The sequence below is a fragment of the Dunckerocampus dactyliophorus genome, chromosome 8, assembly GCF_027744805.1.
Source record: "Dunckerocampus dactyliophorus isolate RoL2022-P2 chromosome 8, RoL_Ddac_1.1, whole genome shotgun sequence".
Classification (NCBI taxonomy): domain Eukaryota; kingdom Metazoa; phylum Chordata; class Actinopteri; order Syngnathiformes; family Syngnathidae; genus Dunckerocampus; species Dunckerocampus dactyliophorus.
The window spans coordinates 6,263,084-6,403,285 of NC_072826.1; the positions used below are offsets into that span (position 1 = coordinate 6,263,084).

General features: G+C 41.8%; 3 protein-coding genes and 59 non-coding genes across 66 annotated transcripts; all 62 read right to left on the reverse strand.

Annotated features, from left to right (window-relative positions):
- Positions 1-4,389: 4,389 nt before the first annotated feature.
- Positions 4,390-52,666, reverse strand: tafa4b (TAFA chemokine like family member 4b). The gene is made up of 7 exons (XM_054784896.1): positions 52,647-52,666; positions 47,750-47,875; positions 32,432-32,548; positions 31,255-31,370; positions 22,047-22,202; positions 12,006-12,130; positions 4,390-6,698 (listed from the first exon to the last, which is right to left on the reverse strand). Exons 4-7 carry the CDS (start codon positions 31,367-31,369, stop codon positions 6,687-6,689), a joined length of 408 nt encoding a protein of 135 aa, XP_054640871.1. The 5' UTR covers position 31,370; positions 32,432-32,548; positions 47,750-47,875; positions 52,647-52,666; the 3' UTR covers positions 4,390-6,686.
- eogt (EGF domain-specific O-linked N-acetylglucosamine (GlcNAc) transferase) lies at positions 50,717-104,442 on the reverse strand. 4 transcript variants are annotated; one of them, XM_054784892.1, is made up of 16 exons: positions 104,256-104,442; positions 101,460-101,695; positions 99,348-99,448; positions 99,166-99,274; positions 98,878-98,972; positions 98,699-98,803; positions 97,795-97,901; positions 97,087-97,190; positions 95,356-95,448; positions 95,077-95,148; positions 94,254-94,340; positions 59,922-59,990; positions 54,140-54,201; positions 53,952-54,071; positions 53,513-53,615; positions 50,717-52,806 (listed from the first exon to the last, which is right to left on the reverse strand). In XM_054784892.1, exons 2-16 carry the CDS (start codon positions 101,652-101,654, stop codon positions 52,660-52,662), a joined length of 1,569 nt encoding a protein of 522 aa, XP_054640867.1. In that variant the 5' UTR covers positions 101,655-101,695; positions 104,256-104,442; the 3' UTR covers positions 50,717-52,659. The 4 variants fall into 4 exon arrangements, with proteins under 4 accessions (XP_054640867.1, XP_054640866.1, XP_054640869.1 ...); XM_054784891.1 differs by lacking the exon at positions 104,256-104,442 and adding an exon at positions 103,364-103,435; XM_054784894.1 differs by lacking the exons at positions 59,922-59,990; positions 104,256-104,442 and adding an exon at positions 103,364-103,435.
- On the reverse strand, positions 63,074-63,145 carry trnae-uuc (transfer RNA glutamic acid (anticodon UUC)). The gene has a single exon. It is a non-coding gene; the product is annotated as a tRNA-Glu (tRNA).
- On the reverse strand, positions 63,627-63,698 carry trnae-cuc (transfer RNA glutamic acid (anticodon CUC)). The gene has a single exon. It is a non-coding gene; the product is annotated as a tRNA-Glu (tRNA).
- Positions 64,319-64,390, reverse strand: trnae-uuc (transfer RNA glutamic acid (anticodon UUC)). Its single transcript has one exon. It is a non-coding gene; the product is annotated as a tRNA-Glu (tRNA).
- trnae-uuc (transfer RNA glutamic acid (anticodon UUC)) lies at positions 64,873-64,944 on the reverse strand. The gene has a single exon. It is a non-coding gene; the product is annotated as a tRNA-Glu (tRNA).
- Positions 65,347-65,418, reverse strand: trnae-uuc (transfer RNA glutamic acid (anticodon UUC)). Its single transcript has one exon. It is a non-coding gene; the product is annotated as a tRNA-Glu (tRNA).
- Positions 65,900-65,971, reverse strand: trnae-cuc (transfer RNA glutamic acid (anticodon CUC)). Its single transcript has one exon. It is a non-coding gene; the product is annotated as a tRNA-Glu (tRNA).
- trnae-uuc (transfer RNA glutamic acid (anticodon UUC)) lies at positions 66,374-66,445 on the reverse strand. The gene has a single exon. It is a non-coding gene; the product is annotated as a tRNA-Glu (tRNA).
- trnae-uuc (transfer RNA glutamic acid (anticodon UUC)) lies at positions 66,849-66,920 on the reverse strand. The gene has a single exon. It is a non-coding gene; the product is annotated as a tRNA-Glu (tRNA).
- On the reverse strand, positions 67,402-67,473 carry trnae-cuc (transfer RNA glutamic acid (anticodon CUC)). The gene has a single exon. It is a non-coding gene; the product is annotated as a tRNA-Glu (tRNA).
- Positions 67,876-67,947, reverse strand: trnae-uuc (transfer RNA glutamic acid (anticodon UUC)). Its single transcript has one exon. It is a non-coding gene; the product is annotated as a tRNA-Glu (tRNA).
- trnae-uuc (transfer RNA glutamic acid (anticodon UUC)) lies at positions 68,351-68,422 on the reverse strand. The gene has a single exon. It is a non-coding gene; the product is annotated as a tRNA-Glu (tRNA).
- trnae-cuc (transfer RNA glutamic acid (anticodon CUC)) lies at positions 68,904-68,975 on the reverse strand. The gene has a single exon. It is a non-coding gene; the product is annotated as a tRNA-Glu (tRNA).
- Positions 69,377-69,448, reverse strand: trnae-uuc (transfer RNA glutamic acid (anticodon UUC)). The gene has a single exon. It is a non-coding gene; the product is annotated as a tRNA-Glu (tRNA).
- trnae-uuc (transfer RNA glutamic acid (anticodon UUC)) lies at positions 69,852-69,923 on the reverse strand. Its single transcript has one exon. It is a non-coding gene; the product is annotated as a tRNA-Glu (tRNA).
- trnae-cuc (transfer RNA glutamic acid (anticodon CUC)) lies at positions 70,404-70,475 on the reverse strand. The gene has a single exon. It is a non-coding gene; the product is annotated as a tRNA-Glu (tRNA).
- Positions 70,878-70,949, reverse strand: trnae-uuc (transfer RNA glutamic acid (anticodon UUC)). The gene has a single exon. It is a non-coding gene; the product is annotated as a tRNA-Glu (tRNA).
- trnae-uuc (transfer RNA glutamic acid (anticodon UUC)) lies at positions 71,353-71,424 on the reverse strand. Its single transcript has one exon. It is a non-coding gene; the product is annotated as a tRNA-Glu (tRNA).
- trnae-cuc (transfer RNA glutamic acid (anticodon CUC)) lies at positions 71,906-71,977 on the reverse strand. Its single transcript has one exon. It is a non-coding gene; the product is annotated as a tRNA-Glu (tRNA).
- Positions 72,380-72,451, reverse strand: trnae-uuc (transfer RNA glutamic acid (anticodon UUC)). The gene has a single exon. It is a non-coding gene; the product is annotated as a tRNA-Glu (tRNA).
- trnae-uuc (transfer RNA glutamic acid (anticodon UUC)) lies at positions 72,855-72,926 on the reverse strand. Its single transcript has one exon. It is a non-coding gene; the product is annotated as a tRNA-Glu (tRNA).
- On the reverse strand, positions 73,407-73,478 carry trnae-cuc (transfer RNA glutamic acid (anticodon CUC)). The gene has a single exon. It is a non-coding gene; the product is annotated as a tRNA-Glu (tRNA).
- On the reverse strand, positions 73,881-73,952 carry trnae-uuc (transfer RNA glutamic acid (anticodon UUC)). The gene has a single exon. It is a non-coding gene; the product is annotated as a tRNA-Glu (tRNA).
- trnae-uuc (transfer RNA glutamic acid (anticodon UUC)) lies at positions 74,356-74,427 on the reverse strand. The gene has a single exon. It is a non-coding gene; the product is annotated as a tRNA-Glu (tRNA).
- trnae-uuc (transfer RNA glutamic acid (anticodon UUC)) lies at positions 74,909-74,980 on the reverse strand. The gene has a single exon. It is a non-coding gene; the product is annotated as a tRNA-Glu (tRNA).
- trnae-uuc (transfer RNA glutamic acid (anticodon UUC)) lies at positions 75,383-75,454 on the reverse strand. The gene has a single exon. It is a non-coding gene; the product is annotated as a tRNA-Glu (tRNA).
- trnae-uuc (transfer RNA glutamic acid (anticodon UUC)) lies at positions 75,858-75,929 on the reverse strand. Its single transcript has one exon. It is a non-coding gene; the product is annotated as a tRNA-Glu (tRNA).
- Positions 76,411-76,482, reverse strand: trnae-cuc (transfer RNA glutamic acid (anticodon CUC)). Its single transcript has one exon. It is a non-coding gene; the product is annotated as a tRNA-Glu (tRNA).
- Positions 76,885-76,956, reverse strand: trnae-uuc (transfer RNA glutamic acid (anticodon UUC)). The gene has a single exon. It is a non-coding gene; the product is annotated as a tRNA-Glu (tRNA).
- trnae-uuc (transfer RNA glutamic acid (anticodon UUC)) lies at positions 77,360-77,431 on the reverse strand. The gene has a single exon. It is a non-coding gene; the product is annotated as a tRNA-Glu (tRNA).
- On the reverse strand, positions 77,913-77,984 carry trnae-cuc (transfer RNA glutamic acid (anticodon CUC)). Its single transcript has one exon. It is a non-coding gene; the product is annotated as a tRNA-Glu (tRNA).
- Positions 78,387-78,458, reverse strand: trnae-uuc (transfer RNA glutamic acid (anticodon UUC)). Its single transcript has one exon. It is a non-coding gene; the product is annotated as a tRNA-Glu (tRNA).
- Positions 78,862-78,933, reverse strand: trnae-uuc (transfer RNA glutamic acid (anticodon UUC)). The gene has a single exon. It is a non-coding gene; the product is annotated as a tRNA-Glu (tRNA).
- Positions 79,415-79,486, reverse strand: trnae-cuc (transfer RNA glutamic acid (anticodon CUC)). Its single transcript has one exon. It is a non-coding gene; the product is annotated as a tRNA-Glu (tRNA).
- trnae-uuc (transfer RNA glutamic acid (anticodon UUC)) lies at positions 79,889-79,960 on the reverse strand. The gene has a single exon. It is a non-coding gene; the product is annotated as a tRNA-Glu (tRNA).
- Positions 80,364-80,435, reverse strand: trnae-uuc (transfer RNA glutamic acid (anticodon UUC)). The gene has a single exon. It is a non-coding gene; the product is annotated as a tRNA-Glu (tRNA).
- trnae-cuc (transfer RNA glutamic acid (anticodon CUC)) lies at positions 80,917-80,988 on the reverse strand. Its single transcript has one exon. It is a non-coding gene; the product is annotated as a tRNA-Glu (tRNA).
- Positions 81,391-81,462, reverse strand: trnae-uuc (transfer RNA glutamic acid (anticodon UUC)). The gene has a single exon. It is a non-coding gene; the product is annotated as a tRNA-Glu (tRNA).
- On the reverse strand, positions 81,866-81,937 carry trnae-uuc (transfer RNA glutamic acid (anticodon UUC)). Its single transcript has one exon. It is a non-coding gene; the product is annotated as a tRNA-Glu (tRNA).
- Positions 82,419-82,490, reverse strand: trnae-cuc (transfer RNA glutamic acid (anticodon CUC)). The gene has a single exon. It is a non-coding gene; the product is annotated as a tRNA-Glu (tRNA).
- trnae-uuc (transfer RNA glutamic acid (anticodon UUC)) lies at positions 83,368-83,439 on the reverse strand. The gene has a single exon. It is a non-coding gene; the product is annotated as a tRNA-Glu (tRNA).
- Positions 83,587-83,658, reverse strand: trnae-uuc (transfer RNA glutamic acid (anticodon UUC)). The gene has a single exon. It is a non-coding gene; the product is annotated as a tRNA-Glu (tRNA).
- Positions 84,141-84,212, reverse strand: trnae-cuc (transfer RNA glutamic acid (anticodon CUC)). The gene has a single exon. It is a non-coding gene; the product is annotated as a tRNA-Glu (tRNA).
- On the reverse strand, positions 85,090-85,161 carry trnae-uuc (transfer RNA glutamic acid (anticodon UUC)). The gene has a single exon. It is a non-coding gene; the product is annotated as a tRNA-Glu (tRNA).
- On the reverse strand, positions 85,643-85,714 carry trnae-uuc (transfer RNA glutamic acid (anticodon UUC)). The gene has a single exon. It is a non-coding gene; the product is annotated as a tRNA-Glu (tRNA).
- Positions 86,117-86,188, reverse strand: trnae-uuc (transfer RNA glutamic acid (anticodon UUC)). Its single transcript has one exon. It is a non-coding gene; the product is annotated as a tRNA-Glu (tRNA).
- On the reverse strand, positions 86,592-86,663 carry trnae-uuc (transfer RNA glutamic acid (anticodon UUC)). The gene has a single exon. It is a non-coding gene; the product is annotated as a tRNA-Glu (tRNA).
- trnae-cuc (transfer RNA glutamic acid (anticodon CUC)) lies at positions 87,145-87,216 on the reverse strand. The gene has a single exon. It is a non-coding gene; the product is annotated as a tRNA-Glu (tRNA).
- On the reverse strand, positions 87,619-87,690 carry trnae-uuc (transfer RNA glutamic acid (anticodon UUC)). Its single transcript has one exon. It is a non-coding gene; the product is annotated as a tRNA-Glu (tRNA).
- Positions 88,094-88,165, reverse strand: trnae-uuc (transfer RNA glutamic acid (anticodon UUC)). Its single transcript has one exon. It is a non-coding gene; the product is annotated as a tRNA-Glu (tRNA).
- Positions 88,647-88,718, reverse strand: trnae-cuc (transfer RNA glutamic acid (anticodon CUC)). Its single transcript has one exon. It is a non-coding gene; the product is annotated as a tRNA-Glu (tRNA).
- trnae-uuc (transfer RNA glutamic acid (anticodon UUC)) lies at positions 89,121-89,192 on the reverse strand. Its single transcript has one exon. It is a non-coding gene; the product is annotated as a tRNA-Glu (tRNA).
- Positions 89,596-89,667, reverse strand: trnae-uuc (transfer RNA glutamic acid (anticodon UUC)). The gene has a single exon. It is a non-coding gene; the product is annotated as a tRNA-Glu (tRNA).
- Positions 90,149-90,220, reverse strand: trnae-cuc (transfer RNA glutamic acid (anticodon CUC)). The gene has a single exon. It is a non-coding gene; the product is annotated as a tRNA-Glu (tRNA).
- On the reverse strand, positions 91,098-91,169 carry trnae-uuc (transfer RNA glutamic acid (anticodon UUC)). Its single transcript has one exon. It is a non-coding gene; the product is annotated as a tRNA-Glu (tRNA).
- On the reverse strand, positions 91,317-91,388 carry trnae-uuc (transfer RNA glutamic acid (anticodon UUC)). The gene has a single exon. It is a non-coding gene; the product is annotated as a tRNA-Glu (tRNA).
- On the reverse strand, positions 91,871-91,942 carry trnae-cuc (transfer RNA glutamic acid (anticodon CUC)). The gene has a single exon. It is a non-coding gene; the product is annotated as a tRNA-Glu (tRNA).
- Positions 92,820-92,891, reverse strand: trnae-uuc (transfer RNA glutamic acid (anticodon UUC)). Its single transcript has one exon. It is a non-coding gene; the product is annotated as a tRNA-Glu (tRNA).
- On the reverse strand, positions 93,039-93,110 carry trnae-uuc (transfer RNA glutamic acid (anticodon UUC)). Its single transcript has one exon. It is a non-coding gene; the product is annotated as a tRNA-Glu (tRNA).
- On the reverse strand, positions 93,594-93,665 carry trnae-cuc (transfer RNA glutamic acid (anticodon CUC)). The gene has a single exon. It is a non-coding gene; the product is annotated as a tRNA-Glu (tRNA).
- A 401-nt stretch (positions 104,443-104,843) lies between the features above and the next one.
- Positions 104,844-118,840, reverse strand: tmf1 (TATA element modulatory factor 1). Of its 2 annotated transcripts, XM_054785723.1 has the most exons (17): positions 118,269-118,840; positions 116,799-118,183; positions 116,600-116,703; positions 114,777-114,903; positions 114,527-114,632; positions 112,764-112,906; positions 112,227-112,393; positions 111,947-112,103; positions 111,516-111,608; positions 111,276-111,432; positions 109,852-110,044; positions 108,141-108,210; positions 107,966-108,058; positions 107,722-107,835; positions 106,104-106,262; positions 105,865-105,990; positions 104,844-105,771 (listed from the first exon to the last, which is right to left on the reverse strand). In XM_054785723.1, exons 1-17 carry the CDS (start codon positions 118,417-118,419, stop codon positions 105,631-105,633), a joined length of 3,486 nt encoding a protein of 1,161 aa, XP_054641698.1. In that variant the 5' UTR covers positions 118,420-118,840; the 3' UTR covers positions 104,844-105,630. The 2 variants fall into 2 exon arrangements, with proteins under 2 accessions (XP_054641698.1, XP_054641699.1); XM_054785724.1 differs by lacking the exon at positions 107,722-107,835.
- Positions 118,841-140,202: the final 21,362 nt, after the last annotated feature.

Below are 140,202 nucleotides of genomic sequence, written 5' to 3' on the forward strand. Positions count from 1 at the left end.
CTGTGTTTTGGAACTAGGTGTCTCTCTCTCTTCTGTCTGCACCGCTTGCAGCGGGGCCACGCACGCTCTCAGCGCTCTGATGTTTGCGACCAATATGTTTGCACCATAAGCCTGTTCAGCCTCTGCACTACGGTTAGGAGATCACCGGACGGGGGAAGAAAAGGAACACAAGAATAATTAAATTCAGGTTTGAGTCAAATAGTATATGAATCATTTCACACAAATTTAAGAAATCCCCAAAAAAATTCACCATACCGGTAGGGGTGAGACAATGGGGTCAGCCGGTCCTGCCAACAAGGTGTTCCTTATTCATTTTTCAGGGAGTTGGCAGCCCCATCGCACTGTTTGGAGCTTTAATAGTGGAACATTTTGGCTTGGTTTAATTCATCCCCCCCTGAAGGGACATGATAAGACTGGCAACCAGAGAATGCTCAGCGCATCTGCTTCATCAGATTATCTCCCCATGATTTAAAGCATATTGACAAAAGTATTAGGACAGCTGGCCGTTACAATTGCATGTGCTTAAAATGGAACAAAAATGACCATTTATTCCCCTCACACTCTTTTGAGAGGACTTTCTACGAGATTTTCGGAGAGTCATTGAAAACATGCTTTGTGAGGTCCAGGGGTCTTGATGTTAGATATTGAGCACCTGGCTCTCAGTCTCCGTTCTAGTTAATCCGAAAAATGTTTAATGGGGTTGAGGTCGGTGTTCACTGTCATGTCTGCAAATGTAACCAGCAAAGATGTGATATTTACATAATTGTTAAACTTATACACAGATATGGGTTACTTAAGACATACAGTCTTTTCATTTTTTACAGGTCTTTGTGAAAAGGTGTATATACAACGTAGTGACGTCTGTTGGCTGCGGAGCATTCAGCATACAGTATGGATGGTCAGGAAGTCAGCTAAGTAAAACATGTAAACCAGTGGTCCCCAATGTTTTTTGACCCACAAACCGGCTTGTGTTCCCACAAATCTCCCGTGGACCGGGGTGGCGGGGGTTGGGGTCGTACATTATAGCGATCTCATTTTATTGTGTAAAACTAAGACATGAATAACATCAAATTAAAAGCACAAAATGAATGCCGACCCACCATCCACCAGTTCAAGCCTGGAGTTTTTCCCGAGAGATGATTACGTCGCTGTTTGACGTGTGTGGTAAAAGGCAGTGCGCTAGCATGAATTCACTTGAGACAAATGTGCACATTAGCACTCAATAAGTCATCAAAACTGACCTTCATGCATCCCACATAGTATCAGCATTTGACACCAAATATGAGGTGAAAGAAAAATGGTAAAAATACAGTAGTAGTCTATCTGTGCAGCATGAGATAAAGTTAGCACACGCACAATGGACATGCGTCAAGTGAGACGGATGTAACAGAGAGAATCCGGCCACTTTTCAAAATAAAACATAACAAAAATGAAATAATGGAAATTAGTTTTTCTTTCTGTGCGGCCCAGTATCAAATGACCCAAATGGCCCGGGGGTTGGGGACCACTGATGTAAACAACAAGACCATACGTGGACAGCACAGCGGATTATCAAAGTTTATTCAACATTGCCACATCTATTTTTTTTCTTATTTGTTTTATAAATGTTGTTACAGAACTGCTTGTAAGCTGTTACTTATTACAGTTGTTTGGCTATAAATGCCACAATTTGTAAAAATGTGTTCCTTTTATTTAAAAGGAATGTGTAGCGAGGTCGGCTGTATAACAATGAAATAATGTAGAAATGTATGCACCTTACTTTACGGTAGGAAACATTTATTATGAACAATTTCATTGTCTCATCTGCCTACGTCACAGCCAGAAGGCAGTGAAGGGTGATGATGCAATGAGAGTCAAGTGGTGTCCCATTTCTTAGTGGCTTCTTCCTCTCGGCCCTCGGTTTTAAGGGGCAGGGGTAAGACGAAGGGGAATGGCTAAGGCAGGGGTGCCCGTTATGTCGATCGGGAGCTACCGGTAGATCGCGAAGGTAGTGTAGGCCGATCGCATACATGTCACGTCGTAGATGTCATATGACATCAGTCAGCTGACATTAAGTTCCCCTGGTGATTCGCCGGTGCTCCTCCGTGGCAAAGATAAATTGGTGAGCAGACGTCTCAAGCTACACACAGATGCAACTCTCATCTTTATTATTCTCATTGCGGATAAATTAACTAAGTGGTAAGACGCTTATATTTATAACAAAAGTTATCCGCTCATTTGTTACGGCTCGTTATGTAGAAAAAAAAGTCAATTGTTTGATGGCTTTGCTTCACGTCCTGAAGTCCACTATTGAAATGCGGGATTTAAACTATTATTTCATGAATAATTGGAAAATGTGCCCATCGCAGAAGCCTTTTAATATGTCGCCTTGACTTCGGCTGCACTGACTTTTGCATAATCATTTTCATTTCTTGTATACCTAACGTTTGATAGCAAATGCTAGCATGTGCAGTTAGCTAAGTGGACGTAATACATGAGCTGTGTGTATAATGAATGCTACGTGGCTATTTGAACTGACAACCTACTCAGGGACACAACTATTGAGGAATTATGTGTAATTATCTTTATTGCCATATTGAATTGAATTGCTGAATGATATCAACCATTTTGATTACCTGTAAACCTTGAAACTGTGAATGTGAAACACTAATCATTAGTATTTAGTGAAGTAGTTTCAAAGTTTACGGGTTAGTTTGATAGATATGGTATATGTTTTATAGTAGGAGATAGATCAGATAAGGATCACACCTGATATACACGTACAACATACATAAAGACCCATATTTACAAATATAGTAAATATATTACACATTTGTATATTTATATAATATATTTTCTATGTTTATAATAGGCGGTAGATCTCTGGAATATCCATTTTCTTCTGCTTATCCGGGTCTGGGTCGCGGGAGCAGCAGTCTCAGTAGAGAAGTCCAGACTTCCCGGTCCCCGGCCAACTCTTCCAGCTCCACCGGGAGGATACCAAGGCGCTCCCAGGCCTGCTGTGAGACATAATCCTTCCACCGTGTCCTAGGTCTGCCCCGGGGCCTTCTCTCTCTGGGCATGCCTGTAGCACTTCACCAGGGAGGCGTCCGGGAGGCATCCGGACTAGATGCCCGAGCCACCTAAACTGGTTCCTATCGGTTCCTACCTTTACTCCTCAACTTATATTTAAGGGTGAGTCCAGCCACCCTACGGAGGAAACCCATTTTAGCCGCTTGTATCCGCAATCTCGCTCTTACGGTCCCAACCCAAAGCTCATGACCACAGGTGAGGGTGGGCACATAGATCGGCCAGTAAATTCAGAGCTTTGCCTTCAGGCTCAGATCTCTCTTCACCACGACAGTCTGGTAGAGAAACCGCATTACTGCAGAGGCTGCGCCGATGCGCCTGTCAACCTCACGCTCCAAACTTCCCTCACTCGTGAACAAGACCCCGAGATACTTGAACTCCTCCACCTGGGGCAGGACTAAATTCAATCCACCCTTTTCCGACTGAGAACCATAGCCTCGGATTTGGAGGTGCTGAGTCTCATCCCAGACGCTTCACACTCAGCTGCAAACCGCCCCAGTAAACACTGAAGGTCACAGCCCGATGAGGCCATCAGGACCACATTGTCTACGAATAGCAGAGACAAGCTCCTAAGGCCCCCAAACTGGACTCGCTCGCCGCCTTGGCTGAGCCTAGAAATTCTGTCCATGAACATTATGAACGGTACTGGGTTTCTGTTGATATGTACCGTAGTGTACATTACATACATTTCACTGTGTTGTCATTCACCTCTTTGCCTCTTCAGGTTCACAGACGACCTTTCTCATTCAGGACTAGTTTTTCCTGCATAGAAGTTGGGTATGACAGAAGAAGATACTGTCCACAAGCTAAGACAATAACAACTCACCGTTTTCTCGGTACAGAGTGGTGTGACTTGCCAACCAGTGTGGTCATGGACTACGGGAGGCGTTCAGTGTCACATTGCAAGTGCCCTCTCCGTAGGCTTTTCACATAAACAAAGACTTACTTAAATAATCCTTACTTGCCCTTTGTTTTTCAAACACCATCACTGTATGTCTTTGTTTTTGTTCATGGTACACACCCCACCTTTTATACCAATCCCTTGGTACGTTAGGTTCGTTATTCAGCAGCAATTTTCTCAATGTTGCATGTTTGCTTCTGTGAGTTCAAGACTCCGGGTCACGCAGGTGCTCAGCGCCTTGAAGATAAAAGCTACCAGTCCCACAAACACGCATGTTACCAGTCCAAAATACCTCTGCGATCACATGTTTAGAACATTTGAATCTAACTGAATTTGGAGGTTTAAAAATAGTGCCATTTGTATGCAGTACCTGTGGATAGCTCCAAGGCCTGCTTCATTTGCATCCTATCATGGGTGAATATGCTAATATGAAATCCCTTGAGGCCCCTTGATGAGTGTAGTCTTCTTTTATTCTCATACCACTGCCAAAAACAGGAAGGGGTGTGCATTTCCTGTGCTGCAGTGCTGGCAACCCCACACAAATGTTCTAAATATATGCATGGTACAGATTTTATTGACCTGCAGGTCGAAATGCAAAAGCTTTCTCTGACACAATCTGTGTCTTTAAGACCTGAAGCCGAGGTTGCATCGTCACACACCAGCCAACAGGGAGCAGTGCAAATTGTTCTCAAATATTGATTCTACTGCAGAGAGCGTGTAGGACGAGGGGAATGAGGCGCCAGGCTCATCCACTGCGCACCAAACCTCTCGGGAGGAGTAACAGAGAAGGAATGTTGGAGAAGAAGACAGATAAAGAGAACGTACGGAAAGTAAACAGACTCCTCATGTGGTTTGATCTCGATCGTTTAGCTTCATATTGTCTATTACAAAGCAATATGACACTTTCATCACTCATTCTCCCCAAGTGGTTTCAGGTGTGGGTGTGCTGGGAGGCTTCTGAATCCTTGTGTGCAAAAGGGTGCAGAAAGTCTTCTCTATTCTCCCTTCCAAACGGACAATTGTTGCTGAGAATCTGTTCCAGAAGAGGATACCGTGGCAACACTGCAGTGCTGCAACATAGGCCTAAAAATATTCCATGTCAGCGGTCCCGAGAGAAGCCCGGCGCTATGCTGGCCCCTCAGTAATGAGAGTGTGGAGCTGCCTGCCACCAGTAGGCCTGCGTTCCCCCCAAGCTCCCTCTGGCTCAGAGCTGAGCACAGGAGCAGGAGAGGCACAAACTCATCTCCTACAGATTTATCATAGCTCATAAAACAGCATGACTGAAAGCAGAGTGTCTCATTCGGATAGGAGCATTCCCCGGCGGGCCTACCCCGAGACACAATGACCCGGCACATTCACATATCAGACAGGCAGAGGGACACATTTTGGGAGGGACGCACAATTGGATGTGTATTGAAGAGAGAAATAATAGATTTGGGAAATCTTGAAAACAAAAGTAACTCACACGTATAAAACTGTTGCAGAGTTAAGGTGGGAAGGGGAGACAAACAAGGGATTATAAAAGCAGGGAGAGGATGGAGAGAATTAATAGACAGATCCAAGATGGTTGCTTTGGGTTGTTCTGTTCTCCGTGCAGCAACAGTGACAGACCCTGTGGGGAAAGCCTGCAAAGGGTTGAACTGCCATTATCTGTAGCAATTATTTCACCATATCTCACTGAAATATTGATGCAGAAAGGCTTTCAGGGGGGAAATCAGTGCATGCACACAAACACCTCCAGCTTCTTGTAAAGGTACTTCCAAATGACCCTCATTCAGTAAGTTGTTTTGCACGTAAGCTTGAGATGTCCAGAGAGAAAACAGCAAGCATTCCTACACAAAGACCACACACGCTCATTTACAGTGTGAACCTTTTATGAGTCTCCTTTTGAACGGATGGCATTAGAGATGTCACAGGATGCTGTGGACCAACTACGAAAAAATGGGAGGATCCCACTTTGCTAGTTTGTATTGTACCAATTCAAATGAGAGCAAGGCTCAATATATAGACACATTTTCCACCACTGAGATGTAATGGACTAAGACGTATTTACTCATATTTGTCTACCCCTTAAATGTCAGGTTTTTACAAGAAGCTCACTTTTAAATTCTGTATGACCTCCACAGAGTGATATCGGCGATACTGGGAAAAACAAAACATTCCCAAAAGAATTCAACTAGTGCAAATATCATACATGAATTTTTAATATGTTGTTATGGTCCTACACTGCAACTCCTAATTAGAACTTTAAAATGACTCTCACAAAATAGTCTTTGTGGTGGTGACTTGACCCATAAGAGCAATTTGATGCTAATTTGCTAGTTCTAAGCTGATATCTCTTTGCTCCAGTATATATAAGATGTTAAGAAAAGGTCTAGGTTGTGTCTCTACGCACAGCTTGTGTTGCACGTCTCACTCATCCACGAATGTGCTGCTGAAAGATATGCTTTGAAATGCTTAATCAATGTTGAGAGTTGACGTCACAATCAATCCACGCTTTGTCCAGTGCCTGAAAATGAGAGTCCATTCCGGTCCATGTCTATCCTGGGCATCCGTAACTGTAGTGTCCTCGAGTACGTCATTCATAGAGGGTACAATTTGTCTATTTTTCTGATGTATATGCTGACATCATATTTTCCCCATTGTACAGTAAATGTGTGAGTCATCCACTCTTTCCACATGAAGAACGGTTCCTCTTGCTCAAGTGGCGCTGTTGTTATCGTGTGACCTAAAAAAAAACAACAACACGCAGACAATAGCAAATAATTAGACATTTGGTGACATGGACAATGTTGTCAGTGTAGTAAACAATCAAATCCAAATTACCAAAAGAATTATCAGCCTAAAATACAGCTTCTGCCTACATGCTGTAAAATGCCTCCCATGCTCGTGGTGTGCAACAAACCTGTTGTGCTGGCCAATTAATGTGCAATACTGTATTTACATTGTCATCCTATTCAGATTTACATACAAGATACATGAAACTGTTAACGTGTTTACTGCTCTAGTGCCACTTTGGTAAAATAATTATATTATTTATGGGGTGTCAAATTAATGCATTTGTTGTGATTAATTAATTACAGTCATATTTAGTGTATTTTTTTTAAATCTCTAACTTTACTGTCTCTGTATGCACGTTAGCTTTTTATAAAAACTTTTGTTAATGTGTTGGGCTTCTTGTGCTTGAGTTGTTGGGGCTGGAAAACAATGGTCAGTCACACTCTGAAGTGGACACTGATTGGCTGTCATTGTGTTTAGGCTTGTTTAGCATCAGCTGACAGGCTCCCATTGGAGTTGTGAGGGCAAGGTGAGGAGCTGTGAGTAGCGGCCAGGAGACGTGAAAATAGAGGAGCATGTGAGAGTTGTTGGTGCAGTGAATGAAAAATGTACATTTCAAAAACGTCCCGGCGGCACCATTGATCAAGGTAGAGTGATATGGCTTCTTTGTAAGAGGCTTCTTTGCTTCCACCGAAGCAGCTCAACCACATCAACGTAAAGCACCCAGTCACAAGTGCAGCCACAGCTAACATTAGCAGCGAAGACATTGGCAATTTGGCGAGTCATATCAAAGCTCTTTGCCAAGCTAAACTTGAAGAGAAAGCTCCACCCATCGCCTCATCACAACGGACATTGTAGTACTACGACACTTCAAAATCCTGCTGAAGGAACTTGAGTCCTGCCCTGCGGGAGAGAGAGCGTGACAACGAGCGAGCTGCCCACAAGAAACATGTGAATATATAACGTCATGGCTGTGAAAACATCCGTTTTTTATCAGGTTGTCAATTTGCAATTGTCAAAATGTTGTCACATTGCGTATGGTGACTTCCATGGCTGGAGGAGGACAAGCTGTCCGCCTGTCCAACAGCCTAAATTCTAAAAAAACCGGTAAAATTCTGCTCAAGTAATGGTGAAAACGGCAAAAAACCCACCAGAGCAGCATATGAGAACCGCCAATCGCTATCCAAAGCAACATGTCCAAAGTTTGGAAAGCGTGTCAACGGAAAATGAACAAAATAAGTCCAAAAAATGTCGTTTATCAGAGGGAATCCTTAAATGATGCAGTTGGACAGAGCCTTTAGGTTTAAAACTGCTGCTAAACCTCGAGCTGCTAAACTGATTTTCATTCATTCTGCCAAAATGATATTTAAATCATGTTGTATTCTATATCTAGATGTAGATGTGTGAAAACAGGCATGCTACGCATACTGTAGTTCTAATTTAACAGTGATCCTGCGGTAAGACGGTCCACGCGCCCTTCTAGAGCTCGCTGATGCTATGTGGGAGTAAAGAGGACTGGACACATACCGATAATGTTGGTGAATGCAATGTTGATGTTGTAAAGAGAGGTCACGAGTGGAAGGAGAAGTGCTGGACAATAACGACAGAGAGAGAGAGCGAGCCGGGCCATGCAAACGGTTGCCATGGAATCGATGTCTCGTTGCAACGATCGCCGGTGACATCTGCCACAGAGTCTCACAAGTAACCGTTGACTGATCCCAAATCACCTTGCAAACGCAAATGAATGTCCACTGATGCAGTCAGCCCTTCAGCTCCGCTTCCCCTCTCAGCTGATCAGTTAGTGACACAGTAGGAGTGACAAAACAGACAGACATGGAGGGGGGAGGCGAAAGAATCAGGATAATTGTCCTATCAGTCCCAGAGTTGTTGTTGGGCCCGGGGTCATTAAATCCTCCGCCTCAGGCTGGTTGAGCCCAGCAGTGTCTCTGTTCCTCAGTATTTCCTACTTACCAACTTAATTATGATCCTTAATTGTAAAACCTCCTCAGAAGGCCCCCGTCATAATGCAGTCTAATGAATGCGACAGATGTTGTGCTGTTATGCCATCTCTTGAGCAATTACTCTTATGGTGCCTGTGTGGCTTCCCTCGCAACTCTTTCTTCTTGCACCTGTGTAAGTGCACCTGCTCTCCCTTTTTCAACGCGCACAGACATGCCCAAGCCTGAGTCATCACTGACGCAAATTAACATCCACACATTGACAGCCAATAAATGGCCCTCAGTACATCTTTTTATCAAGTGTACATTGCCTCAAACAGCTGTTATGTGGTGTGTAGACATCCTGTGTGCTCTCCCCTTCCCACACTGGCAAGTGACGATGCAGCTACAACTTCTTCAGACTCACTTGTTAATAGGATTTGAATTGCATGTATAAGTTTGACATTAACGTTTGAATTCTTTGACCAGGCATCTTTTTCTTTTTACATGATCTTTTATGTAACGTAAAGCACAGGTCATGTAGTTGCGAAGAGGCTGTTTACCAGATATTAATTCACAGAAAGAAAAAAAAAAGAAAAAACATCTATTTAGTTCAAGGTTAAGAACTACCCTGCTGGAAAAACCAGCATAGACCAGCATAGACCAGCATAGACCAGCATAGACCAGCTACCAGCATAGACCAGCTACCAGGATAGACCAGCATAGACCAGCATAGACCAGCATAGACCAGCATAGACTAGCATAGACCAGCTACCAGGATAGACCAGCATAGACCAGCATAGACCAGCATAGACTAGCATAGACTAGCATAGACTAGCATAGACTAGCAGAATTTCCATGCTGGTCTATGCTGTTTTTTTCAGCAGGCTATCTCAGAAGCATCAAATGTTAGTTAAGCTAAAAGTAATATATTTCTATATTTTGGGTGGGATATCATGACAATGTTTTTTTTTTTTAATTTGAGACAGATGAGGTTACTTGCCTGATAAGAAAATAGCCTTTAGGAATCAATACTTGCATTTTACACATGCACTGGTTAGTGTGTTTTGTGGTTAACGCCTCACTTTGAGGGCATTCTTCAGTTAGCGTACAATATGGTGCGCGTCTTGTGGTGTTGTTAATACACTACGTGAGTCCAACTGGGTCCTTAATGTATTTTTTATCACTAAACGTACTTCCTTGTTAGCATCCGATTAGCTCGCTAAACAAAATGGCATCCGCACTGGAAGCCACATCACCCGTCTATGGCGTTATCGGTTTTACAGTTATAGTTTTACATGCATAAAATCATTCTAAATGCTTAGGAATGATGCATGGAAGGGATAAATGAACATTTAAGGTTACTCTTACCTTCACTGAAGACATGATTGTTTAAAGACACGATGTGGCAGCGAGATAAAACAACCACTACCTTCCAGCTTTCAATCCTCTCAAGAATCATGTTTTCAGTGAAAGTAAAAGTAACCTTAAATGTTCAGTTATCACTTTCATTCATTATTTATATGAATTCCAAGTTTTTTCTGTATGTCAAACTATAATAGTAAAACTATAAAAACATGCTTTGGTTAACATCTGTTGCGGTTAGAGTGTTGTGGAACAACTTCATGATGCTAACCAAGACTCCATGGTATGTAAAGTGGAACCATGCAAACAAAAGTTAAAGAGATAGTTTGGATTTTTTGACACGAAGTTGAATGACATCTCCATCAGCAGTGTAGTGCTGACTTACCCGCCCGCTTGGTCACCTGAGTCCAATTCTGGTCGGATTTCTGTGACGAAGACCGTAGTACCTTGTAGTTGCTGGGACCACTTAGGAGTCTGGCTTCTCAAAACAATATGCGTCCAAAAGAGTAATACATGTGCATCATAAAATATTCGGCCTTGAAAAAAAATCAGACCCCACAAATCGCTTGCCGTTATATTTGTCTCCCGCCGTATCCCTGTGCACTGCCGCCTGTCCATTCTTGTGTATGTGATGAAGATGCTTGAGGTGCTTGAGAAGACAAAGTCTTTACTTAAATGAGCCAGCAACTAAGCGGAACTACGTTCCTCGTCACACAAATCTGACCAACTGGACTCATGGGACCAACTGGGGGGGTAAGTCGCCGTTGTTGTACTACACTGCTGATATGGATGTCATACAACTTAGTGTCAAAAAATACGAACTATCCTTTTAAGAGAGCAGGCAAAAATACAGCTGCAAACAATCGCATCTAGGATGCTGACCGACCTCCGATTTGTTCGTACAATCAAACCTCGATATTTTGCACTCCCCAAAAAATGTCAAGAAAGCACGTTTTCAATTCTGTGATGATAATTCGGCTCGTCTTTTGAAAATAAAATGTTAAAATCCGGTGGCTAGTGTTGCTGGAAACACATCTCTTTGAGCACTGGACCTCGAAAGGAAGACATTGATTAGCTATACATCGGATTCTTTCACTTGCGTGCACTGCTTGTCCTCTAAGTAAAAGGTCGTAACAGAAACGCAACGAATGTTCTGCTCTCTTAATTTGAAGTTTCACCGCAAACATCCGGTCTGAGCACGGAAGTAGCGGAAGTACAATGCTTTTCATGTAAACATATTTGCCAAAATCCATCTTTTTTTTTTTTAAACCATCAATTTTTTTTTCTCCAATGTCCCCTTGGGAGGACCGTGTGGAACCGATTAATTGGTTTATTTCTTGTAGGAAAAAGTGACTAGATTTTTATACATTGTGGTTTTTGTCTGAACCTGTGGATCAAATTAATGACAAAAACCAAAGTTCCACTGTATTTCTAAGGATTTTTCCCCCCCACAGGATATAATGTTAAATAAATGAACATGTTCCAGGGTGAAACTAACGGACGTGTATAGGGTGATTACTATTTGGGGATAAGAGGTGCGTCTCTTCACACTATCAAATACAGCTTACTTTCTGGGCTACACTCCATACTTCTGTTCTTATTATATCAGCATCGCCATGAGCAGCAGTGACAGACGCACGTGCGACACTTTAGTCTTTACACTATTGATCGATAACTTCCATTTTCTCCAAAGTCATCATCACATTTCCTATTTGCCCTTCTTTGGAGGCATGCCCCCAAAAGCCAAAGAAAAAGCATAGAAAACTAGCTCAGTTGAGATGGTCATTCAGCTGAGAAACTGTGCATGAGAGCAGTTTGACATTTGAGGTTTTCTGCAACGTTAGAGGCATATTTTCCCAGAAAATGTTCCGGAATGTACATCAGTGGCATAGTTTACCCTTTTCTGGAGTTACACACAGAAACAGGAATAATAACATTCCAACACACACTCTCACCTTTGTAGTTTTGACTTTATTGCCAGTGCTGCAGGACCATCCGGTCAAGTCGGGCAACACCTTGCATTCTTCTCCATCCATACACGGATGCATCTGGCACCACCACTTCTGGGCTACAATGGAGGCTGACACAGGAAGGGGAACATGGGAAGACAGACATGAAGTAATTGATCGGACAGCATGATGAAATACGGTTTAGGTTTAAGTTAAGGTAATATAGAGTGGTACCTTGGTTTCGTACGCCCCGGTTTTCATAGGGTTCGGTTTTCAACTAAAATTATTGCCAAAAATATAACTTTGTTTTTGTACACCGTTATCGTAAGGCCAAACATCGCACCTAACAAACTAGGTGTGGGAATCTCTGGCCACGTTACGATTCAGAGGCCTGCAATACGATGATAAATTGATTATCGATGCATCTTGCTGCATCTTTTTTTGTGATCGTTCGTCAATTTTTTTATGCATAATTTTTTGTCAATTTTTTATGCATAAGTTTTTCTATATATAATTTATTTCTACTCACTGTGTACTACTAAAACAAAGCATATTTGTAATGATCCACAATGAAAATAAACATGATAAATGTATTTATTACATTATCTTTTAATAATTGGATGTTTACAACTACCAACATATTTCCCATTCCTAAATAATATTTAAGCAAAGTCAAAAACAGCTTTCATACAAAATATAGACTTCTTTACCAGCGGCTCTCATACAAGAATATTGCTTGCAGATGTTAGTATGTTATGAAGAACCAAAAAAACTAGGCTGCCCTTATTCACAATTGCAGTGTGAATAATGTTGCGGTGGGACGTGGTGTCTGGGTTCCAAAGTGCGCAAGAAAGCACAAAATCCCTGGTTCTTAACAACCGAATACGGCCGCAAATCCTTTGTCATCCGCTTCACCTTTTCCGAGTTGGGTGGAAAATTAGTTATCACCTGCTTGATGATCCTCTGGTTGGCAGGAACTTCAGCTGGCTGTTTTTCCCCCTCGTTCACGTGGATACGTGCTATGTGGTTTCTCATATTTGTCCTGTTCCCAAAATATTTTAAACTTTTATGACAAATTGTGCATATTGTCTGACTCTTGTCCAGCTCATTTTTACCTTTGACTCAGTGAAAGGCAAAGTGCTTCCAGACGCTTGCTTTAAATCCAGCAGGTGCGAGTCGGACTTTACGCTCAGCCATTTTGGTAGCGTCTCACACTTGGGTGCATCACCATAAACTGTCCGGGCGGGCGGCACTTCCGCTTTCTGTTTGTTTTTTTTGTTGTTCAGTCAGCATCGATTATTAACATTTATGAATCAATTAATAATCGGTAATGGCAATTTATCGCAATGCATCTAAGAATCGATTATTTCCCCCACGCCTATAACAAACTTGTCTGTATCATTCCAGGGAATCGAGTGTCCAAACAAAGCAACCACACGTTGGTGACTCATTCTCCGTGAAGAATGAATAGTGGTTCTTTCAGAGTTGAGTTGGGACACTATAAACAGATTCCGACCAGGGAATCATTTGAACATCTTTATTATGTCTGTGTGGGTTCTTTATTTGTTTATACAACTCACACAGAATGATGAACAACTCAATTTTTATCTCCCTTCTTCCTCCTGTAAAGCACTGTGCACCCTGTGCTGATGCGCTGCGTTCAAGCGCACTACGTATTTTTGGATATTCAGTCTGTGCTTTTTAAAAAAATGTTTATCTCGTAGGAAAGTACATAGGTAGCGTTACTATAAAGTCCAAGTGAGAATGTATACAGCTCTAACCGTCAACAAAAACGCGGTACGAATATAAGAAAGATTTTTCGCTGACATCTGGGATGTGTGTTTTCAAGTATTCCCATTTTTGAGCAGTGTATTATGGAAATCAGTGGGTGAGGAAAGGGAGGCTTATTATTAGTGTTTGCCAAACACAACCTTAGTGAGGAGCTCAGGGAATGATGAAGCGTGAGCGTGGCAATGAACAAAACTGATTGCGGATAACTACCCAGATGAGGAGAAAGAGAGGGGCATCTTAAGCTGACAACACAAGTGAGGTTAACAAGCTGGAGTAGATGATTGCAGGTGCACAAATACTGTGATAAAGGTAGGAGTTGCATTGCAAAAATAAAGCCACATCCCCACGAAAAAGTCACAGCTATCACAAAGAGTAACATTTAACAGGCTGTTATGATGCATGAGCTCAGCGGCAGTTAGCGGTTCTAAAAACCAATGGCTGTGTAATGCTGGTTAATGTCGCCATTATGCTGCCGATGATGGTGCTTTGAGTGTTATTTAGAGCTAATGGCCTGTGAGCGCTATTACTTCCTTGCAACTTATTCCGGGCTGGAGTGTAGTGGGTGGGCGGGGCCAGTGTGACACTCCGGCACCTGCCTGTCAAGTCTGAAAATAAACAGGCTTCAGAGATCAGCCTGTGATGTCATGATTAGATCAGACACAGGCCTCATCAGATCGATGTTAAAGAGATTACAGAGGTAGTGGGCAGCAGTTCATTGTGAGATATGCACCCCAGGGAATTAACAGTGGATGTGTCGAGGTGTCGGATGATGGCTGGATTGAATACAAATTAGCAACAACTACGTTTCATATTGCCCCTTGGAACACGTTCTCTCATATTTTTCCTCACATTTGAATGCTACTTCAACGAAGTATATCTAGATTCATTTTAGATTACGCTGTTTACTGCATAAAACCACTGATAACATTCTCATGTCTGCAAAATATGTCCTATCTTTATGTAAAATCAAGATAAGCGGGCTCTCTTATTTACTCAGAGAGACATCAATGTTCTTATCAAACCTTTGGCGTAGGAGATAATATTCTTCAAACATGTTCACATGTCATTTTGACTGCCTTACCTCAGCACTTTTTTTTCAGTAAAATTGTGATTTCAGAAATATCTGCATAACGTAACGTGTCATAATAGCGTTCGACAAACGTGGAAATTAAAAATCAATCTCATTTGCTGCTTTTTTTTTTTTAATCGGCCCGCTGTACATTCTAAAAATACAATTAAAACAGGAAAACTAACAAATATGCCTGTAGTAGAATAAAAGAAAAAAAAGTTGTAATCTTGTGAGAAAAAAAATGTTGTACAAGAATAAAACAAATGTATTAAAAACATTTTTGTTTTTTTTTTACTTGTAATATGAGAAACAAACAATACGTAGAAAAAAGTTTGGACTTTTGGAAAATTAAGTGGGAAAAAAGTCATGAGAATAAAGTCAAAATATTATGATAAAGTCATAATATTCACAAAAAAAGTAAATTTGTAAATTTAAACAAAATGGAATAACTAATAAAATGTGTAATAATAGTAAATTAATAATTAGAATTTTTTATTTGTAATGCCTTTTTGCTTTGTCACCTTGAACAGTGGTCCCCAACCCCGGTACCGGGCCGTGGGTCATTTGGTACCAGGCCGCACAGAAAGAACAAATAATTTCCATTATTTAATTTTTTTTATATGTTTTATTTTGAAAAGTGGCCGGATTCTCTCTGTTACATCCGTCTCACTTGACGCATGTCCATTGTGCGTGTGCTAACTTTATCTCATGCTGCACAGATAGACTACTACTGTATTTTTACCATTTTTCTTTCACCTCATATTTGGTGTCAAATGCTGATACTATGTGGGAATGCATGAAGGTAAGTTTTGATGACTTATTGAGTGCTAATGTGCACATTTGTCTCAAGTGAATTCATGCTAGCACACTGCCTTTTACCACACACGTCAAACAGCCATGTAATCATCTCTGTGGAAAAACTTGGCTGGAATTTGAACTGGTGGATGGTGGGTCGCCATTCATTTTGTGCTTTTAATTTGATGTTATTTATGTCTTAGTTTTACACAACACATAATAAATAAGATCAATTAGATCGCTATAATGTACGAAACCCCCAAAGGTCCGCGGGAGATTTGTGGGAACACAAGCCGGTCCGTGGGTCAAAAAAGGTTGGGGACCACTGATCTAGAACACAGAATTGAGATGCAGGCTCTTGTTTATTTAAAGCAATATAACGTCTTAGCATATCTACATGGGCTGCTTTACAAAATGTAAAATATCAAAATGGCCCTCGCATCCTATTATTTTTCTTTATGCGGCCCTCGGTGGAAAAAGTTTGGACGCCCCGTCTTAAAATACAGATCAAACCGTACATTGGTCTCGGCGTACACGCTAATTTAAAAAAAAGCTCTGTCACACAATTTATCAGTACCATCACCCTCTTAGAATAGTTTCCTGGGAAAATGGTTCCCCAACTTTCAGCGTCGGATGAGCTGAGGGCAAACGCTGCTTTGTTGAGGGTGCAGGTGATTCAGCAACACAAGAGACTGAAGCTGTGCTATTCCTCAGTGGCTCCCCAAATGTCCCCAGGCTTCTCTAAATGAGGTCTGTAGATGTTTAACACCATGAGCCTGCCTGCAGCACTATCCCTCACCCCACTGATGACAACATGCCAATCTGAAAGTGACAGCTTTTCATACTTTCAGCGTGTGAAGAGTTGCTCTTGTGCACTTCCCAAACAAGCTGCAGTTCATCACTTCCTCAACAGCTACCACATTGTGATTGTAATGTTTGTGACATCAAGTGGAGAAAGCGGGGAATGCATCTGCATGCTGCCACAAACGCTTCATTAAGGCGGTGACGTCAGGGCAAAAGTTAAGCAGGCATGAAAAGAAGGGGATTTAAGATTGATTCATGAAATTATGCAGATTTTTTTAATTAATTTAAAAAAATATATGCAATTTTGAAACAAAGAATGAAAAATGAAAAAGCTTCTTTTGTTAAATAAATACCCTTCCATAAATTTGGCGTAAACATGTGGCCAATAAATCTATGTACTGTAGCTATATAGGCTATCCTCTTCTATATTGTATACCACAGTATATACAGTAATCAACAGTACACATTGTTACAAACAACTAGCTGCGAAGATCATAGAGCAGTCTATTAGCTACAATGCAGATACAGCAGAACAGTTTTCGTCAATCTGTTCCAAAAGGTCAGACAAAAAGCCATGTAATGTAATGTAAACCCAATTAATCAGTTCAAGACCACCAGAAGTATGAACACAAAGCAATTTTTATAGAGAATAATTATAGACTTGCATGCAGAAAACAGCAAAACACCAATGAAATGGATAAATAAACATTTAACATCACCTTTACCTTTGTTGAAGGCTCTTGTGGGTGAACATGGCGGTGAGTGAAGGGAGGAGGGGAAGGGACGTACTGTAAGAGCCACGCGGACACGCTCTCACTGTAGTCCGTCAACTTTAAAAAGTTTACATTACAATCCTGTTGTAACAGACGCCACCTTTGCACTTTGCTACAACTTCCTTCTTGGATTTAAGTGTTTCTCACGATCCTTGTCAAAGTTCTGGCACTTCCAACTTTGTTTGGCGCCACTGTGGATTGTTTTGCGGCCATAACGAAAAAAAGCACAGTTAATACCAAGAAACGTGCAGTGCGCCTGAACGCCCATCAGCGCAGCGCGCACAGTGCTTGAAAAGAGCAGGAAAGGAGACCGAAACAAAGTTGTTCCTCATTTTGTGTGCATTCTGAGAACAAATAAAACTCTCACACACACACACACACACACACACACACACAATAAAGACGATTAAAGGATTCCCTGGCTGGAATGTGTCTGTTGTGTTAAAATCACCATCCATTCTAGTAGCATTCTAGTTAAAGCTCTTATGACTGTGCAAAGTAAAGCAAGAGAATACAATACAAGTTCATAGCCATTTTTGTAGATTTTCAACCACACAATATTGTGAATTCACCCTCGGCCATGACTCACACATCCTACACTCAGTAAGAGCAGGCATGAAGTTGTAGATTTGAGTTCAGACTACATTAGCAATAATTAATCATCTGAAGTGTAAGTTATTTAGGATCGGACGCCTTGCTCTTGCTTCAAACAATGACATGAAAAATGGAATATGTCATGGGAATGATTTGATTTAGACTCTGAGTGGAACGTCTATGACATTTAACCCTTTCTTTCAAGGGATGATATCCGCATCGCAAGCAAAAGACATCAATAGGATCATTTAGTGTTGATTAAAAGACTTAATTTAATTGCAGGTCGTACAATTGGATGAAGACTTGTGAAAGGCGCGACGCAGTAATGCGATAATATGTGCACTCAGGTGTGTATGTGCTAAGTGTTTGGCCATTAATACTTTAGAAAGTGACTCACACGGTGGGCCAGCGCTGGCTTGCAGTGGTGAGTTTGTGTGCCGAGTGTCTTTCATTGATGTTTGTGTAGGTTTTGTACGTGTGCAAATGGACAATATCACACTGTGCTGTGAGTGAACACGCTGAGGGGTGATCAGTCCCGTGCCCTCGCCTCCAAGCTATTATTATTTAAAGGGAATATAATGCACTTTGGCACACACAAACGCGGAAGCCATAGGGGATGCAGCCGAAGGTACAGTGTGCTTAAACCCTCAGGCAGTTTAACTGGTCAGTGATCCTAGAATGAGAGCCAGTCAGAGGCCATCCTCGTGTTGTTTCTATTGTGATTTACTAACATACAGGAACCAGGTGTGTATTACAAGAGGACACAAGGGGCGACGTTAAAAACAGACCACAGATGGATTACGCAGCTACACGTGAGCATTCACAGGAGTACAGACGAGCAGTAACCAAAACATGACGTAGACCAGGGCAGACAACAGCAAGTGGAACATTAGCAACCTTAGGAAACAGTAGGGGTGTCACGAGACACTCAGTTCATAAGACGAGACGACACTCGGAATTGGGTCTATGAGAGCGAGACGAGATTTTAACAGTACTTTTCAGAAAAGTACAATGAAAAAGTATAAAACATATATGAGAATATATTGCAATCTACAAATTCAACTTCTACTACGTTACAATCTTCTGCACTCTGTGTGTATGCTAGCGGCCCCGCCTCCACCCAAAGGGACAAAGAGACTGACAAAATGGCTCACTCCGAATTCTCTTTTTGCCTGTTTGCCAGCTTTATTCGCCATGTATGTTACCACACTAGGAATTTGACTCCAGTCAAACATCACTCTATCTTACAAAGTACAAGAATAGTGAATAAAGTTGACATATAAAGGAGAAGAAGGAGAATACTACTATACATATTTACATAAAGTATTGTAGCTGATTTACAATGCTACCGGTTACAAATTCACAGTGTTACGTCCAGAACAGTATGTAGTGCAAATGCTCATGGGTGCAAATAGCAGTGGTTGGTAATATATGTAAATATATTATATATATATGGGGTGTGTGTTGTGAAGTGTTCAATAGTTTGACAGCTATGGGGAAGAAACAGTTTTTGTGTTTGGGTCTTTTGGCAAACAGTGCTCTGTATCGCCTACCGGGGCGGACTTGGAACAGTTTGTGGGCGGGGTGTGAGCGGTCCGCAGAGATGTTGCCTGCCCTGGACCGATACAGTTCCTTTCTGGCTGGGCCCGATAGTTTTCTCTGCCGACCTGATTTTCCGTTGCAGTCTGCTCTTGTCCGGTTGTGTAGCAGAGTCAAACAAAACCATTTTTATGAAAATAGTTTTGGGAAACATTGACAAAAAATACATAAAATTTGCTTCAATATGCATGTTTTTTTGACAGCTTGTAGGCCATATTGAACCACAACAGGATGATTTATTAATTAATATATTTTTGAAAAAACGTGAAAGACGTGAAATTCAAACCACGATGTGATTCATTCTTATCATAATAATATGATTGCACATGATTACAATCAGATTTCTTTTTATTGACTTAAAAATTGTCTTCACCCACCCAAGTTGCAGAACATAGATGTAAAAGGTGTAATATCAGTGTGCATGGCGATTATTTCTCAAATGCTTCACTCTCTCGTTAGGTTTACATCCCGCTGTATAATAATATGAACCCTGCTGTTAATGTGTGTTAATGAGTGTGTTGGACCCCACATTTAGTGAGGATAGTTTATGTTTTTTAAAATATTTTTGTAGACTTGAAGGCATGCGATCACAAGCCCAACCAGCACTGCTGTCACTGTGAGCATAACTGAACTTGGCACAGGCAATTGACATAAAACTCGTAGTTTTCTCAATGCCATGGCAGTGAAACAGAGCGTAGCAGAGAAGGGCCCCCACACAGTTTGGTTCCAGTCACAGACACACGATCTGAAAGCCATTAGTTAATTCCCCAAAGGCGTGCTGCCACACAAGCAGTGGGCACCGTGTTTGTTGTGCAGAATATTCCTGAATATGCTAACTTCTTGATCTGTTTGCTGATTTTTGCTCATTTAGACTGTGCACGCTACTGATTTAAAACACTAACTTTTTCATCACTAGTTTTTCCAAACCAAGTTGTGGGCTTTTCATTGCTCAGAAAAATCAACTCAAAACAAGACAAATAGTTTATTTGAAAAAAGTTTGGCCCACAGTAATGGGCCTCACTAGGCTGCAGCCGGTAATGGGACCTGCTGCCATTTACTCCTCTTTCAGCCACATCAATAATGCAAGTCCATTTACACCACGGCCATTCTGCAAAGGCTGGCAACAGAGTGAGGTTTGTCTCTCTCCATCAGTGAAGGAGTGCGAGAGGCGCTGGTGTGCGCGGGTAGGTGAGTGAGAGAGTGCGGCCGAGGTGGGAGCTTTTGTAACTGTGAACTCTGAGGTCAAGCGTGACTCACGAGATGAGTGCTTCTGAGCACGGGATTCGGAAGTGAGAGGCGGTGAGATTCAGAGGTGAGATTTCAATAAATTGAAAGCCCCCTGACAAGTGTGAGGAGACTTTGTTGTGTGCGTGCGTTTGCAAGGGTGATAAAGATCACCTAAAAGTATTTATCACTGAGAGACTTTTAGTCACTCATCCCTCTTATTTGTGCATTTGCTTTGATTCGCTTTCCTTCCTTCCTATTAGTAAACTTGGTCAAGTCTACACCAAATTTCACATTGTTCCTTATTTATCCCAGTTTCCATTACAAAACAATCATTGTTGCTATGGTTGCCCGATTTCGTCATTATCAAGGTATTGCTCTCATTCAGGAACTCATCAGTGAGGTTAAACAACAATTTTAGCTCTTTATTGGAGGAAAACGGCATAAACATGAACAAGCTTAGCAGATGCGGTGTTTGTGATCTGAATGGGGAAAGCACCTTCTGCTGGCCTCGTGAAGGTATAGCATCACTGCCATTCAAGTGTAATTTAAACACTAGTTTAGATTTTTTTGTTGAATTACTGTTATTGTAGCTTAATCGTTTCTATTTTCATACAAAAAAAAATGGCACATATTGAATCACCAACATGAGGATCTAATCTACTGTTTCTATCATGTTCTGCTATAAGTTGATTATGCGTCACTAGGGATGGAACGATGACCGGTATTAATGATTAGCTGCACTAAAACTAAACCCGACGGTTAGCATTACCATTTCAAATTAAAATTAGCGTAAAACCATGATTGATAACCGTGCTTTGATAAACTCACGGACCAGTGGAGAAGCAGCCGTTGTGTATCTCTCCCTGGCAGCGCCAACTCTGATGTTTCTCAATGCATTGTGCGAGGCACGCGCCCTTTTGAGACCTATAAAGGCGGCAAGACTTTGCGTGCATGCACAGTGTGCAATGTACACCACCACCCCCCCCCTCCCCCTCCCTTTACACAGCGCTCACACGTTTTCCTCCCCAGCGAAAGAACGCGCGCACCTGAACTAAATAGGAGAACTCAAATTAGCAACAGGTGCAAGTGATAAAGGAGAAAGCAAAGCAGGTGGACACAAACCAGGCAAAACAGGAAGAGCTGCCAAAATAAGAGCATAAAACAGGAACCAAGGCATAAAAGTGGAAACAAATTAAACTGTCACGCAGGCTAACTCATAGGTGGTGACATAAAATGAGTCTTCTTATACTTTTACTTAGTTAATTTAGACGTTTATAGGCTTGAAAATGATACATTTTTATTCTGTTTTTATTTGATTAATTATGCACATTCATGCTATGAATTTGACCACATGTTCTTACACATGAAGTAACGGCGTCGTAAGGTTGTGTTTACCTTCCACACATGAGGGTCTAGCTCTGGTGGTGCCAGCGACCTGCCCCGGGAAACAGGAACACTTGACAGTTTGGGAACGCTCCTCGATCTTATTCTTGTTACAGCAGCGATGGATAGCCACGACCTCGCATGTCCCCTGCTTCACCTGGTAGGAGACTGCAGGCAGACAGAGAGGAGTTTATTTGCCACGTACCCAGAGACATTCAGAGAGGCAGTTGGTGGTATTATTTATATTTTCTTCATTTGTCGCCATCAGCAGTTGTAGCCTTTCGGAGTTGTTTGTAATGTGAATAAATAATAAAAGCTACAAAGGGGATTATGAATGCAAAAACATAATTATTAACTTTTAATCAGAATCATTCCATTCACCAGTATTTGACTTAATAGTAAGACACAGCAGCCGCCATTAAATATGCACGCCTGTTTCTCTGACAAAGCAAAGACACAATTAAAGACGTCCGTCTGCATGCGGGTGTGTTCTTGAAAGTCATCTTTTCTAAATGCATAATTACATTTCACCTGACGCCTCTAACACGAAAACAGCTTATGATCTACTTTGATTACATACGCACCTCCCTAGGGACCCTTGTCTGGTTAATTATAACATTCTCCTGACAGTAATGAGACAGAAGGACACGTTTAAACTTCACATACATTTTTAACCCAGAGCTTCCTTGCCTGGTGAACAAAATTAGTGTGTGCAGGTGTGTGATGTTTCTTTATTAGAACTATTTATGTTCATTCTAACTGGAAAACAGCCCTCCGTCTTGCTTTTGCGTATTGTAGCTCTACTTAAAACCTCATTAAGATCCAAATGTGCAAAATGCAAATTCTAGCAATTTTTCAACTGGTCTTAAGATTTTGACCAGGTCTGTATATACTGTACATGTCATAGCAACACAGCTTGTTGGTTGCTATGGTGCAGAACAGCCCTCTAATTGGTTAGAGCATTATTAACCTTATATGTGTTAGGGTTTGAGATGCTGGACCCCCGGAATGCAGAGACAAAGGCGCTATGTGCAAATAAAAACCTTTAATTAGGCATGAGCAGGTGTAGGCATTCACAGTGGTGCAGGCAAAAGGAAAACAAAAGGTGACAGAGCAAAAGAGGTCTCCGTGAAACATAAAACTGGTAAGTACAAAAGAAACCAGCAAAATAAGACAGGAAGTCTGAATGACAGTGTGCAGGAGAACTGGACTAATAAAGCCACTGATTGATAATTGCCACCAGCCGTGATACACGGCTCGAGCGGCTGCGCCTTACATCCAGCAGGAAGTACACCAAAATAAGGGCAGAGAACAGGAGGTCATCATTCCTGTCTCGCAGAGCATGACGATACGATAATTAACTGTCAACAAAATGGCTACCATATTTACAAATACAGTGTAGTGTCTTTTTTATTGCATTTTCATTGCATTTCAAACGTCTGTAATATATTCCATCATATGAATTAATATGTGTGTAATTTGATTATTAATATTTATTGTTCATAATTGTTAATAAATTAAAAAATACTAAAAAATATTAAATGTATATTTTATATTTTTTCACAAAAGAAATGATGCTTAATTGTAGGGGTGTCACAAGATCTCGTGTCACAAGATTAAACCGTGACAAGATTTCTCGTTCAGAAACAAACTGTCTTGCGGGCACAAGGCCTGGGATGATCAGAAATGAATTAATTCATCACACAATAAATGAAAATGAACTGGATCGTTTTGCCGGCGTCAATATGTGCACGCGTGTCTGTTTTCCTCGTCTCCCGCCTCCAAACAGGCAGAAAGAGAGTTCACTCTGTGCATTGGTTTCAGCACGTTTGTTCCGTAGAACAACGGCATGAACAGAGTGAGCCCTTTTATCCGTCATACAGTCTCTTTGTCTCGGTGGGCGGAGACGAGGCCGCTGGCATACACACAGTGCAGAAGAGAATGTAGCACACATTAAATGAGTAGATTGCAATATATTGTTGTATATTTTTTGCATTTTTTCACTGTAGCAATGTCAAAATCGTGTGTCTCGTCTTGTTCTCGTAGACCCAATCTCGTCTCTCATCTCATGAACTGAGTGTCTCGTGACACTCCTACTAAATTGTAATAATATTGGAAGAGATATCAAGTGAAACTGGGGTTTAAAACAAAACAGTACTATTACAGAGGAAAATGCGGAAAATTGGAAAGAACCTTGGCAGGTAAGTAGAGGCAGACTGGGCAGAACTGAAGGCACGTTGCATAAAAATGGATGCACACAGCTGGCTAACTGACGGAAAAGACACTGTTTACGTCTTGTGTGAGATCATCCTTAAACAAACCGAGTGGCAGGCGATAACATTTAATTGTGTTTTGTCATGAAACTGTTTTTGTGGTTTGCTGCTGCATTGGTGCGCAAAGGAGTTCGACTGGACTCAGCAAACGGTCACACTTTACAATAAGGTACACAAAAATACAGTAGTTACTCAGGCACTATTGAAGAACTAATGAGGAACTAATGACTAAGGCACATACATTTAAACTGGTTACTGAGGAACTAATGATGAACTAATGAGTGGAGTAGTTACTGAGGAACTAAGGCACATAAACTTAAGAGTAGTTACAGAGGAACTAATGATGAACTAATGAGGAACTAATGAGTAGAGTAATTACTGAGGAACTAAGGCACAAACTTAGAGTAGTTGCAGAGGAACTAATGAGCAGTGGTTAGGGTTAGGGTTAGGTAGGTTAGTTTCTCATTAAGTACGGTAATTTTGTGTACCTTATTGTAAAGTGTTACCCAGCAAACATCCATATGTGAACAACAGTGTCTCTAAATTGAGTTATCTTACAGTTCCTACGTTACAGTTCCTTTTTCTTGGACCTGTTCCACAAACAGCTTCAGGAACTATTTTGTCCCCGTGGCCAAAAGTTTCTGTAACTCATCTATCTACCTGTCTGTCTATCTACCTGAGACACAGCATCTATGAGGGGGGAAGCTATTCTTTGAAGAAATAACATAATTTTTGAAACAGCTTTTGAATGAAATCAAATTACATACACTGAGAAAGAGTGCAGAAATAACAGATAATGTAGAGACCTGTTTGCTTGGAACTTTTTCATTGACAAAACAAAACTCACCAAGCATCTGTCAATTTCAGATTAACCGTCTTGGATTTATTTGACAGTGTTGTGATTGACTGAAACATCAGACAAAAAAGATCCTCGAGAATGGAGACAGTGTTGACAAACAGAGCAGTTGCTCAGCTCAAGAGGGTCTGATTCCCTCGGTCTATGTTCCCACTTATCGAGTCTTTGGGAAGCTTTGATCAACAGGGGTCCTCTTGATCTCTTCTCCTGCTGGCTCGCTTCCCGTGATAGTACATCCTGACCCATTGGTTTTATTTCTCGTAGGAAAGTGTCCTGCATTCTGGTCTGGTTTCTGAGTGTGATTTATTCCGCTTGTAAAGCTTTCCCCGCACAATCACGTTATCGCTACAAAGTCTTATCTTTTAATTAGTACTCTAGTGTTCTGAATGACTGAATTGAGTGAAACTTGCAGTATGTTGGCTCTCAGGAAGACACGCTGATATATAATGTTTACATACTGTATGACCAATGTTATATGTATTATCTCTATGTGTACATCTGTACTAGGGGTGCAACGATACACAAAATTCACAGTTCGGTTTGGTTAGATATTTTTTTGATACAAAAAATAAATAACCTTGCCTTTTTCAATTTGAATTTTATTGAAATTGCCAACATTTTTCAAATTTTTCAACATTTTCAGCATGGTGTGAATGTGGGAGGCGGAGCTCAGTGGCTCCATGCTTGACAATGCAACCTAAGCCAGATAGTCGATTGCAGATACACTGAGCTTCCAGCACAGAGCGCCGTCAGAAGTTGATAAAATAAATATGAAACTGCATATGAAACTGTTCGATACAGGGGTCGCGGTTCGGTACGCATGTGTATTGAACGGTTCGATACAGATACATTGTTACTCCCCTAGTATATACCATACCCATGTTATATACTACGTATATCATGTCATTTTTACCTTTAACATGCATCTACGACCAATATATCCTTTCAGACCACACATTTGTAAAAGCTAATCTTCATTATTGGCTTCTAAAGGGACTGCTGAGGACTGATCTCAAGACTTGCTATGCACCCCTCGGTCTCTAGAACCATTTCCTGAGCAAACCCTGCAGGCGACGGTGCAACCGTTAAGCCTCTTTGCAGACTTAGACTGAACCATAAGCTCAAGTGTCATTTATGTACGTGACTTTACACAGACTCCACAACTTTTCACGCTAAGCTCAATTAGCTTTGCAGGAAGACACAAATGTGCACACATAAACACAAAGACACACGATACACACGCTGGAGAGGATTCCATTTCTGCAGGCCGTGGCCCCTCTCATCCTTTCTGATTTAAAGTTTGTTTGTTCTCTTCTCCAGAGAGCCCCATCAATGATCCCTCCCTCTCAAAGGGTGCCCTTCTGCTATCATCCCTTCGCTTTCATTTTCCCCCTTACTCCACAGTCGGATTTCATTCACTCACACACGCAAACATGAATATACTATAAGGGAACAAAGTAGATTGTAATGTTGTGTAACACCCTTGTAAGCAAAGCAGTGATTCAAACGTTCAACGTCTGTATATGTATTGAACTCCTCTCCAGATTAGAGGAAATATGTGAAAATGATGTGTAATCATGATGTATGAGATGTAGGTCATCACCAATTACCTTATGTTTTGAAACTACTCTACCTCAGAGGTAAAGTAATCCTTCGCCACTTTGCACCTTGATTTTCGCAGCTTCACAGTTTTTGAAAATTATATTAATTAATAAATAATCGCTGTTGAATGGCTGAATACGGCTTCTTGTTAGTAAAAAAAATATAATTGAGAAAATTATTATGTTTTGCCTAAATTAAGCATTTTCAAGCATAAAAATGGCTAAATGAGCAAAAATAAAAATATAAGGCATTCAGAAGACGCAATCAAAGGCATTGTGACATGTAGTATTGTACCTGGTCACTAGCCACTAGCCACCGCAGGAAATACTCTCCCAATGCTAACGTGTGAGTCTACATTATGTCATATTTATGTTTAATATGTCTTATTTTCTCTTATTATGTCTACTATATTGGGTAATACGAGTGTAAAGGTGACTGTAGGGTTGTTATTTCATGTTGAGAGGGCTCTAATAATGTTAAATAATGTATTTAGAAAGTCGGAAGGTTTTCTATGCTCTAACTACAAAAATATTTCATTTCTAAACAAGGAATCACTCGCAGCGTGTGACCACTCTGAGCAGTCAAAACTGTCAGGTATGACAAACTAACTCTATAACTTACATTTTGCATTTTCAAGCATAAAAATGGCTAAATGAGCAAAAATAAAAATATAAGGCATTCAGAAGACGCAATCAAAGGCATTGTGACATGTAGTATTGTACCTGGTCACTAGCCACTAGCCACCGCAGGAAGTACTCTCCCAATGCTAACGTGTGAGTCTACATTATGTCATATTTATGTTTAATATGTCTTATTTTCTCTTATTATGTATACTATATTGGGTAATATGAGTGTAAAGGTGACTGTAGGGTTGTTATTTCATGTTGAGAGGGCTCTAATAATGTTAAATAATGTATTTAGAAAGTCGGAAGGTTTTCTACGCTCTAACTACAAAAATATTCCATTTCTAAACAAGGAATCACTCGCAGCGTGTGACCACTCTGAGCAGTCAAAACTGTCAGTTATGACAAACTAACTCTATAACTTACATTCCGGTGATTGGCCTATTTTGCACAAACAGTGTTTATTTGTGAAATGCATCCGGTGGCATCACAGTAAAAGAAGCATAATGTGTTCATTCATTACACAAGATGTGACCCGATATTAGCTTGAGGGAACAACTGCTGCCAATATCCGTATCGGTAAGTGCTGGACAATATCGCTGTATCGGATATCGGTAGGAAAGCCAGTATCCAGCATCTCCAAAGAATTCAGACAGTAGCATTGACTACTGGGGCGCAGCAGCATGTGAGTCCCCTCAGATTTGTCCTCTTTAGAGTGCTGCTGCCTCACAGTACTCAACTACTTAAGATTCATGTGTTGAGAAGCTCGATATCCTGCTGCGCACACATAATAAGAGTGCGTCTAATATATCAATGTTGCCTTTAAAGCATTCTGTTATGACCATTACAAAGTAATAGAGCATACCGCACACTGATGAAGAGATTTCTCAAGCATGGCTAAACGCTTCTATTCCTGCAGCGTGCTGTAGGAAAGCAGGAGGGCAGGGGGGGTGACAACCAGAACTAGGCAGTGAACAAGCCAAGGCACCTTGAAGTGATGGCTTATCCAACCGATTGATGTATCCTGACAATCACAGGCGAGCGAGAACATCATGCAATTCATCAAAAAGGCTGTCAATATATGACAGCCATGTCCACTCGCCATGAAGACAACATTTCGACCAAATATGTCACAGAATGTAATGTAATGTAGTACAACTTCTAAAGAACACACTACAAGAGATCATGCTGTAGTGAAGAACTCTCTTACTGTATATCTTAACATATTTTCTGCTTTGTGTCCATGCGTGACAATTCAGTCCACATTAAATATAAAGTGAATTTCCGCGAAGTAGGAGTCCTTATTTATAAATCTAATATTTTCATAGTTATGGCATAGAAAACCTTCTAAATACGATTTTTAACATGATCAGAGCCCTCTAGACATGAACTACACCCCGTAGTCGCCTTTACACTCGTATTACCCAATATAGCAGACATAATCAGAAGAAATAAGCCATCAAAGACGTAAATTAGACTCGTGCTCATGTGTGTTGCGGTAAATGTGTTCCAGACTGTGGAGGACAGGAAGTGATGTCGGGGTTTCAGAGTTGAGTTTTAGCTGGAGTGGATTAGGGGCGCCACACTACCTCGTGCTATTATTATGATTATTATTGTTATGATTATTTTGTTATTACAATTGTGCCTGTGGCGAGATAACTCAAACCTGCAATAAAAGCCTGTTGTTCCGATGATCAAGTCTAACGGTTCTGTGCCTCACCAAACATGACCGTAACATTGCTGACACCCAGTGACCGGTGTAGAATACTACATAGCATCTTTGAATGCATCTTTTGAATGATATATTGGCATTTTAGTTCAGTTAGCCATTTTTATGCTTGAAAATGCTGAATTTAGGCAAAAAAATGCATACAATTTGCTAAGATATGCAGAGTTTTCATTAATAATAGGCTGTGTTCAACCACAAAACAGCATGATTTATTAATTAATATATTTTTGAAAACCGTGGTGGCGTGAAGTTGAATTTGAACCGCGATGTGACAACTCTACTGAACTTATGATAGTAAATAATAAGCATTTTGTAAGTGATGTAAACCCAACTCTGCTTCTATTCCTGCAGGAATGATATTAACAATGCACTTCTGACACTTCATAAGTGCCATTTATTGATAAATCATCCTCCCTGCACTTTTGGAATACTTGGAATGCTTCCTTTGTTTATCGTCACTATTCTAGTGCTATTTCCATCAGTGCAAATTCATCCATTGACTTTCTCAGCATGCTCCAAGCACCCTGGACCGGCTGCCAGTCAATCACAGGGCACACGTAGACAAACAACCATTCACACATGGACAGAGTGTCCATTTAGAGGCGCCAGTTAACCTAACATGCATGTTTTGGGGATGTGAGAAGAAGCTGAAGGACCCGGAGGAAACCCACACATGCACGGGAGAAGCGTGAACCACTCGGCCACTGTGCTGATCAGGGGAAATATTTTAGCCAACTACGCTGTATGTTTTCAGCACGACAACAAGGGTTAATTTGTTTAGCATTAAAGAGTCTTATTATTATATGAACCCACTAATTTCTGTTGCATCTTATTTGCATAACAATGGCTGATTTTGACTGTACAATCCATCAGGCAGCACATTTCAGCTCGTGTCAAGTCTATATGATGAGCTTGCATCCATTTAAATGTTTTTCCATTGTTAGAATATTGTTAACAAACTGACTCTTCCAGAATAAACACAATCCAGGAGGACAATTCTAGCATTTTTTGACCTCTAGAGCCACCTAGTGGTATCTGGTAGAACTTCAGCTGCAACGTGTCTTCAACCAAAGCCTACTAAAATGTCACAAAACATGAGCGAATCTTCTTTTTTTTTCCTAACACAGGGACCTTATCGAGCAGTCATAAATAACAGCCAATTAGTTTTCTGCCTGAAGCTACTTTGTGTGTGTGATGTTGATATTCACAGGCAACAAGTCTTAAAACTCTACCAATTAAGAGTAAACTCTCGCTAAAAGCAGCAGTCGGTTTCGGAGCAAGTCATCTTGTTCCACAGTGACGGTGAATAAGAAGGGGGTGGGCACCCGTGACCTTCACAATACACAGGACCTGCAATTAGTGGTGTCCCTGCCGTAAGCAGGCTGCCTCCTCTCGATCAAAAGGAAAACTAATACCATCACTCACTGCCCAGACTGCAGGCTGGTCGCATTTCGACAGCAAATAAAGGTCACCTTGCCAAATGCAATTGGCGGGAGCAAAGAAACTAAGTGATAATTAAGGAAATTGTCATAATTAAGCGTGTGAAAAAGGTTGTTGCCAACAAGACACAACTGTCCCTGCAGCCAACACCAATTAATTCTAATTCAGCAGCAATCATTCTACTTATTTATTAATATGCTGGACTTTTGCACATTCAATAAAAAAGAGAATGGATGTAGTTTATGAGTGGCTGTAACTAAAGTTATGATTTGACTGAAGGTGGTTCAGCGATGCATATTAATGAGCCATCACATCAGGAGTTATGGCATCGTGGGAGATGATCTCAATCAAGATGAATCTTCACCCGCTAAAGGGCGGAGTGAACGATGGCGGCAGCACCTCTGAATTGCTCGATGTCTGCGAGCACTCTCAGTAGATCACCCACGCTGATATATTTGTGTTGACATCTCCTGACAGCTTAAGTGCCATTTGCATCTGGACACGCTCGATCATTCTGTGTTTGCTTCCAAGCCCAAAATGAGGGCTTGTCTAGATTACATTCTGTCAAGAGGAGTAGGGCAGGCCCCTTGTGCCTGCACCGGGACGGGTCAGCCTCAGGAAACATGTCGCGCTTCTGCACTGACAGTGTAATTAACCTCTTGTGGTGTTGGAGAAAAGGGGTTCAGAGCCGGTGTACCTGTCGATCCCCGATGACTGCGGTTGCCAGCGGACACGGGGTCAATGCAGAGCATCGCCAAGGCAACGAGGTAGGCCACCTGCAAAGGCCGAACTGACCTCCCCCACAGTTTCATCCTGCACGTGGTGAAGAGGAGAAAACAGCAGCAAAGAAGTGACTTAGGAGGGGAAAAGGGGCAAGTAGAGAGATTAGACGCTACCCCCCCAAAAGCAACAACACAGCAAACGGGAGCAACATGAGGTCAACGGTGAAAAAGTGTCACACTATCTAAATAGAGTTCCATCCATCCATCCATTTTCTATACCGCTTCATCCTCATTAGGGTCGCGGGGCCTAAATAGAGTCGATTTAAAAAAACAAACGCTACACAGCATTCCAGTGCCTTTTTTTTTTAAACATGATGATGATAGGTAGATTCAAGAACGAAGATTCACAACCAATTAAAGAAACAAAGGGTTGAAAATGATATATCCTTGTTTTTATGCCATTACATTTTTGGAATTTAACACTTAATAGAGCACTTTGTGAAATATGTGACTATTATCTATAGTGGCTTAGAAATATGACATCTATATTTCATTATGATGATATATCATGGTATTTTTTTTCATGTGGATTGGCTTGGAGCAATTATGCGGCTCCAATTCCTCATTGTCAGCCATGCAGTGTATTTTCAATACTCTCTTAAAGGGCCTGAATGCAACTCGCTCCAAGTTACATTTTTTGAAACCAAAAACTAGAAGAACACCACCACCGGCTAGCTCATGTGACCAATAGTGGTGTGAAAGAACAGATTGTACAAAATTAACAATTAAACTGCATAAAAAGTGTTTTTTCGGCCCTAAAAATCTATAAGTTGTCCTCAGGTTACGCACGAGTTGTGATGTAAGTCAAGTTTTGGTGGAAGTCGGCTCTTACATCTAAATTCTCGCCAAATGAACCCCTAAGTAACTCACTGTACACAAACCACATGGAGGACATATAAAAGTCAGTATTCATTCATCCATTTTCTATGCCGCTTATCCTCGAGGGGTTGCGGGGGTATGCTGGAGCCTATCCCAGCTGACTTTGGGCGAGAGGTGTGGCACACCCTGGACTGGTTGCCAGATAATTGTAGCATCCCAAACATTATCTATCAATGATTATAATTATGTCTTGTGTGTTTTTATCGTGTTTACCTGGCGCCCTCTGTCTGTAATGGGTCCGCTCCAATGGGTAGCCTCTCTAAGAACAACAGGAGGTACAGGCCATGACTGCATCCACTCACACCTCGGCTCGCCTCCTCTTCCTCCTCCCTGGAACGAGAAAGTACAAAGACACTGGGTCGGAGAGGTCATTGTGCCCTGGGGTTCCTCAGCAGCCTCCACTGGCCTTGCATGAAGGCAAACATGTGAAGGCCTCGATGCTGTCAGATCCATTGTTTACAATAGGTTCACCTACCCCGGGGCTCAATGTGATCCCCACTCTAGACATCATACACAACTCTGACACTCTTTTTCTCTCATGCTGCACACACACAAACACATGGATGGGCAATGTGGCCAACCTCAATTTCTGCACAAAAACACAAAAACATTGACCTGCGAAATTGTAGCGTTTGTGCACAGTCTTCGCAAGTTAAGTTCAAACTGAGAGACAGCAGGGAAATTCTCCCTACATGAGTGACAGCATCAGCACACACGCAAGCTGGGTAAATTACCCCCTTGTAAGAGTGTGTCAGCACACCTTTCTTTGCAAAAAGACTAACTCAGTAAACAAAATGAAAGACAACAGGTTTGCATTGACAACAAACTGTCCTCCCCTTTTAAAGCCTTAATTATTCATCATGGTTCATTAATATTTAGCTCAGCTTGCTGCAAATGCTTGGGAACTTTTTAGAAGTGTTGCCAGATTCAACCAACCATGAGTCCTGTGCAGAGCAGCCGATGGGGTGCCGCTGCCCCCTAGTGGGGGGAAAAAATAACGACGGCACAAAAACATGCATGGCAATTCACAAATAAACAATATTCATTTGCTATGAAACAATATCCTGGAAAGACCCTGTCTTGCAATTTTAATGTAATTAATGTACCTTGAAGAGAGAAACAGTATTTTATAATCAAATAATATACTAATATATATATATTAGAAACTGTCTGGATTATGAAAAAACATCCAGTATATGTGCCTTTTCAAACGCTCATCTTCCCATTTTTTTTTTATTTTTTGCATTTATATCACCTGGTTGTTTGCGTGTAATCCAGCTGCCGGAGAAATAAATCAACAAAACAAACCCGAAGGTCGCATGAACATATTTGCATGTAGAAATGACCAGGAATGATCAGAAAGTGACACAGCCGCACTGTTTGAGTATGAAGTGTGACAGCGTTTTACAACAATATTGATGAGCAGCACCCGCAGCGAGAGTGGGAGGAATCGTGAAAGGCGTGAGGGCTTTGGCAAAGAGAGAGAGAGAGACCAAAGGTGACAGCTTTTATATTTATTTATGAAAGGATGATATCAAGTGTTGGGTAAAATGTTCCACGTGCTGCATGTTCCACACAGGAAATGAATGGCTTCTTCAGAGTACACACACAGAGTGCCTCTTGTACTCTCACAGCAGAGGATGTGGCGCATGGATCCATTACAGAAAGCCGAAGGTTGAGTATCGTTTTTGCATAGCTAGATTGCCACCAGTGTGTGTGTTTGTTTATAATTTGCATTTTCGAGCTTATGTGCATTTCATTCCTGTACAGTTTGCAGAAGTACTGTATGCACAGCGCATGTGTTGCATGCCCGAGTGATTAGGCATGCTGCATGGAGGCACAGTAGCCCATTTCTTATGCTCTTTTTAAAGCAACAGTCATGGTGTGCATTTTTATTAGCTTTGTTCTCCGATACACGCATTAAAAGAGCATATTAGTGCATGTGTGTGGAAGTGAACATGAATTATTACCGGGACTCATTTTGGATAGCAGACGTCCGATGCGGTCAAGGCCACGTATGCATTTCTGATAAGGTGTTTTGTTACGGTGGAGTCTCTCAAAAATACAAGATGACAACTCGGGACAAATTTGGACTTAAAATGAATTATTATTGGGTGAATGTGTATTTTTTTAGTTGGTAATGACACAAGAAACTAGCAAAAGATCATCAGAGGTTGTGTTAAAACAAAGGTAGCTGTTTTTTTTTGTTACATTTTGACAAAAAAGGGCCTAAAATTATTCATACCGGCATATCCAGTCTAAATTTACAGTTGTTTAGAATGCAATGACGTTACATGTTCAGTTTCTTATATTCAGGTAAGTGCTTTTGGTATACTAGATGCAGTGATGTTCATGGCTGGTGAGGCACTAACTCCTTCAGGCTAAATACAGATTGCTCATTGAGAGGATAAAAAAAGAAGAGGATAATTCACTTTTGTTAAAAATGTTGTTTTCAAATAGTTCTTAGTCCCATTTATTGTTTACCTTTTGTATACGAAGTAAACACACCTAATCCTTCACACTTTGTTGTAAAAGTGTGATCACCTTTTGTTGAGCTTGGATATGTAATCCTCCATCCTGACAGTCAAATTCATTCATTCATTCAGCAAAGTATCAAATATCTTGCATTTTGCTTGCTGCTCTCCAGCTATCAAAAAAAAAGCTGTCTTTTCCTCTCTATGGAAGGACAGCAGTGACAAGCACCTCCCAGCTCATGCATGCGCCCACTTCTTCAGGATGAGGAGAGTACCGCAGGCGCCTCCCGTATGACATTTCTCAACATTTCATTGTCCAGTTAGCAAAAATAATGATATCACGCTTATATGAAAGACATGTTTCTGCAACATGATACTATTGGCGACAAACACAAACTGGTAGGCAGGGCTTGCGCACTAAGCTAGATGAGATGCTTGAGGCAGCCTCATCTTAGTTTTTTTTCCCTGTATTTATATTTCAGAAATTTTTACTTAAGAAAATGTTTAAAAAAAAAGAAAAAGATTGGAATCAGACAGAAAATACATTTATAATACACTTCAATGGACAAATATTTGGGATGCACGATATTTTCTTTTCCAAGCCGATACTGGTACCTTCCTGCTTCTCAAGTAACTGGTAACTGATGACTTTTATATCTTTTTTTTATTATTATTATTTGGATTTCACTGCAGTTTATACAGACCTGGACAAACTATACCTGTAGATTTGTTCTTACCAAATATGACGTGACTACAATTAACAAAACATAAAAAAATAAAATAACAGTGGCTCAGAAGTACAAACTGTGGCTCCAAGGGGTTTTAGTAGCCGACAAAAGCCGGCATCTTCAACAATGGTAAAGCAGGGCTGGTCATCCAGCGCCATCATTACCGTGATGATATCACAGATCGCTTTAACCCTCTGGTACACTTTTTTGCACTTTTCAAACACTGCGGCGATAGGAACAAGCCCCAGGCTCTGGGCGTCGTAGCGATGCTGGCGTTTCAGGTGGTTGATAAGGTGTGATGTATTGAAGCTCAATGTTTTTTCCCTCATCGCGGAATGATTGCAGCGCATTTGGCAAAATGTCTTCCTCTGAAACAGATCGACAAGATCGGCGCCATGGTCGTTTACAAGGGAGCTGAGGGGACGTTACGACAGGCCATTTGCAGCACGTCACAGAAAAGGAGTTCACAGACGTTCCCTTTCAACAATACACATTCACTTGAACTCAAATTGTGGTTAGAGTAAATTTGGGCTTATTGTATGTGTATTCAGAAAAAACACACACTTTAACAGTGGACACCCAACAAACCACAAATATGTTGAACACACAGTGTAAACACTGCCCTCCAAACACCATCCAATTTATATATATTTTAAATGAACCCCTCTAAAAATAAGTATGAAATCCTACTATACTCCTGAGAATAAATTGGTGTACGTACGTGTGTGTGTGTTTGTGTGTGTGTGTTTGTGTTTTCAGGCTGCTGGTGGTGGTGTTTCACTGGATTTTGGCAACACACACACACACACACACACGCACAGAGTGAGACACATTAACAAACAGAGCACAGGCATGGTCCGGATTAACAAGAGTCACTCCTGCTAAAATCCAGCCTCCTCCAACATCACACTTCTTGTGTGTGCATGCGTCTCGGCGGACAGCAAGGCTGATTTGTGTCTTTTCGTGCAGTCATCACACAGGAATGACACGGGGGCTCATTGACATGCAATGACACAATCCCACCTCGCCCACAAACATATCTCTGTGCCCTGCATCCAAACAGAAGCGTCCACTGGCACTCCCCGAGCACATTTATACACATACACGTGCACATGAATTCACCAAATTACACTTGTATCTCAAGTCTCAGTGACCTTTTCTGCCCCATTAGAACAGCCTGACCCCCAAACAAAACAGCATGACACTTCCGGCATGATGGTGACGTGACTGACAGTACAGGAGGTAATCAGCCTATCCTATAGGGCACTGACCTCAAACTCTCGCAGAGCCATATTTTTTGGCCCTCTATTTGACATCAAAATTTAGTGTTAGCATTGCCTGCATTGTTGAGTCCAACGAGAGGTGGTCAGAGCCACTTCAGCTTATAGGAACAGGTTCTGTAATTGCACTGAGCTTGTCACACAGTGAAATCAACAGGGGGGGTCACTAATCACAACAATACCTACAATCACAGTGTGCAATCACAAGTAACAGGTAAGTAAACACACATAGGACTACTATTACTATCAGGGATAGTCAACAACACCTAGATTAACTCCAAACACACAACTTTTTACAAAAGAAGTGCTGCAAGGCATGCTGGGAAGCTGGAAACACTCCCAGCGACACTCCCATACATGGTATTTTTATATTTATGTTTTATATATTTTTGGGAATACTAGAAACCCTTTTTTTGTTGACGACTTGATGCGCCCAGCCTCACCTCACCAGCCTCCATAATTGGAAGGAAACTGACAAATCTGGCTTGTTTTTATTAAAGCAACTGGGAAAATATCACGCACACAGCATTTTAAAACAATGGCAACTCTGCAGTTTCTAAAACATTGTGAATATGCATTAATGATTTATTGATTGGTAAATTAATTAGACCATAAATATCAAATATTTATCTAATGGGTATACTGAAAGTCCGTGCTGTCCATAAACAGATCAATAAATGTATTGGTGTTTGTGAGATCAATGAAGTTCTATGTTGGATTTGCAAAAGATGTATTCTTCCAAAAATCGCTAATAAATAAAGCGTATAGCTCACGGCTAGTAGCACAAAATGGGTTTTCTATGGGCTTCTTTTGAGTTCCAGTGGGTGGAAAGTAATAACTCAGTGAGACTGATGGCCGCACACGAGTCACACAAGTTTATCAACTGGCTGATTTTCTTCCCTGGCTGCAAATCAAGCAAACAAAAAGCATGTCAGCGTAAAACGCATTTGGTGGAAAGATATTGAAAATGAAACTGGCAAGTCCAAATCCCAAAGGAAAGTCAAGTGAAACGTAATACGCATTCCTGCAGATATGCACAATGCTGCACATTTGTGTGACCGTCGCAGTATGTTTCTTCATAAAAATGTTCTTGATACTGTTCAGTATTAGAAAAGAAGTTGTTGGAGGTTAAATTCTCCACAACCTACTAAAGGTGAAAGGACCACTTTAGAAAATGAATTAAGCCAATTTCACCTCCCCCTTGCGTGTTTGTTAATCTCCAATTATCAGAAGGAAAGAAGACTCACACAACAGATTAGATTTACAAAATGCATTGAAAAATAAGTCAGACAGAATAATTTAGCAGCTCAGAGCTCCGTGCCCCGTCTCATCCAACGGTCCCCTGGTCCTCCACGGCAGCTGAATGAGACAGGGTCCCGAACTCTCCCCTCTTCCGCCCTTTTATAATTGTTATCCTCAGACCATTGGCGCCGGTCTCTCCAAAGTCTCTCCAAATAACTTTCTCCCGGATTCCTTGACAAAGTTGTGTGACGCCAGCAGGTGATAGTCGCTGAGCTGTTGACACTTATGTAGCATAAACATCACATGCTTTTCCCCAGTCTATCTCAAGGCTTACTGACTTACTGGCTGCTGGTCCCGGCTGGCCTTCACTATGTGCGAGCACTCACTATTTGTTTAACCTTTGACACACTTAAACAGTTGTTCACCTACTCAGCTAATTATTGAATAAATCATTATTTCTATAACTACTTGTAATCACTCACTAAGTTATTAGATTAATTGATGAAACAGTTATATCGATACTGTACTTATTTGAAGGCACTCACTAATAATTCAATCAATAAACGTAAATGCAAACAGTTATTCTAAAATCTACTTGTGTATGTTACTTCATAAAATCACTCACTAAATCAGTTTTTGCCTCCAAAGTTTAAATATAATGAGCGATTAACCTATTTCAAATAAGCACATAAGCCCCGCCTTTTGCCCTGAGTCAGCCAGGATTGGCTCCAGCTCACCCATGACCCATGAAATTGAAAGTATTAATGAGTATATTTTTAGCCTGGGCACGTGAGAGACCCATAATGGCAAAGTGCCTGTTTACATGCACACTTATGCAGCTTATACAGGTTCCTTCAATACACCAACAAGCAATTAAGTCTGGTGAAATGGCTGAGTGAGGAGAAGAAGACGAGAGAGACTTGTGAGTTTTTGAACGCAAGATAATTACCTGCCTCTGCTATTGACTTTTTTATTCTGGAGTTTGGACTTGGCACTAAGGTGCAGTACAACTCAACTGAGCTGCCTGCGCTCATCATCCTTGTTGCACGAGCTATCGCTTGGATCGGGATCTGTTAACATCCAAAGAAATGCAATTACATATTTTATTGGATTTACACTGCATGGTTCAAGTGACTTAATTCAGATGTTTTGCTCCAAAAAAACAAATCTAGGTCATAGCAGCATAAAGAGAGAAAAACAGGAATCAGATATATAAAGTCTGATGTATCGATGGCGTACACACCGCAGCAAAACCATTAAATATGGTTGTATGGTGGTACATGAGTGGTGCGCAAAACATTTAATAGGGAAAATGACTGCCAAAGGTACTTACATTGAAACCAGAGTGGGGTCACTCCAGGCTAATTAAGCGCTGTGCGATGTTGCGGTGTTTTTATTGCTTATTTATCGTGAGTCTGCTTTGTCGCTGGACACCAGTTGTTTGCCTCTTTTGTGTGTCCGTGCTTGCAGGTTTTTGAGACGTTCATAAAATGTTAACACAGTGATATATCGAATATTGTCACTTGAAAATGCATGTAAATAGAATCATTACAGCGTTTTTATATTCTTCTGTCTTAATACTAACAACTTATCGTTACACTTATGGCAGTTTGGGTATTTTCTTCCCACACTCCATTCAGGCTGAGATCTTAGTTCCTGTGGTCAAACTGCACCTTTAAGGTGCGTTGTTTTGGGATTTAACTTTTCCAAGAATTTCCTGCTAATTATCTCTTGTATTAGAGGCATATTCTCTTCAACACCCAATTTCATGGACACACTGTCCTATTGCATGTTGTCTGTTTCAATCAAAATACAACGTGGGCAAATCCTACCGCATATACAGTAGATAACACATATTGTAAGGTTCATTGTGTGCTTGTTTATTTGCCTGTTTCAGTATCGTGGTGGCCTGAGTGTGCTTGTCACAGTCACACTAGCTCTAACTGGCTGACTCGTCTCATTAGAGTCTTTTAATAACCTCTCCGCTCTGCGGAGGAGGGGGGACACAGATGTAGGTTGTTGTTTGTTTTATGGAAGGAAATAAGTACAAACACTAAATGGCTAATAAACACTGGATCGCTTCCACCACGAGTGCAACCATTGGCCAAGTCCCTGGTTTCCTCTTTACACGTTGGTCGATTAAAGCGCAGACAGCCGGCGTTGGCCCGCATAGATCAGAACAAGCTCCTCTGACAGACAGAGTGCGGGCCTGAGCCGTAAATCCTGCACGCTCTAATAAAGCAATAAAGGGCCTTTAAATGTCAGTGTCCCTCTGCAATACATGATGGATCGAAAGGTAGAAAGCAAAGGAGACACTACGAGATGACCGCACACGCCCACGTACCACACAGTTTACAAGGAGGTTTCTTTCCTCCACATTGAGACAAACCGTATCTGCACAACTGATGGCTTGGCACCGTTGTTAATCTTTTTGTCTTGCTGCCTGCTGCTTGCTGTTGTGTCCACTGCAGATCCTACTACAATTATTCTTTTACACACACACACCCCCACACACACACAAACACACACACACACACGCACACACTATGCTCCTGTGTGAGAATTGCTTTTTATTTTTTGGTGATTCTGTCCGTTGTGAGTGTGAGTGTCATAGAAAGCAGACCTAAAGATCACGCCTGTTAATATTTGCCTTGAAAATAAGGGAAACTGTCCAGAAAATGAGGGAAAATAAGAGAAAACTGAATTTCCATCAGACAAATTGATGTAAAGACCCGACTGCCTACTGTGGTGCAACCTTGTTGCTTTACTGGTGTGCTTTTATTTTAAAGTCCTGACTTGACCGGCTACAGGATATGTTACACCGACTGGAAGCTGTGCTGCTCCGGCAGGACCAGAGAGGATTTTTTTTTCAAAGTTAAAATAAGTGAAAAATACGAGAGACTATCAAAACGGGAGGGCAACAGGAAAAAGGGCAAAATACGGGAGTTTACCAGAGAAAACGGGAGGGTTGACTGGTCATTCGGTGTGATGGGAACAATTTTGTAAGATACTATTTTGCGGTTTTCTTACTTTTTCAACCAGCCCATAGTAAGGTTAGTTTTGCATAACATGCATGGTTCAAAAAACAATTCCAATGGTTTCGACAATGGGGTCCAGTTAGAATGTGCAGTGTAAGCAGAGGAAAATGTATGGAATCATGCCTCATCATGTGTGGATCAAAATCAGATAAGAATCAGACATTTGCCGATGTGACTGCAGTGGTAGGCAGAATATTAACTAAACTCTGAAGTTATGGAAATATTCAATTGGTGATGATATAATGTACACACATCAGTCCAAATAACACACCCGAGGCAAATCTGAATGACTTGTGGATGTATCCCTGTGGTCGCTGTCAATCTACTCACCGGGATAGAGCCAGAGGAGACCAGGGGTCGGCGACCTCTACTATCAACAGCCATTTTGCCCCCTTTTCCACTAAAGAAAAATAGTCTGGAGTCACAAAACATAAACACTTATAAAGTTTGAATCTTTCTTAATTTCACCATAAACAGAAGTGCAGTGTGCGTACGTAACGGATGCCAACCAGAGGGGTTGTCATAGTACCTGGGGTAAACCTCACTACTTGACGCCTTAAACAGTGAATTGATAACCTGCTCCTTTAAGCTCACTGCCTAATGCTGCTTGACTTTACTATCAGTGGGCTTATGCGATCGCTGGGTCGAGGCCGTCGTGTGCATGGCTGTACTGCAAGGATGAGCACTGTTGTACTGCTGTACTGTTGTACGTGCAGGTCTACTTTGAAATAAAAGAAAATGTTGAGCGCTTGTTTTGACAATGTGTTTCAACATTTTTTGTTGTTTGCTAATTTCTCACCACATATCAAGCATACACGTAAGGCAGAGAAGACAAAGGAATCTACCTTAGACGTCTCTGTCATGTCTCAACGAAACTAGGCAGGCAAACACCGGGTACCCCTCCCAGTCAGAACTCAGCTCGTTGCATTCGAGGCCTTTTCAAAAACGTACATTTTGCCCAGTGTAAAAAAAATATTCCAGCACTGCAAAGGGAGCCACAACAAGGAGGCCGAAGAGCTGCATGCAGATCTGAAGCCGTGGGTTGCCGACCCCTGGTCTAGACAAACCTGTTGTCACTCCTATATCTGTATCTGCATATGGTTGTTTACCTCCGTTTTGTGCATGTACACTTGAAAATTCATCCAAAAAAAACTTATAGAGACTAACGTAGACACTCGGACAATTTGGACATTAAGGTTTTCAGTGTCCACCCAGCCTTAGTCTATGGCAAAACAGATGTGTCCACACTTGTATGTATCTTACCTACTCTGACTGTTCATTTCAGGATACCATTTGTTTACTCTGGGCGCAAATTATGATTCATTGAAAAGAAACAGGGCCGCACGGTGGCCTAGTGGTTAGCATGTTGGCCACACTGTCAGCAGATCAGGGAAGATCTGGGTTTGAATCTCCGCCGGGCTTCTCTGTGTGGAGTTTGCATGTTCTCCCCGTGCGTGCGTGGGTTTTCTCCGGGTACTCCGGTTTATTCCCACATTCCAAAAACATGCATGTTATTTTAATTGGCGACTCTAAATTGTCCATAGGTGTGAATGTGGGCGTGAATGATTTGTCTATATGTGCCTTGTGATTGACGGGCAGCCAGTCCAGGGTGTACCCCGCCTCTCGCCCGAAGTCAGCCGAGATAGGCTCCAGCATGTGTGTCTCACGCACACAGACACAAACCTTCTTTTTGCAATCTCTGCACATACCTACCTATATACACCTGTGCACATATAGAGACAAACCACAAGTTGATTATACCAGTCCCCTCTGCTGCTAATGATGAACTTGCACGTAACGTATTGATTACCGTACGTGTCACGCCTGTCAACTGGAAAGTCAAAGGAAAAGGAGAGCTCGACAGCGTAGGAAGAAAGAGGAGGAGAACGGCAGGAACAAGGCAGGGAGTTGGGAGTCAGTGGCCGGTTTGGTGGAATGTCAGAGAAAAGAGAGAGAGAGGTCAGAATAATAGAGTGTGAGACAGAAACAGACAAAGACACTACCACTGACACACAGAAGAGAGAGAGAGAGGAAGCCTGATCAATTGTTCATTTTACAAAGTCACTGAGACGTGTCAGCAGTGTCAATAAGTGAATTAATTTGTCTGTGGGTCTGCCGAGCATGACACCTTGTTCACTCTGTTCCCCCAAGACAATCAGGGCCTCTAACCCCCTCAATCACACACATACACGATATTACTCACACACTGTGCATCAGCTATTACTGAAAGGCTATTTAATTGTAGTTAAGATTTGCGGGAAAGTGCTAAATCAGCTGTCTTGATGAATGTGAAAGAACTCACAAACACACACAGCACCAAGCAGCTATCCCCAAGGGAGGCAGCTGCACGCTGGTGACTGACATCAGTCAGCCACCAAGAGGGACCCTCGATCACTGGCTGCCTGCTGTTTTCATTACAAAGTCATCACCTCCAGCACACACACACATACACATCGTGCACATAGACACACACTTTTACACAAACTCACTCTCTCCCTTGACAGATTCCCCCCTCGGTCCTGACTACCCATATTCCTCCCAGTTGAAGATTTCTCTCACACATCCATCCAATGCAGCTCTCTCCTCGAGGCTCCTTTCCTGGCCGTCTCTGTTGTCGCCTCTTCTCTTCTCCTCCCCCTCATCCACCTTTCATGCTCTGCATCTCACACAGTTAAACTCTCCTCCCCGCTCACGTTGTTAGAAGGTGGCTGTGATGGACGCCCCAGGCTCAGCCACTACTTCACTTCCTAACACCGGCTTCACGGTGGACCCGTACCGCAGTGCACGCTGGGAGCTTTTCATAATGCCACATCCTTGCACTGTCGCCCACAGTTACGAGCACATCTGGTGGCTGCCAGAGGGGAGCGAGCAGGGACGCAGCGTCACCCAGGCTGACGTACACTCTAATACCTACACAGGCAGCAGATGCGAGCAAGGTGATAGATAGAGCGCTGTGGGAAGAGACGCTGCCTGTTCAATTACAATCATTACTATCACTTAGGGAGATTTGTCATGGTCAAAGTGAGTTGGAGCTGTGGAGGAAATCACCTTGAGGCACTGAAGGAGGAGTTTATTCAACTTCTAGCAAGTGGATTATGGCTGCAGTTACACATGAGCTGCTACCACAAGTTGGGAAAATATTATTCTACATGACAGGCCTCTATCAGGCAAAGACCCATATTTGGCAACATGAAATGGCGTTCAAATTGGACTCTGCAAGCCACATAATGAGGCAAACTGCAAATAAAAATACAATTAAAAAATGATGATCAAATATAATGGCAGTACGTCATTTTTTTTTAAAGTCACGTAAAGCACAGTACTGTAAAAGGTTTATATTGTACTCAAATATTAGTGTTGACCACTTACTGACCTGCCGTCTGTCTACTATAGTAGTGAAAACAGTAATAAGGGTAGTAAGAACAGCATTTCGGAGCGAAATGAGAGAGCTCGAAGCGGACGAAAACTAGTTATTGTTTCGGTGTAAACACTGAAAGCATTCATGAAAACACCGAACATGCCAAAACGCGGTTTAACTGTTGGCATATGTGAGTATGTCGCATCCAAAAGAACAGCGGTGAACCCGTGGATTTGTACTGCTTCTCCAGCATTTATTGCACCATTCATTACTGGAACTAATTTCGACTGCAAATATTTCTGTACATCACACGTTATAGCAGAATTTAAACTAAAGTGCTAACACAGATTACACAAACTAAATTAGAAAATGTCTCCTTTACATGAGGATGTTGAAGTCCTCGTGTAAACGTATCCTCTGCCTTTAAATAATTCTCTGAGCTGAAGATGCAACGTCAACACTCCCAAAGGTAGACATGCAAGCCAGCCTGTATGGTGCAAACAATGGCGATATAATCCCATAGACAAGACCACATCCATATGGTTCCTAATCACATTGTGGTGGAATTAATAACAAATAAAGAGGGTCACTCACAATCAGGATTCAGCATTCAAAGGTCAAAAAAAGTATTATTTTTTTTTTTTTAGCAGAAAATGTCTCAAAGAAATTGATAATAATTTATAGATATGTGAAAATACAGGTAAAATGTACAACATACATGTACCACTGTTAAAAAGCCCACAATTTGTTCATGTTTTTGTGCTTCACTGATAATATTTTTTCCGCCCAGCATTGAGATTTCGCACACTGTTCAGTGGTCCTTGAATGCACCATGAGGCGCAAATGGCCAGGCCAAAGGATACACCGTAGCTCTGATTTCATCTGGTCATCAATCATCTTACATTATCATTCATTAGTGGTGACTAGCTATACATTTTATACCTTAAAATGTGTTTAATAAGTGTGTGAGGCATATTTAGGGTGGGTGATATTTACAGTTCTGGAGCTGAAGCTAATGTAATAACTACAACCGTCACTTTTTTTGCAAATGTTCATCCGAAATCCAAGGAGAACGTCAACATCAAGCTCGTTGGAGGATTTGGAGTTAGTGGAGCACTTACACTCTCTTTATAGAGTGTAAGATAACAAAAAAGAATCAAATGTATAACAACAATCTACTTTGACTTTCCAGAAAAAGGTCAATAGAACTACAACAATTTTCTTGTTCCTTTTCAGCAGTGACGATTTGTCGTGTTCAGAAGAAATGCGTTTTGATGAAAGTTGAATGTTCTTACATAAATGGATTCTGTCAGTTGATGTCAGACTACACTAAAGGTAGACTCCTTGAAGTCATACCAAGTGAAGCATTTGGATTGTCTGTGGATTACGTCACCCACCCGGAAACTACTTTGAAAATATTGAATGGGATTTGCTCTACAGTACAAGAAGAAGTGAGCAATGATTTTTAATAATTCCACTGCAAGAACTCACGATAAATTCTTAAGAGACCACTCATTTCCTTCATGATTGCTACATAACTTGAGTCTTTTATCAAATAACATGTGGTCGTTATTGCCTGTCAGCCAGATCTGAACTTTGGTTGTTTTCTCGCCCCAGGGTCGTAACCTCTGTCTAAGCGTGGTTTTGTGGGTCAGCAAGAAAACCTATACATGCCGCACAAAGGCACACATTGATTTCATATTGCGTGTTTCTGTATTAGAGCCATGCATCTCGTCATCTGCGTGCCAGGGGACTTGAATGGTGTCCCGCTGAAGAACATTTCATGAGGATGAGCCAAGGTCTTATTGTCCACTGCTGCTGAAAGATGCCTGTTCGCGCACTATGACTCAACACGCTGGAGAGGAAGGAAAAGCGCTTTGGGAGGCTGTCATTAACAAATGGGAGCCCACTCTCCATCTTTCATACAAGAATGTCTCTCCTCTCTTTTTATTTCCTCCCTCCATCTCCTCTTAGTCCGAAAGTAGTCATTCATCACAGCCAGTGTGTTCATGCCAGTGTGTGAGCGGAGGTGATCTCCAATCTGTCGCGCTGCTGTCAACTCACCATGGCATATCCCCCGCGATGCCTTTTACAAACACATATCATCATCACCATCTCACACGCAGATTGTGCAGAGATCATCCTTGTCACAAAACCACACAAATGCCTCTTGCAAATATTATTTTTGTTTCTGTGGCTCATTTCTCTCACCTCCCATGCCCTTCCTCCTCCCCGCTGCTGCTGCTGCCGCCTTGCTGCGCTTGGCCGTGTTCTCATACACAAGCACAAATGAACACAATACATTCCCACTCATTCCCAGGCAGTCATCCTGAACAGCCCTCACTTGGGTAAGTAGATAAGGAGGCTGGTGAGACATGTAGTGTTCAAAGGCCCTTTGAGGACAGTGCCTGTCCCATTGCTGTGATTTGACCATCGAGGTTTGGTACGGATGAGAATACAATAAGGTCATGGGGCAAAAAGCGATTGCCCAGAGTGTTTGTATCTGAGAAAAAGCAGAGAAAGATCACTGCAAGCGGGAAAAGCTGCACATATAGGAGACCCTCATACAGGTGTGAGTGTGTGTGTGGTTGACAGGGTTGGAGAGAGTAATCTCCCCAGGATTAAGAGTGCTGCTCCCGTGTTAATGTGACTGTCAATGAGAATTAGGTCCCTAGACCGATCCTCTCCATCCTCTCCTACTCCTCCGCCCCCTTTCCCCCCCACTAATGACACTGCTCTCTGTGGAGTGGTTGGAGACAATGGGGGGAATAATTACATGCTCTCAATACAGTACAAATTGCGAGCAGCAGGACAGCAGAGATAGAAGGGTGTGTGGAGAAAGAAGGCTAACAATTAAAGAACGATTACTGCGCACATTAACATGTACTGAGAAAGATGGAGAGAGAGAGAGAGAGAGAGAGTGTGTGTGTGTGTGTGTGTGTGTGTGTGTGCATTTTCGCCCAATAGAATGTGACCGTTGCATTCTGCAACACGCCTTCATTCCAGCAGCCTCTCATTCGGCTCTCAGCTACCTCATCCTCATCATCATCTCCATCCTCAGCAGCTCATCGAGAGCCTGCTCACTCGATAGTTCCCGCCGATCGTTTATTTAAGCCGGTGGCAGTGACACTGCATCAATCTGGACTCGGTCTTGTCTACAAGCACGGCTACACACGCTCGGCTCGATCGATACCACTCATGCGCCTTTACGCACGGAGATGGTCGTGGATCAGGCAAGGTTTACCTACCATTGGATTTTTGTTGTAATATTTAAACACAGCCAAAAATTGATCGTTCAACTTTGTTATTTAGTCAATCGTTCACAATCCAGTGGCCAAAGCCACTCTTTTAAAAATGCATTTAAAATCTAATTCAAAAGCGTCGCATTTTAATAGTAATTAACCAACTTACCCAAATTTATAAACTAGATGTCATGGCTGTAGGATAGTGGAGATTATCCAGCAGAGTCCGCCTTGGTCACTTTCTGCTTGGCGCTGCAATGTATTTTCCTCCCAATCCGTCTCTTTGGTCCAGTTCCTAAAAGATCACGAATCAAGAGCCAACTGTGAGTTCCAAAATGCCATCAACTCGCTAAGTCCCATCTCACGAAAGCCACCCAAAAATTAGGTGCGTAATTCCAGCTAAAAGAGCGTGATATTTGTAGGTGAACTCTTCACACAAGTTTGTGTCCCTTTGTGACAGCCAGGGTGAGAGCCGCCGAGAAGAGTGATGTCGGTACAGTGGCGCAGTGGTGATAGTTGCGCTCCCCGTCGCCGCTCCACCCGGGCGTGCAGGGATCGATTGGTCATGAGAAGTGAGCCGCGAGCTCCGTCTTTCCCCATTCAGAACACGTGCAACAGTGCCCGCCCAGTTCACCAGCAAGAACCCCCCCCCCCCCCACCCCACCCCACCCCCACACTCCCCCCTCATCCACACACCCGCTTTTTGTACGCTGATGTCATGGAGTTTGCAAGAAGCCGAAACTATATTGGGTGCGAGACGGTGCAGTAAGTCCAAAAAGGAACCCTGGAATGCTTAACTCGAATGCTTAACTCCTTGTACCAAAGTAGTTAATATGCAAACTGGATGATCTAGTCATTTTTAAGCTGCACAAGTTACGCTACTGAAGTTATAGTGTGTCAGGGGTGTCCAAACGTTTTCCTTCTTTACAGATACTGTACATACCTTGATAGTTTTATATTTTTGTCTTATTTTGTTAAACATATTAAAGGACAAAAGTTTCTGTTATTATTAGTTATTAATATCAACATTCCTGCTTTTTCACTTTACATTGTGCCTTATTTTTTGCCATTTTTGCTCTTGTCTTTGTGCCGCAGGCCACTAAAAAACGAGCCGTGGTCTACAAATGTCCCCCAGGCCACACTATGGACACCACTGTTGTACATTTCCTGAATACAGATCAACTGGATCTCATCCTATTGCAAGTGTGTGTGCAAAGTTGAGGTGGGGTATGCATCTTGACTAGCGTCACGTCACACCATTCCCCACCTCACTTCCTTCCACATTTTGGATCATGTTCCATGCACATGCTGCATCGACATCGATACTGTGATGTGAACGCCGATGGTGTAAATGTAAACCATCACATCCACACTCCTTAAACAGGATTTAATGATGGTCGCCTCTCCATTACAGCACCAAGAGACTTGCTGAACAATTATCCCATCCTGGGGAATATTCTCATGTGTTGATGGCGATTGATTGCAGGGTGCCGTATTTGCAGCAGTAAGTGGAGGTCGATGTGTGCTCACGACCAAAGGTGATGAGTATCCAATCTCATACATTTATTTTTATTGACGGAATAGCCTTGTTCTGGGTCCCAAGCACAAAAACCCACCATGGGTATTTTTCAGTGGATTGCAACATTAAGCAGACTTGAGCGCCAAGCATGAAGACGACAGTAATGAGTGCAACCTTATGAAGTGGTGACTTCATGCAAACACTTTGACCCGTGTGTGTACATTTAAATTAAGCTCAGATTCGACACGCATGCAGTGCAATTCTTTTAGGTCTGCAGTACAGCGACTACAGTACAGTACTCTGCTAAATGGTGGTACAGCACCATGGACAGCGACATATTGTCCCGTCACTGTGTTTTTTACTTTTTCTGTTCTTCATGTCAAACAGTCAAATCTAGGACAGAGACAAAAGAATTACAACTGTAAAGGTTTGCAACATCATAACTTTGACAATGTACAGGGGAAGAAGTAGTGTAAAGTGGGGCAGATAATGGAAGCAAGAGACCATTGCACTTATCATTATTTCCTAAGAATGGCCAGGAAACTACGTTATGAAACCACTTTACTCAACAACACAGCGTGATGGTGGCTACTGTGAAATCTAATTTATATTGCCCGATTTTATCCCATAAAAAGCTTGCACTATGCATGTTAGGTATCATTTTCAAAGAGATATAAGATGTGTTAAGTAAGAGCACATTCTGAGGACCCCAAGACTGTCATGTAGAATCTACGTCAGAAGCTATTTATCCAATCATTTTCAGCAGAGGACACACACACTAAATAATTGTTCTCTATTGGATTCTCTGTCTTTTCCAAAGTACAGTATTTAAAATATGCACATGCCCATTAAGCTGTTTTGAAAGGTGGAGATGAAAATATGGAACACTTAGTTCCTGACAAGCTGATATATGACACTAACAAAAAAGAACAACATACATGTGAGGAAAAACTGTGAATGTAATTGCCAGATCTCTAAGTGTGATCTAATCATTTATCTCAAATGGCGCACATGACTTTGGTCTCGTAGCATCCAAACAAAGCTTGACACTTCGGGGGAGGAAAGGTGGGTTTTTTTTGGTGTGTGTGTGCATGAGGAGAGATTGAGTGTGCATATATGTGAGATAAGATACCTAGTTATTGATTTTAAGCTGTCACAAAGGTTAATGAGAGTTCCCCTGCTTCTGATTCCCACCCTGAATAGTGATTCTTCATTCTTCAGGAGGTCACTGGCAGTAACCCGAGCTGGGCCATAAATAGTGTCCATGCATGTAGAGGCTTGTCAATGCGACTAAAGTTCTGGTTCATGTGTGGGGTTGTACTGCCCCCATGTGGCCAATGTGCATCACTGCTAAATCAGGCAATTTTTTGAGGTCATCCAGATTTATTACGGTGACAGTAAAAAGTGAACTAGTGCCCTTTCGCACAAACTTCTTCCCTTCCTTAACGCCAAACTCACAAAAATAATGAAACCGGCATCAGCAAAACCTGGCAGGAGAAAGTTCAGCTTTTTCCACTCCAAGGTTGATTGATTTAATGTGGATGAATTAAATATTTGATTCAAACACAGACAAAAAAAAACTGTGTTTTGAAACTTTATTCAAAATACTACATTTTTTACAAAAAAGTCGAACTGTTTCCATTGGTTTCTTTGGTGAATACCAGAGGTGGGAGAAAGTCAATGTTTTGCAAGTCTCGACTCTTTAATCCCAAGACTCAAGTCACGTCTCAAGTAAAGACATGCAAGTCCAAGTCAAGTTTCAAGTCAAGACAAGCCAGGTCGAGTCAAGTCCGAAGTCGTAGGCTTGAAAAGTCCTAAGCACTGTTATGTGTTTACCAAATAAAACACAATGTCTAAAATACCATAAATGCCAATGCAAATGACATTTCCTCAGTAGTATGTTCACACCTCCCGGTAATAATCACTGCCACTCTCCAGCAGTCGCTCACAGAAATGTAAGCCATACCCTCGTTGTTTGTTCTTTAACCCGATTGGACCGATAACAGATGCATTCAATGATACAGAAAATGTGGTTCCTTACTGGAAATGACATAACGATCACGAGTTGAATGCTTTGAAAGGGGACACATTTTACTTAACACACTCACTGAAAATCTCAAGTACTTTCAAGTCATTAAAGTCCGAGCCAAGTCCCGAGTCAATGATGTCAAAGACCAAGTCAAGTTGCAAGTCTGATGGCACTCTCGAGTCCAAAGTCATCAAAATTGTGACTTGAATCTGACTCAAGTCCAAGTCGTGTGACTCGAGTCCACACCTCTGGTAAATACAATTGGATGGTCACAAACACATGATATGCTACTTGTGGTATTTCAGTGTCTAATGTGCTGATTTCTATTACTATAGAAAATGCTGACAGCACCAAAATAACTCAAGGAGACCCTCCTCCTCATTTCTTTATTTTCATAAAATGTAACCAAGGTGTAAGGGTGTTTTCACAGTCCCTTAAAAACGGAAGTCCATGGACAAAAAACATCAGAAAACAAAATAAATTGTGTGTTCATTTGAAAGAGAACCCAGTTGTCTTCCTGGTCCACTTTAGGTGTGATGGTGCCTCGGGGAGTACAAGCAGTCAGATTAGATGAAAGATTGCATTGGCTAAGCAAATCACTACGTCAGGGTTGTTCAAAGCGCGGCCTAGGGGCCATTTGTGGCCTGTGACTCACTTATTCTTGGGCCGCGTGAGCCAAAATGCACAATGTGACCACAAACCGCTAAAATGAAATTAAATTAAATGGGGTTTTTTTTAGCCTTTTTACAAAATAAAACAAAAATGTCAACCTGGTCCCCGGCATCCTTAGATTTTTCTGTATGCTACCCTCGGTAGAAAAAGTTTGGACACCTCTGCTCTACGGCAAATATTCATCATATCCACATATGAAAGAAGAAAACATATAAACAGTAAATAAATAGCACATAGTATAAACATATCAAAAAATCCTACTGCAGTTTAGCACTGACTAAAAATTGCATTTTGAGTGTCATATTTTTTTGAACAGATACTGTTCCTGCACATTTACAATCTTAGTATTGACAAATATTAATGTAGATGCATACTGACACACAAACATAATATTTTATAATAAAAAAAGCAACCTTCTGTGCAACAATGTGGCAGAATCCCACCATATGACACTGTTATGTTGTGGATGTATTCACATTCCTACATGTAAATGTCAACAGCTCTGAGGAGGCTCAAATCAAGGTGACACTAATCAAATGTGACGACAGGCCACATGTTATGGGACACCGGAACAGCTGCTCATTAGCTAACTTTATCGGTGTGGAATGAAGCAGTGGTGGCGGAGGTAATGAAGAAGTACTTCTTCTAGTTCTCCAGATGTGTCAATTGCTCATGTCTCATCTGAGTTGCCGGATGTGCAGCTTTCACTCATCAGGACTCATCAATCCAGGGGACAGGAGGTGGATTTTTGGATAGTTTGATATACCACTGAGATCCAGAGATGTTTTATTTAATTTTTGCAAGAAAGTCTCCAGATCCCAGCTAATTGCAAGCTTTTTTTTGTACCTGTTCAAGGTCTCTATAGTTCATCGCGCATGATGCGATGCTGCCATTTGGGATGCTGTGTGACGTAATCTGCTGCCTCCAGCACAAGGCGCATGAACTCATCCACGTCAAAGGAGTAGTTGGTGAACTTGGGATGGTCTCCGAGGGTAGGGTGATGACCCTGCGGAAGATATTGTGGAATCATGAAGGAGGAGATTTATTTAATCATGTGTACTTTTTTTTTGTATGAATTGGGATTTGAATATATATTTATCGATGGAGTATATTTTAGTTGTTTTGATGATAAATAATTGTTGGGATATTTTATTTGCACTACATTTTTTGGTTGCAAAAGGTTGCAAAACGGGCGATTGCGCATTGAAAGTGCAAGCTTTGCTTGTGCGTAAGAGTCCTCCTGAGCGTTCGTAGAATTTGTTCTTAGATCTAAGAACTGTGAGTTGAGAACACGTTTCGTGAATGCCAAAAATCTTCGTAAGAAGGCTTTAAGAACACATTTGTGCGTAAGAACGTTTCGTGAATGAGGCCCAATGATCTGGATGAATGAGAATATTCACAGAAATACTACATATCATTCACAGCATATTTGGATGCGTATTTTACTTTATTTAGCCATTTTTATGCTTGGAAATGCTTAGTTTAGGCAAAAAAATATGGAAACTGTGCTGCAATATGCATATTTTTGACTAAAAATAGGCCGTGTTCAACCACGAAACAGCATGATTTATTAATTAATATATTTATTTGAATATATTTTTTAAAAAACACAAAGTGGCGAGGGACGATTGTACATCGGTATGAGATTTTGAGAGATGAACTCAGAAAACATGAGATGTTGAAGGAGTTAATGGTCATGGAGTTCTTTTTACCTTGTCCTGGGGGAAGACTTTATCCATTTTCTGCCAAGTCACATAGCGAATGCCCCGCAGCCGCGCCAAATCTCGATAGCAGCCCTCATCCTCACAGTTATACCTGAGAGGGACAGATGCACAACTTTTCTCTATTGCTCTCCTCGGTCTGCCTTTCTTTCACTGTTATTTGCAAAATAATGCTGTTGAACTGCTACTGAATCGCCCACTAAAATGCAAAAACACTCCCATACACATACTCAATCACACTATCTCTCCAGGGAAGCCAGGTGTGAGGAGTGCCTGGTTAATTGGGCATTATTTCACAGCCACACATCGAGCAGCTGAGAGAAGCTTTGAGCAGAGCTTTCTGCCAAGCCCGTCGCTAAGCTTCAGCTTGTCCACCCCCCTTTGTCTCTTTGTATCTGTCACACTCACAGGCAAACATGATGTCACTTACAGCTCAAAGACCACAGCCCAGTCGGGGAGAAAGAGGAGGTGTGTAAGTCCTGCACCGTGCATTCCGATGAAGATGTCAGAGTTGTGGGTGATCCTCAACTGCTCGAGGAAGGGAATATCCCTAAAAGACCCAAGCAAGCACTCTCACTAATGAACAATTTGAACACAACCTCCCAAAAGCTCACTCACTTGTATTTGTAGTCGACCACATTGACATCCAGCAGCAGCATTGTTTTAAGACCATTTATGAGCTGTGATAACAACACAGGATATTTAATCAAGACAACAAATTTTAACAGTTAAATTACAGTTGATCAAATACTTGCTGAACGGCAACAACGTTAGAAAGACATGGGGATGTGTAAATCAGTAGTGGCAATGGGTGACTGAGGCAGTCTTGTATTGCATGAAGAAAAAAGATGCTGAGGGAGATGGGAAAACGAGGGCAAGTGGGAGACTAAGGCAACATGAGAATAGGTGCAAGGAAGACATAGACAAGGAAGAGAGGGTGGAGTGTAGGGTAAGGTTGCTATCAAAAAAGATGCATGCACAAGTAAATGTGGTAAAGGGAATTGTTTAATTTTATTTCGAACATGGATACAGGTTACTTTGGAATACATCCATCCATCCATTTTCTATTTTCTTATCCTCACTAAGGTCGCGGGGGTATACTGGAGCCTCTCCCAGCCTATGACTTTGGGTGAGAGGCGGGGTACACCCTGGACTGGGTATAAAGAAAACACACTCACACCTATGGACAATTTAGAGTCTCCAATGAAGCTAACATGCATATTTTTGGAATGTGGGAGGAAACCGGATTACCCGGAGATCTTAACCCAGATATTCCTGATTTCCTGACTGTGTGGCCAACATGCTAACCACTATGCCACTGTGCAGCCACTGTGGGGCCCACCCTGGACTACATCCCATTACAATTCACTGTTACACATGCCCAAAAAGGAGTAGGAAGAAGCAAAGTTTATTTAATCCGACCCCCTTTCTGTTTCACATCAATTGATAATAGATTTGTTTGTGCACGTCCTGTATTCAAACATGTACCATTTACCAACTTTGATGTAGAAACCAAAATGAAATACCATAAGAAAATGATATTGGACATATATTATAGGCAGTATTGTGACGTGTTATAATAGGAGTTAAGGGTTGTAATGTATTGAAAATGATGTAACCTTGATAATAAACAATAATAAATTTAAAACAATTAGTGCTGAAAAGTTAATAGTTGACAGAAACATACAGTAGTTCGTTGTTGCGTGAGTACAGACAATGTAATAAAAAAGTAGTTCTAAGAAATGAGAAGTGAGAAGACATAGCATTATATGTACACAGTGGTTCAGGACTCTTCTTCCTTGTCCTTTGTAAACATCAACTACTTGTACTGTTTCTTCAAATCGTTCATTTAAGTGCATTGTTCTAGTTCTTTACTCAATCCATTCCGAAATTTGATTCCACATACTGATATGCTTAAGGTTTTTAGTGTTGTTCTTGCGTATAAATGTTTTAAGTTGAATTTTTCCCTAAAGTCATATTTCTCCTCTCTTGTAGAGAAGAATTGTATTACGTTTTGGGTGGCAGGTAATTGTGATTTTAGGAATAAAGGGTTGGTATGTTCTCTATAGCCGACATTATGGATTATCATAACTGACCTTTTTTGTAGCACAGTTAGTGCGTGAAGTGTACTTTTGTAGTCATTTCCCCATATCGCCACACAATAAGTTACATAAAGTAAAACCAGAGAACAATAAAGAGTATGAAGTATTACTTACAAATCACAAATTATCTACAAATCTCAACCGTAAGATTGCTGAAAAAAGTACACAGGGTTACAGGCATTTATGTGTCACTGACACTGACTACAGTAAATGGTATTGTATTGGGGCCGCCTCAATAGTTGACTCATTTGAGGCATTTTTCCTTGGCCTTACAATGGATTATCGCTATGCTCTTACCGCATATTGGGCCTCATTCACGAAACGTTCTTATGCACAAATGTGTTCTTAAAGCCTTCTTACAAAGATTTTTGGCATTCACGAAACGTGTTCTTAACTCACAGTTCTTAGATCTAAGAACAAATTCTACGAACGCTCAGGAGGACTCTTACGCACAAGCAAAGCTTGCACTTTCAATGCGCAATCGCCCTCATGATGGATTTTGCAACCTGATCCCAAAAAATGTAGTGCAAATAAAATATCCCAACAATTATTTATCAACAAAACAACTAAACTATACTCCATCGATAAATATATATTCAAATCCCAATTCATCAAAAAAAAAAGGCTGGCTGGACGTGCGCTGTGCAGAGAGAGAATGTAAAGGGACCATTAGATTTATTTGCTGAAAGCGACGAATATTTGGGGTCTAGTGGTTAGCACGATGGCCAATACAGGAACAGCCTGGAGATCGGGAAGACCTGGGTTTGATTCTCCCCTGGGCATTTCTGTGTGGAGTTTGCATGTTCTCCCCGTGTGCGCGTGGGTTTTCTCCTGGCACTCTAAAAACATGCAGGTGAGGTTAATTGGCGACTCTAAATTGTCCATAGGTATGAATGTGAGTGTGAATGGTTGTTTGTCTATATGTGCCCTGCGATTGGCTGGCGACCAGTCCAGGGTGTACCCCGCCTGTCGCCCAAAGTCAGCTGGGATAGGCTCCAGCATGCCCCCGCGACCCTAATGAGGATGAAACGGTATAGAAGATGGATGGACGAATATTTGATGTCCCGCTTCAGGCTTCCCTCTCTGTTCTTGCAGGTGTGCAGGATCATCACAATAACATCGCAATGAAACGTGGTGTGTCTATTGCGCACGGAGCACCCCCAGATAACGACATGCGCCTCCAGCCACGTCTTGAGCCAGAGCACGGGGCTGCTGTATTAATTAGGCAGCGTCTAATCAAATGTAACCACAGAAAAAATAAATTGTCACACACAAACTATGTATTTTTACTTTATTTTTCCATCATGATTGTGTAAATATTTTCTAGAGTTTCCGAAATGGTTTGGTTTCTGATTGATGGCCCACCTCTCATTTCCTCCAGATCCAATCTTTTTTTTTTAGTCTATTTTAAGTTAAAACAGTTTTTAACGTCTGCGATGGTGTGTTTCTCCGTGGAAACGGCATTTATGTTTCCTGCAATGGTGCTCCATGCTGACTCTTTTTGGATGGCCTGATGACCGGTGGATACACTTGAAAATAAGGTGGTCTTGTGTTTGGTCACTCCTTGTAAAAGCACCTCTATTTCAGTAGAATTGAAGTTTTTCTTTCGTTTGTTGTCCAGCTGCTTCTCAGTCTCCCCCTTGCGCGTTGCCATCTCCGCCTCCAGCTGCCTGTTGCGCACGGCACATTTTTTACCTTATATAGGAAATAATAGGCGGTGACCTATGCAAATTAGGGCTCACATGCACGGGCATCGCAGTTGGCATTCATCAACCTAAGAACACCGGTGCGAACGATTATCCCTACTTAAGAACGTGTCGTGAATGTGGCGCAGTTTCCAACCCGCGCCTTCTTAAGTACACTTCTTAAGAAGACTTTTAAGAAGATGTTCGTGAATGAGGCCCATTGTTTTTTACAATTATTAACATATAGCCGCTATAAACTTCTTTCACCGTGCCTCCTAAGTGAGTCGATTCACCATTTATATAATTCATTCACCACATATAACCGAGGTAGAGGTCCCAGAATTAGAGGTTTGGTCTTAAATTGGGTTAAAAGCTACCTAGCAAAGAGGAAACAATTTGTAAAGCTAGGAGAATATACATCTGGGAGTCTACACAATACGTGTGGAGTACCACAGGGGTCCATACTGGGACCAAAACTGTTTAACTTGTACATTAACGACATCTGCAAAGTAACAAACAAATTAAAATTGGTCTTATTCGCCGATGATACCACCGCTTTCTGTTCTGGTGAAAGCACACAAGAACTCATTAAAAAGGTCAAGGATGAAATGGTCATATTAAAGTCATGGTTTGACAAGAACAGATTATCTCAGAATTTAAGTAAAACTAAAATAATGCTATTTGGTAATAGTAGAAAGGACACGTACGACCAAATACAAATTAATGGAACGGATATTGAAAAAGTGGAAGAATATAAATTCCTTGGGGTTATAATAGATGAAAAAATGAGTTGGAAATCTCATATTAAATATATACAGCAAAAGGTGGCGAGAAATATCTCTATATTGAATAAAGCAAAATATGTTCTTGATCAAAAATCACTCCACACTCTGTACTGTTCCTTAGTATTACCATATCTAACGTATTGTGTGGAGATATGGGGAAATAATTACAAAAGCAATCTTCACTCACTCACTGTACTGCAAAAAAGATCTGTGAGGATAATTCATAATGCCAAGTATAGAGAACATACAAACCCTTTATTTTTTAAATCACAGATATTAAAATTCGCAGATTTAGTACACTTTCAAACCGCTAGAATAATGTATAAAGTTAATAATAACGCGTTACCCAAAAACCTAATTAAGTATTTCTCAATCAGAGAGGAGAAATATGATCTTAGAGGAAAATTAAACCTAAAACATTTATATGCGAGAACAACGCTGAAAACCCACAGCATTTCCGTGTGTGGAATTAAATTATGGAACGGATTGAGTAAAGAACTCAAACAATGTACAGAGATGAGCAAATTCAAAAAACAATACAAGCAGTTGATGTTTGCCAAATACAAGGCAGAAGAGTCCTGATTGTTCTGTCAGGTTTGTTATTTTATTTTATTTATTTATTTATTTATTTATTTTATTAATGAAATTTTAATTTTTATTTATTTATTTATTTATTTTTATTTTCTTTGTTGTGTTAAAAAAAAAAAAAAAAGCCTTGTTCTTATTTATTTATTTAGTATGGTCATCATTATTATCATTATTATGAATGTTCTTTCTTTTTCGGGGGGAGGGCTATCTCACCGTTATCTATTATGTGTTATCCTATCACTGAAAACATGACATGGAAAGCAGGAAGTGAACAACATGTACTGTACAAGAGGTAGATTGGATGGGGGGTAGGATTAAATAAGCTTTGCTTCTTCCTACTCCTTTTGGACATGTGGAACTGTTAAAGAATGATTCATGAGATGTATTCCATTGTAACCTTCATGTTCAAATAAACTAAACCAAACCAAACCAAACCAAACCAGAAGAAGACAACACAAGCAACATGGTGCTAGGGCAGATGCGAGCAGCCAAGTTAAACAACGATGCTCCGGTATTGTTTCAATCAAAAGTGTGGGCTCACTTTGGCTTTTATGCCGTGGATAGGACAAAGCTGGATAAGGGCTTTGCAGTAGGTCAGAAGTGTCTCACGGAAATATGGATGGAACAACAAATACATGCAGTCAGCTTGATTACCACCACCCTCGCTGAAAAAACTGCCGAGTAAGAGAAATGTAGATTTTTCTATTCAAATGCTAAATGTTGTGTTGTTCAATGATGAGACGTTTGTTTTGTTGACTTTGTTTATTGTCAACATAGCTCTCACTCAGTCTCTTTCCGGTGCTTATGTCAGTACAACTATACTACACTAAATATTTAATTTTCTTATGCCTCTACTTAATAGATCTGACCTACTTAAGAGACGTGAGATGTTGTGTTTTCTGAATGATTTTAAAATAGTGTTTGTCAGACAAATAAAATCCTGTTAAGAGTTATGTTGCACTAAAACAGTGTAATTGTTTGTGCATTATTGCTGTTTGTACTCTGGTTAAATTCTACTACTAAATATAAATTATGAAGTTTCACAAATCGTGTCATATTGTATCGTGTGGTGCCCTGAGATTCCCTGCCCTATTATAAAAAAATATGAATCTTATTCACACATTATACAGTATATATATGGATATATATAAAGTACAAGAGTTTAAATTTATGCACAAAACTACACTAATCATCACATGCTTATGAAAGCAACTTTACCACACAGAGGAACCGTCCTCACCTCCACTTGATTTGATATCCTCCTGTATTCTGTGCTGCGTGCAAGCAAGGTGACACGAACATGTCCTGGCTAAAAAAAGACATTTAATTCAACATGAGACTATTAGCAAAAACTGTGGTTATTTAAAATAATACAAACATTGTCATTCAAAATGTAAACTTCTAAAAGAAAAGTTGTCCTGTCGCTTTTAAGGCCCATGTTAGAAATGTGTTCCGCTGTTAGTCTTGAGTTGTACTCTATGACCATTGTTTGAGCATATTGCAAATATTCAATAACCCAAGAATATTTTACTGAAAGATGAATGTGCAATCAAGACCCAAAGTTTGTTGATATCTGAGGAACATTGTGTTCACCAGGGAGCTCTAGTACTGAAAAGGATGGTATCTCAGTAAGGAGAAGATCTTTTAAAACAACGGACAATAACAGAAAAGAGTCCCTGAGCAGGAATTGAAGCCCAGCAGCGGCGGTGAAAGTGCCAAATCCAATCCACCAGGAAGGAGGTGTGAGGTACTTTGAAGTTGAAAAAGGCACCAATCGCCATTATTTAAGGTCCATGTCAGAAATGTGTTCAGTTACTCTTGAGTTCTATTCTATGACGATCGATTGAAGATATTGCAAATATCCAAAAGGACAGCATCAGGTTTGTGGCCATTAGTTATAATGTGAATCTTCTCTGCAGTTGAGGCCACGAGTCGATAACAAGGATCATAGAGCTGCAAGTATCTTTTACTGAAAGCTGAATGTGCCATCCAGACAAAAAGTTTGTTGACATCTGAGGGAGACAGTGTTCAATGGAGTGTTACAGTACTGGGAAGGACATGATCTCACAAAAGGAGAAAATCTCTTGAAACATGTTCTCACAAATGAGAAAATCTCTTGAAACAAAGGACAATAATAGAAAGGATTCCCTGACCAGGAACCGAACCTAGGCCGCAGCATTGAGAGGGTCGAATCCGAGACACGAGACCACCAGGGAGATGACAAAAATACATGTTTTTTTTCTGAAAGCTGAATGAGCAATCAAAGCCAAAAGTTTGTCCATATCTGAGGAACATGGTGATCACCAAATCCTAGCCACGAGAAACAAAGGACAATAAAAGAAAGAACTCCCTGACCGGGAATCTAACCCTGGCCGCGGCGGTGAAAGCGCCAAATCCTAGCCACTAGACCACCAGGGAGATGAAGACAGCCTCAAGCACATTTTTTTTTCCTAAGTACTTTGAAGTTGAAGAAGGCGCCAGTCGACCTAATTCAAGTCCATGTCAGAAATGTGTTCAACAGTTAGTCTCTCTGACCATCAATTAAAGATATTGCAAATATTTCATGGAGTAGTATCAGGTTCGGTAGTATCAGTATCAATGTTAGGTCGTGTGAATCTTTTCTGCTGTTGGGGCCACTCGTCGATGACAAGGATCGCGGAACCCCAAGAATCTTTACCTGAAAGCTGAATGAGCAATCAAATCACCGCCACGGCGGTGAGAGCGCCGAATCCTAGACACTAGACCACCAGGGAGATGATGAAAAAAACAAGTTTTTTTTTCTCCGAAGTACTTTGAAGTTGAAGAAGGCGCCAGTCGACCTAATTCAGGTCCATGTCAGAAATGTGTTCAGAAGTTAGTCCCTCTGACCATCGATGGAACATATTGCAAATACTTAATGGAGTAGTATCAGGTTTTTGGCCATTATTTGTCATGTGAATCTTTTCTGCAGTTGGGGCCACTCGTCTATGACAAGGATCATGGAGCCCCAAGAATCTTTTACTGAAAGCTGAATGAGCAATCAAAGCCCAAAGTTTGTCCATATCTGAGTAACATGGTGATCACCAAATCCTAGCCACGAGAAACAAAGGACAAGAACAGAATAGAATCCCTGTCCAGGAATCAAAACCGAGCCGCAGCGGTGAAAGCGCCAAATCCTAGCCACTAGAACACCAGGGAGATGGCAGCAGTCTCAAACACGTTTTTTTTTCCAAAGTACTTTGAAGTTGAAGAAGGCGCCAGTCGCCCTAATTCAGGTCCATGTCAGAAATGTGTTCAGCATTTAGTCTCTCTGACCATCGATTGAACAAATTGCAAATATTTAATGGAGTAGTATCAGGTTCGGTAGTATTAGTATCAGTATCAGTATAACGTCATGTGAATCTTTTCTGCAGTTGGGGCCACCAAATTCTAGCCACTAGAAACAAAAGACAACAAGAGAAAGGATTCCCTGACCGGGAATCGAACCCCGGCCGCGGCGGTGAGAGTGCCGAATCCTAGCCACTAGACCACTAGGGAGATGACAGCAGCCACAAACACGTTTTTTTTTCCGAAGTACTTTGAAGTTTAAGAATGCGCAAGTCAACCTAATTCAGGTCCATGTCCAGGTCCATAAGAAATGTGTTCAGCAGTTAGTCTCTCTGACCATTGATTTGAACATATTGCAAATATTGAATTTAGTAGAATGAGGTTTTTGGCCATTACTTGTCATGTGAATCATTTCTGCAGTTGGGGGCACTCGTCTATGACAAGGATCGTGGAGCCCGAAGAATCTTTTACTGAAAGCTGAATGAGCAATCAAATACCAAAGTTTGTACCTATCCGAGGAACATGGTGTTCACTGGGGAGTTCTCGGACTGGGAAGGACATGTTCTCACGAATGTAAAAATCTCTCCAAACAAAGGTCAAAAACAGAAAGCATTCCCTGATCGGGAAACGAACCCGGGCCGCGGCGGTGAGAGCGCCGAATCCTAGCCACTAGACCACCAGGGAGATGAAGGCAGCCACACACACGTTTTTTTTTCCGAAGTACTTTGAAGTTTAAGACTGCGCCAGTCAACCTAATTCAGGTCCATGTCCAGGTCCATAAGAAATGTGTTCAGCAGTTAGTCTCTCTGACCATTGATTTGAAAATATTGCAAATATTGAATTTAGTAGAATGAGGTTTTTGGCCATTACTTGTCATGTGAATCATTTCTGCAGTTGGGGGCACTCGTCTATGACAAGGATCGAGGAGTCCCAAGAATCTTTTACTGAAAGCTGAATGAGCAATCAAAGCCCAAAGTTTGTACCTATCCGAGGAACATGGTGTTCACTGGGGAGTTCAAGGACTAGGAAGGACATGTTCTCACGAATGTAAAAATCTCTCGAAACAAAGGACAATAACAGAAAGGATTCCCTGACCGGGAATTGAACCCGGGCCGCGGCGGTGAAAGCGCCAAATCCTAGCCACTAGACCACCAGGGAGATGGCAGAAGTTTCAAACACGTTTTTTTTTTTCCGAAGTACTTTGAAGTTGAAGAAGGTGCCAGTCGACCTAATTCAGGTCCATGTCAGAAATGTGTTGATTACCAAATCCTAGCCACGAGAAACAAAGGACAATAACAGGAAGGATTCCCTGACCGGGAATCGAAACCGGGCCGCAGCGGTGAAAGCGCCAAATCCTAGCCAGTGGACCACCAGGAAGATGATGGCAGCCTCAAACACGTTTTTTTTTCCCGAAGTACTTTGAAGTTGAAGAAGGCGCCAGTCGCCCTAATTCAGGTCCATGTCAGAAATGTGTTCAGCAGTTAGTCTCTCTGACCATCGATTGAACAAATTGCAAATATTTAATGGAGTAGTATCAGGTTCGGTAGTATCAGTATGAGTATAACGTCATGTGAATCTTTTCTGCAGTTGGGGCCACCAAATTCTAGCCACTAGAAACAAAGGACAACAAGAGAAAGGATTCCCTGACCGGGAATCGAACCCGAGCCGCGGCGGTGAGAGCGCCGAATCCTAGCCACTAGACCACCAGGGAGATGACAGCAGCCACAAACACGTTTTTTTTTCCGAAGTACTTTGAAGTTTAAGAATGCGCCAGTCAACCTAATTCTGGTCCATGTCCAGGTCCATAAGAAATGTGTTCAGCAGTTAGTCTCTCTGACCATTGATTTGAAAATATTGCAAATATTGAAATTAGTAGAATGAGGTTTTTGGCCATTACTTGTCATGTGAATCATTTCTGCAGTTGGGGGCACTCGTCTATGACAAGGATCGAGGAGTCCCAAGAATCTTTTACTGAAAGCTGAATGAGCAATCAAAGCCCAAAGTTTGTACCTATCCGAGGAACATGGTGTTCACTGGGGAGTTCTCGGACTGGAAAGGACATGCTCTCACGAATGTAAAAATCTCTCGAAACTAAGGACAATAACAGAAAGGATTCCCTGACCGGGAATTGAACCCGGGCCGCAGCGGTGAAAGCGCCAAATCCGAGCCAGTGGACCACCAGGAAGATGATGGCAGCCTAAAACACGTTTTTTTTTCTCGAAGTACTTTGAAGTTGAAGAAGGCGCCAGTCGCCCTCATTCAGGTCCATGTCAGAAATGTGTTGATTACCAAATCCTAGCCACGAGAAACAAAGGACAATAACAGAAAGGACTCCCTGACCGGGAATTGAACCTGGGCCGCGGCGGTGAAAGCGCCAAATCCTAGCCACTAGACCACCAGGGAGATGGCAGTAGTTTCAAACACGTTTTTTTTTTTTCCGAAGTACTTTGAAGTTGAAGAAGGTGCCAGTCGACCTAATTCAGGTCCATGTCAGAAATGTGTTGATTACCAAATCCTAGCCACGAGAAACAAAGGACAATAACAGGAAGGATTCCCTGACCAGGAATCGAAACCGGGCCGCAGCGGTGAAAGCGCCAAATCCTAGCCAGTGGACCACCAGGAGGATGATGGCAGCCTAAAACACGTTTTTTTTTCTCGAAGTACTTTGAAGTTGAAGAAGGCGCCAGTCGCACTAATTCAGGTCCATGTCAGAAATGTGTTCAGCAGTTAGTCTCTCTGACCATCGATTGAACAAATTGCAAATATTTAATGGAGTAGTATCAGGTTCGGTAGTATCAGTATCAGTATAACGTCATGTGAATCTTTTCTGCAGTTGGGGCCACCAAATTCTAGCCACTAGAAACAAAGGACAACAAGAGAAAGGATTCCCTGACCGGGAATTGAACCCGGGCCGCGGCGGTGAAAGCGCCGAATCCTAGCCACTAGACCACCAGGGAGATGACAGCAGCCACAAACACGTTTTTTTTTCCGAAGTACTTTGAAGTTTAAGAATGCGCCAGTCAACCTAATTCAGGTCCATGTCCAGGTCCATAAGAAATGTGTTCAGCAGTTAGTCTCTCTGACCATTGATTTGAACATATTGCAAATATTGAATTTAGTAGAATGAGGTTTTTGGCCATTACTTGTCATGTGAATCATTTCTGCAGTTGGGGGCACTCGTCTATGACAAGGATCGTGGAGCCCCAAGAATCTTTTACTGAAAGCTGAATGAGCAATCAAAGCCCAAAGTTTGTACCTATCCGAGGAACATGGTGTTCACTGGGGAGTTCAAGGACTCGGAAGGACATGTTCTCACGAATGTAAAAATCTCTCCAAACAAAGGACAATAACAGAAAGGATTCCCTGACCGGGAATTGAACCCGGGCCGCGGCGGTGAAAGCGCCAAATCCTAGCCACTAGACCACCAGGGAGATGGCAGAAGTTTCAAACACGTTTTTTTTTTTCCGAAGTACTTTGAAGTTGAAGAAGGTGCCAGTCGACCTAATTCAGGTCCATGTCAGAAATGTGTTGATTACCAAATCCTAGCCACGAGAAACAAAGGACAATAACAGGAAGGATTCCCTGACCGGGAATCGAAACCGGGCCGCAGCGGTGAAAGCGCCAAATCCTAGCCAGTGGACCACCAGGAAGATGATGGCAGCCTCAAACACGTTTTTTTTTCCCGAAGTACTTTGAAGTTGAAGAAGGCGCCAGTCGCCCTAATTCAGGTCCATGTCAGAAATGTGTTCAGCAGTTAGTCTCTCTGACCATCGATTGAACAAATTGCAAATATTTAATGGAGTAGTATCAGGTTCGGTAGTATCAGTATCAGTATAACGTCATGTGAATCTTTTCTGCAGTTGGGGCCACCAAATTCTAGCCACTAGAAACAAAGGACAACAAGAGAAAGGATTCCCTGACCGGGAATCGAACCCGGGCCGCGGCGGTGAGAGCGCCGAATCCTAGCCACTAGACCACCAGGGAGATGACAGCAGCCACAAACACGTTTTTTTTTCCGAAGTACTTTGAAGTTTAAGAATGCGCCAGTCAACCTAATTCAGGTCCATGTCCAGGTCCATAAGAAATGTGTTCAGCAGTTAGTCTCTCTGACCATTGATTTGAAAATATTGCAAATATTGAATTTAGTAGAATGAGGTTTTTGGCCATTACTTGTCATGTGAATCATTTCTGCAGTTGGGGGCACTCGTCTATGACAAGGATCGAGGAGTCCCAAGAATCTTTTACTGAAAGCTGAATGAGCAATCAAAGCCCAAAGTTTGTACCTATCCGAGGAACATGGTGTTCACTGGGGAGTTCTCGGACTGGAAAGGACATGCTCTCACGAATGTAAAAATCTCTCGAAACAAAGGACAATAACAGAAAGGATTCCCTGACCGGGAATTGAACCCGGGCCGCGGCGGTGAAAGCGCCGAATCCTAGCCACTAGACCACCAGGGAGATGACAGCAGCCACAAACACGTTTTTTTTTTCCGAAGTACTTTGAAGTTTAAGAATGCGCCAGTCAACCTAATTCAGGTCCATGTCCAGGTCCATAAGAAATGTGTTCAGCAGTTAGTCTCTCTGACCATTGATTTGAACATATTGCAAATATTGAATTTAGTAGAATGAGGTTTTTGGCCATTACTTGTCATGTGAATCATTTCTGCAGTTGGGGGCACTCGTCTATGACAAGGATCGTGGAGCCCCAAGAATCTTTTACTGAAAGCTGAATGAGCAATCAAAGCCCAAAGTTTGTACCTATCCGAGGAACATGGTGTTCACTGGGGAGTTCAAGGACTAGGCAGGACATGTTCTCACGAATGTAAAAATCTCTCCAAACAAAGGACAATAACAGAAAGGATTCCCTGACCGGGAATTGAACCCGGGCCGCGGCGGTGAAAGCGCCAAATCCTAGCCACTAGACCACCAGGGAGATGGCAGAAGTTTCAAACACGTTTTTTTTTTTCCGAAGTACTTTGAAGTTGAAGAAGGTGCCAGTCGACCTAATTCAGGTCCATGTCAGAAATGTGTTGATTACCAAATCCTAGCCACGAGAAACAAAGGACAATAACAGGAAGGATTCCCTGACCGGGAATCGAAACCGGGCCGCAGCGGTGAAAGCGCCAAATCCTAGCCAGTGGACCACCAGGAAGATGATGGCAGCCTCAAACACGTTTTTTTTTCCCGAAGTACTTTGAAGTTGAAGAAGGCGCCAGTCGCCCTAATTCAGGTCCATGTCAGAAATGTGTTCAGCAGTTAGTCTCTCTGACCATCGATTGAACAAATTGCAAATATTTAATGGAGTAGTATCAGGTTCGGTAGTATCAGTATCAGTATAACGTCATGTGAATCTTTTCTGCAGTTGGGGCCACCAAATTCTAGCCACTAGAAACAAAGGACAACAAGAGAAAGGATTCCCTGACCGGGAATCGAACCCAGGCCGCGGCGGTGAGAGCGCCGAATCCTAGCCACTAGACCACCAGGGAGATGACAGCAGCCACAAACACGTTTTTTTTTCCGAAGTACTTTGAAGTTTAAGAATGCGCCAGTCAACCTAATTCAGGTCCATGTCCAGGTCCATAAGAAATGTGTTCAGCAGTTAGTCTCTCTGACCATTGATTTGAAAATATTGCAAATATTGAATTTAGTAGAATGAGGTTTTTGGCCATTACTTGTCATGTGAATCATTTCTGCAGTTGGGGGCACTCGTCTATGACAAGGATCGAGGAGTCCCAAGAATCTTTTACTGAAAGCTGAATGAGCAATCAAAGCCCAAAGTTTGTACCTATCCGAGGAACATGGTGTTCACTGGGGAGTTCTCGGACTGGAAAGGACATGCTCTCACGAATGTAAAAATCTCTCGAAACAAAGGACAATAACAGAAAGGATTCCCTGACCGGGAATTGAACCCGGGCCGCGGCGGTGAAAGCGCCGAATCCTAGCCACTAGACCACCAGGGAGATGACAGCAGCCACAAACACGTTTTTTTTTTCCGAAGTACTTTGAAGTTTAAGAATGCGCCAGTCAACCTAATTCAGGTCCATGTCCAGGTCCATAAGAAATGTGTTCAGCAGTTAGTCTCTCTGACCATTGATTTGAACATATTGCAAATATTGAATTTAGTAGAATGAGGTTTTTGGCCATTACTTGTCATGTGAATCATTTCTGCAGTTGGGGGCACTCGTCTATGACAAGGATCGTGGAGCCCCAAGAATCTTTTACTGAAAGCTGAATGAGCAATCAAAGCCCAAAGTTTGTACCTATCCGAGGAACATGGTGTTCACTGGGGAGTTCAAGGACTAGGAAGGACATGTTCTCACGAATGTAAAAATCTCTCCAAACAAAGGACAATAACAGAAAGGATTCCCTGACCGGGAATTGAACCCGGGCCGCGGCGGTGAAAGCGCCAAATCCTAGCCACTAGACCACCAGGGAGATGGCAGAAGTTTCAAACACGTTTTTTTTTTTCCGAAGTACTTTGAAGTTGAAGAAGGTGCCAGTCGACCTAATTCAGGTCCATGTCAGAAATGTGTTGATTACCAAATCCTAGCCACGAGAAACAAAGGACAATAACAGGAAGGATTCCCTGACCGGGAATCGAAACCGGGCCGCAGCGGTGAAAGCGCCAAATCCTAGCCAGTGGACCACCAGGAAGATGATGGCAGCCTCAAACACGTTTTTTTTTCCCGAAGTACTTTGAAGTTGAAGAAGGCGCCAGTCGCCCTAATTCAGGTCCATGTCAGAAATGTGTTCAGCAGTTAGTCTCTCTGACCATCGATTGAACAAATTGCAAATATTTAATGGAGTAGTATCAGGTTCGGTAGTATCAGTATCAGTATAACGTCATGTGAATCTTTTCTGCAGTTGGGGCCACCAAATTCTAGCCACTAGAAACAAAGGACAACAAGAGAAAGGATTCCCTGACCGGGAATCGAACCCGGGCCGCGGCGGTGAGAGCGCCAAATCCTAGCCACTAGACCACCAGGGAGATGACAGCAGCCACAAACATGTTTTTTTTTCCGAAGTACTTTGAAGTTTAAGAACGCGCCAGTCAACCTAATTCAGGTCCATGTCCAGGTCCATAAGAAATGTGTTCAGCAGTTAGTCTCTCTGACCATTGATTTGAAAATATTGCAAATATTGAATTTAGTAGAATGAGGTTTTTGGCCATTACTTGTCATGTGAATCATTTCTGCAGTTGGGGGCACTTGTCTATGACAAGGATCGAGGAGTCCCAAGAATCTTTTACTGAAAGCTGAATGAGCAATCAAAGCCCAAAGTTTGTACCTATCCGAGGAACATGGTGTTCACTGGGGAGTTCTCGGACTGGAAAGGACATGCTCTCACGAATGTAAAAATCTCTCGAAACAAAGGACAATAACAAAAGGATTCCCTGACCGGGAATTGAACCCGGGCCGCGGCGGTGAAAGCGCCGAATCCTAGCCACTAGACCACCAGGGAGATGACAGCAGCCACAAACACGTTTTTTTTTTCCGAAGTACTTTGAAGTTTAAGAATGCGCCAGTCAACCTAATTCAGGTCCATGTCCAGGTCCATAAGAAATGTGTTCAGCAGTTAGTCTCTCTGACCATTGATTTGAACATATTGCAAATATTGAATTTAGTAGAATGAGGTTTTTGGCCATTACTTGTCATGTGAATCATTTCTGCAGTTGGGGGCACTCGTCTATGACAAGGATCGTGGAGCCCCAAGAATCTTTTACTGAAAGCTGAATGAGCAATCAAAGCCCAAAGTTTGTACCTATCCGAGGAACATGGTGTTCACTGGGGAGTTCAAGGACTAGGAAGGACATGTTCTCACGAATGTAAAAATCTCTCCAAACAAAGGACAATAACAGAAAGGATTCCCTGACCGGGAATTGAACCCGGGCCGCGGCGGTGAAAGCGCCAAATCCTAGCCACTAGACCACCAGGGAGATGGCAGAAGTTTCAAACACGTTTTTTTTTTCCGAAGTACTTTGAAGTTGAAGAAGGTGCCAGTCGACCTAATTCAGGTCCATGTCAGAAATGTGTTGATTACCAAATCCTAGCCACGAGAAACAAAGGACAATAACAGGAAGGATTCCCTGACCGGGAATCGAAACCGGGCCGCAGCGGTGAAAGCGCCAAATCCTAGCCAGTGGACCACCAGGAAGATGATGGCAGCCTCAAACACGTTTTTTTTTCCCGAAGTACTTTGAAGTTGAAGAAGGCGCCAGTCGCCCTAATTCAGGTCCATGTCAGAAATGTGTTCAGCAGTTAGTCTCTCTGACCATCGATTGAACAAATTGCAAATATTTAATGGAGTAGTATCAGGTTCGGTAGTATCAGTATCAGTATAACGTCATGTGAATCTTTTCTGCAGTTGGGGCCACCAAATTCTAGCCACTAGAAACAAAGGACAACAAGAGAAAGGATTCCCTGACCGGGAATCGAACCCGGGCCGCGGCGGTGAGAGCGCCGAATCCTAGCCACTAGACCACCAGGGAGATGACAGCAGCCACAAACACGTTTTTTTTTCCGAAGTACTTTGAAGTTTAAGAACGCGCCAGTCAACCTAATTCAGGTCCATGTCCAGGTCCATAAGAAATGTGTTCAGCAGTTAGTCTCTCTGACCATTGATTTGAAAATATTGCAAATATTGAATTTAGTAGAATGAGGTTTTTGGCCATTACTTGTCATGTGAATCATTTCTGCAGTTGGGGGCACTCGTCTATGACAAGGATCGAGGAGTCCCAAGAATCTTTTACTGAAAGCTGAATGAGCAATCAAAGCCCAAAGTTTGTACCTATCCGAGGAACATGGTGTTCACTGGGGAGTTCTCGGACTGGAAAGGACATGCTCTCACGAATGTAAAAATCTCTCGAAACAAAGGACAATAACAGAAAGGATTCCCTGACCGGGAATTGAACCCGGGCCGCGGCGGTGAAAGCGCCGAATCCTAGCCACTAGACCACCAGGGAGATGACAGCAGCCACAAACACGTTTTTTTTTTCCGAAGTACTTTGAAGTTTAAGAATGCGCCAGTCAACCTAATTCAGGTCCATGTCCAGGTCCATAAGAAATGTGTTCAGCAGTTAGTCTCTCTGACCATTGATTTGAACATATTGCAAATATTGAATTTAGTAGAATGAGGTTTTTGGCCATTACTTGTCATGTGAATCATTTCTGCAGTTGGGGGCACTCGTCTATGACAAGGATCGTGGAGCCCCAAGAATCTTTTACTGAAAGCTGAATGAGCAATCAAAGCCCAAAGTTTGTACCTATCCGAGGAACATGGTGTTCACTGGGGAGTTCAAGGACTAGGAAGGACATGTTCTCACGAATGTAAAAATCTCTCCAAACAAAGGACAATAACAGAAAGGATTCCCTGACCGGGAATTGAACCCGGGCCGCGGCGGTGAAAGCGCCAAATCCTAGCCACTAGACCACCAGGGAGATGGCAGAAGTTTCAAACACGTTTTTTTTTTTCCGAAGTACTTTGAAGTTGAAGAAGGTGCCAGTCGACCTAATTCAGGTCCATGTCAGAAATGTGTTGATTACCAAATCCTAGCCACGAGAAACAAAGGACAATAACAGGAAGGATTCCCTGACCGGGAATCGAAACCGGGCCGCAGCGGTGAAAGCGCCAAATCCTAGCCAGTGGACCACCAGGAAGATGATGGCAGCCTCAAACACGTTTTTTTTTCCCGAAGTACTTTGAAGTTGAAGAAGGCGCCAGTCGCCCTAATTCAGGTCCATGTCAGAAATGTGTTCAGCAGTTAGTCTCTCTGACCATCGATTGAACAAATTGCAAATATTTAATGGAGTAGTATCAGGTTCGGTAGTATCAGTATCAGTATAACGTCATGTGAATCTTTTCTGCAGTTGGGGCCACCAAATTCTAGCCACTAGAAACAAAGGACAACAAGAGAAAGGATTCCCTGACCGGGAATCGAACCCGGGCCGCGGCGGTGAGAGCGCCAAATCCTAGCCACTAGACCACCAGGGAGATGACAGCAGCCACAAACATGTTTTTTTTTCCGAAGTACTTTGAAGTTTAAGAACGCGCCAGTCAACCTAATTCAGGTCCATGTCCAGGTCCATAAGAAATGTGTTCAGCAGTTAGTCTCTCTGACCATTGATTTGAAAATATTGCAAATATTGAATTTAGTAGAATGAGGTTTTTGGCCATTACTTGTCATGTGAATCATTTCTGCAGTTGGGGGCACTTGTCTATGACAAGGATCGAGGAGTCCCAAGAATCTTTTACTGAAAGCTGAATGAGCAATCAAAGCCCAAAGTTTGTACCTATCCGAGGAACATGGTGTTCACTGGGGAGTTCTCGGACTGGAAAGGACATGCTCTCACGAATGTAAAAATCTCTCGAAACAAAGGACAATAACAGAAAGGATTCCCTGACCGGGAATTGAACCCGGGCCGCGGCGGTGAAAGCGCCGAATCCTAGCCACTAGACCACCAGGGAGATGACAGCAGCCACAAACACGTTTTTTTTTTCCGAAGTACTTTGAAGTTTAAGAATGCGCCAGTCAACCTAATTCAGGTCCATGTCCAGGTCCATAAGAAATGTGTTCAGCAGTTAGTCTCTCTGACCATTGATTTGAACATATTGCAAATATTGAATTTAGTAGAATGAGGTTTTTGGCCATTACTTGTCATGTGAATCATTTCTGCAGTTGGGGGCACTCGTCTATGACAAGGATCGTGGAGCCCCAAGAATCTTTTACTGAAAGCTGAATGAGCAATCAAAGCCCAAAGTTTGTACCTATCCGAGGAACATGGTGTTCACTGGGGAGTTCAAGGACTAGGAAGGACATGTTCTCACGAATGTAAAAATCTCTCCAAACAAAGGACAATAACAGAAAGGATTCCCTGACCGGGAATTGAACCCGGGCCGCGGCGGTGAAAGCGCCAAATCCTAGCCACTAGACCACCAGGGAGATGGCAGAAGTTTCAAACACGTTTTTTTTTTCCGAAGTACTTTGAAGTTGAAGAAGGTGCCAGTCGACCTAATTCAGGTCCATGTCAGAAATGTGTTGATTACCAAATCCTAGCCACGAGAAACAAAGGACAATAACAGGAAGGATTCCCTGACCGGGAATCGAAACCGGGCCGCAGCGGTGAAAGCGCCAAATCCTAGCCAGTGGACCACCAGGAAGATGATGGCAGCCTCAAACACGTTTTTTTTTCCCGAAGTACTTTGAAGTTGAAGAAGGCGCCAGTCGCCCTAATTCAGGTCCATGTCAGAAATGTGTTCAGCAGTTAGTCTCTCTGACCATCGATTGAACAAATTGCAAATATTTAATGGAGTAGTATCAGGTTCGGTAGTATCAGTATCAGTATAACGTCATGTGAATCTTTTCTGCAGTTGGGGCCACCAAATTCTAGCCACTAGAAACAAAGGACAACAAGAGAAAGGATTCCCTGACCGGGAATCGAACCCGGGCCGCGGCGGTGAGAGCGCCGAATCCTAGCCACTAGACCACCAGGGAGATGACAGCAGCCACAAACACGTTTTTTTTTCCGAAGTACTTTGAAGTTTAAGAACGCGCCAGTCAACCTAATTCAGGTCCATGTCCAGGTCCATAAGAAATGTGTTCAGCAGTTAGTCTCTCTGACCATTGATTTGAAAATATTGCAAATATTGAATTTAGTAGAATGAGGTTTTTGGCCATTACTTGTCATGTGAATCATTTCTGCAGTTGGGGGCACTCGTCTATGACAAGGATCGAGGAGTCCCAAGAATCTTTTACTGAAAGCTGAATGAGCAATCAAAGCCCAAAGTTTGTACCTATCCGAGGAACATGGTGTTCACTGGGGAGTTCTCGGACTGGAAAGGACATGCTCTCACGAATGTAAAAATCTCTCGAAACAAAGGACAATAACAGAAAGGATTCCCTGACCGGGAATTGAACCCGGGCCGCGGCGGTGAAAGCGCCGAATCCTAGCCACTAGACCACCAGGGAGATGACAGCAGCCACAAACACGTTTTTTTTTTCCGAAGTACTTTGAAGTTTAAGAATGCGCCAGTCAACCTAATTCAGGTCCATGTCCAGGTCCATAAGAAATGTGTTCAGCAGTTAGTCTCTCTGACCATTGATTTGAACATATTGCAAATATTGAATTTAGTAGAATGAGGTTTTTGGCCATTACTTGTCATGTGAATCATTTCTGCAGTTGGGGGCACTCGTCTATGACAAGGATCGTGGAGCCCCAAGAATCTTTTACTGAAAGCTGAATGAGCAATCAAAGCCCAAAGTTTGTACCTATCCGAGGAACATGGTGTTCACTGGGGAGTTCAAGGACTAGGAAGGACATGTTCTCACGAATGTAAAAATCTCTCCAAACAAAGGACAATAACAGAAAGGATTCCCTGACCGGGAATTGAACCCGGACCGCGGCGGTGAAAGCGCCAAATCCTAGCCACTAGACCACCAGGGAGATGGCAGAAGTTTCAAACACGTTTTTTTTTTTCCGAAGTACTTTGAAGTTGAAGAAGGTGCCAGTCGACCTAATTCAGGTCCATGTCAGAAATGTGTTGATTCCCAAATCCTAGCCACGAGAAACAAAGGACAATAACAGGAAGGATTCCCTGACCGGGAATCGAAACCGGGCCGCAGCGGTGAAAGCGCCAAATCCTAGCCAGTGGACCACCAGGAAGATGATGGCAGCCTCAAACACGTTTTTTTTTCCCGAAGTACTTTGAAGTTGAAGAAGGCGCCAGTCGCCCTAATTCAGGTCCATGTCAGAAATGTGTTCAGCAGTTAGTCTCTCTGACCATCGATTGAACAAATTGCAAATATTTAATGGAGTAGTATCAGGTTCGGTAGTATCAGTATCAGTATAACGTCATGTGAATCTTTTCTGCAGTTGGGGCCACCAAATTCTAGCCACTAGAAACAAAGGACAACAAGAGAAAGGATTCCCTGACCGGGAATCGAACCCGGGCCGCGGCGGTGAAAGCGCCGAACCCTAGCCACTAGACCACCAGGGAGATGACAGCAGCCACAAACACGTTTTTTTTTCCGAAGTACTTTGAAGTTTAAGAATGCGCCAGTCAACCTAATTCAGGTCCATGTCCAGGTCCATAAGAAATGTGTTCAGCAGTTAGTCTCTCTGACCATTGATTTGAAAATATTGCAAATATTGAATTTAGTAGAATGAGGTTTTTGGCCATTACTTGTCATGTGAATCATTTCTGCAGTTGGGGGCACTCGTCTATGACAAGGATCGAGGAGTCCCAAGAATCTTTTACTGAAAGCTGAATGAGCAATCAAAGCCCAAAGTTTGTACCTATCCGAGGAACATGGTGTTCACTGGGGAGTTCTCGGACTGGAAAGGACATGCTCTCACGAATGTAAAAATCTCTCGAAACAAAGGACAATAACAGAAAGGATTCCCTGACCGGGAATTGAACCCGGGCCGCGGCGGTGAAAGCGCCGAATCCTAGCCACTAGACCACCAGGGAGATGACAGCAGCCACAAACACGTTTTTTTTTTCCGAAGTACTTTGAAGTTTAAGAATGCGCCAGTCAACCTAATTCAGGTCCATGTCCAGGTCCATAAGAAATGTGTTCAGCAGTTAGTCTCTCTGACCATTGATTTGAACATATTGCAAATATTGAATTTAGTAGAATGAGGTTTTTGGCCATTACTTGTCATGTGAATCATTTCTGCAGTTGGGGGCACTCGTCTATGACAAGGATCGTGGAGCCCCAAGAATCTTTTACTGAAAGCTGAATGAGCAATCAAAGCCCAAAGTTTGTACCTATCCGAGGAACATGGTGTTCACTGGGGAGTTCAAGGACTAGGAAGGACATGTTCTCACGAATGTAAAAATCTCTCCAAACAAAGGACAATAACAGAAAGGATTCCCTGACCGGGAATTGAACCCGGGCCGCGGCGGTGAAAGCGCCAAATCCTAGCCACTAGACCACCAGGGAGATGGCAGAAGTTTCAAACACGTTTTTTTTTTTCCGAAGTACTTTGAAGTTGAAGAAGGTGCCAGTCGACCTAATTCAGGTCCATGTCAGAAATGTGTTGATTACCAAATCCTAGCCACGAGAAACAAAGGACAATAACAGGAAGGATTCCCTGACCGGGAATCGAAACCGGGCCGCAGCGGTGAAAGCCCCAAATCCTAGCCAGTGGACCACCAGGAAGATGATGGCAGCCTCAAACACGTTTTTTTTTCCCGAAGTACTTTGAAGTTGAAGAAGGCGCCAGTCGCCCTAATTCAGGTCCATGTCAGAAATGTGTTCAGCAGTTAGTCTCTCTGACCATCGATTGAACAAATTGCAAATATTTAATGGAGTAGTATCAGGTTCGGTAGTATCAGTATCAGTATAACGTCATGTGAATCTTTTCTGCAGTTGGGGCCACCAAATTCTAGCCACTAGAAACAAAGGACAACAAGAGAAAGGATTCCCTGACCGGGAATCGAACCCGGGCCGCGGCGGTGAGAGCGCCGAATCCTAGCCACTAGACCACCAGGGAGATGACAGCAGCCACAAACACGTTTTTTTTTCCGAAGTACTTTGAAGTTTAAGAATGCGCCAGTCAACCTAATTCAGGTCCATGTCCAGGTCCATAAGAAATGTGTTCAGCAGTTAGTCTCTCTGACCATTGATTTGAAAATATTGCAAATATTGAATTTAGTAGAATGAGGTTTTTGGCCATTACTTGTCATGTGAATCATTTCTGCAGTTGGGGGCACTCGTCTATGACAAGGATCGAGGAGTCCCAAGAATCTTTTACTGAAAGCTGAATGAGCAATCAAAGCCCAAAGTTTGTACCTATCCGAGGAACATGGTGTTCACTGGGGAGTTCTCGGACTGGAAAGGACATGCTCTCACGAATGTAAAAATCTCTCGAAACAAAGGACAATAACAGAAAGGATTCCCTGACCGGGAATTGAACCCGAGCCGCGGCGGTGAAAGCGCCGAATCCTAGCCACTAGACCACCAGGGAGATGACAGCAGCCACAAACACGTTTTTTTTTTCCGAAGTACTTTGAAGTTTAAGAATGCGCCAGTCAACCTAATTCAGGTCCATGTCCAGGTCCATAAGAAATGTGTTCAGCAGTTAGTCTCTCTGACCATTGATTTGAACATATTGCAAATATTGAATTTAGTAGAATGAGGTTTTTGGCCATTACTTGTCATGTGAATCATTTCTGCAGTTGGGGGCACTCGTCTATGACAAGGATCGTGGAGCCCCAAGAATCTTTTACTGAAAGCTGAATGAGCAATCAAAGCCCAAAGTTTGTACCTATCCGAGGAACATGGTGTTCACTGGGGAGTTCAAGGACTAGGAAGGACATGTTCTCACGAATGTAAAAATCTCTCCAAACAAAGGACAATAACAGAAAGGATTCCCTGACCGGGAATTGAACCCGGGCCGCGGCGGTGAAAGCGCCAAATCCTAGCCACTAGACCACCAGGGAGATGGCAGAAGTTTCAAACACGTTTTTTTTTTTCCGAAGTACTTTGAAGTTGAAGAAGGTGCCAGTCGACCTAATTCAGGTCCATGTCAGAAATGTGTTGATTACCAAATCCTAGCCACGAGAAACAAAGGACAATAACAGGAAGGATTCCCTGACCGGGAATCGAAACCGGGCCGCAGCGGTGAAAGCGCCAAATCCTAGCCAGTGGACCACCAGGAAGATGATGGCAGCCTCAAACACGTTTTTTTTTCCCGAAGTACTTTGAAGTTGAAGAAGGCGCCAGTCGCCCTAATTCAGGTCCATGTCAGAAATGTGTTCAGCAGTTAGTCTCTCTGACCATCGATTGAACAAATTGCAAATATTTAATGGAGTAGTATCAGGTTCGGTAGTATCAGTATCAGTATAACGTCATGTGAATCTTTTCTGCAGTTGGGGCCACCAAATTCTAGCCACTAGAAACAAAGGACAACAAGAGAAAGGATTCCCTGACCGGGAATCGAACCCGGGCCGCGGCGGTGAGAGCGCCGAATCCTAGCCACTAGACCACCAGGGAGATGACAGCAGCCACAAACACGTTTTTTTTTCCGAAGTACTTTGAAGTTTAAGAATGCGCCAGTCAACCTAATTCAGGTCCATGTCCAGGTCCATAAGAAATGTGTTCAGCAGTTAGTCTCTCTGACCATTGATTTGAAAATATTGCAAATATTGAATTTAGTAGAATGAGGTTTTTGGCCATTACTTGTCATGTGAATCATTTCTGCAGTTGGGGGCACTCGTCTATGACAAGGATCGAGGAGTCCCAAGAATCTTTTACTGAAAGCTGAATGAGCAATCAAAGCCCAAAGTTTGTACCTATCCGAGGAACATGGTGTTCACTGGGGAGTTCTCGGACTGGAAAGGACATGCTCTCACGAATGTAAAAATCTCTCGAAACAAAGGACAATAACAGAAAGGATTCCCTGACCGGGAATTGAACCCGAGCCGCGGCGGTGAAAGCGCCGAATCCTAGCCACTAGACCACCAGGGAGATGACAGCAGCCACAAACACGTTTTTTTTTTCCGAAGTACTTTGAAGTTTAAGAATGCGCCAGTCAACCTAATTCAGGTCCATGTCCAGGTCCATAAGAAATGTGTTCAGCAGTTAGTCTCTCTGACCATTGATTTGAACATATTGCAAATATTGAATTTAGTAGAATGAGGTTTTTGGCCATTACTTGTCATGTGAATCATTTCTGCAGTTGGGGGCACTCGTCTATGACAAGGATCGTGGAGCCCCAAGAATCTTTTACTGAAAGCTGAATGAGCAATCAAAGCCCAAAGTTTGTACCTATCCGAGGAACATGGTGTTCACTGGGGAGTTCAAGGACTAGGAAGGACATGTTCTCACGAATGTAAAAATCTCTCCAAACAAAGGACAATAACAGAAAGGATTCCCTGACCGGGAATTGAACCCGGGCCGCGGCGGTGAAAGCGCCAAATCCTAGCCACTAGACCACCAGGGAGATGGCAGAAGTTTCAAACACGTTTTTTTTTTTCCGAAGTACTTTGAAGTTGAAGAAGGTGCCAGTCGACCTAATTCAGGTCCATGTCAGAAATGTGTTGATTACCAAATCCTAGCCACGAGAAACAAAGGACAATAACAGGAAGGATTCCCTGACCGGGAATCGAAACCGGGCCGCAGCGGTGAAAGCGCCAAATCCTAGCCAGTGGACCACCAGGAAGATGATGGCAGCCTCAAACACGTTTTTTTTTCCCGAAGTACTTTGAAGTTGAAGAAGGCGCCAGTCGCCCTAATTCAGGTCCATGTCAGAAATGTGTTCAGCAGTTAGTCTCTCTGACCATCGATTGAACAAATTGCAAATATTTAATGGAGTAGTATCAGGTTCGGTAGTATCAGTATCAGTATAACGTCATGTGAATCTTTTCTGCAGTTGGGGCCACCAAATTCTAGCCACTAGAAACAAAGGACAACAAGAGAAAGGATTCCCTGACCGGGAATCGAACCCGGGCCGCGGCGGTGAGAGCGCCGAATCCTAGCCACTAGACCACCAGGGAGATGACAGCAGCCACAAACACGTTTTTTTTTCCGAAGTACTTTGAAGTTTAAGAATGCGCCAGTCAACCTAATTCAGGTCCATGTCCAGGTCCATAAGAAATGTGTTCAGCAGTTAGTCTCTCTGACCATTGATTTGAAAATATTGCAAATATTGAATTTAGTAGAATGAGGTTTTTGGCCATTACTTGTCATGTGAATCATTTCTGCAGTTGGGGGCACTCGTCTATGACAAGGATCGAGGAGTCCCAAGAATCTTTTACTGAAAGCTGAATGAGCAATCAAAGCCCAAAGTTTGTACCTATCCGAGGAACATGGTGTTCACTGGGGAGTTCTCGGACTGGAAAGGACATGCTCTCACGAATGTAAAAATCTCTCGAAACAAAGGACAATAACAGAAAGGATTCCCTGACCGGGAATTGAACCCGAGCCGCGGCGGTGAAAGCGCCGAATCCTAGCCACTAGACCACCAGGGAGATGACAGCAGCCACAAACACGTTTTTTTTTTCCGAAGTACTTTGAAGTTTAAGAATGCGCCAGTCAACCTAATTCAGGTCCATGTCCAGGTCCATAAGAAATGTGTTCAGCAGTTAGTCTCTCTGACCATTGATTTGAACATATTGCAAATATTGAATTTAGTAGAATGAGGTTTTTGGCCATTACTTGTCATGTGAATCATTTCTGCAGTTGGGGGCACTCGTCTATGACAAGGATCGTGGAGCCCCAAGAATCTTTTACTGAAAGCTGAATGAGCAATCAAAGCCCAAAGTTTGTACCTATCCGAGGAACATGGTGTTCACTGGGGAGTTCAAGGACTAGGAAGGACATGTTCTCACGAATGTAAAAATCTCTCCAAACAAAGGACAATAACAGAAAGGATTCCCTGACCGGGAATTGAACCCGGGCCGCGGCGGTGAAAGCGCCAAATCCTAGCCACTAGACCACCAGGGAGATGGCAGAAGTTTCAAACACGTTTTTTTTTTTCCGAAGTACTTTGAAGTTGAAGAAGGTGCCAGTCGACCTAATTCAGGTCCATGTCAGAAATGTGTTGATTACCAAATCCTAGCCACGAGAAACAAAGGACAATAACAGGAAGGATTCCCTGACCGGGAATCGAAACCGGGCCGCAGCGGTGAAAGCGCCAAATCCTAGCCAGTGGACCACCAGGAAGATGATGGCAGCCTCAAACACGTTTTTTTTTCCCGAAGTACTTTGAAGTTGAAGAAGGCGCCAGTCGCCCTAATTCAGGTCCATGTCAGAAATGTGTTCAGCAGTTAGTCTCTCTGACCATCGATTGAACAAATTGCAAATATTTAATGGAGTAGTATCAGGTTCGGTAGTATCAGTATCAGTATAACGTCATGTGAATCTTTTCTGCAGTTGGGGCCACCAAATTCTAGCCACTAGAAACAAAGGACAACAAGAGAAAGGATTCCCTGACCGGGAATCGAACCCGGGCCGCGGCGGTGAGAGCGCCGAATCCTAGCCACTAGACCACCAGGGAGATGACAGCAGCCACAAACACGTTTTTTTTTCCGAAGTACTTTGAAGTTTAAGAACGCGCCAGTCAACCTAATTCAGGTCCATGTCCAGGTCCATAAGAAATGTGTTCAGCAGTTAGTCTCTCTGACCATTGATTTGAAAATATTGCAAATATTGAATTTAGTAGAATGAGGTTTTTGGCCATTACTTGTCATGTGAATCATTTCTGCAGTTGGGGGCACTCGTCTATGACAAGGATCGAGGAGTCCCAAGAATCTTTTACTGAAAGCTGAATGAGCAATCAAAGCCCAAAGTTTGTACCTATCCGAGGAACATGGTGTTCACTGGGGAGTTCTCGGACTGGAAAGGACATGCTCTCACGAATGTAAAAATCTCTCGAAACAAAGGACAATAACAGAAAGGATTCCCTGACCGGGAATTGAACCCGGGCCGCGGCGGTGAAAGCGCCGAATCCTAGCCACTAGACCACCAGGGAGATGACAGCAGCCACAAACACGTTTTTTTTTTCCGAAGTACTTTGAAGTTTAAGAATGCGCCAGTCAACCTAATTCAGGTCCATGTCCAGGTCCATAAGAAATGTGTTCAGCAGTTAGTCTCTCTGACCATTGATTTGAACATATTGCAAATATTGAATTTAGTAGAATGAGGTTTTTGGCCATTACTTGTCATGTGAATCATTTCTGCAGTTGGGGGCACTCGTCTATGACAAGGATCGTGGAGCCCCAAGAATCTTTTACTGAAAGCTGAATGAGCAATCAAAGCCCAAAGTTTGTACCTATCCGAGGAACATGGTGTTCACTGGGGAGTTCAAGGACTAGGAAGGACATGTTCTCACGAATGTAAAAATCTCTCCAAACAAAGGACAATAACAGAAAGGATTCCCTGACCGGGAATTGAACCCGGGCCGCGGCGGTGAAAGCGCCAAATCCTAGCCACTAGACCACCAGGGAGATGGCAGAAGTTTCAAACACGTTTTTTTTTTTCCGAAGTACTTTGAAGTTGAAGAAGGTGCCAGTCGACCTAATTCAGGTCCATGTCAGAAATGTGTTGATTACCAAATCCTAGCCACGAGAAACAAAGGACAATAACAGGAAGGATTCCCTGACCGGGAATCGAAACCGGGCCGCAGCGGTGAAAGCGCCAAATCCTAGCCAGTGGACCACCAGGAAGATGATGGCAGCCTCAAACACGTTTTTTTTTCCCGAAGTACTTTGAAGTTGAAGAAGGCGCCAGTCGCCCTAATTCAGGTCCATGTCAGAAATGTGTTCAGCAGTTAGTCTCTCTGACCATCGATTGAACAAATTGCAAATATTTAATGGAGTAGTATCAGGTTCGGTAGTATCAGTATCAGTATAACGTCATGTGAATCTTTTCTGCAGTTGGGGCCACCAAATTCTAGCCACTAGAAACAAAGGACAACAAGAGAAAGGATTCCCTGACCGGGAATCGAACCCGGGCCGCGGCGGTGAGAGCGCCGAATCCTAGCCACTAGACCACCAGGGAGATGACAGCAGCCACAAACACGTTTTTTTTTCCGAAGTACTTTGAAGTTTAAGAATGCGCCAGTCAACCTAATTCAGGTCCATGTCCAGGTCCATAAGAAATGTGTTCAGCAGTTAGTCTCTCTGACCATTGATTTGAAAATATTGCAAATATTGAATTTAGTAGAATGAGGTTTTTGGCCATTACTTGTCATGTGAATCATTTCTGCAGTTGGGGGCACTCGTCTATGACAAGGATCGAGGAGTCCCAAGAATCTTTTACTGAAAGCTGAATGAGCAATCAAAGCCCAAAGTTTGTACCTATCCGAGGAACATGGTGTTCACTGGGGAGTTCTCGGACTGGAAAGGACATGCTCTCACGAATGTAAAAATCTCTCGGAACAAAGGACAATAACAGAAAGGATTCCCTGACCGGGAATTGAACCCGAGCCGCGGCGGTGAAAGCGCCGAATCCTAGCCACGAGACCACCAGGGAGATGACAGCAGCCACAAACACGTTTTTTTTTTCCGAAGTACTTTGAAGTTTAAGAATGCGCCAGTCAACCTAATTCAGGTCCATGTCCAGGTCCATAAGAAATGTGTTCAGCAGTTAGTCTCTCTGACCATTGATTTGAACATATTGCAAATATTGAATTTAGTAGAATGAGGTTTTTGGCCATTACTTGTCATGTGAATCATTTCTGCAGTTGGGGGCACTCGTCTATGACAAGGATCGTGGAGCCCCAAGAATCTTTTACTGAAAGCTGAATGAGCAATCAAAGCCCAAAGTTTGTACCTATCCGAGGAACATGGTGTTCACTGGGGAGTTCAAGGACTAGGAAGGACATGTTCTCACGAATGTAAAAATCTCTCCAAACAAAGGACAATAACAGAAAGGATTCCCTGACCGGGAATTGAACCCGGGCCGCGGCGGTGAAAGCGCCAAATCCTCGCCACTAGACCACCAGGGAGATGGCAGAAGTTTCAAACACGTTTTTTTTTTTCCGAAGTACTTTGAAGTTGAAGAAGGTGCCAGTCGACCTAATTCAGGTCCATGTCAGAAATGTGTTGATTACCAAATCCTAGCCACGAGAAACAAAGGACAATAACAGAAAGGACTCCCTGACCGGGAATTGAACCTGGGCCGCGGCGGTGAAAGCGCCAAATCCTAGCCACTAGACCACCAGGGAGATGGCAGCAGTTTCAAACACGTTTTTTTTTTTCCGAAGTACTTTGAAGTTGAAGAAGGTGCCAGTCGACCTAATTCTGGTCCATGTCAGAAATGTGTTGATTACCAAATCCTAGCCACGAGAAACAAAGGACAATAACAGGAAGGATTCCCTGACCAGGAATCGAAACCGAGCCGCAGTGGTGAAAGCGCCAAATCCTAGCCAGTGGACCACCAGGAAGATGATGGCAGCCTCAAACACGTATTTTTTTCCCCGAAGTACTTTGAAGTTGAAGAAGGCGCCAGTCGCCCTAATTCAGGTCCATGTCAGAAATGTGTTCAGCAGTTAGTCTCTCTGACCATTGATTGAACAAATTGCAAATATTTAATGGAGTAGTATCAGGTTCGGTAGTATCAGTATCAGTATAACGTCATGTGAATCTTTTCTGCAGTTGGGGCCACCAAATTCTAGCCACTAGAAACAAAGGACAACAAGAGAAAGGATTCCCTGACCGGGAATCGAACCCGGGCCGCGGCGGTGAGAGCGCCGAATCCTAGCCACTAGACCACCAGGGAGATGACAGCAGCCACAAACACGTTTTTTTTTCCGAAGTACTTTGAAGTTTAAGAATGCGCCAGTCAACCTAATTCAGGTCCATGTCCAGGTCCATAAGAAATGTGTTCAGCAGTTAGTCTCTCTGACCATTGATTTGAAAATATTGCAAATATTGAATTTAGTAGAATGAGGTTTTTGGCCATTACTTGTCATGTGAATCATTTCTGCAGTTGGGGGCACTCGTCTATGACAAGGATCGAGGAGTCCCAAGAATCTTTTACTGAAAGCTGAATGAGCAATCAAAGCCCAAAGTTTGTACCTATCCGAGGAACATGGTGTTCACTGGGGAGTTCTCGGACTGGAAAGGACATGCTCTCACGAATGTAAAAATCTCTCGAAACAAAGGACAATAACAGAAAGGATTCCCTGACCGGGAATTGAACCCGAGCCGCGGCGGTGAAAGCGCCGAATCCTAGCCACGAGACCACCAGGGAGATGACAGCAGCCACAAACACGTTTTTTTTTTCCGAAGTACTTTGAAGTTTAAGAATGCGCCAGTCAACCTAATTCAGGTCCATGTCCAGGTCCATAAGAAATGTGTTCAGCAGTTAGTCTCTCTGACCATTGATTTGAACATATTGCAAATATTGAATTTAGTAGAATGAGGTTTTTGGCCATTACTTGTCATGTGAATCATTTCTGCAGTTGGGGGCACTCGTCTATGACAAGGATCGTGGAGCCCCAAGAATCTTTTACTGAAAGCTGAATGAGCAATCAAAGCCCAAAGTTTGTACCTATCCGAGGAACATGGTGTTCACTGGGGAGTTCAAGGACTAGGAAGGACATGTTCTCACGAATGTAAAAATCTCTCCAAACAAAGGACAATAACAGAAAGGATTCCCTGACCGGGAATTGAACCCGGCCCGCGGCGGTGAAAGCGCCAAATCCTAGCCACTAGACCACCAGGGAGATGGCAGAAGTTTCAAACACGTTTTTTTTTTTCCGAAGTACTTTGAAGTTGAAGAAGGTGCCAGTCGACCTAATTCAGGTCCATGTCAGAAATGTGTTGATTCCCAAATCCTAGCCACGAGAAACAAAGGACAATAACAGGAAGGATTCCCTGACCGGGAATCGAAACCGGGCCGCAGCGGTGAAAGCGCCAAATCCTAGCCAGTGGACCACCAGGAAGATGATGGCAGCCTCAAACACGTTTTTTTTTCCCGAAGTACTTTGAAGTTGAAGAAGGCGCCAGTCGCCCTAATTCAGGTCCATGTCAGAAATGTGTTCAGCAGTTAGTCTCTCTGACCATCGATTGAACAAATTGCAAATATTTAATGGAGTAGTATCAGGTTCGGTAGTATCAGTATCAGTATAACGTCATGTGAATCTTTTCTGCAGTTGGGGCCACCAAATTCTAGCCACTAGAAACAAAGGACAACAAGAGAAAGGATTCCCTGACCGGGAATCGAACCCGGGCCGCGGCGGTGAAAGCGCCGAACCCTAGCCACTAGACCACCAGGGAGATGACAGCAGCCACAAACACGTTTTTTTTTCCGAAGTACTTTGAAGTTTAAGAATGCGCCAGTCAACCTAATTCAGGTCCATGTCCAGGTCCATAAGAAATGTGTTCAGCAGTTAGTCTCTCTGACCATTGATTTGAAAATATTGCAAATATTGAATTTAGTAGAATGAGGTTTTTGGCCATTACTTGTCATGTGAATCATTTCTGCAGTTGGGGGCACTCGTCTATGACAAGGATCGAGGAGTCCCAAGAATCTTTTACTGAAAGCTGAATGAGCAATCAAAGCCCAAAGTTTGTACCTATCCGAGGAACATGGTGTTCACTGGGGAGTTCTCGGACTGGAAAGGACATGCTCTCACGAATGTAAAAATCTCTCGAAACAAAGGACAATAACAGAAAGGATTCCCTGACCGGGAATTGAACCCGGGCCGCGGCGGTGAAAGCGCCGAATCCTAGCCACTAGACCACCAGGGAGATGACAGCAGCCACAAACACGTTTTTTTTTTCCGAAGTACTTTGAAGTTTAAGAATGCGCCAGTCAACCTAATTCAGGTCCATGTCCAGGTCCATAAGAAATGTGTTCAGCAGTTAGTCTCTCTGACCATTGATTTGAACATATTGCAAATATTGAATTTAGTAGAATGAGGTTTTTGGCCATTACTTGTCATGTGAATCATTTCTGCAGTTGGGGGCACTCGTCTATGACAAGGATCGTGGAGCCCCAAGAATCTTTTACTGAAAGCTGAATGAGCAATCAAAGCCCAAAGTTTGTACCTATCCGAGGAACATGGTGTTCACTGGGGAGTTCAAGGACTAGGAAGGACATGTTCTCACGAATGTAAAAATCTCTCCAAACAAAGGACAATAACAGAAAGGATTCCCTGACCGGGAATTGAACCCGGGCCGCGGCGGTGAAAGCGCCAAATCCTAGCCACTAGACCACCAGGGAGATGGCAGAAGTTTCAAACACGTTTTTTTTTTTCCGAAGTACTTTGAAGTTGAAGAAGGTGCCAGTCGACCTAATTCAGGTCCATGTCAGAAATGTGTTGATTACCAAATCCTAGCCACGAGAAACAAAGGACAATAACAGGAAGGATTCCCTGACCGGGAATCGAAACCGGGCCGCAGCGGTGAAAGCCCCAAATCCTAGCCAGTGGACCACCAGGAAGATGATGGCAGCCTCAAACACGTTTTTTTTTCCCGAAGTACTTTGAAGTTGAAGAAGGCGCCAGTCGCCCTAATTCAGGTCCATGTCAGAAATGTGTTCAGCAGTTAGTCTCTCTGACCATCGATTGAACAAATTGCAAATATTTAATGGAGTAGTATCAGGTTCGGTAGTATCAGTATCAGTATAACGTCATGTGAATCTTTTCTGCAGTTGGGGCCACCAAATTCTAGCCACTAGAAACAAAGGACAACAAGAGAAAGGATTCCCTGACCGGGAATCGAACCCGGGCCGCGGCGGTGAGAGCGCCGAATCCTAGCCACTAGACCACCAGGGAGATGACAGCAGCCACAAACACGTTTTTTTTTCCGAAGTACTTTGAAGTTTAAGAATGCGCCAGTCAACCTAATTCAGGTCCATGTCCAGGTCCATAAGAAATGTGTTCAGCAGTTAGTCTCTCTGACCATTGATTTGAAAATATTGCAAATATTGAATTTAGTAGAATGAGGTTTTTGGCCATTACTTGTCATGTGAATCATTTCTGCAGTTGGGGGCACTCGTCTATGACAAGGATCGAGGAGTCCCAAGAATCTTTTACTGAAAGCTGAATGAGCAATCAAAGCCCAAAGTTTGTACCTATCCGAGGAACATGGTGTTCACTGGGGAGTTCTCGGACTGGAAAGGACATGCTCTCACGAATGTAAAAATCTCTCGAAACAAAGGACAATAACAGAAAGGATTCCCTGACCGGGAATTGAACCCGAGCCGCGGCGGTGAAAGCGCCGAATCCTAGCCACTAGACCACCAGGGAGATGACAGCAGCCACAAACACGTTTTTTTTTTCCGAAGTACTTTGAAGTTTAAGAATGCGCCAGTCAACCTAATTCAGGTCCATGTCCAGGTCCATAAGAAATGTGTTCAGCAGTTAGTCTCTCTGACCATTGATTTGAACATATTGCAAATATTGAATTTAGTAGAATGAGGTTTTTGGCCATTACTTGTCATGTGAATCATTTCTGCAGTTGGGGGCACTCGTCTATGACAAGGATCGTGGAGCCCCAAGAATCTTTTACTGAAAGCTGAATGAGCAATCAAAGCCCAAAGTTTGTACCTATCCGAGGAACATGGTGTTCACTGGGGAGTTCAAGGACTAGGAAGGACATGTTCTCACGAATGTAAAAATCTCTCCAAACAAAGGACAATAACAGAAAGGATTCCCTGACCGGGAATTGAACCCGGGCCGCGGCGGTGAAAGCGCCAAATCCTAGCCACTAGACCACCAGGGAGATGGCAGAAGTTTCAAACACGTTTTTTTTTTTCCGAAGTACTTTGAAGTTGAAGAAGGTGCCAGTCGACCTAATTCAGGTCCATGTCAGAAATGTGTTGATTACCAAATCCTAGCCACGAGAAACAAAGGACAATAACAGGAAGGATTCCCTGACCGGGAATCGAAACCGGGCCGCAGCGGTGAAAGCGCCAAATCCTAGCCAGTGGACCACCAGGAAGATGATGGCAGCCTCAAACACGTTTTTTTTTCCCGAAGTACTTTGAAGTTGAAGAAGGCGCCAGTCGCCCTAATTCAGGTCCATGTCAGAAATGTGTTCAGCAGTTAGTCTCTCTGACCATCGATTGAACAAATTGCAAATATTTAATGGAGTAGTATCAGGTTCGGTAGTATCAGTATCAGTATAACGTCATGTGAATCTTTTCTGCAGTTGGGGCCACCAAATTCTAGCCACTAGAAACAAAGGACAACAAGAGAAAGGATTCCCTGACCGGGAATCGAACCCAGGCCGCGGCGGTGAGAGCGCCGAATCCTAGCCACTAGACCACCAGGGAGATGACAGCAGCCACAAACACGTTTTTTTTTCCGAAGTACTTTGAAGTTTAAGAACGCGCCAGTCAACCTAATTCAGGTCCATGTCCAGGTCCATAAGAAATGTGTTCAGCAGTTAGTCTCTCTGACCATTGATTTGAAAATATTGCAAATATTGAATTTAGTAGAATGAGGTTTTTGGCCATTACTTGTCATGTGAATCATTTCTGCAGTTGGGGGCACTCGTCTATGACAAGGATCGAGGAGTCCCAAGAATCTTTTACTGAAAGCTGAATGAGCAATCAAAGCCCAAAGTTTGTACCTATCCGAGGAACATGGTGTTCACTGGGGAGTTCTCGGACTGGAAAGGACATGCTCTCACGAATGTAAAAATCTCTCGAAACAAAGGACAATAACAGAAAGGATTCCCTGACCGGGAATTGAACCCGGGCCGCGGCGGTGAAAGCGCCGAATCCTAGCCACTAGACCACCAGGGAGATGACAGCAGCCACAAACACGTTTTTTTTTTCCGAAGTACTTTGAAGTTTAAGAATGCGCCAGTCAACCTAATTCAGGTCCATGTCCAGGTCCATAAGAAATGTGTTCAGCAGTTAGTCTCTCTGACCATTGATTTGAACATATTGCAAATATTGAATTTAGTAGAATGAGGTTTTTGGCCATTACTTGTCATGTGAATCATTTCTGCAGTTGGGGGCACTCGTCTATGACAAGGATCGTGGAGCCCCAAGAATCTTTTACTGAAAGCTGAATGAGCAATCAAAGCCCAAAGTTTGTACCTATCCGAGGAACATGGTGTTCACTGGGGAGTTCAAGGACTAGGAAGGACATGTTCTCACGAATGTAAAAATCTCTCCAAACAAAGGACAATAACAGAAAGGATTCCCTGACCGGGAATTGAACCCGGGCCGCGGCGGTGAAAGCGCCAAATCCTAGCCACTAGACCACCAGGGAGATGGCAGAAGTTTCAAACACGTTTTTTTTTTTCCGAAGTACTTTGAAGTTGAAGAAGGTGCCAGTCGACCTAATTCAGGTCCATGTCAGAAATGTGTTGATTACCAAATCCTAGCCACGAGAAACAAAGGACAATAACAGGAAGGATTCCCTGACCGGGAATCGAAACCGGGCCGCAGCGGTGAAAGCGCCAAATCCTAGCCAGTGGACCACCAGGAAGATGATGGCAGCCTCAAACACGTTTTTTTTTCCCGAAGTACTTTGAAGTTGAAGAAGGCGCCAGTCGCCCTAATTCAGGTCCATGTCAGAAATGTGTTCAGCAGTTAGTCTCTCTGACCATCGATTGAACAAATTGCAAATATTTAATGGAGTAGTATCAGGTTCGGTAGTATCAGTATCAGTATAACGTCATGTGAATCTTTTCTGCAGTTGGGGCCACCAAATTCTAGCCACTAGAAACAAAGGACAACAAGAGAAAGGATTCCCTGACCGGGAATCGAACCCGGGCCGCGGCGGTGAGAGCGCCGAATCCTAGCCACTAGACCACCAGGGAGATGACAGCAGCCACAAACACGTTTTTTTTTCCGAAGTACTTTGAAGTTTAAGAATGCGCCAGTCAACCTAATTCAGGTCCATGTCCAGGTCCATAAGAAATGTGTTCAGCAGTTAGTCTCTCTGACCATTGATTTGAAAATATTGCAAATATTGAATTTAGTAGAATGAGGTTTTTGGCCATTACTTGTCATGTGAATCATTTCTGCAGTTGGGGGCACTCGTCTATGACAAGGATCGAGGAGTCCCAAGAATCTTTTACTGAAAGCTGAATGAGCAATCAAAGCCCAAAGTTTGTACCTATCCGAGGAACATGGTGTTCACTGGGGAGTTCTCGGACTGGAAAGGACATGCTCTCACGAATGTAAAAATCTCTCGGAACAAAGGACAATAACAGAAAGGATTCCCTGACCGGGAATTGAACCCGAGCCGCGGCGGTGAAAGCGCCGAATCCTAGCCACGAGACCACCAGGGAGATGACAGCAGCCACAAACACGTTTTTTTTTTCCGAAGTACTTTGAAGTTTAAGAATGCGCCAGTCAACCTAATTCAGGTCCATGTCCAGGTCCATAAGAAATGTGTTCAGCAGTTAGTCTCTCTGACCATTGATTTGAACATATTGCAAATATTGAATTTAGTAGAATGAGGTTTTTGGCCATTACTTGTCATGTGAATCATTTCTGCAGTTGGGGGCACTCGTCTATGACAAGGATCGTGGAGCCCCAAGAATCTTTTACTGAAAGCTGAATGAGCAATCAAAGCCCAAAGTTTGTACCTATCCGAGGAACATGGTGTTCACTGGGGAGTTCAAGGACTAGGAAGGACATGTTCTCACGAATGTAAAAATCTCTCCAAACAAAGGACAATAACAGAAAGGATTCCCTGACCGGGAATTGAACCCGGGCCGCGGCGGTGAAAGCGCCAAATCCTAGCCACTAGACCACCAGGGAGATGGCAGAAGTTTCAAACACGTTTTTTTTTTTCCGAAGTACTTTGAAGTTGAAGAAGGTGCCAGTCGACCTAATTCAGGTCCATGTCAGAAATGTGTTGATTACCAAATCCTAGCCACGAGAAACAAAGGACAATAACAGAAAGGACTCCCTGACCGGGAATTGAACCTGGGCCGCGGCGGTGAAAGCGCCAAATCCTAGCCACTAGACCACCAGGGAGATGGCAGCAGTTTCAAACACGTTTTTTTTTTTCCGAAGTACTTTGAAGTTGAAGAAGGTGCCAGTCGACCTAATTCTGGTCCATGTCAGAAATGTGTTGATTACCAAATCCTAGCCACGAGAAACAAAGGACAATAACAGGAAGGATTCCCTGACCAGGAATCGAAACCGAGCCGCAGTGGTGAAAGCGCCAAATCCTAGCCAGTGGACCACCAGGAAGATGATGGCAGCCTCAAACACGTATTTTTTTCCCCGAAGTACTTTGAAGTTGAAGAAGGCGCCAGTCGCCCTAATTCAGGTCCATGTCAGAAATGTGTTCAGCAGTTAGTCTCTCTGACCATTGATTGAACAAATTGCAAATATTTAATGGAGTAGTATCAGGTTCGGTAGTATCAGTATCAGTATAACGTCATGTGAATCTTTTCTGCAGTTGGGGCCACCAAATTCTAGCCACTAGAAACAAAGGACAACAAGAGAAAGGATTCCCTGACCGGGAATCGAACCCGGGCCGCGGCGGTGAGAGCGCCGAATCCTAGCCACTAGACCACCAGGGAGATGACAGCAGCCACAAACACGTTTTTTTTTCCGAAGTACTTTGAAGTTTAAGAATGCGCCAGTCAACCTAATTCAGGTCCATGTCCAGGTCCATAAGAAATGTGTTCAGCAGTTAGTCTCTCTGACCATTGATTTGAAAATATTGCAAATATTGAATTTAGTAGAATGAGGTTTTTGGCCATTACTTGTCATGTGAATCATTTCTGCAGTTGGGGGCACTCGTCTATGACAAGGATCGAGGAGTCCCAAGAATCTTTTACTGAAAGCTGAATGAGCAATCAAAGCCCAAAGTTTGTACCTATCCGAGGAACATGGTGTTCACTGGGGAGTTCTCGGACTGGAAAGGACATGCTCTCACGAATGTAAAAATCTCTCGAAACAAAGGACAATAACAGAAAGGATTCCCTGACCGGGAATTGAACCCGAGCCGCGGCGGTGAAAGCGCCGAATCCTAGCCACGAGACCACCAGGGAGATGACAGCAGCCACAAACACGTTTTTTTTTTCCGAAGTACTTTGAAGTTTAAGAATGCGCCAGTCAACCTAATTCAGGTCCATGTCCAGGTCCATAAGAAATGTGTTCAGCAGTTAGTCTCTCTGACCATTGATTTGAACATATTGCAAATATTGAATTTAGTAGAATGAGGTTTTTGGCCATTACTTGTCATGTGAATCATTTCTGCAGTTGGGGGCACTCGTCTATGACAAGGATCGTGGAGCCCCAAGAATCTTTTACTGAAAGCTGAATGAGCAATCAAAGCCCAAAGTTTGTACCTATCCGAGGAACATGGTGTTCACTGGGGAGTTCAAGGACTAGGAAGGACATGTTCTCACGAATGTAAAAATCTCTCCAAACAAAGGACAATAACAGAAAGGATTCCCTGACCGGGAATTGAACCCGGCCCGCGGCGGTGAAAGCGCCAAATCCTAGCCACTAGACCACCAGGGAGATGGCAGAAGTTTCAAACACGTTTTTTTTTTTCCGAAGTACTTTGAAGTTGAAGAAGGTGCCAGTCGACCTAATTCAGGTCCATGTCAGAAATGTGTTGATTACCAAATCCTAGCCACGAGAAACAAAGGACAATAACAGAAAGGACTCCCTGACCGGGAATTGAACCTGGGCCGCGGCGGTGAAAGCGCCAAATCCTAGCCACTAGACCACCAGGGAGATGGCAGCAGTTTCAAACACGTTTTTTTTTTTTCCGAAGTACTTTGAAGTTGAAGAAGGTGCCAGTCGACCTAATTCTGGTCCATGTCAGAAATGTGTTGATTACCAAATCCTAGCCACGAGAAACAAAGGACAATAACAGGAAGGATTCCCTGACCAGGAATCGAAACCGAGCCGCAGCGGTGAAAGCGCCAAATCCTAGCCAGTGGACCACCAGGAAGATGATGGCAGCCTCAAACACGTATTTTTTTCCCCGAAGTACTTTGAAGTTGAAGAAGGCGCCAGTCGCCCTAATTCAGGTCCATGTCAGAAATGTGTTCAGCAGTTAGTCTCTCTGACCATTGATTGAACAAATTGCAAATATTTAATGGAGTAGTATCAGGTTCGGTAGTATCAGTATCAGTATAACGTCATGTGAATCTTTTCTGCAGTTGGGGCCACCAAATTCTCGCCACTAGAAACAAAGGACAACAAGAGAAAGGATTCCCTGACCGGGAATCGAACCCGGGCCGCGGCGGTGAGAGCGCCGAATCCTAGCCACTAGACCACCAGGGAGATGACAGCAGCCACAAACACGTTTTTTTTTCCGAAGTACTTTGAAGTTTAAGAATGCGCCAGTCAACCTAATTCAGGTCCATGTCCAGGTCCATAAGAAATGTGTTCAGCAGTTATTCTCTCTGACCATTGATTTGAACATATTGCAAATATTGAATTTAGTAGAATGAAGTTTTTGGCCATTACTTGTCATGTGAATCTTTTCTGCAGTTGGGGCTACGTGTCTATGCTGGAGCCTGTCCCAGCTAACTTCGGGCGACAGGCGGGGTCCACCCTGGACTGGTCGCCAGTCTATCGCAGGGCACATATGGACAACCATTCACACTCACATTCATCCCTATGGAAAATTTTGAGTCTCCAATTAACCTAACATGTATGTTTTTAGAATGTGGGAGGAAACCAGAGTACCCGGTTGTAGAAATGCCCAACAGAGATTGGAACCCACGTCTTCCCGAGCGTCACGATATCCAAATAATGTTATTGGTAACTGTAGATCTTATGTTGGTAGGAATGTTGGGACCTGTGTTCATAGGCCAAATTTGTAACCATATGTTTATTTGGACCCTTTTGGGTTTAGATTGTTCTTACCTTGGGTCCATTCTGCAGTACATTGAGCCGGTGGAGGACATGTTGGGAGAATGCCCGAAATATCCCTTCAGTGCAGCAATCTGAGATCTGCCATCAAAAATACATTATATCAATTATTTTCACCTGCGAGTGTGAATATATTTTTTCAATCTACGCAGTACATGTCCTATGATTGACTGGTGATCAGTCCAGGATGTACCACATCTTTCCCAAGAAATCAATTGGGATAGGCAACAGCTAGAAGTGGTCAAAAAATGGATGGTTGAGTAATTGTTTTCAGAAGTGGCTTTGGTACAATATTGCTTGTACTGTATTTAAAATGCATATTCATTTAAAAGTCATCTGTGGTTGCCAGAGTTTGAATGTGCCTGGCATCTGTTCAATAAGCAGTATTTGAGGTGTAACAGTACGGCATACTCACGGTTCGTTACATGATGCCTTTTGGTTCAGGTTTCCCATTTTTGCTGTTTTTTCCCATTTGGACACCTCACCAGGATGGTGAAGTGTTACCAAACAACAGAAGAGTGTCTGCAGGCTCTGTCTTCTTAACACTATCGCTAGTCATGATTCCTGTTCGGCAAAGGCTAGGCTGCACGCTTCCACACCTCACCTTGCATGTCTGGATCTCTGCTCCCACAGCGAATGCAATCGTCCCTCGGGACATTGCAGTTCTAACATTGCTCCCTCACTGTATTGCTGTTTTTCAAAATTTAATTAACAATAGACTGTTTTTTTGTGGTTGATAATGGCCTATTATTAGTCTAAATATATTGAAATAAATATTTCATTTCGTAGTGAGGGACGACTGTACTGATCAACTTACGAGTGGTGTGTTGTAGAAGAGACCGTATCTCATTCTTGGGAGGAGGGAGAAAAAGGCATCTTTGAAACATACCTAAGACGAAGCATGACATTTGTAAATAACAACTGCATTCACTGTAAGCAATCATTATAGCATAGAAATAAGATTATGTGATCGTTGTCATGATTTATAAGTTACCCCGCTACAAGAGTATAGAAACAATCCTGGTAAAAGCTTTTATGACCTCCAATGGTACCAGTAATAAACAAGGACATCCAACAAAGGTGGTGTTTCACTTACTCTTTTTGAATCATAGGTCTTCAGGTGAATGATATCATATTGTGAGAAGGCCTTCCAGGTTTCGCTGAACAAATCCCCATATTCATAAAAGCTCTTTCAAAATACATAGAACAAAAAACAGCGTTACTGAAATAAAAATGTAGAAGAAAAATGTCCATTTTACTGTTCTGTAGTTTTATCCAAATTTGCATAACCATATTCCATGGCTAATTTAGAAGAAAACATTGGCAGTGCTTCTGTATTTGTAATAGTAGAAATACGTACATGTATATTACAGCTGGGAATCTCAGGGTGTTTCACGATACAATACGATTTGTGATACTTTGCTCAGGATGACGATAACACTTTATCTTGAAACGGTGATAGGGTGAAACAAAACAAAAACAAATAATGTAATTAATTTCATAGTTTATATTTTGCAGCCTTTGACTAGGATAGGCTCCAGCTTACCCATGATTCTAATGAGGACAAGCGGTATAGAAAATGGATGCCTATTTTGCAGCATATTTTAACCAGAATACAACTAGAAATGGTGCAAAAACAATGAGACTATTTTAATTAAACATACAGTACTGTAAAACAGGATTTTATTTTAGGTGTCTGACAAACAGTGACACTATTTTAAACTTATTCAGAAAACACAACATTGCATGTCTCTCAAGTAGATAAAATCTATTAAGCCAAAGCATAACAACAATAAATATGCTGTGTAGCATAGTAAAAGTGCAAAAGTGGCTGTACAAACCCAGGCTTTGCGCTCCAAATGCAACTCGACAAAACCTACATCCGCAATCAGACTTAATTGGTCCCGAGATGGAGGTTATCAATTAACTTTGTCAAGTCCGGCTTTTGGCTTTCTGCTAAGTGCGCGTTCACATGAAAGAGGGCGTTTGACATCATATTATTCTACTTCCGCTGAAAAGTGAAGCCATCCCAGCCAGTGTATTTTACAGAAAACGAGTACGTAACTATTATGTAGCATTATGAGGAGCTCCCAAAAGATTCTCTTTTTAAAATTTTTTTTCTCCATGTACCCTCGAGAACTTCGTAGGTTCTCAATAAATGGTGACGGCATCTCCCAATTAGTTAAACAGTGAAACAATGGCACTTTCATAGTTGATTTTCAGCTGAAAGCTTGGACATAACCTGGTCCGGACCAGGTTATGAGTTTAGCCAAAGTTAACATTGTGATAAAGCTGCTTTAAAAAAGAGCTACCTTCGCTGAACACACAAGTCTGGCTTTCAACTCAACACAGCTCGCTAACCCACTAAACTCGCTTTGCAGTATAGCCCCGTAATCACCGGAAAGAGACAATGACCCGGATAAGGTTGAGAAGCATGACAAAGTTGACATTAAACGACGTAAACTAAACACAACACACATCTCTTGATTGAATAACACAACATTTCACATTTAAATACAAAAATCAACGTTTCTTATAGTTTTCTCCACAAGCGTGGTGACGATCGAGGTGACTGTGCATGTCTGTCGTGTTGCCTGTGTCATTTTCGCGAGATACTTCTTACATCCCGCAGAGTCAGCGTTGTCTCCTCCACGCTATAAAAGCCAAAGTGATTCTACACTTTTGATTTCAATATTCTGGTGCATCTTTGCGTTTAACTTCACCGCCCGAGTCCCTATGGCAACGCTTGTTTTTTTCTTTCTTTTTGAATATATATATGTATATAAATAAAAGGTACTGTTGGTCCTAAGTCCTGATATGTACTCACTGTGTCCCACATGATTATGTTGATATCGGAGCTGAAGGAGTTGTTAATGTGCTGGGATATGTAGAGGTTGACAAAATCACAGAAATGATGGTACATGTTCACCCCTGGTGAACAAAATGGACATTATTATTTATTGTCACATGAAAATGGGAATGGTAATCATGCATAAAAATGTCAACAATGACATATTGACATAAATGATGGTACTATAAACTGTATCCATAGAAGCAAGTCAAGGCAACATTTGACTTTAAACAAGTTAGCATTCATGCAAATCTACAGACAGTGCTTCTTTTAATGGCAGCAGTCAACACAACTGTATAATTATTTTACCTATAAATTAAAGGAAAGATTGCAGCATTTATTTTTATGCCAAAAACGCAGATATTTTTGGCTGCTTTTCAGGTGTGGATGTGTGTGCACATGTGTCTGGAGATCAAGGCATTACATGTGCATTACAAAGAGCAGAGATTTTAAACTGCAAAACCGTGTTAAAATAGGCTATTTTGTTTGTTTAATAAAAGAACAAGGTATAAATCTGGTCTGTTCTGTTGTGATCTGGCACTATCAAGAAAGCAATACGAAATAGAAATAACTTTATGTATGCTATTCATGAAATTGGGCTTAAAGAGTGTTAAAGCGTTTGGACTAAATGTTATTTAATGGCTTCATAGTGAAGCGAGTAAGGTCCTTGTCTCTGATTCTTACCAGCATCCAGCTTCATGAAAACAGTAGGTTTTTCAATGATGATGTCACACGATTCAGAGTGTAAGGGATCGAAGTCCAACTCTGTGTATGTTTGAAGCTCTGCATACCTAAAAAATCAATATTGTCAATTATAATACGGTGGAGCTGCACGGTGGTCTAGTGGTTAGCATGTCGACCACACAGTCTGGAGATCGGGAAGAGCTGGGTTCGAATCTCTGTTGGAGTGGAGTTTGCATGTTCTCCCCGTGCGTGGGTTTTCTCCGGGTACTCTGGTTTCCTCCCACATTCCAAAAACATGCATGTTAGGTTAATTGGTGGCTCTAAATTGTCCATAGGTATGAATGTGAGTGTGAATGGTTGTTTGTCTGTATGTGCCCTGCGATTGGCTGGCGACCAGTCCAGGGTGTACCCCGCCTCTCGCCCAAAGTCAGCTGGGATAGGCTCCAGCATGCCACCGCGACCCTAATGAGGAGAAGCGGTATAGAAAATGGATGGATGGATAATACGGTGGAATTCACAGTACTGTGCAAGCCTTAGGTAGTAAATTATGTGTGAGCATCTGATAGTCCTTTAATAAGGAGACTGAGAAATAATAATCTTTTACTGTTTGGTGAAATGACAACGGAGTTTAATCTATCTATTAGATATTTAAAAGGAAACATCAATAGCAACAAATGCAGCAGATATTTCATGTATCAACATCAAGGCAAGCACTTCCTTCAAAAGTGGCCAAAAATCGACAGTGTTGGAAATAATAATTCTATCCCTGTTGAGTTTATCACGTCCAATGCCATGGCCCAAGCTTTGGTAATGTTTGGTTACTACTTTATTATTGAACCTGAAGAAACATTTCATAGTTTTGCTTCCCATTTGTGGGTGTGTAAGTGCACAAGGTCTGTCTCACCAAGACTGCAAAGGGCTCTTGTGCTCTCCCGCTGCAGCAAGTGCTTGCTGGTTGAGTCTGCAGTGACCACCAATCTCACCTTTCTGAATGAAGTCCTCCTTGTACCTGCAGCATAAGCACGAGTGAGCTGCTGCAGATTTTAACCAGTGGATTGTCGTTTATAGCTTTGCTACTTGAACCTTTCATGACTTCTGCGTGGTTTTCGCAAATCCAGGTAAAGGTTAGTTGCCTTACAGAATCTCGCATGGCTACTGCACTTCAAAGAGGAGTCTCCCTGGAAGAATGATAGAAGAAATGTTTCATGAGAGACACTACTGTACTTTCAATGTATTTTTTCATATTGTGATTTGATTATCTAATAATCCTGGCTGGGCCCTTTGTACTGTAGACACTGTTTCTGCTCCTACCTGCTGTTTTTCCTGTTGACTCACTAACCTCGTGGGAACTACGGAAATGAGCAGACTTACAGGCTTGGTGGCCTTGCAAAGTGTTTTGAGCTCAGAGCGGCGCTCCTTCACATAGCCAAAATCAGCCTGCTTCCAGAAAAGCTCCCGGGCCGCCTCCAGTGAGTCGACCCTAACAGGACAGAAATATACGTACATGCAGCACAATGCCTCTGTCCAAGGGGGTAAATGCAAACAAGCAGTACCATCCAGAGTCAGCTTTAGTACAGACAGGATAGCCAAAGCGCTTCTCGGGATCACAGTTCTTTTCGTAACCCCAACAGGAAGACAAATCCAGCAGGGCATCCTGTAGTAAAAACAAACATGAATTTATCATTAAGTAAATCAGTAAGTACGTTTTGTCGTTTTGGATTTGGACTTACAAAGCTTAACTTACCAAAGCTTAACATAAAATGAAGTTATGCACATACAGTACAAAAACAAATGTGCTGCACTGAGACAGACCTTGTGACGATTGCACAGAATCTAACTGGTACAGTTAGGTAGAAGTATTTCTGGCAGAGTTTTTAGAATGGTCTTTATAGAGGCCTTCCCTGTAGCCACATTTACTTGCCGCTTGCTTGTGTGCCAACGGATGGTGGCTGTTGGTGACTGACAAAGCATCTCCATTTAGGAAACACAGACTTTGACGAAAATGGAGGTACAGTAATCCCTCGACACATCGCGCTTTGAATTCCGCGGCTTCACTCATCACGGTTTCTCCAAAAAATATCGTAATGAATTAATCATGCTGCTTAGTGGTTGAATATCTACTATAGGCCTACTATTGGTATGTTTGGTTTATTTCAAACATGCTTACAAGGTTACATTGGATTACATCTTATATTTATAGTTCCACAATTCAACATGTCCTAAAAGGAGTAGGAAGAAGCAGATCTTATTTAATCCTACCCCCTTCCGATATCACAGCAATCACTAAGGAATTTGTTCACTTCCTGTATTCAATATACACGATTCACAAAGAGTCAGGGACATCAGGCTCTCTGGCGAAACCACAGTGCGAGGCCAAAGCACACCATGAACTCCGTAGGCAACCCCAACCACCCCTCCCCAACCTCCCAATGCACATGTTCAACCCCAAACACCCTAGCACAATCCACACAATCCGCCGTCCTACAACAAGGAGCGGCAAAACCCACAACAACGTGCGATCCATACACTGACTGACAAGTCCAATTACTACTCAAAAATAAGTATATTTAAGCAAATTGGATGTATTTTTTGCCTCAATTAAGCATTTCAATGCATAAAAATGGTAACATGAACTCAGATACAAATTTAAGGCATTCAGAAAAAGCATTCAAAGATGTGATGATGTGTAGTATTATACACTGGTCACTCGGTGCCAGTAATGTTACTGTAATGTTTAATGAGACACACAAGCACCAGACTTGATCGCTGGAACAACTGGCTTTTATTGCAGATTTGAATCATCTCACAGGGGCACAATAATCCCTAGCACGGGCTACTGTTGCGGCTGTAACCCACAGCAATCTAAAAATCAGTTTTTTAAAACTTTGACGAAATTCACTTATCACGGCCGGTCTGGAACCAATTAACCGCGATTACGGTACTTTACATAAAATGGCTATGAAAATAAAACATGTATACGTGAAACCTGTGAAAGCTGTGAGTCTACACTTCACATACTAAACATCTGTGCATCTCAAGGAGCGTTTTGTCAAGTAAGTATACCAACAGCCATTGAACACAAGACATTTTTTTCAACAACAAAGGAGAAATGCGACCTCAGGGAAAAATGGAATGGAACAGAGTGAGCAAGGAACTCAATATGTGCTAACATGAGCCATCTTAAGAAACAGCACCAGCAAATGGTGATTACAAGGTACGGTATATGGAGGAAAAATAGCGCTGGGAACCATTCTTCCATCATTATTTTATTTTCTAATAAAGTATTTTCTATCATTTGTTATACACTGATCTATTCATGATACAGTGGAACCTTGGTCAGCGTCATTAATTCGTTCCAGAAGGGCCGACTCTAACCGAAATGGATTCGAAATGCATATAAATACACATAAATTATCAACCAAAAGGATAACTGAACATAACAACTATAATACTGTTCTTTTCAATTTGAAGATTTGACTTATTTATTTCTTGGTGAACAGAGGAAGTGAACAGACTATTTGTAATTGTTGAGACCCAGAGAAGGGGTGGAAACGTGATGTATGCCAATGCAACTTTGTTATGCATGTTGGAAATAAACTAAACCATTACCATTACCATTACATACAAAAATGTGCATTAGGAATATAGTTAAGAGCATGTCTTACTTTAAAAGGGCAGAGTGGGTCCAGTCGGCATTGCTTGGCGACCTTCTTGTTGTTGTAGAGATAGTAAGGTATGTGCTCTGGTGCCAGGGAAATGCTGCTGTAATTGAGCTGTGGTACTGACGGCTTGTGGTTGCTGCTCTCACTCGTGACCACAGCAGTAGATAAGAGGATGTCCAACACGACCAACAGCAGCATAGTCAGAATTACACTGGTTTTAGCTGCCTGTCTTCACCAAACTTTGAAAGGAAAAAGGGAGAAAGACGCTGTTGACTTGCACAATATAAGCTTGGTTGTGAGACTAATCCTAAACACCACATTAGGAAAAACATGTGGGCATGTCAAGTTTGTGGGAAGTAAATTCCAAGCGGATCTGAGTCCCACATAAGGAAACAGCCTGTTGCAGGAAATGTGGTACTGGTGAGCTCATTGGACTACTGGGAGGGCAATAATAAACCTAAAGTCTATACTAGCGTAATGAGAGGGATATTTTTCTCTTCTATGTATATTTTTTATAAATGTTTGTGTGGGTTGTTTTGTTGTGTTGTTCAAATATATTTTAGATTATGTTGTTATATTTACAACCTCAGAGTAAGTTATTGAACACAGGCAGGCTATGGAGGCAAACACTCTGAATGAGAGACAATACAGTACTAGTTTTTGCTTTTACTTTATTTCTAACATTGTTAAATTGTTCACAAATAAGTCTGTTGATACAAATATTTTGTTTCACTAAAATCTTTGTCCTGTGTTTTATTCTAATTGTATTAATGATCAACAAATTAAAGGGTAAAAATTACAAAATCATTAAAGGGGTAGTTCGGATTTTTTGACGGGAAGTTGTATGCCATCCCCATCAGCATTGTAGTCCAATAACAGCGACTTACCCCCCACTTGGTCTCCTAAATTCAGTTCTGGTAAGATTTCTGTGATGAAGAACGTAGTTCCGCTTAGTTGCTGGGGACAATTAAGTAAAGAGTTTGACTTCTAAAAACAATATGCGTTCAAAAGATTAAAACATTTGCATCACAAAAATGCCTTCTCAAATGGCATTTTTGATGCAAATGTTTTAAGACCAAATGGGGGTAAGACCCCGGACTACAATGCTGATGGGGATGTCGTACAACTTCATGTCAAAAAATCCAAACTATCCCTTGAAATGATCTTGAAAAATAGTAATATCTGGGATACTGGCCCTGTAGTTACTTGGTATCGGATTGATACCATAATTTTTGGTATCACCAACCTGTATTAGAAATAGAAACAATGACTATTTTAGTGTTTTGTGTTGTAACATTATGGCATGTGAGTATCAAAACATTACATAACGTTAATTTACAGGCGCAAACGTAAACAAAATAGTTGAAAGGATACACTGTGTGCTGACTAGAAAGCAATACTTACGATATTAATACGACGTAAGAACGATGGCATTATGTTATTATCATATAATATCAATTAAGCAAAGGTTGCCCTCCAGATAAACAGTACGTCGGTACCCCAAAATCCGAATCACAATTTGCCATAAAAAGTCGCCGATTTTTACATGTGTCCAGCAAGTATAAACTTTTAGCTAACATTCGCTCATATTGTTACATATACTTCAATAAAATCTACAGACTCCGGGTTTGAGTGTAATAAGGCATTGCTTAGCTACTGCTGTCTGTATTTAAGATACGCTTAGTGACACAAGGATGTTCCATACATATTTTTGAATTGTTTGCAGTTTATAGCCGGTCTCTAAACAAAGCTAGACGACGCCAATTCAACGCTAAAGCTAATAACATGCACCATTGTGGCGAAGAACTGCAAAAAAAGAAAATAACGCATGCCGAATAAACAAACGTTGGATGTACAAAGCTCACAAACTGTCATCGATACACGGTTGAAGTAAGTTTCACGTATACCTGAAGGCGCAACTTAAATCTTCACGGTAGTGAAGCGCTGCTGGCGGCGGACGCCATAACACCGGAAACCGGTGTGTAGTGAATATTTTTTGACCACAGGGGGTGCCAGATTCCACTATCTCGTCTCTGTGAGGACTTGGGTTTTTGAACTTGACAGAACATTAACGAGCACCATTTCGGAATCAGGGGTGTCCAATGTGCGGTCCGGGGGCCAGTTGGGGCCGGTGGCGTTTTTTTAATTGACTCTCAGCATATAAAAAATAAAAACAAAAGAAAATTTAATAAAAAAGCAAAAATTTGAAAGATCTGTATACTATAAGTATACAATGCATTTTTGTAATTGGCCCACAAAAAAAATACTATTCAAATTAAATGTTAAAACTAAAACAGTAAAGATTGGGGGGAAAGTAATTTTACAAGCATAAAGTCATATTAAGAGGAAGAAGTTATAAGAAATTATTTTTAGAATTATAGAAGTTTGCTGCCCGCCCGTTTGCTCGCCTGCTCCTTTGTCTGCCTTGGAAGACATGCACACATACATAGATACCTGTACAAGCGTACATGTACACACTCACAGTACATACGTACTTCCCCACATATCTCACCCATTTACTCAGATTTATGGGTGTTATGTTGTTGGTTTCATTACAGTGATGGTGATGTCGGCAATATGATTATAGTTATTATAATTGTGTGCATTAGTTATTGTCATTCTGCTCATTATGATGGTTAAGTATTTCATTACTACTATTACCACTAATATGTATGACTGTTTCAATTTAGTATTATTACTGTGGTGGTTATGTTGTTCCCTTCATCATGGTCTTTATTGCAGTCACAGACATTTGCTGATGTAGTCCTGTTTGTTTCTGTTGTTTTGTTATTGTCTTACTCTGTATTGTCTCCTTCTTGTCCCCGCACTCCCCACTCAGTTTTCTTTTCTCTTCTTCTGTATTCCCTCCTGCTCCGGTCCGGCCGCTCCAAATTTGCCTAACAACTAAACATCAAATAAAGTCAAATTAATTCTGTATAACGGGACGAGTATCATACACTTTTCCCTGGCAGAGCAAATCTGTTGAGCACATAAGGGAATTTAGATCAACAATACTATCTGCCCTATCAAGACAGTATACACAAAAAAAACAAAAATAAAATAAAGCAAAAATGGAAAAATAAGAAATACGCTTTGTCACCTATAACACAAAGCTTTAAATATATATTACTTTTTAGCTATATACAGTATGCAACATTGTTTTGTGGCAGGTTATAATAAAATACAGCGTCTATTATTCAAAATAGACATTTGTGTTTAGAAAATTGCGTTGGCTTTATTGGGAGAAAGAGGTCATCTTTCCTGTGTTTGCTTGGCCAAACTTGATAAAACATCAGCGATGACTACGTTGTTTCTTCAATGAACCTTTTTTAAAGTTTACATTCTGTAGTATCTTGTGTGGATGCAGTGTTGGGAGTTACTTCACACAATTAATACCAAGGATGTCTTTTTCTCACCACTCAAATAAATGTTTATTAATTTACATTTATACAGTTTTAATTTCACCCCTTTGGATTTCAATAACAGTATACTGACTTTTCTGTTTAATAAGGAATTAGGAATAAACAAAAAATGTTCTGTACATCTTTTGATGTAACTGTTAAACCATAAAAACTATGTTATAATATGAAGTAGTAGAATAGTATAGTAGAATGTGTGCAGTGCAAAACCTTCACAAATACCTTTGCAAATATTCAAGAGAAGCTTCAGACGGATGACAAATTTAAAGGAAAAATCATGTCTGAGGTGCTGGGCCACCATGAGCAGTTCCAACGACATCAACTCTTGGTGAGATGGAGTCGGCAAGTCCTGGTTACCCCACTGGCAGGATGAACTCTATCGCTCATTAAGAATTTCCCTGATTTGGTGTTTAGCAGCAGCTGGTGAATAGCGCTGCTTAAAATGATCAGTAATATACTGTATGTTCAACAGGGTTACGATGGGAATGTCGATAGTGCTGTGTCAGACGTGGGTGTACAAAGAAGCGTGTTTTTAATAGTTCTCATCGGAATGCCTACAATTTGTACAATTAGTGTCTCTTTCATACGGATTTGGTAACCCATTTTCATCACACCCTTGCTTAAAGGCTGCATCATTAACTAACAATTTGCAATTCAGATTATTCATATTTTTACGTCCAAATGCTGACTTCATTTTTTTGAGGTGCTTCACATGGTTTGTGAAAGTCTTACATAAAATATGAGCGCAATAGACTTTACTTCTGGTTCTTCAGCAGTTCATCAATTTGGGTTTTATACATGCTCTTTACATCCTCAAGGTCTAGCCTGAGCTCCTCTGCCTCTTCAGCTTTTTCTCCATACATCTGCAAGATTGTGTTGTGCCTCTGTTCCAGATCCTAAAACAGAAAAAGCCAAGTAGATAAACATCTCAAAAGCTTTAACATTTTATTATGTTTGGAGTATACCCATTTCTTTTATGTAGTCCTCACCTTGAGCTGAACTCTCAGCTTGGGGATCTCTTTTACCTTCTCCTCCATTTCATCATTTTGATTGGTGAGTCGAACCAACTCTTCTGCCAATACAGAACGACTCCTCTCCAGACTAGAAATCTCAAGCTAACATGACGAAAACAAAAGTGTGTTGAACTGCAGAGTTTACCAAACTGTAGTATGTTTTATAGTTGGCAAAAAACATATATCATCTTATGTATAAATATGTTTATCCTTACCTGTAGCTGTACTATATCTCCTTCCCTCAGTTTGAGTTGAGACTGGAGATTCTCTATGATGGTGGAGCCACCAGACAGCCTGGCAGCTTCATACAAGTTGGTCCCACTCATTGACATAGACATTGTTCCACTGCCCAGTGGCTGGTCTAACAAGTCATCCTGTGGATGGGGAAAAACCCCATAAGAAAACGTAAAACAAAGCATTTATTTACACAACAACAGATAGTAACAGGTTTCCATAGGGGATGCTTTTATTTGTGCACAATACTGCTGAGTGTGCACAGAAGCAACTAGAACGCTGTCTTCACATACCGTATGATCATAGTGCATAGAGAACTAATTTAGAGCATCTGCTCGGCACCACACGTTCATCTGTGAGACTGTTTACGTGACTCTGTAAGTGCTGCTGTTTTGGTTGGCAACAGTGTTATGTTGGGTTGAGCAGATAACTCTTGAACTTTTGTGATTGAAAAATAGAGTCTGTAATTAGAAGAATGAAGAGGCATATATTTGTGAAAAGTCCCTTACAGTCCAGCTTCAGTTTTCGTACACCCGAGTTTTAATATGATTTGGTTTTCGGCGAAAATATAGTCTCGGCTATCGTACACTGTCTCCGTTTTCCAACAATATTGCACATAAAAAAACGAATCCATTTGCCCTGTACTGTATCATTCCGCAAAATCGAGCGCCCTAAAGCAAAGCACTCTACGCGTTGCTGACTCACAGTTTGTGCATTTTTTATTGAGTGCAACTGCTAAATAACCAGCCATGGGGCCAAAGAAAGTTGCCAGTGCCTACAATTTGGCAAAGAAAGCGAGAAACACGATTCAATTTGATCTCGCCAGGATGTACAGAAAGTCCGCATCAAAAATAAGTTCCATCCATTCTTCATTTCTAATGATTTCCCATTGTTTTCTGCATGTACATCTATAACTAATCTCTATAAAATGTTCATATTTTTTGTTTTAATAATTGCGTGATGTCGGTAGGTCCACTGTTGCCGGCGGGTTTCAGAGGGCTGGACTGATGCATGCAAGGACAGCACAAGCTCTGGGCTGATTTTCCTCGTGCCGGGGGTGATGCTGGGAGCGACAATGAAAGAGGGAGAGAGACTGGGGCCGTGTGTGGTGAGAGAATCGTGGGGCTGTTCGAGTCCAAAAGCAAAGAGGACAAATTTAGTAGTTTTAGTTCGCTGGAGGAGATGAAGACAGCGATGAATGACTTTTTTGGTGGGCTACAGCCGTGTTACATGCACTGTAAAATAACATTCATTTAATTAAAAGTATAAAAACATCTTTCTGTGTAACATCTTTCTGTGTACTAAATATCCCACGTTACAATGTGGACACCCGCGACTTGTAGGCACATCTTTTTTTCTCTTTAAATTTGGTGGGTGTGGCTCATATACCGTTGCGCTCGTTAGTCTGAAAATTACTGTAATTGGATTGACAATTATTTAATTGTTTTTTCGTACATTTCGTTTTTTTCAAACCTTTTGGAATGAGTTCATAACAAAAACTGAGGTTCCCCTGTATAAGTTCAAGTGGATGACATACCTTTTGAGTAACTGAAAAACGTTGAGAGTAGAAGCTACTATTTGAGAAAATGTGTGTCTAACCTGAGAGAAAATAGAGGAGTGCAGACCAGCATTGTCAGCCCCACTAACGGAGCTAGAGCGGGACAGTGAGGGTGTGGAAGAAGCTGGGGCATCGTGAGTTATGCTTTTGTGCTCCTCAAAAAGGAAACCAAAATAAAACCATTAGAGAACACAATTTTAAAACATGCACCCTTTTTAAAAAGAGAACATAAACAATATTAGCATAATCTCTATATCTCTACATCTACATCATAATCTCCCTCACCTTTTCCTTGAGTGCCTCTTGTGCTAAGTAACACTTTTTCTTCTCTTGTTCAACCTTCATTTTCTCCATCTCTATTTGATTTGTGAGCAGCAGCTGGTATTGGAAACAGGAATATATAAGCCACAGAAGAGACATTTTGTAAAGACAGCAGCAATAAAAACGAGCAAAACTATACCTTTTCTTTCTTTGCTTCTTCCAGCATGCGACTGTGTTCTCCTTGCAGATTCGCCAACTCAATATGCTCTCTACATTGATAGAACAGGACACAAAAAATGGTCAATAGCATTCAAGATTAAAGGACTGAAATATCAGAGACTTATCACCAAATGGAAGACGCACTAGAGTGTAAATACAAATTTTAAGTGATATGTTCGCATGAGGGCAGTGTGGTGGAGGGCAGCTCAGGGTGCACCGTGCCGGAAGTCAACTGGGATAGGCACCAGCTCACCGCAACCCAAATGAGGACAAGTAGTATAGAAAATGTAAGGATGGATGGATGGATGTCCGCGTGAAGTTATTAGTTGTACTACGGCCCAAATCTGCTATATGAATCATTCTAGAAAAACCAACCACACATAGGCTTTATGTGGACACTATCTCTCCGGAGGTGCCTCCCTCATCATACTGATTCTAGCAAATGTAAAAAATAAAATAACATTTTTAAATGTGTGTTCAAACCAAACAATTCACCAGAAAGCAATAGTGCCTAAAGCAAAAATGTGGGGAGATTGCCTGACCCCTCCCAATTCGTTTAAACTCTCTTAAGAGTTGGATTTTGTAACTAGTATATAATGCGCCATTACTGTACGATAAACAGTGGAACCTTGGTTAGTGTCATGAATTCGTTCCAGAAGGTCAGACTCAATGTAAATCCAATTAAAGTTCAAAAACGTAAGAACAAAAACATTTTTAAAGTTTTACAATTATCGTTTTACATGCAGAAAACAATTCCAAATGAATATAAATTGTGAAATAAATAAGTGCTGAATGAATGAAGTAAATGACATGATTCTTGACATGACAGTTCCCAAAGACAAGATGTGGCAGCAAGGTCTGCACCTTCCTCTTCAACACCACCTTCATGTTTTGCCACAAGTCATTTGTCGAATTCACTAGTGTTTCTAACCTCAATAACCCAAAATGGAGACAAAGAAAGTTGCAAGTGCCAGCATTTTGATAAGAATTCAAGAAATACCTCATGACAAAACAGGAAGGTGGTGTTGAAGAGGAAGGTGTTGATCTCACTGCCACATCGTGTCTTTGGGAACATTCACGTCTTCAATGAAGGTAAAAGTGACCTTAAAATGTTCATTTATATGCACTTAGAATATTTTTTATGCATGTAAAACTATAATTCTAAAACTATAATAATGAGTTTAATGTTAAAAATGTTTAAAATGTTTAAAAATGAGTTAACATTTTTGAGAGTCAACCGCTGATGACATCAGAGACAGCAGACATAGGTGACTTCAGGTGCCGGTGGCCATTTTGTTAGCACGCTAAGGATGCCAACAAAGAAACTGTGATAAAATGCATTAAAAATACAGTTGGACTCACGCAGCGTATTAATAAACACGACAAGACGCGCGTCATATTTCATGCTAACCGGAAAAAGTACACAAAACACACTAACCGGGGAGGCCACAAACCGAGGTTCCACTGTACTGATATTTGAAGGTTTAAGCAAAAGGGGAATGAGGTACATTCATTTATGACTAAGATTTTATTCCAGCTAGAATTTTGAGCAAACACTTAAATTGCATAGGACAATGCAGTAGAACTTGAAAATGTTTGTTCCACTTCACAATGCAAAACACTGAGCCAGAAGCACTGATGGTGATGCGTGGATGACCTGTATCAACCTGATAGCTCAAAGTTATCTCTACCTGCCACTGTCATCTTCCAATTTCTCTCTTCTGTTCTTCTCAGTCTCCACAAGTGCAAGGAGTCTGACCTTTTCCTGGCGAAGCAAGGAATTCTGGGACTCAAGAGAGGCCAGCTGGCATTTGACAGAGAGCAGCTCTTCTGTTGTTGAGCGGTCCTTCTCCACTGCAACAGCAAGTTGTGCCTGGGATTCCACTGAGAGCAAGAGAGGAGAAAAGAAGAAAAATCAGAAGAAGTCCTATTTTTTCAGGACAAATAAGTTGTGTTTACGACACTGGACACCTGCTGGTGTTAAAAGCAAAAGCACTAAAAGTACATTTTGCAAAGAAAAGAGCTACAAATTTGGTTGGTTTACTATAAATGTTATGACATTTCTTTTTACAGAACTACACTTTCACAAAATGTTTACTTTTGAAAAGCAGTATACTTTGTTTGCTGCCTCAATGTTGTTGCAAGCTGCTTTTTATGACACCCTTATTTTGTTAATACATGTAAACAGGATAGCGCTCTTGTTTTGAAGGCTAAAAATGTGTTGTGTAAGTTCAGAAGGTCCCTTGGCTGTTGCTAAAAGACGTTTGGTGTTTGCGTTTATTTCTTCTGGTCGGCAATGTTGGTTTCGAAACAAGGAATCGAAGAAACTTTTTAACGATCCTGGGATAATCGGAATGTTAGTCCTCGTTTCCACCGATGCTGGGAGACTCAATGCCCAACCTCGGCTAATTTATGGCTAAAACTACATTTCCCATGATGCTTAGAGTGCTACTTCAGGAAATAGTGATGTGTACGAGTGAAGTGGAAGATGAAGTGTCATGTTTTGAAGTCTTGTGCAGCAATCTCTTAAACATCTTGTTCAAGTGTAGAATTACTACAGCTTCTGTTTGGACTACTCAGACCACCAACCGTCCATTATCACCAACGGGTTTCAAAAGACTGGACTACTGCATGATGAAGAGCTCAAGCTAAATGGCTAATTTGCCTTGAGACAAAAGTGACTCAGAGGGTGGCAACAAGAGAGAGAGACAGACAGACAAAGTGTTTGACAAAGGAATTATGAAGCTGTTACATTGTGATGTTGAAGATGACGACTTTAGTGGTTTTATTTCCCAGGAGGAGGAGGAGGAGGACGGAGATTAATTAATTTTCTGGTAAGCTACTGTTTAACTAGTCATGTTACACACACACACACACAAAAAACTCATTTAATTTATTTAATCAAAAGTAAAAAAAAAATCTCTCTGTGTAACACCTTTCTAAAATCCCATGTTACGATGTGGACACCTGCGGCTTATAGACAGGTGGCCTATATGTGTACAAATATTTTTTCTCTTTAAATTTAGTGAGTCAGGCTAATATACCGGCATGGTCTGTGGTCTTGGAAATTAGTCTTGTTGTTTGTTCCGTTTACAGATAAACATTTAACTCTTACCAAGCCTGTCCGATATGTTCTTTTCTAGTTTTTCCCAGGATGCAGTTTGTCCACCCAGTGAAGCTTGTAGGTTCTCTATTTGACGCAACAAAGGCCTTGTTGCTGAGGTAACGCTTTGGCTGAGCTCCTGGTTCCTTGTCTCTGCATCCTGAAGCCTCTATGGGAGAGGACATGAAAATATGTTGTGTAAGGATAGCTAGATTAATAAAAGTAGACCTAACCTGTCTATCACTTTATTACCTGCTGCAATTCACTGATTTCCTCTCTTAAATAATCTTCCTTCCTTGCCTGCTGTTGCTCCGCCCTCTGAAGAGCCAATCTCAAGTCGGCCACCTGCACAAGTTAATAAATAAATCATACTTGTTAGTCATGTGATCATCAGGGTTCATACTGTATACTTTTGTAATCGCAGAAAAGAAGACAAACACCGGAAAGGCAGGCCACAAACCAGTTTTACAATTTGCACAGTGACACCCTTCTATACATATACAGTAATCACTGCTATATTGATGAATTATTTGCCAATACTTCCCACATCATCTGGTTAACATGTGAGTCATGAGGTCCATTTGAATCTCCCAGAATTGATGGTGCTTTTCAAATTACTGAATTGCAAGTGCTGACACTGTAGCAACCCCATTGGCCTTTATACTTCACCAAGCCGCTGTTACCTGGTTGGCTAGAGCCTCCTGCTGTATCCTGGCCTCATCCTGGGCCTTCTCAAGGGCCAAGCTTAGCAACTTCTTGGCTTGTATCTCCCTACTTAGAGCTGCCTCTTCAACCTCACTGGCTCTGCTGGCATTGGCCTTGTGAAGTTCTGCTAGCTCCCTAAAACAAAAATGTTCGCGATGACCAAACATACTGAATCAGAAATTCTGCAAGGTAGGAATCAATACAATATTTCACAAAATGCTTTTAGATTTAATGTAAGAGCTCTGGTACAGTGTTTACTTGTAGGAGTTGTCAAGAGCCGATTGGAGACTTCTGTTCTTCTCGTGCAGCTCCTCAGAGTCTTTCTGCTGCCTGCTCAACTCCTTCTCCTGACACTCCACAGCTGAGTTCAGCTTCTTGATGTTTTCCCTATGTTGTTTCTCTACCTCTTCTTTACCCTCCAAAACCTAAATGTATTAAGAACAATTACAAATAAAGTAAATATGGTTGCTTTTCATGCTGGAATAAGCACCTTGACGACACAGTTTTCTAGCTTCATTGTGATTAGTTAAAATTAAGATGAAAGTAAAAGGAAATCAAGGAATCAATTTTTGTTTCGAGGTTAAATTCCAAAACTGAGACTAGCAATTGGGAATGGGTATAAAAATTAATTATTGCATTAATTTCATATATATTTTAAAATAATTCATTTGTGGAAAACACATTTTCTGCCTTATAAAATGGAAGACTTTGGAAGATAAAGAATGCCTTTACCTTAAATAAAACAGACAAAATCTGAAAATATAAATTTACAATTGAAATGTGTCTGGCACCCACCTGCTGCATGTGCCTTAGCTCATCCTCCAGCTCTTTAATTTTTTTCTGTTGCTTGGCAAGTCTTGTGTCACTCTCCTTCTCCTTCACGCGCAGTTTCTTGATGATGTTGCTGTGCTGCAGCTGCTGCTTAGACAACTTTTCCCCTACAAGTGACAAATATTTTATTACACCTAAACTGTATTTCACTCAATGCCAGCGTTCTTCTCCTTCACTTGAAGCTTCCGCATAGTCCTATGTTGTTTTCAGGTGTCTTTCTGAGGCACTTATATTCCAAGACTCACCTTGAGGAACTTTATATGATTTTGTTGATTACCACTGCATGTTTATTTAGCCTAGCAATTCATTGTTTGAATAAAATGAGCAAGTTCTTGCTGTAATTTTCTAGAAGGCAGGGGTTGGCAAGCCATTTTGCTTCCTCTTTCAGTAAAGAAAAATGGTCTGGAGCCGCAAAACATGACACGGCTCATAAGTTTTAATGTTTTTAAAATTTTACCTATTACAACAACAGAATTCAATTCAACAGAAGTGCAGTACTTGATTTGATTTGCTGTTTTGAGTTGTTCCCGTATTTGTGTAAAATTAAAAGAAAATGTTGCCAACTTTAGCATAAAAAAGCCCATCAGAGTTCACATATCTGCATATCAGTGTGATCGCTCAATATCGTTTACATCACTTGACTCATCACGGGCAATTCAATATGCTTGCACTGAATGAATGTCACCAATTTGCCAACTTTGTTGCCATTCTATTGGTCCTGTTCTTAACTGTCTTTGCAGGGAGGTGCATTTATTTCATTTTCTGAACAACTTATTGTTGTTTTTTTTTTTGTTTTGTTTTGTTTTTTCATTTGGAGAATGGATGCTGTGATATTTTTCTAAACAACTCTTTCACGTATTCTCCAACTGTGAACGGCTCCCCCTTCTTACGCTCTCCAGTGCAGCGAGTCAGCTACAACGCTCGCAGCTGTAGTTGTGTGTGGTAGTTCCGAAATCACTCCTTTATGCCCATCTGCAGTTGCGTACTTTTCCGAAAAGGCTGAGTGCTTGTTTTGAAAATGCCTTTCAACGTTACATCTGTTTGCTAATTTCTGGCCAGATATCAAGCACACAGGTGGGTAAGCCAGCGCCACTGGAAGTGAAGGCAAAGGAATATACTGTATCCATTGAGAATTAAACTATTTTCTTACGACACTTTTCTTTTTAGGAACAAATTCCTAGTTATGGATAGCTTACCACGGTGGTAGCATACTCTCAAGAAGTCTTTTTTGGTGTGTTATTATCACACTAGCCCTTCTCCCCCTTCCCTTGCTCATCCAATCAGCAGTCAGAACACAGTGTAGATGCATTCACGGACTTGTGGTGACTCGGATATTTCATACTCTTTTTGAGAATGCACATTTCCTCCGTTACGGTGTGGGCGTGGGAGCCGCAACAAAGGGGCTGAAGAGCCGCATACGGTTCTGGAGCCGCGGGTAGCCAACCACTGCTCTAAGGTCACGTTCAGGAGCCAATTGTTCATACGCCATTCATCAAATCTCTTGGAGAATTGCATGACCTTATACAAAATAAGCAACACAGATTGCAGTTGCGTGACAGACGCCAAGAAAATTAATATGAGACAGTTCATTGCAGTATTTGCTTAGGTTTTTTGGGGGTTTTTTTACAGGTTTTCTGGCTAACTGTTGCTATAAAAAGCGTACTTCATCAAATATCAACATTGCTGTGTAGTTCGTCTCAAGTGAAAGTATTTAGGATAGGTCTTACCTTCTTCCAACAGGCCTCTGATCTGCTCTTCCTTCTCTCTGACAAGCTCCACTATGTCACCAGAGTTCAGTCTTGTCATAAGCTCGTCTCGCAGGCCCTTGATCTCCTGTAAAAATATGCCAGCCTTGAAACAAACACTTGGCGGTCCTGTTGGACCGTTCAACTACATCAAATGAAGATTGAACTTACATGACAATATATCAGTATATTAAAAAGTAGATGAGCCTTGCATCACAATAAGTCAAATTACCTTCTTGGCTATATCTCTCTCTTTGCAAGCCAGCTGAGCCTTCCTTTCGGTGTCTGCTATACGCTGCGTGAACTCATCCTTTAAGGACTGAACAGTGGAGCTCTCCTCCTTCAGACTTATTACTTCACTAGAGGGCAAACACATTCATTAATTAACATCCATCCATCCATTTTCTATATCGCTTCTCATTAGGGTCGCGGGGTATGCTGGAGCCTATCCCAGCTGACTTTGGGCGACGGGCGGGATACACCCTGGACTGGTCACATCTAGACGAACAACCATTCACACTCACATTCATACCTATGGGCAATTTAGAGTCGCCAATTAACCTAACATGCATGTCTTTGGAATGTAGGAGGAAACCGGAGTACCCGGAGAAAACCCATGCACGCACGGGGAGAATGTGCAAAATCCACACAGAAATGCCCAACGGTGATTCGAACTAAGGCCTTCCCGATCTGCTGTGACTGTGTGGCCAACATGCTAACCACTAGGCCACCGTGCGGCCTCATTAACATCTCTGTGTCAAAATACATGCAGCCTTTAGACCATGGCATCTTTGCCTGGAAGAGCTACATCAATTGCTTCGATTTCCATTCTTTTGCTTCGATGGTTCGTTTAATGAGTGTCACTAATAAAAAACCTTTATATATTGTTTCCGCACAATTGCTGCGCATATGAGAGTGGTGGTGTAGTGTTGTGGTCTGTGTGGCGGGAAACAGGGGCAAGGGGGAAAAGAGAGAAAAGGGACCAACGGACATGACAGCAGCTGACAAACGTTTGGGATCATTTCAAACTCAAAAAGACAGACAATGTGGTGCAATGTTTGCATTGACAAATGGAGCTGGCCTTCCACAACAGTACAACATCGATGCTGTAGCACATTACCAGAAAGCACCCTGCGTATTTACAGAGAAAACAACCAGAAACAAGTTAAGTCTATTTTGGCAGCTACCTATTTATTTACTAACTACTAACTACTATTAATTTTGGCCACACAGTCAGGAGCTCAGGAAGACCTGGGTTTGAATCTCCGCTTGAGCATGAGGTTTGCATATTCTCCCCGTGCGTGGGTTTTCGCCGGGCTTTCCGGCTTTTCCTCCCACTTTCCAAAAACATGCATGTTAGGTTAATTGGCGACTCTAAATTGTCCATAGGTATGAATGTGAGCATGAATGATTGGCTATATTTGCCCTGCGTTTGGCTGGCGACCAGTCCATTCCAGGGTGGCCCGAAGTCAGCTGAGATAGGATTCAGCATACCCTCGCAATCCTAATGAGGATAAGTGGCATAGAGAATGGATGGATCGCACTATCATACTGTATGAGTCTATTAAAACCGACAAATGCTAAAAAAAATACACAAAAAAATACAGTGTGTGTGTTATTTCTTTGTGTTTGTTTTTTTATCAATACCGTTTGGTTCTTACAGTGTCTGGCCTTTGGACAAATGTAATCTAAAACTCTTTTATCCAATTACTCGATTAATCGAACAAAGTAATTAATCCTTTGATTACTAAAATAATCAATAGCTGCAGTCCTACTGCATATCAATTCAAGTAGATGTTCTTTGTTTTTTTGCCCAGCAGAGATTGAATTCAAAGCCAAGTAATGTTAGGACATAGAATTAATTCAAAAAACAAATTGAGAATGAAAAATTGAATGCATTAATATTGCTTCAAACTTGATTTATGCATGTATGGTGACATAAAGAAACTGAATTCTGCACAGTGTGAAACACTGCAGTTAAGTTCCAGTTTATATCAGTGAATCAATTTCCTGGTCTTATTCACATGATTTATAGTAGCACTGGGGTCTACTCACTCTCTGAGATTGTCACACTCTTCATCCAGTCGAGCCTTGTCCTTGCTGACCGCAAGCAGCTGAGACTCTCTCTTTTCAAGGCGGCCTGACAGCTCATCAATGACCTACAAGAAAAATGTGCATGCTTTCACCAGAAATGTTCTGTTTTTCACTGAATTATTTTAAAACAAAACAAACAGCTCTCCGATACTCTTGTTACCTTTTGAAGCTCCAAAAACTGAACGGTTGAGACACTTTTCATTTCTTCTGTGATTGGTGGAGTGAACTCATCTTCTGTATTGGCGGTGGGATCACACGGTGTAATGTTCGCCTCAGATTCCTGTTTCTGCTCAGTCAAGTCTTCAGGCTGTTCACTATTCACAGGCGTCACACTCCGGCCGCTCTCCTCCATCTCGTCCAGAGACTGCTCCCTCACAGCTCCAGGGAAATACTCTTCCTTCTCCTCTTCTGACTCTCCAGCCTTTTCCACAACTTCATCTTCCTGCTTCTCACATACACCTGGTGGAACATCTGCTGGAGGGGCTGCGGGCGAAGTAACAGAAGCGAGCGTCCGACTGCCAGGGACCTCATCATCAGAGTTAATCTCGCTGACACTCCGGCTATCCAGCGACTGTACGCTGAAAGAATCAATGCGTTCAAATGCATCTGAGGAAGAACCGCAACTCTCTGTGAGTTTTGTATAGTCCTCCAGACGGGGGAAATCTCCACAGGCAGAAGCGGAGAGAAGTTGGAATGAGCCATGCATTAAGTGAAGTCCAGCCTTTCCTTCTCCCGTCTCTTGCCTGGACCCGGCAGAGCTCTCACTCAACACACTCTCGTGATCCAGCACTTCAATGTCACTGGTGGTAGATGTTCCTGAAGAGAAGGCACTAACTGGAGGAGACGGGGTATCACTCTGACGGTCCTCAGGCTTTGAGTCTTTCTGCTCTGAATGTACCTCCTTTTGAGATTGGGAGGCTGGTGGGTGAGATTGTGTGGACTTTTTAGATTCAGAGGAAAAAGTACATGGTTTAGAGGAATCAGGGTTGTTTTTCTCAACAGGGTCTTCAGCTGGAATCTGTGACCACTCCGTCATTGAGCCTACAGACACTTGGGTGTCAGTGTTTGGTTTTACTTTACTTGTATCAGTCTTCTTGTTGTCTGAACTAGAGGCTAGTTCACAACTTACAACGGGAAAGACTGGCTGGAGGAGAATGGTGTCTGCATGTGAGGATTCAATCTCCACCTGCTGACCATCCACAACTGTCCGATTATTATGGGCATTATCATCTGACACGGTCTTTTGGACCTCCACCTCTTCTTGGGCCGCAGCATTCTTGATGTTATTGTCATTTTCCTGAGACTGCCTTTGAGACTTTGTAGGTGGTACAGACACTACATTGGATTTGGTGCCCACTTGTGTATCTCCAGGTGACAGGAAGGCACTAAAAAAGTTTTCTGATTCATCCATAACTGTGCGGGTGACAGGTGTAGTAATGGCAGCAGAGGGAGAAGGAGGGGTGGGAATATTTTCTTCAGGTGGTGCTTCCCACTGGGTCATCCCCCACCCTCCACTTAATGACAGCTTGGCAGGCAATGTCACATCTGGCCAAACATTGATGAAAGCGCTTAAACATGTTGTTACGGATATACAACACTAGATGCTACCATTAAAAGGCGTACCACCTACCGTCATAAGACATGACAGCCGTGTCACTCCACTGGCCCTCTTCTTTTATGTCCAAGACTCGATCGATTGATTTCTGAGCTGTTGTTAATGCTTGTTTGGCGAAAGTGGACAAGTGAGATGCGTTGAACCAACTCATCTTGGCTACAAACATAGAAAGCTACATCCACGACGTACGGCGATTTAAAGATACGCGGTGTCAACAAGTGAGGGACAGCCGATTAAACGTCCGCATTTTGGCTATCAGTGATTACGTGGCGTGAACAACACCAAGCAATCTCTAAATGAGTTCTTGACAACAACGCCGACAGCTACCACAGCTGTTGCTAAAGCTAAAGAATGGTTAGCATACAGAGCCCTGAAACGGAACAGGCGGCACTCCAGATCGCGGAATTCCTCATCCAAAGTGATATAATGTGGATACCAAACCTAAACTAATTTCACATCCATTAAGGCAAACGTACTATTGTCATAACACAGCCCTTAATGGCTTCTTAGCTCTGTCGTCTCGTTTGTTTTGGTCGCTCTCAACTTGTAGGCTTGCCCCTCGTAGCATTAGCAGTGTTGTTATTTCCGGTCCACGTCGGATTCTGACGTCATTGGCTCGTCGGAATGGGGCAGGGCCAGACAAATGGAAATTTATAGTGATTACTTAATTTGAGTTTTAAAACGTTCTACAGTGTTGGAATCATTAATGTTAAATGATTTTACTGAATTGAAGGACATTTTACTTCCCAGCCATAACATTTCATTTGATACCTGTACAAAATACTTGTACTTGTGAGACCCAATCTAAATAAACAGGAAGGAAATATTGATTGAATTCTTTAAATAAATAAATGTCTGGAGTGTCCACTACAATGCCTTGGTTTCTTGCTCCGCCCTTCAGATGACAAAACTAAATGTAATTGAATTGTTTGTCAGAATTATGAGATAGGAAAGTCATAATCATGAGATAAAAAGTCGAAATTATCAGATAAAAAGTCATAATTATGAGTCATGATTATGTTGAAATCATAAGACACAAACTGCGCATGCGCTGCCTTCTTCACCACAGCCTTCCTCACACGGCACTTGGCACACGCGCAGTTTGTATCTCATAATTTTTACTTTTTTATCTCATAATTATGACTTACCAGTGGGATTTTTTTTTCTTTCATTGTCGGAAACCGGCTTTCATCGGGTTGTGCCAAATATATCAAATGAAAGGCAAATATTAAGGTTTTCATAGTTTATAACTTATGATTGATGAATGCATAACAGAAAATTGTGAAAGAGAATGTTTTTTTTTAAATTCTGAAGCCGAAATGTCCTCCATTTCTGCAATGAACCACAAATGAATCATTGAGTATTACTGACGCAGAGACATTCGGAGGGGGGTAAACCACAAAGAAAACAGATAAAGTATTCACTAGCTCCTCAAAGTTTGCCATATGAGTCCAAATAACATGGTCTGGGGTGTGGTAACACCAACTGCAGCCAGCTCTTGTCTGTCAGTAAGGCCCAGCTGTGGAAAAACATGCACATAACATTACAGAGTCAGCACAATTACCAATTAACTATGTCATTGAGAAGTTCTGAGCCAAAAAGTGTTTTGGACAGAATCAGCTATGTTCTGAATTTGGTAGAAGCTACAGACTGGAAAATAAAATAACATGAATGTTTAATAAAACCTGGAATTATTTAATGGCCAACTTTCTGAAAGAGAAATGCTACTGGTAATGGTTTACTTTATTCCAAACATGCTTCATACGTAAAGTTACACTGAAGTACAGCACATGTTTACACTAGTATAACAACTCTACTCTCATTTAGCAGGGATTTGTGGAAGTGTGTTTGAGCCCCGGCCACGGTGCAGGGCTGAACTGCTTTACACTTGCATAATTTCAGTTACTATAGTCTGTTCACTTCCTACGTTTAACGTGGACCAGGTTACCAATTTTCTAATGGGTAAAAAGGGATAAAGATTGTGTAATAGTAAGTAAATACTGTTATTCGATAGCCTTTTCAGTAATAGAAGAATAAACATAAATAAAGGAGTAAAAAATGAGCCCTAACACAAGATGTAGTTGTTTTTGAGGAGGCACTAGCTGGTGCACAAGGCCACTTTATGAGGAATACTGAAGCACATGTTCAAATATTAGCTTTGCGCATACTGCTGCCAAGCAGGACCTGCATGCAAACTTACCATGAGCCTATTTTGAGTGCAGTGTGCGCAGTGCTGTGTTAAGTCCTGGTTGCTCTTTGTGACTCCAGCATGTGCTCAATGGAGATTGGAAATAATTAACTCTAATACTGTACTAATACTTTGCGGATCCTACAACCAATATTATCCTCTGTACAGCACCTGAAGAACAGATTTAACAGAATGTTCTATTATTCTAAAGACAGCTGAGCTTATAAACTACTGTGTACATTGATCATCTCCATGTGCATGGAGGAGAAAGAATACAAATTGCAAAACTGGTGAAAGAGATGTTCTGTATCTTTACTCTGTGTCGATGTGATTCCTGTTACGTTCGAGAGCTCTACAGAATGTGTTCTGGATCATTTCCATATACATAGTTACACTAGCATGCATACACAAACTCCATTCGTTCTCAAACTTTGTACCTGTGCACAGACTAGACAACACAATGAACGATTTGGATAATTTTATCAAATCATAGCATGCTGATAGTATGTGCCGAATGATTCATTTTCATATTTCATTAGTGGTTCATTTGATACATGGGCCTTCAGTGGGGGAATAACCGTCTAGAATTTGAACAGAATAAGTTATGACATGCTTGGTAGTGTGCCATGAGATAAGTGTTTCCCATTCATTTTGGCAGCCACAAATTTGGACTGATAGATTTGGCGCTACCTGTTTGCCCTCACTCATAAACACATTATCATGGGACTGTCTGTGCATGTAGCTCCAACTTGGTATACCCTAGGTCAGGGGTGTCAAATTCGTGCCATGGAGGGCCGAGACACTGCAGGTTTTCTTTCCAGCCAGTCACTAAAGCAGGTGATTTTAATGATCAACACCTTCAGTTTGAGGGAAGGAGCTCATCAATTAAATCACCTGCTGAAGAAACTGGTTGGAGAGAAAACCTGCAGCGTCTCGGCCCTCCAGGGCACGAGTTTGACACATGTGCCCTAGGTGGTATTGTAACTGTCATGTCCTGTGTATGTCACTCTGCTGCCGCCTGTCTGCCATGTGTTTCAGTGCATGCTGCTGCTCTGATTGAGCTGATGACACACCTGTGGCCAATTACAGGACACTTTATCAGCTGCTGCTGGACTGCAGACCAGTGCTGCTTATTCCTTCGCCTGCCTGTGTACCATTCCCGCTCCTCGGGTGGCTTCTAACTGGTCTACCCTTTTCTTGTTGTTACCTGAATGCTATTGTTGTTGCTAAAGCTAAGGTTAGTTCTGCTACATCTACTACGGAACATTATCACTGTGACATCAGAACATGGATGCTGCACTCATTCAGAAGACACATAGGATTAAGTTATTACAATGTGACAGTGATTACAAACACAATGTGAGGCAAACTGACTCAAACAATGATACAACTGCACAATATGTGTGATATGTGTCTTGCCCCCAGCTAATATTTGAGCCCTTGAGACAGTCACCCAAGTCACACAGCTCATTGCTCCAGTGTGTCACTCATGAAGTATTGGATTAAAGAAAAAAGATCGCATGGGCATGAAAATTAAGAGTGTCTTAATCCTAAAACCTTGAAAGGATGTAAATTACACTAGTTGATCTAATGTTGACCTAATGTCTTCCATTCCAAGGTCAATTGACAACACTGTTCACACGCAGTATCCAGCAGGGGGCGCCATCAACCCTTGTAAGTTATGCTGCTTTTCCATTAATCATATCAATGGTCACAGAGGTGATGAAATATTTGCTTTTGCGTTTAAAATGTTCATGCAATCTAATTATACCATATAGGTTTGTATTATTTATTACAGTCATTCAACCTGTGGAAAAGACATTTCCAAAATCACTCTACTGGAATTGTATTAGTGATTGCTCTAAACGTTTGTATATGGTTTTGGGAGACTTAAAATAGAATATCAGCCATTGTAGCGCTTTGAGTCTGCCTCAGGGCAGACATATGTCAAACCGTCCAAATCGACTGTAGTACTGTTTGTACTGCTCCTGTACAGTATATACTTGTAAAAAAAACAACATTAAGACGAAGCAGCTGTGTAAAACAATAAAAACACAATAATGCGTATTCAGGGGACTGAGCTGGTATCAGAGAGTAGCATTAGATGAGGCATTTAGTGTGAATGAAAGACATTAAATTGAGAACCTGTGATTAAGCTTAATGGCTTCAGCAGTGAGGATATCTCCCTCAAGTATGTGATTTAGTGTGTCGGCAGTGAGCTAATGAACCTTTGTGTTTAATTTCTCATTCCACAATGATTAATGAACCTGGGAGGGACTTCCATGCATTTTAAGAAGCACCCTTGCGGTTGTACAAATGTAATTGTTCGACTCTCTAAAATATGAAGTTAATGTAAAAGGTCACCAAAGACAACGAGCTGCACGCACTGATGACTACTGCTGGCAATTTAGAAAAAAGAAGTTGGAGTTCTGTGTGTGGTAAAACAGGAGGTTTTGCCCGACAGTCTTCAACTGTTGTGGACAGCGCATCCATTTTTTAATGAGATGTTCCAAATGACAGCATCTGAAAACTGATAACTAAAAATAACTGCGGCAGAGGTGTCCTTCATAGATGACCGCTTGCGGTGCCACTTTCTCTTTTATTCTTCTGTCCTATTGTCCATTGTCATATGCTATACAGATCGGAATGTTCAATACGGAAGAGTACGTCTGTTGTTAGGCTGAACTGTTAACAAAAGTTTTAAAAAAATGCATAATTTTGTTAGTTAGCAGGCAACATCCTGGTTCATGGAGAATGGTGAACAGATGGGACAGGCCTCCAATGATGCCATTGTGACGAGAAAGAGCCTCACCCCAAAAAAACCCTTTATAGTAGGTTGTAACATTTTCATTGACAGAAATGTGGAAATAAATGGACAAAATCTGGGTGTTTTATAATACCGCAGTACAATACCTATTTTATTGTATTTTATTTGATGTGCATAAGTTGTGCTCGAGCCCAAGCTGGTAGACCACACATGTTTGCTTTCTTTGGTAGGCAGAAACAGAAAGACAGGAGAACACTTTAAGAATGATATGAAAAAGCCAAGGCCACTTTCATTCTTCTGCCACTGACATTCATGACGAATAATGATGTCAAAATGTTGAATGTACGCAACTTTATAAAATAGGACAGCCAAGGAATAGAAGTCAAAACATCTTTCAGCGCTGACAGATTATTATAGATTTCATTGAAATGCCATCTGTCATTCCCCCACCTGAATGTCACCGCTGTGCCTTTGAAATGACCTTGCCATCCATCATCGACAAATTCCGCACAGATAAAGGATGCATGCAGCGACTGAAGAGTCCTGAAAAAAAAAAAAATCCTAGTTTAGAAACTTGTCTCAAGCAATGTGTAACGTGACTGCCATCGAGAAAATAATGGCACATTTAATTTTCATACTTGTTGATGCTTGGGTCTTTGTATCCTTTGTATCAGTTTACAGCAAACGGGCAAAACGCGAGAGTCGGGATTTGTCAGCTTACATCTCCATATCAATTTTTCATTTGATGGCGTTCTGTCAGCCCGTCCAAAGTGGTTTTGATTGTGCTAATGATAATGTGTCATCGTGATGTGTCCCATGTTCAGTGCACAACGAAGGGAACGCTACAAGATGATGTTGTGTTATACTAAAGTGATTGATGACTCTCTCTGCTGTGGTGCTCTGATTAAGATGCCTATGATTTATTACCACTGCTCACAATATAATTAGACTCTCTATTTACACTCCACAATACAGTACTGTCCTGCTCTTTTATCCCAGCGTGTGTTGTTGTGCACAAAATGTGTTATCTCCACACATGATTGGGATGGTGAGAGTTGGTCTGAACAGGTTTAGTTGTGTGGCCGGAACATTATGCATAAGGGATATTTATGAAATAGTTTAATATGTGATGGATGTGTTTACCTTTAGTCGAAAATGACTGGCGTATATTCACTTCACGAGCGCTGCGAGAGCTCTATAAATAGATCTAATCCGCCGTGCAAATGAAGCCTCAGTGGGTGTGATGGTTCTGGGTTTTTGGCCGAATGGTGTACTGGTGGTTAGCAAGTTGGCTGCACAGTCACAGTCTGTGTGGAGTTTTCATGTTGAGGGTTTTCTCTGGGAACTCCTTCCACATTCCAAAAATATGCATGTTAGGTCAACTCAGTGGTTCTCAATTATCTTCTGTCATGCCCCCTCCAGGGGACAGAAATGTTTTAACGACTTCTCGATTTGACATAATATTGAGAAACAGATGATATGTATTTATTTATCTGTACTGTACAGACTGAATTCGAAACTGAAACCAGGAAAATGCAACAAAATGGAGAGCTGTGAAGCATCCAAGCATATTCAAGAGTCAAATTGCATGTTGAGTATGATGAATTTGGACATGTTGGTGGGTTTTCACTAACATTGAAACCATTCCCTGCCTCTCACGCCCCCCCGACAGTTCACCGCAGCCCACTATTTCAGAAGTACTGGGGTTAACTGGAGATTCTAAATTGTAAATGTGAGTGTGAATGGTTGTTTGTATGCCCTGCGATTGGCTGGTGACCAGTCCAGGGTGTACCCCGCCTCTTGCCCAAAGTCAGCTGGGATAGCCTCCAGTTTACCCCTGATGAGGACAAGCGGCGAAGAAAATGGATGGATAATTCATTTTATTGTAAGAGCATTTTACGTTTCAAAACACATTTAAAAGTATTACACAAAAGCGAGCATAAACATTACATCACGCATCGTAAAATCTCACACGAAAAAAAAATTGAACGTTTGTAGCGTTTGGGCCTAGTTGCTTTTAGTTTTCCCTGTGTTCTTCTTAATAACTGCAACACATTAAATTTAATTACTGCTTGATCAACAACACATCACTCAACAGGAAACACTTGTTTCAAAGACTGTTTTCTGTCTTCTTCTGTCTTCTTGGTCAAAAATAATTCGCCTCCTCATCTCCATCTTAGAAAATCTCTTCAGGACCCAACAGCAGGAAAACAACAGCATGTGCAGCAAGGTCGCAGCCAGTCCTCCACCCCGGCAGGCAGGAAGTGCCGAGCACAAGTAGTCTGTGGGGCTCTGCCCATCCGAGACAGGAAGTCCAAAGTGCAAACTAGCAATGATGCCACACCCCGAGGGAGATAGATGGTGTTGTTGAACACCTTGGAGGTGTTGCATCCATTCTAGATCAAGGGCATTTTGTCCAGCTGCCATCATAAAATCTTACGTATAAACAGAAGTTAATTACTATAAAAATAAAGTTGAAATAAAGTACTAAAGTACTAAAGTACTAAGACGGGAATGCATTTGCAGGGTGACACCATCACCTAGTGGCATTGTATAGGTACTGCTGAAATTAATTACGTGGCATAAGAACACAAACAGAGGTTTTTTAGTAAAGTAAAAATGTGCAGTTTCTTGGCAAGCTTCTTTTGGCATGTTCTTGCTAGTCATTAGCGAATATTTGTTGAGCTACATGCTATTTTTGTTAGCATCTGCTTGGTAAAAATGGAATTCAAGCAATTTTTTTGCTCACATTGTACTGAGAAGCAAGACACGTTCCTATGCGGCAATAAGTTGGCGTTCCAGGTCTTTGGTTACCATTGCACGTTTCCTCTTTGCAATCACCGGTACCATTCTGTGATGATGTAGCAAAAACACCAAAAAATCAAAAGGAAAAGCAAAACACACTTTTTGTAGTTTTTAGTTTCAGTTTGCCGCCTGTCAGTAGGTTGCACAGGTAGGTCAAATGTCAAGAGACAACAACTGAATGTCACCAAAGAACCATCTTACTCTCATGTGCCATCTTGTCAGACATTTCATCTTGCACACTTTGTCATTCAAGAAACAACAAAGGCATTACTCGCTGCAGAATCTTAAGTCAGAGGAACGGAAATCCCCCCCCCCCCAAAGCTTTTTCAACAGCGTTTATTCCGGCTTGTGCTTCCTATTTCCTGTCCTCCTCAGCGTGCTTCCTGCTCTGCCATTCCAGCATCACCATTGTCTCCTCCTCATTGAAAAGAAATGTTGTTCACTGTGGAGACAATATCTAGTCTGTCAACAGTCAACCAAGAATTTCCTTATTGGTGAAACGTGCAGCTGAGGAGGTTGTTTTCTCTTTCTACTAAGAACATGACAATGACACGGGTTGGGAGGTGTCTTATCCAGGGATAACAAATATTAGGAGATCAACCTGATGAAATATGCCATCATCATGCATGACGCCAGCAAATCGCACGAGACTTCATCTCAGTGAGCAGCTGCAGGATTGAATTCAGAAATGCGTTTTGCTTTTTCCTGAGCTTTCGGTGGGGTTTTTTGTGATGTCACCTCTTGCAAAGAGACAGTGTAGGAACTGGAAGTGCGAAGACAACCATAGAACAGTACAGTGTGAGTAGTAGAATTAAGTAATATCACTTGCACATCCACAAATCAACTTTATATGATACGAGTATAATACAGTGGTACCTCGTTTAACACCCAAAATTTTTGCTAAAATTTTGCCTTGGTTTGCGTTCGCAGGCTTGGTTAGCGTGCAAAATGGCACGCATAACAAACTGTTGCATTTGCCCTTGGTTTGTTTACGCAGCCATCTTGGATCATGCCCCAAGACGAAATCTTGCGATACTTCACTACCCTTCACTGCAGCACATGCATGTAAAGGCAATGAAGTTGCCAAAAAAATGGTCCCTGGGCGTTAATGACTGCTGTCCGTGCATTTTTCATTGAGTGTGACAAACCCTAAATAAGCCCCTAAGAGTCCAAAGAAGGTTGCGAGGCACAGCAACATTCCAAAGAGGGTGAAGGCCACTACTGAATTGGAGGAAAAAGTGATTGCAAAGTTTGAATGTTGCTGATCTCACCAGGGTGTACTGGAAGCCCTCGTCAACAATAAGTACAATCCTGAAGAATAAGAACGTAATCAAGTGAGCTAATGTTGCGAAAGGAATAACTGTGTTAACAAAAGAGAGACCACAAACCATGGAAGGTGTTCAGAAGATGTTGCTCGCATGGCTCAACAGCTAGCGGGAGCTAGCCTGTGTCAGCGGCGAGGCTGCTGGATCTAACAAATGTTAAATGTCTCCATTTCATATGTCACGTTTGTGGCATTCCTTTTTTTAATTTAAAACTGTGCATGTTAAAAAGCCTTTAACAGACATCTCTGCATAGATTATTTGTGCAACATGAGTGCAATAACAGTTTAAAAAAAAAGGGATTACCTTCCAAGCATAATCTCTCCTTTCCATCTCTCTTTGAAAAACGAGGTAAAAGTGATGTGAAATGTTCAGTTGTCCATTCATTTGTCATTGGTAATTATTTTTTCCAACATTTTCTGCATAGAAAACGATAATTATTGTCTCTAAAATGTGTTTTGTGTTATGATTTTTTGGGTGTCTGGGATGGATTAATTAGATTTCCATTATTTTCTAAACTTGTCTTGGTTAGAGTCCGTTTTGGCTTGAGTCGGGCCAAGTTACCACTGAATCAATATATTCTATCTATCTATTTTCTATGCCGCTTAGGGCCTTTCCTGGCTTCATGCAGACATGCTGCCCACTGTGCTGACCTACTAATACAGTATAATCATTAAAAATAATTCCTCCAATAGCAATAAAATGCCACTTGGTGACGGTATTGTTATCTAAACACCTTCCTATTCCCTCGTCACTGCTGTCTGTCAGGTGTGGTAAAGGTTGAGCAGTTTTACTTTATTTAGTTTTATTGTAGAGTGGTTAACTTCTCTTTGTGTGGCAGTATGACAAGAGTGTTATATAACTTAAAACATTGACATCCGATTTTATGATGGTGACACTCTGAGCCCGGGAAAAATTAATACATTTTATTTCTTTTACTATGAGAAAGATTGTTTAATCGGGACATATTTTGCTTGACTTTGCAAGTTTTACTGTATTGAAATTGAACAGCCAGAGGAGACAATAAATCCTGACATCTGCCAATATAAAGTTATAGCAACACCTCCTTTAGCGCAAAGGCCTTCGGAGGTTAATTGTCTGTGAAATTCTAATTCTTGCAGTGACGCTTAAACCTGTTATAGCATTTTCATTGCAGGAATATGTTTGCACGTGTGATTTAGCACTGTTCCTCCCACTGGTGTATCGTTACAACAGCTGCAATGGATGTTCCATCAGCTGAAATAATGATTTGTCCTTAGTTACAGTATAAACTTTATTATACCTAACATGGTGTTTTTTTTCCGCTGGTCATAATCAATTTTGCTAAGGCCTAAGTAACACAGAAAAAACAGTATTTTGACACACTGTACGGAATGAATCATGTTTATGTTTGCTTGGTGTCGGACCTGCACATGTGCAATCTGTATTGTAAGGACACACTGTATTCATAATTAAACACGCAAAAAAGAAAAAGAAAAACACAATAGCACTTTAGTATTTGTGTTTGTTACAATCTCTATCACTGGTGATACACACTGGATGACTTAGCAATATGACTAATATGACTTTATGTGAAATATTGCATAATTATTCTTCATTCGTCTTTTCATTACGCTTGTCTTCTCACATTTAATATGAATATAAAAATGATATACCTGCATTCATGTATACTAGGGATGCTCCCATCAGGGTTTTATGCTGCCAATTCCGATACCGATCACACCGATCACATGGATTAATTAAACATTTAAAAAAATTTATGATAAGTGCTATTTGGCCGTATGATATGAAAAAAGGAACCATAAAATCACCTTAATTTCGACAAAGGCATATTTGAGTTACTTTTTGAAGAAAACATATATCACTGGTGGGACTTACAGAGGACGAGACGCCTCCTTTAAAGAGACTTTGGATGTGAGATCATGTACATGGGTGCAGCTCTACAGGACTTCCAGGTGAGTGAGAGAGCACTCGGTGAGCCCGCTGTCTTCTTGCGCGGAGAACGGCTGGTCACCTCATCTGATGAATTCAGTTATTTTTCGGGTTATTAGCTTAGCCTTCTGACTGTCCCGCACACACGGGCGAGTGCCCACATGGCTGCGTGAGCTGCCGTTTGACTGATGATCACACGTGAGCCTCGAAAACTCACCTTGTTTGTTCTTCAAATGGCCTATTAAAGCCGCAAGATTGTTTTTGTGGCATGCGTTGGTAGTTAAGTTCCGCACGGCAGACACAGTGTTTTTTTTGTGGCACACCTGTGTGGGAGGAGCATGATGCCCAAGACGTTAGTTAGGGCAAGACACTACACTATGGATCGCTGCGGGCTGCAATCGTACTAGCCACAGGTGTGATCGGCGTTAAAAGGCATTTACTGGCATATGCCGATCACATGATTTTTCATGGAAATCGGCAAATACTGATTGATGGCCGGTTAATCGGAGCATCCCTGGATACTGTACTGTACAGTCACTCTAAAACAGAACTCATGGGTGGCCTGGATCTAAAATAGTGTTTGCTAAAGGTTGGCTCTTGTTTGGATATGCAGACAAACTGGTGTTGTAAATAGTTAATGTCATACAAATGTGCTGTAATATGAGTTTATGACCTATGCTGAAGACATGACAATGAATGCGATCTTCGATACGTCTACTTGCACACGCGCCAAGAAGAACAACCAAAATTAGATTACAGAAGACTGTCAGTATTGTAGTAAACAAAACAACACTGATTCAAGAATGTGATCAAATATATGCATACATTGAAAATATGTACACAATGAGTAAATGTTCAGTTTTGTGTGCAAACTCCAAAATGCACAGGTGTAGATGACCATAATGATTGCCATTATCTTAAAGCACTTAAGCACAGCTCAGTGATCACACCAGCTTGCCGTTATGAATTAATTACAGCGCAACTAAAATAAAATCTTGATTAAAAACAATGTAATGTTGCCCCAGTGGAACACTGAGTGAAGTAATGGCTGACAGACAGAGACACAAATGATCATTGGAACTTTCCGTTATAAATTCTCTCTGATTGAAGGGATGAATCCCAGTGAGTTTCTCAGCATCACCTTGAATGACTGCCAGTTGTGACACCCACCTGTGTATACCACCAGCACACCCAAATGCTCCGAAAATTAAACAAGCTGCCAAGGTAATAAAGGCAATAAAGCCTAGCTGTGTCCTCTGACGAAAAGTAGGATGTTGAAGGGGCAGGTACTGCCATATTATGCCTGAGCAGAGGAGACCATAGCCCAGAGCTTTGTCATTACACCTCATCTTGTGGGGATTTACCTGGACTTCTTGTTCAAAACAGCTTAACCAAAGCTACAGCCTTGCATATGAGTGCGGGGGTTGCGCAGGTGGGCACTTTTTACATAACCTTTTTTTTTTCAACCACAAATTTGTTGCGTTCTTTTCAGATTTGTGATGAACATTTGCAATAAAAGTGACCAGTTATTTAATGACATTCAGCTCCAGAATCCAGAGTCATGGTGTAGCCAAGCCACAGCGCACAACTATGGTGTGAAATCACAATGCTTGACAAAAAAACTTAATCGGTGAGCATAAAGACATAAACGTGCAAAAATTGTGGGCTTTAAACAGTAGTAGGCTGTCTATATTTCCTGTATTATCACATATGTATACATTTTTACCAACTAACGGTGAATGAAATGATTTTTTTCTGAAAAAAACGGCCTATTTTCAGAGAAAAACAAACATTTGGACCGAACATCTGTGAATTTGCTGGGATCCACTCTATTTCTAACCCTTTCGTCTCAATACTTTGTCCCTGTGTTGAGCATTTGAGGGAGAAGAAGTACAAGCAGCGTGTTTAACGGCTGCAACAAACATTATAAAACCAGTCATTCTGAAGAAATTTCCCCCCCTGATAGCATCTGCCAAGCAACAGATTAATAATGAAGTAGGAAATAAAATTATGATGAGTCATTACATTTATAGCTCTCTATAGGAGCAGCTAATGGGCCCGCCTGCAATCGTGAGCTCTGGCACAAAAATGTTTGATTCCAGTTGAAAAGATGCTGGAATACCTCCTTCTTGACTGAAACAGTTCATGTGCTTTAGGGCAGGTGCTGAATGGAATGAGGAGGTCGGCACCTCGCTATCATGTGTCTTTTTCAACTGCAATATCATCATTCCAAATATGTAGTAAAGACTGAGTTTAAAGATTAGATTTCTAATGCCTTGACTTTTTGAAGTTATTTTCTTGATGAATTAATCTTGAAGAGGAACAGGGGATGCATAGTTGTAATGAGGGAGGAAATTCTGCATTTGGTGTTGCCCGTGGGCTCCAGACTTCACTTTGTTCAAATTACTACTAAAACTGAAAAGCTAAACGTCTATACAGTTGTCCCTCGCTACACTGAACATCGCTCCCTCACGTTTATTTTTTTCAAAAATGTTAAATGATCGCTGTTTCATGGTTGATTATGGCTTATTAGTCAAAAAATATTGCAAGACAAGTCATATGTAGGATTCTGGTCACGTGAGCAATGTTACATTGAGGAGACGTGACGTTACATTACAATAACTTCACACTGCACGGCGTCAGCCATGGTATGTCTGACATGATAGAGTGAAAAAAAGTCCTCCTCCCATTCAGTGTGGAAGTGATACATTTTTGGCTTCTTACTTTGTCCTTCTTCACTCCGTTTGAAACATTTTCTTAAGGTTAGAATAAGTAAATTGGAGAGGCTAACTAGTTAGCTCGGTAGCTTGCTATGTTAGTGGCGGCCCGTCTCTTATGTTCCTGCAGTGATCTCGTAGCCTGCGAAATGGTGTAAGTGGTGTAAACAAACAATAATAAGAGTGTAAAGGTGACTATAGGGACGTTATTTCATGTCTATAGTGTTCTAATAATGTTTAAAAAAGTGATAAACAGGTTTTCTATGCTCTGCCTGAGAAAATATTCTGTTCATTAATATTGAAACCTATTTTGTAGAAATTAACTTATTGCGGTCGGGTTTGGAACCAATTAGTTTCAACCAAGTTTTAACCTCGACTGGAGATGAATTGTTTTTGGGCAACGAGAATTTGTCTTTTATCATTGCAGAAAGGTTGCGACTGATATGATATTCTGAGGACAGATATGCTGCATATCTAGTTGGACTATTTGCACAGTATATCACAGCAATGGGCCATTTTCTGGACCTAAAAATCTGATGTCAATTAAAGCCCAGAACCCTGCAGCGTGAGTATGAATTAAAACCAAAGGAAATGAACACATCACTCCTCATATAAGGGTAATAATGATGAGACTGATAGTACCCTCTAATCTTTTTCTAATTTCATTCTTATATGCTCTTGTAATAAATGGTATTTTTGCCTTTCGTCTTTGAAGCCCATAGTCTATGCTTGTCATATGAAATTAGTAAGATAATAAATTGCATGGAAAATATTTGAACGTGGACTCACAGCGGCCTTGAGATTAGTACGCCAGCCTCATAGTTAGAAAATCTGAGTTTGAATCTCAGTGGAACATCTCTGTGTGGAGTTAGTCTGTTGTTCCCTTGTGTGGTTTTTATCTGGGTACTCCGGGTTCCTCCCATATCACAAAAACATTCATGTTCAGTTAATTGGAGACTCAAAATTGTCCAAAGGTGTCCTGTGTCTTGACTGGCAACCAGTCCAGGGTGTAACTTGCCTCTCACATGAAATCAGCTGGGATAAGCTCCAGCTCACCTGTAACCCTAATGAAAATTCTGTATTTTAGCAATTAATACGAATACAATAAGAGTGGAGAGTCACTGACTGCCGAGCACAGAAATTCTCAAACTGTGTCCAGGAACCCCTAGGGGTCTGTAAGGCAATTTTTTTTTTTTTTGCAATAAATAAATTACCGTAAATTTCGATGTATAAGCCGCTACTTTTTCTTACACTTTGAACTCTGCGGCTTATTAAGCATCTCCTTTACTTAAGAACTACTACTAATTGTTTAAATACTGTGCTGCTCGCAAGTCAGTGATGACAAATGGTAGCTCTTTCTTTGGCAGGAGCCAATCACGAGCTGTCATTGAACTCACGACAAATTATCAACCTATTGTAAATTGCAAGAGGTCAGTATATATATCAGAATAACACCATAATAGTCTGACTCACAGTGTCATCTTACTGAGAACAATACTAAATTCATCACACAGTAACTTAACATTCCAAAAATATACCTCAGAAGTATACAAACATGTACCAATACAAGTTAAAAAAACCTACAAAGTTTTCCCATAAGGCATGACATCAGAGCAACGTATTCCTGGGTGCGCTGCAATGACGTCAGCCTTCCTCTGGGCTCTGTAAGTTCGGCCTTCTCTGGCTCCCTCTGGTGGACAGCGGCAGCATTACAGCGCCATCCATCTATGTTGCTTGTCCTGAACTGCTCTTCTGGCAGTAATGCATTATGGGTAGATTTTAAAATAGCTGCTGTTTGTTATTTTAAACTCATATTGGTACTCTTGTATATTTACTAGCTATCTGTTCAGTTGCTGTGTGATAATTTTAGCACTTTGGAAGATACACTGTCAGTCAGACTGTTATATTGCATTTCCATTTTCCAGCTGACTGTAAGTTTTTTTGTAGCTCATGATTGGCTCCTGTCAAATAAAGAGCTGCCTGGTCCTCATGGACTCGTGCGTGCCACAATATGTCATTTTATGATGTGGACAAGTGCGGCTTATAAATGAACAAATCTGTTTTTTCCTCTAAATTTAGCGGGTGCGGCTTATACAGCAGAATTTACGGTAAGTTATATTATATATATATATTATAAAGTGCATAACTATGAATAGGCCACCACATCAAAAAAAACAAACAAGCTTTAAGGCTTACTAAGCTGAAAACGGTGTGAGGAGCCAATCTATAAATACCAACGACCAGTAGCCAAGCTAAGTGGCTGGGTGGAAGCTACTAAGAAATCATTTTAGCATACAAAGTGAGTGACGGTGTGAATGGTTGCCTGGGTGATTGACTGGTGACCAGCCCAGGGCGTTGTCCAACTTGTGTCAGCCAGGATAAGCTTCAGGTTTGCCTAATGATAAGTGGTAGAAAATTGCTGGATTGCTGGATGATAAGCCTTTAAAGTACTTGTCTCATCTTTTGCTTATTGCTTTGACTAGGAACTGGTGTATAGGCACCTACTTCCAGTAATGAGGTAACTGAAGTAAAGAAGTAATTGAAGTAATATTGATCTTGAATCTTGCAGTCATGACAGTATTGCATGTGGTCTTGTCAGTCTGAAAGAAAAGGTATTGGCGTTGTTTACAGACCCCATAGTTTCATGATTATCCATCAACCACAATCCACCGGAACATATCTGTGAATTTGTCAATCACTGTTGCCAAGATGAGGATTAAGTGTGTGGGATGTTGCTGGGCAATCAATACAGCTCCATCACGGCTCGGGTTTTCTCTCGAACCTTTCACCCGCTTTATGATGTTTCACAGATACACACTGACAATCCAGGGAGACAAAACATTAAACAGGAAGAGGAGCTTGTGTTTTCTACACCTGGGTTGTGACCATTTTTGTCTTATTTTCTGCTGAATCTGCTTCTCCTTATCTGCAATACATGAAGCCTGTCCTCCAGCTACTGTATTATCTGCTCCTTGTTGTATGACAGGGTGAATTCAGCATGTGTTCAACTGATGTAACCTCTGTAAAACCCCGATGCCATATTTTCCATGATGTGATAATATGAGCGCTTGTAACACGGTGAGCCTTTAGCTACTGTTTGATAAGGGTCGTATATTCACCTTGGCCATATTCTTCTTCCCATGGTAGCACTGGGGTTGATAAATGTGTGTTACAGACGAGAGGATAAAAGCATAAATGCAGGTAGAAAGAAGAAGGGGAAAAAATAGTTCATATTGCTCCAACGTAAACAAAGATGTCCCTTGAGGACAGTCTATATGAAACGTATATAAAAACAACTCTGAAGAAAGCCCACACAGTCCCGAGGGTCCAGTCTCCAGTGGATCAACATAACAGGTTTTATATAGATATCTTTCAGCCTCAAGTCACATTGTGCAGCTCCGCATCGAAGCTATTGTGATCATTTCCACTCTGGATTGTTTTTGTTGAAAGGAAGATGTAAGGCGCACAATCAAGATAGTAAGTAGGAGAGTCAAAATGAAAATTTAACACCTTTAACACCGCTATGTGCGTCTCTGATTCTCGGCGATCACACTTGTGCATGGAGGTGGGATGTTACTCGGGGGGAACAGATCTCCTTGGCAGTGAAAATTCCAACTCAGGAGTGTTAATCACATGCAGAGTGAAAAGATGTTAACAAAGTTTATGCACTCACTCACTGGCCACCACGTTAGCTACACAATGTGATCACATCGAATACAAGAAGGGTATTACATGTGGATCACTCCAGTGTGACTGACATTTTTTCCTCACAGAGTAAAAAAAAAAAACATAAGTTCGGATAACTGAATACCTTAAATTACCAATAGGTGTGCGTATGAGTGGTCGTTTTTCTATATGTGCTCTGTGATTGGCTGGTGACCAGTCCAGGGTGTACCCTCGACTCGAGATCACCCATGACCCTGAACAGGAGAAGCAGTAGAAAATGAAAAATGTGAGTCAAGTTTGCAGTAGTCGAGAACTGGAGTGCATTACATGAATCCCTCGTTAATTAGTTCCAGAGCCGACGATGACAAGCGAATTTCCGCAAAGTGGGATTCCTTATTTATAAATCAAACATTTTTGTACTGTACTTAGAGCATAGAAAAACTGTTTACGACCTTCTAAATATGGTTTTAAGCATTATTAGTGCCCTCTAGACATGAACAAACACCCCTGTAGTCACGTTTACACTCATATTACCGAATATAGTAAACATAATAGGCGTAAAGAAGCCATTTAAGGGATAAATAAGACTCTAGGGGAGCGAACAGGAAGTAACGGCAGGGGTTCAGAGTCGAGTTTCAACTTGCTGTGGGTTGTAGCTGTGGGTTATAGCCGCAACAGTATTGTTTTTATTAGGGATTTTTTTGTGTGTTGCTGTTAATGTGTTACGGTGCTTTCTGGAGCTGAGTGGGGTGCGGACAGGAAGTAAGCCTGCGTTAGTGCTTATTGCGCCTGTTGTGCGATAACTCAAACCTGCATTAAAAGCCTATTGTTCCGGCGATCAAGTCTGGTGTTTGTGTATATCACCGAACATTACAGTAACATCACTGACACCTAGTGACTAGTGTAGACTACTATGTCAACGTCTTTGTGTCTTTTGAATGCCTTATATTTGTAGTTTACTTCGTTTAGCCATTTTTTTATGCTTGAAAATGCTTAATTTAGGCAAGAAATACGAAACTTTGCTTATATATGCGCATTTTTAACCAATAGTAGCCCACATTCAAAACCGTGAGAATGAAGATGGGAAATTCGAACTGTGACGTGACAAGGGATGACTGTACATTAAATTTGTTTCTAATCTGCTGGAGCTAAACATGCCAAAGAAAATACTAGAAATAGCTTAAATGTGGCGCACTGACTGTACCTAATTAACTGTTCTAACATAGATATTAACAACATGATCAGTATGGTGTCTCCAAACCGTTTAATCTGAAGTGAAACACACATAAATTAATTTGTCATTTTGGCTAATTAGGTTTGTTGACACAGTGTAAACCAAATGTTGACATGATGTATTATCATGCCAACATCCACGCGCATGCATCATCGTTATTGAATAGATCCCGTGGCAGCAACAATGTCGGCCAAGCACCGAAAGTCAATGACATTATCGCTGTTTATGAGTTTTGATTAATTGTTGAGAATTGCCTTTTTCGGAGCTCATTGCTGACGCCTACAGGAGTAGCTTTTGGCAGTCATTACCATAATCATGTTAAGTGTGTGGCCGTGCCCTTGCATTGTCATTCCACACACTAATGGATGCACATTGTTGGAGAGACGGTGACAGCCTCGCACTCTGCAGGTGAGCATTCTGGGGCAGCCTCATGAAACAAAATGCAACAACAACATGTGACGTTTAAGCCGTTTTTCACCTTGCTTGAACGCCCTTGTGCCTGCGTTCCGGGTTCTGCGCTACACCGTAGTTCACAGTGAGCGAGAAAACTCACATCTGTCTGTCCGCTGTCAGACAAGGACTACACCTTTTTGTAAGAGCCACATATTATGTTTCATTTCACTGACGTGAGCTGTGAAACGTATCCGTAGCGCCTTAACCTCTGACCTCACCTTTTGAGAGTAATGAAAAGTACAACTGGTGATGAATGTCAGCCTCTCCCTTGTACATATAAGGCAGAAAGGCAAGGAGTGTGGGGAGGATGCTTCAAGGTGTTGCGACCAATAGGAGCAAAGGTTTTGTCTCGCACATTAAACACGTGTCCATCTTCAAAAAAACCCAAAAAAACCAGCAAACCAATAGCGAGCTTTACCCCAGGGAAGATATCTGCTGTTTTATGACTTGCTTATGTCTGAGTTAGCACAAACTTTGTAATAGAGCTCATAAAATTGCTTGAAGGTACAGATTTTGTCACAGTGGGTGGCTTTCGCAGCAACGCTGATGATTGTACTTTACTGTTTTCTTTTATAGTACTTGCTTACAGTTCTGTGGCTGCATGTTGAAATGGCACAAAGAAGGATTTCATATGTATGAAGTTTGATGTAGAATATAAACTGAGAATATAGATGATAGTAACAGTTTATGACAGCCTTCTGGGTAATTCAATAGACAGGGAAGCAATTTGAATATATCTTGGTAATATAATCAGATTTTAATAGCAAAGTGTGATTGGTTGTTTCAGTTGCACACTCAACACTCATAATGTTTAGGGCCTGAGCACCGAGCAATAGGATGCGTTTATTATTATTATTTTGTGCATTTCCTCGCATTTTTGGGCGTCATACGTTGCATGCAAGCACATCTGCCCCTGTGAAAATGCATTGGAAAGGTCGTGAACACAAACCCCCGAAACTCATTTAATAGCGCCCCCTATGTATTTTTAATAAAGACATCGGTCATGACAGGATGCACGAAAAAGTCTCAAGAATCCATGTTGGACCGGCAATTTTGGGCCAAAATCGGGGGTTGTATTTTGACAAACTCCTCCTGGGGGCTTTGACTAAATGAGACCAAATAAAAATCACGGATATTGTACAGATGGACACTGATAAATTGTGAAGCATTTTAGCCTTCGCCATAGGATGTGGGCGGAGCACTGCGGCAAACTTTGATGGTCTGTCTGACGATTTACTACGAAAATGTAAACGTTAATAACTCTGCTCCGGAAGGTCAGATCGTTGTCATAATTAGGAATCTAGTCACGTTTTAATTTCGCAAGATTTTGTGACACAAGATCTTGTGACACCCCTAGTGGGTAAGTATGAATACAGACAATTATATAAATGGATAGTTTAATATACAGATTAATATACAGACGGAATATATATTCATTTTAATAATTGTCATAATAATAATTAAAATTTTAAAAATATAATTATGAATATCCAAACTATATTTACTATATGTAGACTTATAAGATCATATCAAATTATAACGTATAACTGGTACAAATGAAAATGACACCCTGAATCTCTGTATAGGTCACTTCCTGAATTTGTCTCAGGAGCAGCAATAAAGGGGAAGGGGGGGCATTCAACGTTGCTGGCAGCTTTAATTTAGCTTGAATTTTCTTTCAGCGCAAAATAATCGAATAAAAAAATAACACAAATCAAAGCCGCGTGCTTATTTTGCGTGTAATGGCTGTGACATCAGCTGTGATTCACTTTCAGACGGCACTTAACCTTATTAAAGGGAAACACCCCAAATCCTGGCACGAAGAGATATTTCTACCTGCAAGATTTGGATTTAAATCTTATTTATCACAATGGCGCCACACGGCTGAATTAATACAGCAAAGTGACACAGTCGGTGCAGACAATGGCCGCTGGGTCACTGCGGGGTGAGGAGAGCGCACGAGTCCCATGAGGTGGACGAAGAGGGATTTTCATTGCAACATGTAATGACAGCACAGGCAATATAGACCAGCCAATGGGTTGAGGTGACACTAACGATCGTTTGAGGTTCATTGTATCAAAACTGACCTTTTTGACCTCCAGGTTTCCGTGGAAACACATTGTCCCTTTAGGGGTGATAGCGAGTGATTGACATCAGCAGAGAATGACACTAATCCCATGACCTAGGGCAGATATTACTCTTAGATAATGTTATTGTAGGTGTCCTTTATCATAAAGCACATGAGCACACACGCTGGAGGTCAACATCTTTTTTACTATCACTCCTTAGTCACACCGCATGACTGTAGCGATGTTGCAAGCCGTGCATCACTCATGTATTCATACATGATCATACATCCATACATAAGCCAGTTTTGTCCTTCGCGGAGTCTGCAGCTTCCGTACATGAAAACGAATGCAGCGTTTTCTGCTGATATCGGTACAGCACAGAGCATTTGCTGGATGCATCTATCCCCTGTCACACCCTTAATGCGGTGTGGCTCAGCATGCATGAAAAAGAAATCACCTCCCATGCTGATCCTGTCCTCTGATTGAAAAATCTTACTGAGAGTGTAAGAGAGAGATGAACTATTCTTTTGGGTGAATCAGTGAATCACTCTTTTTCAGCGGGAAATAGTAATACCACTCTTATTACAGTATGTGTTAGCACATTGAGAAGAGTACATGGGAGTACACTTGTGTATACACAATGGACTGGACTGTCATACCCACATTCATTTACGTATGTATCTATATACTGTATCTATATACCAACAATAAGCAACAAATACGCTCCTAACTCCACTTATTTCAGTATTTTCACTACATTATTTTCATTCATGAATTGGAATATACCCGGATACCA

Coding starts and splice junctions, on each gene's coding strand:
- tmf1 (XM_054785723.1), bottom strand. CDS start 118,419: ATGTTTGTAGCCAAGATGAGTTGGTTCAACGCATCTCACTTGTCCACT. Junction 112,104..112,226: donor GCTCTTGACAACTCCTACAA/GTAAACACTGTA, acceptor TTTTTGTTTTAG/GGAGCTAGCAGAACTTCACA. Junction 107,836..107,965: donor AAGAGGCACTCAAGGAAAAG/GTGAGGGAGATT, acceptor TTCCTTTTTGAG/GAGCACAAAAGCATAACTCA.
- eogt (XM_054784892.1), bottom strand. CDS start 101,654: ATGCTGCTGTTGGTCGTGTTGGACATCCTCTTATCTACTGCTGTGGTC. Junction 97,902..98,698: donor AAGAGCCCTTTGCAGTCTTG/GTGAGACAGACC, acceptor TTGATTTTTTAG/GTATGCAGAGCTTCAAACAT. Junction 59,991..94,253: donor TACTGCAGAATGGACCCAAG/GTAAGAACAATC, acceptor GTCTTTTTTTAG/CCAGGACATGTTCGTGTCAC.
- tafa4b (XM_054784896.1), bottom strand. CDS start 31,369: ATGAAACTGTGGGGGAGGTCAGTTCGGCCTTTGCAGGTGGCCTACCTC. Junction 22,203..31,254: donor CAGTCATCGGGGATCGACAG/GTACACCGGCTC, acceptor GTCTGCCTGCAG/TCTCCTACCAGGTGAAGCAG. Junction 12,131..22,046: donor TAGACCCTCATGTGTGGAAG/GTAAACACAACC, acceptor TTCCTGTGTCAG/CCTCCATTGTAGCCCAGAAG.